This window comes from Setaria italica, chromosome V (genome assembly GCF_000263155.2).
Source record: "Setaria italica strain Yugu1 chromosome V, Setaria_italica_v2.0, whole genome shotgun sequence".
NCBI classification, from domain to species: domain Eukaryota; kingdom Viridiplantae; phylum Streptophyta; class Magnoliopsida; order Poales; family Poaceae; genus Setaria; species Setaria italica.
In genome coordinates, this window is record NC_028454.1 from 31,446,349 (window position 1) to 31,588,523 (window position 142,175).

The following is a 142,175-nucleotide window of genomic DNA, read 5'->3' on the forward strand; positions in this document are numbered from 1 at the left end:
AGAGATTGTTAACACAACGTTCTGTTTGTTATGTACATGTAGCACGCACACAGTCGGTGCTTTGTATGTGCATATATACTTCACAAGTCAATACAGATGGCTGTTGAGTTAGCTCACATCCCTCCTTCTCTCTCGTTCAGAGATTTTAGAAACAAAAACAAATAACCAATTTGACAAGAGGACAATGTCCTCACACCAATACGTGCCACAAATCATATGGGCTGTGAATGGGCCACAAATCTCCAGCGTAGCAAGCCGAAAAGGTCAAATGAGCCAGTTTCACACCCGCCCACCCACAGCCACAGGGGCAGATGGCTATCTATTGTGTACGTGACATATAGCCATCCGCCGTCGAGCCATCACTATATTTTATGAGCTAGCTGAATTTTCATGAAAAACAAGTAGTAGAATTGTAGAAATAAATAAAGAGAGGTACATCGAACTCCAACTGTTCCATGCAAGTATAGATTGCCAAATAGGTGGCTCGGCACTAGCAACCCGATTTGGCCTGGCACTATATAGTCTAACCGTGCCGGACCGGGCTAGCACTGTGTGCCAAACTGCTAACCCAAGCCCAGCCCTATCACCTTTTTATCGTGCCGGGCCAGCACGTAGGCATGGCAGGCACTATCGTGCTAGTGCCGGCCCAAGAACTACAAGCAAGAGAGCAAGAGAGGAGCAATCCGAACCAAGATGCAAAGATAAAGGAATCCATCACAAAGAATCACTAAAGTTCACGAATCCATCATCACATACACACAAATCAAATCCATAACTCAAAAACCACAAAAAAAATGAATCCCACCGAGTGTCCCATCGGCAGCGGCGGTCGGCGTGCCTCCCGGCTGCACCCTATGGCGAAGGGGCCTGCCTACCTCGCGGCCGCGCCCTACGGCGGCAGCGGTCAGCGCACCTCCCGGCCGTGCCCACGGCGGCGGCGGCGACGTACTCGCTTCCCGAGCATGGCCCATGGCAAAGGCGGCCGTTGCGCATCCCGGACGCGCCCCCACAGTGGTGCTGCCTGACGCGCCTCCTGTTGATGGCATGAGTAGGGGAGGGAGAGTAGGTAGCCAGGGAAGGGAGGGGGGTGGCTGTAGGGTGGGGATGAGAGAAATTAGGGAGCTAAGGTTTCCTGTATTTATATCATATGGTAATTAGCGGGCCAACATAAGGCCAGCCCAAAATTCATGTCGAGCCTGGGCCGGCACTACAGGCCTAGGTGGCACTATCCACTACGAGCCAGGCTTGTGCTGGGTTTTTTAGTGCTGGGCCTCAAGCCACCCAGTGGGCCTGGCCCATCTGGCCATTATAGTTAAGTGCAAGTTCCCATATAAAATACGACTTGGCACCATAATACAAGGGAATAGTCCATAATCCAAATTGGAGACCGTAGCTTATTTGTGCAGCGATCATGACATTTCCCTTTTTTTTTCATCTCTTAATTTCCTTTTCTTTTTCGAACGCGATGATATTTTGGCATTCCTGGGTGGCACATATCACGATTATGATCTTTATATAAGTTTGTACTACCAAATTATGGCAGACATGAATTTTTAGTCCGATTAAAATTCATGTCACATCGAATATTCGGCGGCTAATTAGAAGGACTAAATATGAGCTAATTATAAAATTAATTACACAGACGGAGGCTAATTTGCGAGGCACATCTATTAAGCTTAATTAATACATCATTAGCACATGTTTATTGTAGCATCACATTGTCAAATCATGAACTAATTAGGCTTACTAGATTCATCTGGCAAATTAGGCTCCATCTGTGTAATTAGTTTTGTAATTAGTCTATGTTTAATACTCTTAATTAGTATCTAAATATTCGATGTGATAGGAATCTTAGGAGGTTATAAGGAACCAAACATGCCCGAAGCCAGTGTCTGCGTGGCCCCTGGAACACGCCAATATGACCAGTAAGCTAACGAAGTGACGAGAAATGTTCCCTCCACCTCCATCCACAGCCATATAGCCCTGCCCGCACAGATTGACTCGGACTTTTCTCGCAAAAAAAGATTGACTCGGACTTGGCCAACTTCCCGCGCTATGAATCTTGCTACAGTTGCAAAAAAAAAGAGATGAAATCACCACGCGTGAGTCAGTGAATGGCAGCCTGGCAGGTCACTCCAAAGTCGTCCATGATTAGCGGCTGCTCGGCAATCAGCCGAAGCAAAGTTCTGGATCGTCCGGACTCCAGATTGGACATATGCTAGGTCACCACGTACTTTCACGTGAAATTACGCGTACATGCTGCACTACAGGCCGGCTTCAGAGGGCTGAGGCGCTCCTTGACCCGATGGAATGAGTCAGTCAACAGCGTGAATTACACTGCAGAGACCACGTACAGATGGAACTAGTAGAACGCGGTGCAGCATCTATGGATCGCCAAAAATGCAAACAGTGTGTTTGCTGATCAAATGTGTCAACAACGTGAACTACACTGCAGAAAAGTTTGGCATGTCGATTGCTTAGCTCAGTAGGCTATTGACGAGACCATGTCTTCTCTGTTAAGAGGGAACAAAACGTCTATCTCCTCGTAAACGACTCATCTTATACCATGTAAGTTCAAACCTTTTACCTTTAAAACAAAGATGCGAATACTTTAATTTGCTTATCCATCAATCATTTTTTTACCAATGGTTCTATATTAAATTGTTTATAGTAGATTTTAGAATATTCTTTCTTGAGTGGAACACTACAAATTCAATTGGCGAAACTGTTTTTTTTTCTTGAGCGAAAAATAATTCACAAATTCAACTGGTGGAATGGAACACTCCTTTCTTAAGAAGAATATTTTGTAACTCGATCGGAATATTTACAAGTTCGACTGACGGATATGTTAAATATCAGTCGCTTAACATCAAGTTAATCTGGAAAAAAAAAGCACATACTGGTTCAATGACGCACGCTTGCTCACTTCACGCACACGGCACACGTAAGAGGAAAGGACGGCTCGTATCAGGGTACCTATCACATAGGATGTTTGGATGCTAATTAGGAGTATTAAATATAGGTTAATTAAAAAACTAATTGCACAGATGGAGTCTAATTCGCGAGACGAATCTATTAAGTCTAATTAGTCTATGATTTGGCAATGTAGTGCTACAGTAACCAGTTGCTAATGATGGATTAATTAGGCTTAATAGATTCGTCTCGCGAATTAGTATAGGGATTCTGCAGTTAGTTTTATAATTAGTTCATGTTTAGTTCTCCTAATTAGCGTCCGATATCCGATATGACCCTCCTAAAGTTTAGTACCTCGTATCCAAACACCCCCTTAGTACCACCTCATCTTCAATGGCCAAACTCAGCCGTTGAGAACTAGGGACGCATGTTTACGTGCTCCAATATGAACTGAAAAGTTCGTCACGAAGCACGGTACAGTCTGTCTCGTTACACGCAGGTGATAACCACTCTTGGAATGCAATACTTAGTAGCGTGTAGGATTACTAACCTAGAGGCAGTGGTTTAACTTGTATGTAGGGATAATTGAGACCTCGACGTTGTCTACGTTAGATAACGACGCTTCTTTGCCTGATTCAGCTTGTGGTAAATCACTAAATCTCTTCCCGTCCTTGTAAAAGAAGGAGGAAATTTTTGCGTCAGGAGTCAGGACACTACTCCTTCATGAATTCATGAAATTAGCTGTAGAACAGAAACAACGTGCTAACAGTAGGATATGCCAAATTATAGGGAAGTAAAGAGCGCAAGAATCATTTTTTTTTCTTTTTAACCAAGATAGCCTTGAATCTGCAAATTAGAAACACCTGCTGTGCTATGGTATTCGAAGAAGTACGTGCCTGAAAAATTAACCCAAGAAATGCTAGCTAGGCGCAATTGGCGTACAATCTAAACCCACATTAGAAATCTGAAATATTGCAGTTCGTCAGGACTAGAAAATTTGAAGTGCGGCGTTGTCGCGCCTACCTTGAGGAAACCAGTGTTGATTTGCTATGGAGAAAGAGGCACCAATCTACCGATAATCCAATAGCAGAGTTTGTTTTCCACAAAATTTTCACTAAAAGATTATCAGTAAATACCATCAGAAGCTAGTCAAGATAGAGATATAGCATGTGCAATTTTGCATCAATTTAACTTTTGCTTTCTAATAATTTCCTGCTTGTTATGGTTTGCTGTCCCAAAAACTATATTGAATCACAAAATTAGGTGAACCAAAAATATTTTTGATAATGGCTTACGTGCCAATTAGATCAGATAACCTAACAGCAAAACGCATACAAAAGAAAGCCCCAAGTTTGCATGGTGACGCAAGAACAAAGAGACATCATGCTGTAGGCATACATACATGTCTCTTCAAATTGCAATCAAAACCTGCAATTTTGAACCCAAGTCCAATGTCTGATATAGAGGCAATACAGGTCACACGTATCTGGGTTCAGGAAGACATGTGCAGGGCACACACAAGATTGGCAATTGAGCTTCTTGTTAGCTGTCAAGCACTAGTGCTTTCCTAGCATATTCGGATGATATTAAGTTGCATGCACCAATCAATTCAACCTAAAAAATTAAGCTGACGAGAAGAGGTGAGCAATTCATTTATCTCAACACCCCCCTCACGTGCAGGCTCCCTCAGGCTGAATGCGTGGAGATTGGAGTGAGCTGCAATTATTTTATTTAATCGCGCCCGTTAGGATTCTCGAGGCCTCTAGTTCTAATACCATATTGAGTTGCATGCACCAATCAGTTTAACCCAAAAACTTAAGTTGATGGAAAGAGACAGGCAATTCACTTGTACTGCAAATAGATGGAACACAACTGATTTGATGCTACATTCCGTCAAACAGATCCTACGATACTACAGTAGTAGAAGAGCATCGTGTGAATTGATGCAGGGTGCCGCCACAGCCAACCCCAGGAAAGACGCTGGCAAAGAGCACCACGGACTCGGGCTGTCGCCGTGCCGTGCCGTGCCTGCTTTGTCGCGTGCATCACTCCACATCCAGTTAAGCATGCCCATCTTCCAACGCTAGACAAGCATGCCGCCACTGCTTTTAGCCTCCGGCGTGCTTCTTCCGGATGCCTTCGCGGCGGCTGCGCGTTGCGGTTGGCGGATTCAAGTCCGTTCCGGTGGACCTCGCCTGTGCGATGCGATCTCCGATGAGACTATACTAGCGTCGTGGTTGCCGTTAGGCACTGCGGTCTCCGTCACCCCGCGCACCACGCCCGCCAACGACTAGGCCTCGTTTAGTCCCTCTTTTTTCCCAACTTTGTCACTATGCAAAAATAAGATTTCCTATTACATCAAACTTACGGTATGTGCATGGAGTACTAAATGTAGACGAAATTAAAAACTAATTACACAATTTTGTTGTACTTGGCGAGACAAATCTTTTGAACCTAATTAGTCAATGTTTGGACAATAATTCACAAATACAAACGAAATACTACAGTTGCGCATTTATGACAAAAATACAAACTTTACTACTCCTAATTTAGGAATTAAACAAGAGCTAGGAGGATGCCCCTTCGCGCTGGATTGTCAGCGTCTGGCGGAGAAGGGCGCGTTGCTGTGTGGGAGAGAGGACAGGCGTGATGGAGGTGGCGGCGATTCATCGTCATATGACCCGCTGCGGGAGAAAAAAAATGAGAGACATGACGAGGATGGTGTACTATCGAAGAAGAGTAGAGACGCAAAGCGAATAGCTCTGAGCCTGCCACCGACACCCGATCAACCAATGCACGGGAAATGAACGGTTTGGATTAGCCGGTGACGTGGCTTAATGAGGGCGCGAGAAATACCTGAGAACCTGACCAGCTTTCGTATTATAGAGATGTCCCCTCTCGTCATGGTGTGTACATGACCAGCAACAAGTCAATTGTGAATAGTCAAATCTTCGTAGAGGGGCCACGCCATGACGACATGCCGAACTTCCAGCATCTATTTGTAACTTCTTTCTCCCTCCCTCTGTCTCTAGCTGTCAGCTTGGAATGATTCAACCACACACCCCTATATAACGGGTTCCACGCTACCACTACTTCACCACCAAGCCAAAGCACGTACTACACATAGCAGTCCTCTTAATAACCAGCTAAAGCATACCTGTACTCATCTCATCGTCGAGATCATTAAGCAAAATGGCGGCTAATCTCAAGTGGCCTCCTGTTCTGGCCCTTCTCCTCGTTGCCGGAATGGCTGGCATCGCCAGTGCTGGCAATATCGCCGTGTACTGGGGCCAGAACGGCGGCGAGGGCTCCCTGGCCGACGCCTGCAACTCCGGAAACTACGCCTACGTCATCATCGCGTTCCTCAGCACCTTCGGCAATGGACAAACCCCCGTCCTTAACCTCGCCGGACACTGTGACCCCAGCTCCCCCGGCAGCTGCACCTTCCTGAGCTCCGAAATCCAGACGTGCAAGTCACAGGGCATCAAGGTGCTCCTCTCCCTCGGCGGCGGCGGCGGCAACTACGGCCTGTCCTCCACCGACGACGCCAACAGCGTGGCCAACTACCTGTGGGACTACTACCTGGGCGGCAGCGGCTCTCCCCGCCCGCTGGGCGACGCCGCGCTGGACGGCATCGACTTCGACATCGAGAACGGCAACTCGGCGCACTACGACGACCTGGCGAACGCGCTCAAGGCTAAGGGTAGTGTGATGCTGACGGCGGCGCCGCAGTGCCCCTACCCGGACGCGTCGCTGGGGCCGGCGCTGCAGACGGGGCAGTTCGACAACGTGTGGATCCAGTTCTACAACAACCCCGGGTGCTCGTACGCCAACGGAGACGACACCAACCTGGTGAACGCGTGGAGGACGTGGACAAGCAGCGTCACGGCCGGGAGCTTCTACCTTGGCCTGCCGGCATCCAACGACGCCGCGGGCAGCGGGTACATCGCGCCCGGCGACCTGACGGGGAAGGTGATCCCCGACATCCAGAGCATCGGCAGCTATGGCGGGATCATGCTGTGGAGCCGCTTCTACGACGTGCAGAAGAACTACAGCGGCCAGGTGAAGGGCAGCGTCTGAGCAGATGCACGAAGCTTCGAGCTACTGCAGACGAACGTGTTACAGTGGTTATCCGTTATAAGCTATAACATCGGAATAAATACAATAATAAGAGCGGATCATCAGGTGACAAAGATGGAATCTGCTATACACACCGCATAGTATAGTAGCTACCATGCACGTACTAGTATATGTGCACGCTTATGAACTGGCTAGTATGTAAGAGTAGTAGAGTTTGTGTTATACCGGATGAATAAAAGTTGAATGGCAATATGTTATATTACAAAATGACCACATGCATTTCTCGCATCATTGAAATTCATGTCTTGCATCATTGAAATGCATGTCGCTATATAACGGAGCGACGACGACGCGGTACAGCTAGAGCTGGTAGGGCCCGAACGTGCACTAGCTAGTATCAGTGCGATCATGCAGTAGAAAAATTCACATTGCAACCTATGTCCTACGTACGTTGCGTGCAACATCCAAGAAGTGTAAGCTGGGAACACATGAAAAAAAGATCCTACCACAGTAATGTATGCGAATATTTCACGCAACATTTTAGCTGCATTTTCCACCGCAACAACTCATTCCAACAAGTCATTGCAACATCCAATCTGGCTAACTCTCTCTCTCTCTCTCTCTCTCTCTCTCTCTCTCTCTCTCTCTCTCTCTCTCTCTCTCTCTCTCTCTCTCTCTCTGATTAACTTCATCTCCCTGAAAAAGCCACTGCACAAAGCTGGCAACCACCCAAAAGCGATGGATCACAACGTCTACAAGCACCAACTGCCATAGCTTTTAGCGCGGCGCCCCTGCTGCCACTCGTGAGTGCTGCGTGCACGCCGCGTACACGCCCAGCACGCTGCTCGTGCTGCCCTGCGTCGCGCATCGCGGTAAGAAGCCGGCCGGCCGCCGGCCGCGCGCGCTCTCGCCTTACCGCTGCCGACGGCTGCAGCGATGTGCCGCACGGCCGCACCCTGCTGCCGACCTGCCGTGCGCTTGTGCGCCCGTGCCACTCTCTGCATGCTGTTGCCTGGCGTCGCTCGCCCGCCCCGCTGCGCGGCCGCCGGCCGGAAGGACAATAACTAGCCAGATCGGCACGCGATGCGTGCATGTTAAAAAATTCAAAATAACGGTACAATATCTTTGTACTATGCTCAATATCACATTAATGTATTGAATCAAATTAAAAAAAAAATAGAATTCAAAATTGAATACATGTTCCCAACAGTGATGCACCAAGAAATTGTCGATTTTTGGCCACTTTAGTATATTCAGCCTAATAATTAGAGTGAAATGCACCGGCGGCCCTCGAACTTGTCACGCTGTGCCAAATAGGTACATCAACTCTGAAAACGTATTTTTAGGTCCCCAAACTTGCTAATCGTGTCAAATAGATCCAAATCCTAGCAATTTGTATTAAAACGCTGATTACACTATAATTAGCCCCCCCCTCTCTCTCCATATCTCCTCCCTCTCGTCCTCCTCAACGCTCTCCCCAAGCTCGACGCCGCCGTGCGCGCGGAGGTCTCCTACGACGGTGGGAGCGGCATGGTCTCCTATGCTGGCATGGCAGGGGAGGAGGATGAGGTAGATGGCGTCGGGGGAGGAGGTCGGGTGGCGGCGAGCCGGTGCCGGAGCCACCCACTGCTCCTGATGCCACGGCGGCGGAAGCAGAAGCGCCACCGCCGGCGGCTGACGATGCTGCAGCTACGGCTTCTGTGGATGAGCCACCGAAGGCGGAGGAGCCGGTGGGTGCATCTCCCGCGCGCTCAGCCCGCTGTGGGGCTTGACAGCCCGTCGGCCCTGCCACAACCTCCGGCCACCGTGGCTCGCCAGTGGTAGCGGCCTCCCAGCTCGCCCGCACCGCCCCCGCTCAGCGCCCACGCAGGCCGTCGGCCGCCGCCCCTTACCTTGCTCCGCTGCTCTGTGACCGCATCGGCCGCCGCCCTGCACCTTTCCCTGCGCCGATGGCTCACTCCGTGTTGCCGCCCAGGCCCCAGCTCACTCGTGCCCGTGGCCTCACGCTAGTGGGGGCGTCCTGCGCTGCCTCGCCCCGGGCTGCGACCAAGCTCCACTCGCGGCGAAAGCCGCCAGGGACAAGCTACGCCAGCCGCCCGGGAAGAGCATCAGCAGGAGCCAGGGGAGGAGGCCGGGCGGCGACGCTGGCCAGGAAGTGGGAGGAGGCAGGCGGAGGTGCCGGGGAGAAAAAAAAGAAGAAGATAAAGTGAGGTAAAAAAAAAAAGAAAGGATGACAAGTAGGCTCCGCAGCTGACAGGTGGTGATTTAAGTTAGGTAATGAGATTTGGACCTCGCGTGAACTGATTAGCAAGTTTGGGGATCCAAAAATACGTTTTCAGAGTTGATGTATCTATTTAGCACAACGTGACAAGTTCAAGGGCCGCCGGTGCATTTCACTCTAATAATTATTAGTAGTAAGTTAGCGCGCTATGCCTCGTGTCCGTCCGTGGAAAGTATGTGGCAGGAAAAAGTATATAAATTTGATGTTTGAAGAACTGTATAAAGCTTCAATAGATAATAGTATTCATTATGGATAAAAAGAACTCCTCAGAATTTTACTTCTTTTTCTTATGTAAGTACCGTGCATGTACATTATCTGTCTTTATTCTTATCCGGTGCCACAGTTGGCCTTGGCCTTGGCCCTTGGGGAGCGCGGAGGCACCTCAGGCACGCCGCACGCCTGCCTGCTGCTAGAGAGCAGTGCTGTCTGTCTGTGAGAGGCTACGATGTCTGGATGGCTCTGGATTCTGGAAGGCCGCAACCTGCATCAGCGGCGACGTAGGGCGGGTGCGTGTGAGAGAGCAAGCGAGAGGAGAGGGTTCCGGAGTTTTCTCTCTTTTTTTAACGATTGAAGTCATGGGACCCGCGAACAGTACCATGGTGCCGGAGAGATCCCAGGCAAGTATAGGTAGTAGATATCCGGTGCACTGGGACCTGCCTCGTTTAGGACTGGGTGCGGCTGGCCGGCTTCGCAAAAAGGAGATCGATGGCGAGTGGTCGCAGCCTCGCAGGTCGCTCGACTCGAAGTCGAAGATGAGACTCCACGAGGGCGGCGCGCGGGACTCTTAACCATAGGTCCACGACGCATGATTACGACGGCACACACTCGCCGTCGCAAGTCAGATCGATCAGATCAGATAGGCCGAAACCCCGTCCAATAGTCCATGTGCCGTGCGTGCAAAACCGTCACGCACGTCCTTGTGTCACCTCATCACCACTGAGGTTTGCTCGTCGTAGTTGAGGATTGCTACCCGAGGGACCTCTCCTCCCTGGGTCGTCCATTTACGGAGGAGGAAATTTGGGAGGTTATTAAGGAAAACCCCCTTAACAAGTCTCCGGAATCAGATGGCTCCACCGGTCGACTTGGTCGATTATCTCCCCGGGATTAGATGGCTCCACCGATCGACTTGGTCGATTATCAAGGGGTGACATCATTAGAGCTTTCGATGCTCTCTCTTCGATGAGAGCATAAGCTTCCATCATCTAAATGATGCCCTACTAAGCCGAAGAAATCTGAACCTACCACACTAGGTGACTACCGTCCAATCAGCCTAATTCACAGCTTCGGGAAGATTTTCTCCAAAGCGCTGGCTAACCATTTTGCCCCTCTCTTGCAATCGTTGATATCCCCGAATCAAAGCGCTTTCATTAAAGGTTGATAGATTCAAGATAACTTCCGCTACGTCCTAGGGATAGCGAAGGCGCTGGCGTCAAAAAGATCCCAAGAGTCATGCTTAAAATTGACCTAGCAAAAGCCTTTGACTCGGTCGTGGAGCTACTATCAGCAATAAGTTGCTCGAGAACTTGGACTAACTGGATTTCGACGCTCCTTTCAACCGCAAGCACCAAAGCTCTCCTGAATGGAGTGATGGGTAAAAGGATATGTCATGGTCGCGGGCTCAGGCAGGGCAATCCTCTATCGCCGATGCTTTTCGTCCTAGTCATGGAATGCTGCAATGCCATGATCAACACGGCGGAGAACAGAGATATGTTTGAGCCTTTGGGAGGGTCGGCGATCAAACACTGGATTTCCCTCTATGCAGATGATGTGGTCGTTTTTTGTCACCAGAGGATTTGACTTTGATTAAGGAGACCCTGTCACTTTTTCACAAGGTGATGTGGCTGGCAGCAAACTATTCCAAAAGCCAAGCTTTCCCAATACGCTGTTCGACTGATCACACTGACCTTATTAAAGCCATCCTGCGATGTACAGTGTCTGAATTCCCATGTACATACCTAGGTCCCCTCTCCATCTGCAAACTCCTAAAGGATGCCATGCAACCACTGGTCGACAAGGTCGCTAGGAGACTCCCGACATGGAAAGGAGGGTGCTTAACAGGAGTGGTCGTCTAACTCTCGCTAAGTCCACCCTTAGCGCTATTCCGGTCCACATCTCAATGGCCATAAAGGCCGCGCCTTGGGCGGTCAAAGCAATTGATACACTGGGGGCTTCCTTTGGTGTGGGACGAAAGTGGCCTCAGGTGGAAAATGTGCGGTTGCCTAGATTAACGCCTAAAGATCCAGGTGGCCTCAGCATCCCAAACCTGCAATTGATGGGGATGGCCCTGCGGATGCGTTGGATGTGGCTCGCCCGCACGGATCTAGCTAGAACTTGGTCAGGGTTCAAATTTCCTTATTGGATGCAAGCATAGAGTTTCTTCAATATGTCGGTCTCTGTTGTGGTGGGTGACAGTCGCACCGCCTTATTCTGGTCGGATGACAAATGGATCAATGGATGTTCCATTCGGTCGTTGGCGCCCAACATATGGGCAGCGGTACCGGCTCGAGTTAGGAACTCACGCACGGTGAGGGATGGCCTCCTGGGCAGACTCTGGGTCCGCGATATCTCCCAAGCACGGATAGTGCAGGTCGTAGTGCAATACATTAGAGCCTGGGACCTAATCCGAGATTGGGTATTAAATACAATCCCAAACTAGTTCATCTGGAAGTGGTCAGGCTCGAGTTAGTTCTCCTCGGCCTCTGCCTATCGTGCACTCTTCCTAGGTCGGTCGTCGTTGTGTTGGGATACGAGGTAGGCTACGCTAGCGCAAATTAAAATTTCTACCGCGTATAACCAGGAAGAACTGCCGTATAAGGATCACGGGATTACCACTCGACGCACTACTGGTGCGGAAGATGTAGATATGCGTCGATGCAGTGAAGACGATCACGTAGTCGTACGTAGTCGATCAACGTAGTCGTACGTATTCGATCACGTCCAGCAGCTCCTCAGCAGCTCGTCCACGTGCAGCAAGATCGCCTCCGGTGCCGCGGCTCGTCGTCGGCTCGTCGTGGCTCGTCGGTGGCTCGTCGGCGGCTCGTCCAAGTGCTGCAGGCGCAACACCTCCAAGGTATCCACACGTGCAGGGAGGAAGCGTCGCAAGCCGGACTGCTAGATCCGCGAGTTGCAACAGGCGAGGGCGTGGGAGGCGCGGCAGGTGTGTTTCGCCAAAAAGGTGTCAACCCTAGGGCGCCCCCACCCCTCTATTTATAGAGGTTCCTGATGGGCCTCTGGATCCGAGGCCCATTAGTACTTCTAAACCTAATCCAACTCGGATCAGATCCGAATTGGGCTTCCAGCCCCTTAAGTGTGTGACCCTATGGGTTCGGATACGTATAGACATGGCCCGAGTACTCCTACTCGGCCCAATAGTCGGTAGCGGCCTCTAGCAAGACGTGCCAACTCCTATACGCACACGAAGATCATATCAGACGAACCATCACAACATAATATACATGCTATTCCCTTTGCCTCACGATATTTGGTCTAGCTTCAAGCCGACCGCTCTTTCTCGATCCTGTGATTCGGAATCCCTTTGTAGGTTAACTCTTAACCGTACGTAGCATAGCCATGCATTTTCGGATCCGATCACTCGAGGGGCCCAGAGATATCACTCTCAATCAGAGAGGGGCAAATCCCATCTTGATTGACCATGTCTCATAGCACGTTGCTGGGTGCTAAGCAGTTTTGGAAGGTGCAGACGCTAGGCAAATGCCGCTTTTTTGGTTGGGTTGGTCCTTAATGGTCGTTGTTGGACCTCCAATCGACTACAGCGCCATGGTTTAAGGGACAGGGATGATTGTGCACTATATGCACAGGAAGTGGAAACCCTTGACCACCTGTTGACCGATTGTGTGCATAGTCGCGGGACTTGGTTCCGCGTCCTCAGGCATGTTGGTCTGGTCGGTCTGACGTCGCATATGGAGTCCCTACTAGCTGAATGGTGGATACAAGCACGGAAGGCGGCCGCGAAGATTCGGCGGAAGGGTTTTGACTCCCTTGTATGGTTGGACGCTTGTTGCTTTGGAAGATGCTTGTTGCTTTGGAAGGAACGAAACCGCAGGGTACACGAGCGCTCGACACTGCAGCTGGTGGCTTTGGCACCAGTGATCATGGAGGAGGCGAGGCTTTGGGCCCAGGTGGGTTTTGTTGTCCTCCAGCACGTTTTGAGTCCTAGGTTGCTCTAGGTTTCAAGTTCCGGTGGTTGTTAGCCGTTTTGTTTTTGTTGGTAGTTTCATTTCCTTTTGCCTTTGCTATGTTTTTGTACCTAGATTGTTTACCTCTGTATAACACTTTCTCTCTTCTTAATGAAAAACATGCTATGCACATCTTAAAAAAAGATTGCTACCCGCAAATTAAACGAAGATGACCGGACAGTAGACTCTGCCATCCCCCCCCCTCCCCGGAGACGGTGTTGCAGGCAGACTGGCGCAGGCCCACCCTTTTTTGCCCCATGGGCAATGGCTGCAAGCACTGGGACTGCGGCTTGTCGTGGTAACGCTAAACGTCAGTCACCTATCGTTTAGATATGTATTCGGACTAAACGGTCAATTAAACGGGTTAAACAGCTATTAAACGTGCTAAACGGGTGATGAAACGGACACAGGTAGGCACTATGTAGCGTGTAAACGGGCTAAACAACCGTGTACGCGAACAATGCTTCGGAGAATTTTTTCTACATTTTTCACAAAAATTAGTCTCTCAATTTTAAAAAATATATAATAGTCATGTGTCGCCAACCAATGGACGACTTCTGAAAATGCATCATAAGCTAGGCAACATTCTTTTTTTTTAAAAAAAAATCATACATTCAGCGAGTAGTTTTCAGCCGACAAGTTGGGATGCACTTCTTCAGCTTTATAGGTGACTAAAAAGTCGACCAACAATAGACATGTTGCGCTATAAATATAGCCTAGAGGATGCACGTTCTTTGAAAAGTTTCCATTCATGAGTCACACATTGCTATTTTATATTTTTTTAAATCAGCGAGTAGTTCTTAAAAAAAGGACTTCAGGATGTACTCGCTGAAGCTACTTAACGGGCTAGCTTGGTTATCCTACAAGTCAGCCCAGATTTCGCAATAAAAGAAGCCCGTAACTTCTTCAAGCAAGACGTATAAAGCAGTAGGCGAGCGGATTCGATCGAAGTGTGGGAGATCCACAAAGAATGCATTTCAATTTGCAAATATGTCGAGTTGTAGAACAGGTTATGCACTTATGCTGCCTACAATAATTCAGTCTTTTTAGATGATAAAATGCCCATGTTCACAACGAAGCCCTTCACATAGACACACAGGACAAACTGTATTACAACGAGAAGCCTACGGTGTTCCCAAGCTACAGTTAGAACCGGATGAACAAAAGGATTGGCCATACGCCATTTTACATGAAAATAAAAACAGAGAAGTACACAACAAATGACAAAAGAATCACAGGACCAGCTCTCAGTACATACCCTACACACAAGCTAACCAAGCTAATGGAAAACTAGCAATACCTGCGTGGTATTATTATAATCAGGCCTTCAACTTTGCCACAAGACATCAATTTCTTGGTTGATGTCCGTGACAATCAGAATACCGCAATGCGCTCAGCATCAAACCTTCCTGACCTGAATGTTGTGTGTTGATTGTGATCTCCAGATGGGCTGTTTGCCACTTTGAACCAGTGCAACCTCCTCGCCGTCCCTAACCATACCATGTTTCTGTAAACAAGGCATCATATTAGGAGGTCTATCTTTGATCCTTGGTTAAATAAATTCATAAATTGTATAAAATGGGCGGGAAGCAGATCTTAAAGGCGCAATTCCTTTATTATGTGGATAGATGAATTCTACCAACAGCTGTGCAGGCGCAATTCGTAATGTCTCATTCTGCTACCAACAGCTGTTCAGGTCAGACTACCTTATTATGTGGATAGCTGAATTCTACCTTAATTTACCTCAGCAACATTACTTTGGTGCAGCATTGCACCACACGATAAGGATGTGATATCAATGTATCAGATATTCCAGCCCCAAAAACTTTGGTTAGAAATAGTCAATGGTACACTGACAGCAACTACATTCAAGCCATCGTTGCTATTCTCATTCTGCCAATTGTTGTTAACAAGATATAGGGCTGCTGTTCTCAGCACACCCGTTCTTTTGGTTGTTTGTATATTCTTAAAGGTTTTCTGTAACTCTAGTCGCTGGGGAAAGGGTTGCACTTGCTGCTTCAAACATATTTACTCCCCTTTTGTTTATGAATTATAGGACTGGCTGGCCTCTCAGTCTGTGAATGGTAATGCCTCAGATTTGGCCATGTTGTACATCAAGATGCGAATGTCATGACACGCACTGTTTAGTGTTTGCCCAAGTTGCAGCTGTAGGTAAACCTACTTTACAGTTTTAACAATGTTAAGTTCCTGTGAGATTGTTCTCGATGTTAAGATGCGGTATGGATACTGTTACTAACATAATGATCTGATAATGAATTGGTATCATGAGGATATCAAATTAAAGTTCTTATTAATATATAATAAAAATAATCAACCAGGTGACCAAAAATAACTAAAAAAGATGTATGAGTCATTACCAGCAAATAGGACAAAGCATCACCGAATGTCTTCTCAGCATCATCAGAAAATTCCATTTGAACTGGACATACACCTTGGTACAAAGCCAATCGTTGTCTAACTCTCTCCCTGTAAATAGACCAGCAACAAAAATTAATTTGATAAGATATGTGAGGATTGTAAATAAAAAAATAAACAAAAGGCGAAAACATAAACCAAAAACAAACTCATCTCAGACAATCTGTTTCAGATCAGTTGCCCCTGTGCAACAGGAGTATATCACTTTTTTCCAAGGAAATGCTAATGGTGGATAGTTTACCATTAAAACTATAGATTTCTTGCAGCAATTTCATAAGAAACTCTATGTCCAGCAACAACCAAATGTCCCCTTTCCTAAATATGTATCAGCATAACACACAGCCTGATGAAGCGTTTTGGGTGTCAACTCTTCACACTTAGTATTCAACCAATTGTAGAGGGGCTACACATAGCTGGGTTCCAGGCTTCCAGGACTACTCGATAATAAATCACAAAGCCCAACATCTAGGGTTCATTTTCGATAGGCTAAGAATCCATAGTCTTGAGATGTCCTCAGGACACTATTTTGGTTATCTAGAATTCATATCTTGCATGTGAACCACAAAATCACATATATGATTCAAAGGAAATGGGTACTTGGTTTCATCCGTCATCATTAAAACAACACTAGTACATGCCCACACTTTCAATGGCCATGATTGTTCCAAAGGTTATTAACAAATTATTGGGTCGGACAAGGCAGCCTAATTGGTTCGTATTCCAAAATTATGATAGATTACAAGAAAACAGAAAAGTATTGTTCAATTTTCATTGTGCTCAAATAGTTAGCAGCATCTCTTCAATAGGCCATCGTCAGTATGATTATATAAAATATGCCCTTGGAGACATTACAGGATATATAAATAGGACAGTAGCAGATTTTGTATTGTAGGCTGCATCCCTATGAACAAAAGTAGAAAACTTACTGATCTGTAAAGGCAAAAATAGTGCCAGAGGGACGATAGTGACTAAGCAGGATAGCCATAAATCCTGTCCTGGTGAAAACCACTATTGATGTTCGGAGAGTATTTGACATCATTGTTGCATGGTACGCGAACATTTCGCTCATGTGGTTCTACAGAACGACAAGTGGTTAGAAAATGGAAGTGGCTAATCAGCGTGATGGAGAAAGACTGAAGTTGTCGAACCTTGAAAACCTGACCAAGGTCAGCAGGTGTTTCTCCACCAGGAATAGTTGCTTCAGTTCTCAGGGCAACTGTGTGCATGACCTTAACAGCTTTCAAGGGAAATCTGTCAAAATCCATAAGCTTAGTGTCATATCTACTCTTATATTCATTATAAATTAGGGGACGAAAATATATAAGACTTGCAAATTATACAAACCAAGGAGGAGAGACCAGAGCTTCCAAACCAAAAATAGAGATACCCTTATCTATATAAATCTATTTGTTTGCAACAATATTGTTCAGGGAGCTATTGTACCTAAGTTATTTCTTTGAATAACCAAGATGCCATCAAACCAGGCAGTCCATTGTAAGTTCAATTGAATTATCCCAAATGCCTAAAACATCAAAGGAAACTGAAAGAATCTATGACATTAAAGAGTTCAGATTTGATATGCTGGGAACACAATTAAACAGTATATTCCATATTCCATAGAAGCAAACAGAAGGGGCAAGCAATTCAGTCTGCAACAGTATGTTTTTTCACTTTTTGTATTAATTCGCACTGTCAGTTATGATAGTATCTAGAACATTTGAAGAATGCAATCGCCAGATAACATGATGTAGCAGCGCAAAAGTATTGGTAAAACAGCTAATTGTTCATGGAACAAAAAAAAGGTAATTATGCACTAGTAACATTAGGTGAGATATGTTTGTTCATATAGTTAGCTAATTAGACCAGTAGAAAATATCTTGTTATGAACAAAAAGCAAAACACACATACTTTCCATGTGCAGTTTCTCCAGAAAGCATAACTGCATCAGCACCCTCTCGAACAGCGATAGCAATGTCTGAAACTTCTGCCCGGGTCGGAGTTGGATGAACAATCATACTTTCCAGCATATTAGTAGCAACAATTACAGCCTTTCCCATGCTCCTGCACATTCTAATAATTTCTTCCTGCAAGAAGGAACATGGCATTTGAGGAAGATACAAATTTCTGTCATCTTTTTAGGATAAAAAGGAGATAAATTTTACTCATGAGCAAGCATTAGGTATGGCAGCTTTCAAATGGGACTGTAACATATAGGCTACATTACCATGTATAAACAAGCTATACAAAGTAATCCAAACAACTGGATAGGCACATCTGTGTGCACTTTAGCATTGCAGTGCTATAGTTTATAAGAGACATGATCGAGTGACATCATACCTGCAACAGTGGGACCTCCTCAATAGGTAGTTCAGCTCCCAGGTCACCCCTCGCAACCATAGCCTATACAGTTCAATATTAAATTAGTTAGTTCCTTCGAAATGTCAAGTGAGAGCTTCCAGTGGTGAAATCAATAGGGCATGCCCTTAAAACTAAAATCAGAACGAGGAAAATAGATCAGAGAAATATTCATGATTTCTCATACAAGTCAAGACCATTCATACAAAGATAAATCTTTTGATGGCATTTCACTAAACCCATGCATAATTATGACCAGTTCCTACCCCATCAGATGCTGAGATGATTGAATGTAGGTTAGGAATGGAGTCTGCACTTTCGATTTTCACAGTTACATGTATGTCAGCATTGCGGCCTGAAAATAGAATAAAATGAACTCAATGAATTATGGAACAAGTGCATGATATGATTGTTTGTAAAGTAGGATTGATAATTACTTCTTAGATAATCCTTCAGCTCGTGGACAACTTGAGCATCTTTCACAAAAGAAACAGCATAGTAATCAACCTGATTATCCACACCAAATTTAATGTCATCCCAGTCCTTGTCTGCACATTTGAAATAGGTGTATGAAACAAGAGCACATACATTAGATGCAGTACACAAAGGAAAAAATGCTGACTATTACCAGTTATTGATGGCAAGGTTGCACTCTTTCCGCGAACGTTCAGGTGGCGCCTAGATTTCAATTCACCTCCGTCAACAACTTCACATTTCACAGAATCTTCAGTTTTTGACTTGACCAGAAATGACATCATTCCTCCTAAAAATTTAAAACACCAATTCAATAAGAACATGAAGCACAATCACTGAAAACCAAAGATGCATTAGATAAGAGTCAAAACTGAACAGGTATCTGACACCAATATAATTGAAGGGTTATACAGTTGTGTGGAACTAAGCCAGAAGAAAGTTAATGTTTGTGAATTTCATCTCAGAAAATTTGGAGCAGTACTGAATTAGTGATGTACACCAATACTCTGACAATTTCTTATGTAAAGATTACAGTCGAGCATGTCTTGAACCCTGGTCTGAACATTCATAAAAATTTGATGAATAATTTGTGCTAGTTCAGATCCAAATGCTCTAGCAAAGACCCACATCATGTGTAAGTGGAGAAACTAAAGAATATCATTATGATGAGCAAAACTAGGAAAAGTTTTATTGCAATTATGGACAGCAGTTGACAAGCAAGCCAAAAAAAATAGTACTGGAACTATTTTGATAAAAGTGATTTTTTTGGGGTTTTCAGATTTCACAGACGATGTGTGCAATCATGTGACACTTGGCCAAAAGAAAAGAAGAAAAGAGAGACAAAACATAGAATATTAGATAAGGAATATAATATCATCATACCATCTACAAGGAGCATGTCACCCACTTCAACATCGTTAACAAAGTCGTCATAGTTAACACTGACACATGTATCAGTCCCAACTCCCCTTTTAATTGTAAAAGTGAACTCTTGGCCACTTTCCAGAAAAATCGGTTGAGGCAAATCTCCACTCCGAACTTCTGGTCCCTGATTTGTAAATCAAGATGAATCAAATGCAGAAGAAATGTTTAATCCTATTCATCACTAATATAGAGAATCAACTACTAGCAGCCTAGCAGGACGATCTAAGACTAATAGTAATAAGAACTAAAAATACTGCAGGAAAGTGACTTCTTTTTCTGCCCTTTATTGAAACCAAAAGAAAGCAGCTTCCAAGGATAGGAACTACCTATCTTTTTTACATTTAGTGTAGATGCCCTGAAAGAAGTAATACCAACCTTCGTGTCTAGCATGATAGCAATCACATTATCTGTATGTGACGCATTATATTCCTTCACCAGATCAATAACTTTCTGGTGTGACGCATGGTCTCCATGTGACATATTAAGCCGGGCAACATTCATGCCAGTCTCAGCGAGTTTCCATATCATCTCTCTAGTGTTGGTTGAGGGACCGATGGTGCACACAATCTTTGTCTTGCGCCTCACATTTGGTTTAGACCACACACCATTTGCTGCAGTTGCAAGTTGCTGGATAGCCTTAAGATGCTGGAAGTTTGCTTCTTCCTGCCAAAATAAAGATATTATTAGTAATGAGGTTTCAAATTTCAAATCAAAAGGTGCCATTCCAAGGATACATTAGCACAAGTCTATGCGGTTCCCTTCTTGGTGGAAGCGGATTCCGCAACAAATTTGACAGTGCCTGGTGCCATTTTGGCAAACAGGAAAACAAAAAACTACGTCCAGGCAACCAGCACGCAATAGGTTGCAACAAATCAAAAAGGTAAATGTGCACATTTGCAGGGTTGCACCATAATTTAGACTTGTGTTCGTGTTACTCAATAAAACAAGCGGAACAAAACAGCTTCAGTATCACGTCCTAGGAATGCATGGAACATGGAATAGCGAAAGGAAAATACTCGCCAAAGTCTAATTGATTTCATGTGCAAATATATATATTGATAAAAAGCGATAACGACATCCCCCGGACGATTCCGCCCTCCGAATTTCGCCGCGACAAGGGCGAAAGCGACCTCGAATCCAATTTCACCATCAGGAACAGCCAATTTTCACGCCCAATCGGCACGACAGCAACTTGAGACATCAAAATCCCATCCCCATCCCAAATCCACCCAGGTACGCGCGACCCCCAAGCCCAGTCCCCCCACCACCAGCGCGGCGCAACTGCACAGCCAGTACGAGGAGGAGGAGGTGACGCGCTACCTTGACGGCCGCGTCGTCGTCGGGCGACACCGGCAGCACCTCGGGCTCGGTGCGCGGGGCGCGGCTTATGACGGATACCATCTGCGACTCGCGGCGGCCCCTCGCGGCCACGGCGCCGCCGCTCCACCTCTCCCTAGAGGCGCACGCCCCGAGCTGCAGCCTCGGGGACGGCCGGAGCCCGTCCGCCCCAGATCCGCCGCCCAGGGGCCTGGCCGCTGCCACCGCGGCGGTGCCCGACGCTGCCACCACCTGCGCCGCCATCCTCGAGCTCGGCGAGAGATTTGGGATTGGACGAAGTGGTAGGGAGGAGGCCGGATGGGGGTGGTGCCGTGCGCGCCGCGCGGTGGAGGGGTGGTGGGTTTAAGGTAGGACGAGGGTGGCTGGCTGGATTGCTGTGGATGCGGCGGCTTTGTTTGTATCGAACGCGGGTGGGGAAGAGGAGCGGGACCCGCGCGGCAGCCACGGCTGAGCTGGCGGCGTCACTCGGCCGTGCTCCGCGCCCGCTGCCTCCTCGGCGTGGCGCGCGCCTCATCCACGAACAGTGCTCTTACCTTGGAGTCTCCGCCGTGGCTTTTGGCTTGGGATTCGGAACATGCGGCGTGGTTCTGTTGGGTCCGGTCACGAGGCGGGGGCGTGACCTCGGAAGCGCCAGCGCGAGGCAGCTTGCGAACAAGAAACGGCCGATGGTTTGGCACGAGCGAGCCAGCGAGGCATGGGGCCTGGTTGCCTGGAGAGTCTAGGGTGTGATTGGTTCTCTTCCCTGAGGAGCCTGGCTCGCATCAGGGAACCTGGCCGGCCGGAACCAGAACCAGGATGTGGGGATGCAATGGGGTCGTGTTTGGTTGTCGTTTGAGTTGAACCAGGCTGCGAAGATACGGTGATTGGTTGCACGTACGAATCTAGAATTCAAAAAACAGACGTTGTTTGGTTGGTCGCATACAGGCAGTTCGAATCACCACTTGCATTGAGAAGGTGAGGTTACCTAGCTGAACATAGTTTGAGGAAAGTAGAGTTTGTAACTAAACTAAAATTACTTAGACTTTGAAACTAAAACCACTATTATTACAGCTTGAACTAAGATAATTAAAGCCTCTAACAACATGAACATATATTTACAGTCCCATTGACCATTGTTGATAATAGGTCGAGGTTGCGCCGGTAGGTGAGTAGGTTGAAATTTGGCACCATGAAAAGCTTCCATCGCTTCGTCTTTGGTCTTGTACTTCTTGTAGCATGCTCCCTTGAATCCATTCACCTGATCATGGCAAGCCTCCCAACTGCAGTAGACTCCAGTGTGACGACCAACAGTAACAACGTACCACGCCATGTGTTCTACAAAATGGACAAAACAAAGTATCATTGGCCTTACAAAAAAACAGACAACAAGTGCTAAATTTCAGAGAACAAAAATGACAGATCATTGGCAAAGGGCTAATGCTCAGATTCAGGAACAGGGTCAATGAAGTAGCTAGATGACAGCAATTAGCACAGCACAAAGTCTAATTGTACCACCAAATAACCTGACAAGTGCTCAATTTCAGGAAAAAAATGACAGGTCATTGCTCAGAGGGCTACTGCTCAGATTCAGGAATAGGTTAGAGGAAGTAAGTAAATGACAGCAATTAGCACAGAACAGAATGCATTGTACCACCAAATAACCTGAGAAGTGCTCAATTTCAGAACAAAAATGACAGATCATTGGCATAGGGCTACTGCTCAGATTCAGGAATAGGTTAGAGGAATTAGCTGAATGACAGCAATTAGCACAGAATCTAGAATTGTACCACCAAATAACCTGACAAGTGCTCAATTTATGAAAAAAAACAGACAGATCATTGGCAAAGGGATACTGCTCAGTTTCAGGAATAACAGAGGAATTAGCTAAATGACAGCAATTAGCACAGAACAACAAGGCAATTCTAGCACCAAATAACCTGATAAGTGGTCAATTTCAGAAAAAAATATGACAGATCATTGGCAAAGGGCTAATGCTCAGAATCAGGAACAGGATAATTGGAGTAGCAGAATGACAGCAACTAGCACTCTACAAAGTCCACTTGTACTTACAAATAACCTAACAACAAGTGGTACATTTCAGAAAACATAAATGACAGAATGCATATGCAAATGGCTAATGCTCAGATTCAGGAACAGGTTAAAGGAAGTAGGTAAATGACACAAATTAACACAGATCAAAGTAGCATTGGCCTTAGAAATAACCTGACAACAAGTGCTCAATTTGAGATAACAAAAATGGCAAATGACAGAAATTAACACATCACCATCTATAATTGGGCTAACAAGTAATCTGCCAACAAGTGCAAGTAATCTGTTAACTAACATGACAGATCATGTAGCAAAGGGCTAATGACAAGATTGTGGACCACATTAAAGGAAATAGGAAAATGACCAGAATGCACTGATCATGATAAAAGGACAACAGAAGCTATGCAATATCAAAACAGCAGCAACATTGACAAGGCAGCACAAGTACCTGCACAAAGTTGGGCATATGGCATGACATGAAAGCAACAAAGCAAGGGCAGGCACTACAGCACCATCATAGGCATTGGGCATATGCTCAGAATGAAAATAACAACAACTCAATAGCAACCTCATAGGCAATGGGCATATGCTCAGAACCAACACAGGACCATCAAAGCCAACTAGCACATGCTCAGAATCAAAATAACAATAAAGCAACAGCAACATCATAGGCAATGGGCACATGCTCAGAATCAACACAGCACCATCATAGGCAATGGGCACATGCTCAGTCATCACCAGTCACACAGTCATCACATCTGATGAATCATTGTTCAGTCACAAATCATCTACCAGGAGGCACCTAACAGACCAGGGTCAGCCTGACTGCACAAAAGAATGAAGGAGTGGACCAGGAGGCTCATACACAAAAAGAAGCCACCATCTGATCAGCAGTCACTGCACAAATCATCTACCAGGAGGCACCTAACAGACCAGGGTCAGCCTGACTGCACAAAAGAATGAAGGAGTGGACCAGGAGGCTCATGCACAAAAAGAAGCCACCATCTGATCAGCAGTCACTACACAAAAGAATAGTCACTGCACAAAAGTAGGCCTGTGCACTAGAGCCTCAGTCCATGTAGAAGTGCTTTGCCAAGTAGGTCTTCAACCACAGCACCCTGTGGGAATCATTCATCTTGACAAATGCAGTACCATGAGCCTTGTTGCCAAGAAGGTGTTCATAGGCAGACATCAGTTCTTCATCAGTGAAACCAGGCATGAACATGATAGCATCATAGAGATCAGGGTGCACATCCTCTACCTTGGTCTGAATAATGGCATTGGCAACATTGTTAACAGCTTCAGTCATACCTTGCATCACCAAAATGTCCCCCTCACTAAGCATGGACCTCTTCCTCTTGTTCCCTCCTTCTGAACCCAGACGACCAGCAGGTTGTCCCTTACCTGCCATATCATCCAGCTTAATGTGGTCATTCTCTGAATCTGCAAAGTCAGAAGGGGATCCCAAAGGTTCACTGGATCCCATAGCATATTTCCCTGTTGCCAACCCATTCCCAAAGATCACCTCCATCTGCTGGTAGTTCTCAATGGGCTTGTTCAACAGTTCAGCATCCTTTGGGTGTGCCTGAAATGCAAAGAACAATTGGTATTAGTTCATCTTGACAGATAGCAGAAACATTGTATAGTTAGTAGTGAAAACATGACACTAAGTTACCTGCACATGGCCCTTGTAGTGCTCATCCTCCAAAGGGATCATGAAGTTGTCATCATCCCACAGTGCACCACTCAGCTCTCTCAGCTTGATCACCCTGACCCACCTCTGTCTCCACTTCCTCAAGTGGTTGTAGACCTGAGTCCCTGTGACCTCAAGCCCTGAGAACTCAACCACACTCTTGGCAACTTGGTTCAAGTGCACTTCCTTGAACCCCTTGTCAGTTCTGACACCAGTAGAGATCAGTTGACAGAACCGGCGTAGCACAAATGCAGACATCACATTAGTCCACCTCATGGCAGCCCTGGGTTGCTGCCCAGCACCACCATGTCCTGCAGCCAGGCCTCCAGCAGCTGCGGCAGCCTGGGCACCAGCTTCAGGTGTAGCCTGGGCAGCAGGTTCAGCTGCAGCCTGGCCGCCAGCAGCTGCGGCAGCCTGGCCACCAGCATGGATGGCAGCTTGGGCAGCAACCTCAGCAGCCTCAAGTTCCTCCAGCAGGTCAAACTGACCATTCACTTGTGCCATGTCCTAGTAAACATCATTGCATGTTGCCCATTGCCTCAGGAACTAGTAAAACATCATTGCATACAGCCCACAGCCTTATGTATGCGCAATATGTATAGAACAATGCATATACAAACAATAATAACAGATCATCATTGCATATAGCCCAATGCCTCATGGATAACTAACAGGAATAACAGATCATCATTGCATATAGCCTAAAGCCTCATGGATAACTAACAGAATGCATATATCATCATAGCACACTTGTCCAAGACTCAAAGTAAGGAAGAAACAGGAATAACAGGTCATCATGGCATTGTTGTCCAAGCCTCAAAGTGAGAAAGAAAGAGGAATAACACAAACATCATAGTATTGTTGTCCAAGCCTCAAACTGAGATAGAAAGAGGAATACAGATCATCATAGCATTGTTGTCCAAGCCTCAAACTGAGATAGAAAGAGGAATAACAGATCATCATAGAAATGTTGCCCAAGCCTCAATGTGAGAAAGAAACAGGAATAACATAACATCATAGACCAGTTGTCCAAAGTTTCAAGGTACAAAGGGAACAGAACATTACAACACAGTAGCAAAGTTATCCAATGCCTACAAATGTGCATTACCCCTACTAGCCCACATTTCATTAGCCCATTCATCTCTAACAGAAGCCCAAGCTGCATTGTCATCAACAGGGACCCCATGTCCATTAACAGAATTAGGCTCCCATGTGGACTCAAGAGGAATAACCTCATCAGGTCCATGCCCCAGAATCCAATTATGTAAGATGCAACAAGCAAGGACCAACTTCACTTGTGTCTTGAATGGATGAAAAGGTTTGTTGTCAATAATGCGAAATCTATTTTTTAAAGCCCCAAAAGCCCTTTCAACCGTAACACGCAGACTAGAATGCCTCAAATTGAACAGCTCCCTTGGATTGGTTGGGTAATTTCTACCACTGAACTCATTAAGATGATATCTAGTACCCCTGTAAGGAGGTAGGAATCCAGGACGGCATGCATATCCAGCATCTACCAGATAGAACTTCCCTAGAAAGATTATAAACAGGTATTAGTCCTACAGTCAACTACTTTGTAACTAGGTTTAAGGAACTAATTTAGTTAATTACCTTCTGGAACCCTTAAACCATCCTCTCTCTCTAGTGCATCTGCTAGAATGGTGGCATCATGTGCAGAACCCTCCCAGCCAGCCAACACATAAGTGAACTTCAAATCAAAGTCCACTGCAGCTAGGACATTTTGAGTTGTATAGTGTTTCCTCCCCCTAAATGCTGATTGCATCTTAGCTGGGACTCTAGCATAGATGTGAGTGCCATCTATAGCCCCAACACAATCCTACATAAACCCAACAACACAATCATCTACAAAAATTTTACTGAATTATGCATTATGTGTGTCATAAGGATACTAAGTTACCTTGAAATATGGGTACCATCTTGAGCTGTTTCTAATCTTAAGAGGTGTCTCAGTTGATGGAGCCTTAATGATCTCATGCCTAAGTTCACCAATTGCATACAACACCTCTTTGAAATGTCTACTTACTGTCTCTACAGATCTCCTCCAACTTTGATGGATAACTCTAAACCTTTGGTTATGCCCAACAACATGGAGAAACATAGCAACTTGCTCTTCTACACTGCTATGTATGGTATCTCTAAGCAAGTCCCTGCCCCTAAGCAAATTACATAGCCTAAAGAAAGGGGCTCTTCTCATGCGAAGCATGTTTACACACTCTACATCATCACAGTTATATATTTTGTCCAAATTTTTTTGCCTTTCCTCGTCCATAGTACTCATGGGGGCATAACTAATCTGCGGACGTGAGGGTTTAGCCAGCCTAAGCCTATTCAGGAAGAATGCATACATGCCAGCCACTAGAGCAGCTGCATGAATAATAAGCATGCGTCTCTTGTCTTCAAGACCCATCTATATGAATAACATGCAAAAATAAGGGTCACTGACTTGGGCAACAGATCCTCAGAAGTACATATAAACACATGACTGGCATGGGCAACAGAAGCTCACATAAAAGTATAAACATCATTGGCAAGGACAACAGAAGCTCAGATCTAAATGTATAAACATCACAGGCATGGACAACAAGGCTGAGATCAGAATGTAAACACATCATTGACAAGGACAACAAGGCTCAGGTCATTATATGAAAACATCACTGACAGCACAGTGATGCCTCAAATGACTATTGTAAAACATCAGTGACATGGACAACAATAATAAGATGAACATAGTAGTCATCATTGACATGAACAACAATGCTCAGACCAATCTAAAAACATATCATTGACATGGAAAACATGCTCCTATCCATATACACGCATCAACATCATGAACAAGTGTGCTCAGAGTATGCTCACATATCAAACAACACTGGTACCAATGATTTCAACCACCTACTAACCATCGACAGCATGGTTTTAGGGTACCATGCGCATGCACAGAGGGGCAAGGGCTAAGATATTTTACCGCAACAACAGCAACAGGGAGAACAGCGTGTCAGAGGACGGGGAACTCAGCTCCGCAACCGAACCACGAACAGATCAGCGGCTTCCGGAGGAGGAGGGGTCAGATCGGGAAACCTAGCAACCAAACAAAATAAAGAATCACTCAGAACACAACTTCTTATTTTAGATCGGGTGCGGAAACTTCAAAAAATAACAAACGAACCATAAAGAAATCAGATCGGGTCCTTCAACTCAAGAATCGTACCTAGGAACAACCGAAGAACTCAGATCCAGTGGGGGACTGCGTGTGTCACATAAGAAAAGGACCGGTCAGTGGAATCATCGTACCCTAGGGTTACGGTTTTGACGAAATCCGAACAAAGGATGCAAAAAAACTTGCCTGGGCCAACAGATCCGTCAACAACTCCAACCTAAGAACCAAAACAAAGACATGGGGGTGGTAGATCAGGCCTCCGAAGATCCGAAAGAACAACGACAGTGGACAAGGCTGGAACCCTAACCTGCGAGCCGCCGGTGGAGGAACAAATCTGCGCGAGAGGGAATGGGAAGGGGAAGGGTCGGGGTCGACCTTTATGCCCGTGGGATGGCGCGAAATCGCCCGGTAACCCTAGCGAAGGCGCCAAAGCTTCCCGCGTGCACGCGCCCAAAGCTTTTTCGCCCGCCGCGCGCTCGCCTTGCACGCGTCGCCGCACCCGCGGAGCCTGGCTCTGGGGAGAAGCTCGAATCGGTCGCACCACGGGAGCCAGGCTCCCAGGGTGTTTTTGCATCCGCCGAACCAGGCCCAGCGGACGGCCCAGCAAACCAATCAGGCCTGTCTCGCACGCGGGGAGCCCGGTTCCGGGTATATGCGAGCAACCAATCACACCCCTAGCCGCTCGCACCAGCCAGCCAGCCAGCCTCCTTAGAGGGAGGTCAATCTGGGCAAATTACCCGCTACCCGCTACCCGAACCCAAACTACCCGGACCCGGACCCGAACAACCCGAACCCGCACTGCCCGATGTTTAGTTCGGATAGTGACTCGTATTAACCGATTTTAATTTGGGTAATTCGGGTAAATGTACCCGGTACCCGAACTATCCAAAACTCCAAACAATCAAACATCCCCCGGCCCGACCCAACAGGCAAGGCAACAGTGGCAGGCCGCAGCCTGTAGGCGCAAGCGCAACTTCTCAATCCGATCCAGGCATCCAGCGGTCCAGCGGCTCCAGCCGATCCTCAATTCCTCATTCCGCCGCTCCACCTCCACGACTCGTCCAAAACCTAGCCGCCACTCGCCGTCTCGCCCACTCCGGCCGTCCGCCGCTTCGCATCTCCGCCGCTAAGGCGCCAGGTCGCCAGGCCGCAGCCTTGTTGGAGTCGGAGCGCCGGAGGTCGGAGTGACGGAGCCCGGAGGGCGGAGGCGGAAGCACCGGACTACCGGAGGCTGAAGCGGCGAAGGGGCGCGGGCGAAGCTGCGAAGGCTGAAGGGGCATCGACGGTTGACGCTCAACAGTGTGACGCAGAGCGACCTCATCGACGTCGGCAGCCCGGCACTCCGTCCCTGCGTGTTGACCTCGTCGGAGACTGGAGAGGGACACCGGCGCTCGGCTACTTGAAGAGTGAAGGACGGCTGCCACATCAGAATCCTCGTGCAATGTATGTATCCGGTATCCCCTCAGATCTATGAATCTATCATTTGTGGGTTGTGGCTCTGTGAATCTGTGATTTAGTTTGATACTTAAATACTTTTCCTTGTGATGCTGTTGACTGTCGTTCTAACAGATGCATGTTTGCAATATAAATTATTAAATTAACTTAGACAAGTTACTACTGGTGCTAATTTAGACAAGTTGCATGTTACAGATGCATGTTTGCAATACAAATTATTAAATTAACTTAGACAAGTTGCTACTTGTGCTAATTTAGACAAGTTGCATGTTCTGGTGAGTATATACTATTTTTCTTTATCAGTTTATCCCCTGTAAATTTACAGAACCAAGTCTGCTTAGCTTATTAAAAATATGAGGGGCTCTCTTTTCGACTCATAAGTAAAAGTAGTAATGAACTAATGATAGTGGTTGTGAACTAATATTGCCAATTTCATTAATTCAATGAAAGAAAGTAAGAAACTAGGCACCTGATGATAATGCTACTTTTTTGTGAGGCACCATTTCATCCTCATTCATTCATTTTCATTGCAAGATGGACCCATTGCTGCAAGTGCAAGATGGACCTCATTTTTGTGCTCTTTTTATTTCTGTAGATGCCTGAACCAGAGGATAATATGGATTCAGTGGGCATTGGCATTCAATTTGACAGTTAGGAGGCTCAGGCAATGGTAATGGTGCCAATGTCAGTAGATGAACAACCATCACTTGAGACTCAGGAGCAAGGCAAAACCGAAGGAACTAAAAAAGTGGTCATTGATGTGGATGAGAAGGAAACTGTAAAAACTTAGAGAAAGGAGTTGGCATCAAGGTCTGAGATGTGGCAATATTTTATCAAGATCAAGGATGACAAAGGAATTTTGAAGGCTGGAAGGTGCAAATATTGCCACCGTGAGATCAAGGCTGACACAAGGGGACATGGAATATCTGCATTGAAGAAACACTTTGGTACATGCAAATGCAATCCTCATGTTTTCAACAAGGACCCAAAGCAAGGCACCTTGCAAGCATGTCGGGGGGAAGCACCGGCCACTTGGAGGTTTGATCAAGAAGCACTTAGAGAAGCATTTGCTGAGATGGTAATAGAAGATGAGCAACCCTTTTGTTTTGGTGAGAAGGCTGGCTTTAGGAAATTTATGTTCAAAGCATGTCCTCGATTCCAATTACCATCTAGAAGAACTTGCACAAGGGATATTGTACAACATTACTTTGAAGAGAAAGCTAAACTGAAGAAGTTCTTCAAAGATTCTTGTTAGAGAGTGTGCCTCACAACAGATTGTTGGACTTCTTAGGTTCAAGATGGATATATGACTGTTACAGCAACTTTCATTGATGAAAACTGGAATCTGCATAAGAAAGTGATTAGTTTTTTTATGGTAAAGGGTCATAAGGGGGAGGATATTGGGAAGAACTTGACGAGATGCTTAGCTGATTGGGATTTGGATAGAGTAATGACTGTAACAGTGGATAATGCAAGTGCCAATGACTGTGGTGTTGATTACTTGAGGAGGCAGATGCAGAAAACCAACATTGCCAAGGGCAAGTTTTTGCATATGAGGTGTGTAGCCCACATTGTGAATCTTATTGTAAGAGATGGATTACAAGAAGTGGATCTCTCTATTAAACGTGTTAGGGCTGCTGTTAGATATATTAAAAATGGAACTTCAAGATTGGTCAAGTTTAAAGAAATTGCTGAGGAAGAGAAAGTGTACAGCAAAGCTTTTCTCAAACTTGATGTTCCAACAAGATGGAATTCCACATATTTGATGTTGAAGGCTGCAATTGTGTATGAGAAAGTGTTCTTAAAGTTAGCTGAAGATGACACTAATTATGCTATTGATCTGTCTGAAGAAAGGGATGGTTTTGGGCATCCTGATGAAGATGATTGGGATAATGCAAAGAAGATGGCACAATTTCTACAACATTTCCATGACCTTACTGTTCGTATCTCTTCTTCTCTCCAAGTCACTTGCAACACTTTCTTTCATGAGATTGGAGAAGTCCATCTGTTGATTCAGGAATGGCTGAACACTGAAGATAATTTACAAGTATCAATGGGGATGAGAATGAAAGAGAAATTTGATAAATACTGGGAACTTTGGCACACCAACATCAAGGACAATGACATGCAGCAACAAGAGTAAGATAGGGATAAAGGGTGGAGCAAGGGCAGGGGGAAGGAGAAGGACAGGGAGAACATCAATTTATTAGTATTTGTGGCAGCATTCCTTGATCCAAGGTACAAGTTATCTTTGTACACAAAGATTATCGTTGAAGAGATATTTGGTGAAGAAAGATGTCAATTGGTTTGGGCAGCAATAAATACTTGTGTGAGAGAGCTGTTCGAAGAATACAGGAACATGTATGCTCCTCCAAGTGAAGAAACAACTCAAGTAATTGATGCTAATCAATCTAAGGGAGGTGCAGGAGGAATGCTTAAAGAAAAAATTGCCAAGAGGATGAAACTGAGCAATTGTTCTACCAGCACTAATAAATCTGAACTTGAGCTTGCTGAAGAAACTGAAGACACAAAAAAGAAAATGGACATTCTTAGTTGGTGGAAAGTCAATTCAAATAGGTTTCCAGTTTTGAGTCACATGGCACGTGATGTGCTTGCTATACCCATCACAACAGTAGCGTCAAAGTCCGCTTTTAGCACAGGTGGACGTATCTTGGATGACTTCCGTACCTCTCTTACTCCATTCATGCTAGAGGCTTTAGTATGTACGCAGGATTGGCTTCGAAGGCCTACTGTTGACATGAGGGAGAGTACGGAGGAATTGGCCATTATAGAAAAAGGTACCATATAATCATAATTCCTGCTAGAGGCTTTAGTATGCATTTGTGTATTTACTGTATGTAATATGAAATTTCTAACTGTGTGTTGTACTGCTGTGCAATTGTGCATTTACAAAGTGGATAGAAGAATTTGGCGGTAAAGGGAAAAAGCTTGAGCAGCCTTTTGTCGGCACATGCACATCCAAGTCACAAACACCAAGCAGTAACAATCAGGCCTCGACTACCTGATGTATTGTGTTTCACTATTTTGTTTGAAGTTTGAACTTCTGTTCTTGTGTGATGCATTGGCCGTTGGCAAGCAGCAGGCTTGAAGCCTTGAAATCTTCAACTGTGTGACCTTGTCTTTGTGAGTTGTGACTGACTGACTGTGTTGTGTACTTGTGTCATACTGTCATGTGTGACTGTATGTTTGTATCGTCATCGTGGATTCGTGGTTTGCCTTGAACTGTGTCTTACTGTCTTTGTTCTTGTGTGGTGTGTTGGCAGGTAGCGCCGTAGCGGGTTAAAACTTGAACTTATCATTTATTCTGTGATTCTGTCCGGTTCAAATTTTGTGATGTTTGCTGACTTGCTGTGTGTGATTTTATACTTTCGGGAATATTGGGTATACCCGAACCCGAACCCGAAATTGCGGGTACCCGAAAACGCGGGTACTATTTTTTTTGAGCTGTTATCGGGTAATACTGTTCATTACCCGAATTTACCAAAACCCGAACTACCCGACCCGAATTATTCGGGTAACCCGAACGCCCAGGGCTGGAGGGAGGTCCAATGCAGGAGTATGGTGTTTGGATGGTGTTTGGTTGCCTGTTCGTATGAGTTAGGCTCTTCCGAGAATCTGTTTGGTTGCTCGTATAAGGACGGGTTGCATGAGATGAAAATATATAAATAATCATTGTAATGACATTAATTACGGGAAAACTATTATCTTATAGCTCTTAGTTTATCTTATTACTTCTTAATATTAATCGAAATATGTTAATATCATTTAATATGTGCTTAATAATGCATTAATACCGTCATTAGATGGCTAATTACCCGCACCACACGAGTCTAGCCCGGCAGAAACGGCCAATTTCTGCGTACCTCCAGAACCTGGCTGCGGGGAATCTTGAACGCGCGGAACCTGACCGAGCAGATGCGCAAACCAAATAAACGGAAAATCTTGCACCGGTAGAGCTGGCTGGGCTGATGCAGGCAACCAAACGTTGTAAACCATACCAAGAGGATGTGTTTGCCCTAAAAAAAACCTATGAGGATGTGTTTGTTTAGTCTGCGTCGATGCGACAGGTTAATGCAAATATTAACCCGCCCCATCGTTCGTTCGCGGTGATGCTAGCGAAAGGGAAATCGAGATTATTTTGTTGGCGACGACGGTGATGCCGTGATGGCGATGTGGCCGCAGTACGTCGTCGACACGGCGCGAAGAGTCAGTTTCAGGAACCACGTGGTGTGCTAGCATGCAGCTTGGGTAAAAACATGTGGAATGACCTCCCGCTCTCTCCGGTTTCTCGCTGCGTCTAATAACACCTTTTCGCAAGTAGCGGGGACGATGGAGTCAACTAACGATCGCTGATGTAGTGATGTACGTAACAGCGTTTCTGATGCAAAGGTTCCGGAATGGTATAGGCACCGCATGGACGCGCGGCGCGCTGGGTGTTTTATTCTTCGCCGAAGGTAGCTTGTGTGTACGTAGCAGCGGTGGTACCAGCTTCGTTTCTTCCGTCGTGCGAGAACAGAAACAAGGCGTGGTCCGAAGAAGACTAGAATGTCGTTCAACTGCATCACCGACCCAAGAGGAGTCTTTTACCTTGTTCAAAGTTCTACCTTCTACGCTGCCACCTTGCGTGCGTCCCATCATCATGAGGGTTACTGCACAGTCTGCACCTCATGGGTTAGCTATGTTTTTTTTTTGAGGAAATACTGGGTTAGCTATGTGTAGTAATAAGGTAATAGTTTTTTTTAAAAAAATATTAAGGTAATAGTTCGGGGAGCACGATCATTCACCACCACATGCATCGGTTGGATGGTTGAGATGTCGTGACTAGACATGATTTCAGGTTGTTGTCCATCAGCATCGAAAGTATTGCAGGCATTTATGTCGTGTAAATCGATGGGTGCTGTCGCTTTTTTTGGTTGTCATGACAGAGTGTTCTCTCATTTCGCAGGATGCGCGTGTACAAGCAAAGGACTGAAGGAGCACTTCACTTGAGTTTGTCAGTTTACTGGGCTTTGCCGTACGTTCAGTTCAGCCCACCCAAGTAGGCCCAGTTAGTCCAACGGAATCGTGAATGACGAGCTTTTGTTGGTTGTTGCGTAAGGGCCTGACTACAACACGTTAAAGTTTAACACCCATCACATCAGATATCTGAATGCTAATTAGGAGTATTAAATATAGACTAATTATAAAACTAATTGCATAGATGGAGTGTAATTCACGAGACGAATCTATTAAGCTTAATTAGTCTTTGACAATGTGGTGCTACAGTAACCATTTGCTAATGATGGATTAATTAGGCTTGATAGATTCATCTTGCGAATTAGCATAGGGTTCTGCAATTAATTTTATAATTAGCTCAGGTTTAGTTCTCCTAATTATCATCCGAATATCCAATGTAATATTGTTAAAGTTTAGCACCTCGTATTCAAACACAACGTAAACGCTACAATACTAACGAGTGATGAGCTCCCCTGTCTCATCACCCGCTTGGCTACTGTCTCTTGGCCCTTGTTTACTTCACCCCCAACTCCCACCTTTGACACTATGCAAAAAGAAGATTCCCCGTCACATCAAACTTGCAGTACATGCATGGAGTACTAAATGAAGACGAAATTAAAAACTAATTGCACAGTTTTGTTGTACTTTGCGAGACGAATCTTTTGAGCCTAATTAGTCAATGTTTGGACAATAATTCACAAATACAAACGAAACGCTACAGTGTTGCTATAGGAATTTGGGTTGTCCAAAGTTGGGCAACTAAGGCCTTGATGTCGATGACGCCAATCTTACTTCGCCAGCCACGCCACACTTTCACCCTGTTGGCGTGCGCCCCTATCTCCACACTGGCCCACAGATTGTCTCGCCGCGCTACGCTATCTTCGTCGGGCCGGCCTGGCCTGCCGCCACACTGACCCCTATCAGCCTCCCCTCCTAATTAACCATGGGCACGTTGACATGAAGAAGATGAACTGCAGCACAACGCGAGATCACCTATAGTAATATCACGTTCCTTTTGCGACGCCGTGACTCCCAGTCCCGCATGCGATCGATCTGAAGACCCTGGTACGGTCCAGCAGGCCTACTAACGGGGGCTGTACCCGCCCCTACCCACAACTAATGACCCACCCCACCTCATATATTTAACTACCACCGAGCACGGGTGCAATGGGTTGCAGCTGCCTGGTGCCCTTTTACTTGCAGCACCTACACTAGCACTGTTAAGAAACTTTGCGATTTTCATATCTCAGCTTGTTACATCTCAGGACTCGGAATATGCAGAAGATACATACAACTAGTGCAAGTGCACATTGCGAACATGTGAATATAAGAGAACACATGTACAAAGATGATCCCATCAGTTTAACATGCATGGAAGACGCATGACAGTACGACATGACATGGCACACGCATAAGTAAATATCCAAATTAAACTCAATGTCTAGTGTACATAAACAAAAATATTTATAATCCAAGTTCCCCAATTTTGCTGTTGGAACATTTGCAGAGACAGAGGCAAAGTTTCTTCAATCAGCGATGTAAAAAAATAAAAGGAAAAGATTCAGTACAGAACACAATGTGTTGTATGATAGTTTCATATTGGATTGTTCGTGAAACAGAAAACAATAGCAGACTGCTAACTAAGCAACTCCACACAGGACATTGTTTGTGCCATTTGAGCTTCTTTGAACTCCCCCTTCTGGAATGCACACAATGATGGATAGAAACATAATTATGTCAGGTGGCTGCAGATGCAAAGGCAAACACAGAAAAATCTAGCATATTATTTAGAAAAACTCACAACAATGACATGCAGACAGATGTATACAAGATGCAGAAAATATTGTCAACTCTTTTGGATTACTGGAGATGTATAACATGTGTACCAGGTCAGTGCACTACTGCAGTAAATATTCAGAGGTGAATGAAATGTTGCAAAAAAATTCAGAGATGGAACTGAAACACCATGTCAGTGAACTGAAACTACTAGCCAGGATCACTGCACTTGTATTTCCGGACAGCATCCTAGTAGCGGTTCATGTAAGACAAGACAAATATTTCTTTAGACAGCCAAATCCTCCTTATCCGAACACAAAAACAAATGCCAAGCGACAGTCTTGTAGATTGGTAGTCCTGTACACATTTTTTCCGAAAACAAAAACAAATGCCATCGACATCCAAAAATAATAGACATGATCAGCCAAATCCTCCTTTTCCGAACACAAAAACAAATGCCAAGCGACAATCTTGTAGATTGGTAGTCCTGCGCACATCTTTTCCGAAAACAAAGACAAATGCCATCGACATCCAAAAATAATAGACATGACCATTAACTGAGAAACTTCACAAGCATATAGGCCTGCTAATGGGGGCTTAACAGGCACTTTTTTAAGCTGCAGAAGCTGATCCTAGCTACATGATTAGTTCATCAGACTATACAGATTAGTTCAGAAATTAACCAGCGATGATCCTAGCTACATGATTAGTTTATCAGACTTTCAGTCAACATAACACCCGATGATAGAATATCATATTAGTTGAGTACCTTTAGGATCCATTTGAGCTTCTCAAAGTTCCTAACTTCCTCCTGGACTACACAGATAAGGATAATTATGTCAGGTTGTGCTATTCTATTTCTATACTAATCCTATTTATACAAGCCAATAATTTAGAGAGAACACGCCGATTTACTGCTGTAAACTACTGACTATTTGACAATGTATATCCATAATCTTTCATTGAGACTAACACTAACAGTAACAACAACCTAAACCTTTTGAGAAGTGTAAATCAGATGAGCAGATACACACATATTTTGCAAGATTGTCGGATGCACAGTATCCAATTTTCTTCATTAACTTGCATTTGACCATTCGTAGTGATTGGAAACAGAGCATATACACATATATTTTGCATTCCGTTGGAGAGAGACAGATAATTGTAGAGAAAAGGGAAGGAGGTGCACCTTGACTTCTCGAAGGGACCTGGTGCCGGTGTGGTTCCTGGGATGGGATCTGTTGGTGCAACCTTGATTGTTGCCGGTGTGGTTCCGAGAGAAAAAGGAACATGCTGGGTTGGAGGCCGACGAATCCGGCGTCAGCGCGGTACTCGGCGACTTGGCCGGCGGCGCTCAGTATGGAGGCCTCCCCCATAGATCTAGCAAGAAGGGGAAGGGAGTGAGCCGTTGAGGAGAACAGGAAGGGGTGATGCGGAGAAGGAGATGGAGAGGGAAGATGGGAGAGAAATACCTCGATCCGTGGCCGTCGGACGAGGATCTTGCACGGGAGAGGCGGCGGTGTCACCTTCTACATGCGGGCGCAAGGACGCGTCGACGCGAGGTGCCCCGTGCCCCGTGAGCCGCTGCGCGAGGTCAACAAAATCCGTACTAACCCGCTCCCGACCCGCAAATGCAGCAGACCCACCCTGCCCCGACCCACTGGCCTCTAAACCCACAACTACCCATGCAAACGAACCCCACGCAACAACCCGATCTGAAATCCCCATTTACCCCCGCCCCACTAGCAGGCCTACTGTCTAGCTAGTCGAGATATGGTACTGGACTCTGGAGAGACTTTTGCCTTTGGCAATCAGGTCAGAATTATGGCGCCCAAACATAACCAAACTGTTAAGCCCATAATGTCGCACGGTCGCCGGGTGGCCGCTTGGTAGAGTCGCATCGCACGCACGGTCGGCTGCTAGCTGCCGTTTCCGATCCGCTGCCTGGTGGAGAGCAGCACGGGCGCACGGCTTCAAACTGCACGCTCGCCGACGTCCAAGTTGCCCGAGAGTGCTCGACTGCTCGCCTTGCCAGCTGGTGCTCGTCGTGATCGGCAGGCCAGCAGTAGCTCACGGAGTCACTGCATTCGTCCGCGCCGGAGTACATGAGGGCCCAAGAGATGACGTGCTTGTGACGAGTCAGCGTCGTTAAACAAAACACCACCATGCCATTTTTAACCGAGACTGACGACAACACGTGACGTATGTTTATTCTGCTACTCCACATAGTAGTAGCAACGACGAGTGGCATGTTAACCGATAACCGTTCTACACCGAGCTAAGAACGGCTACCGCCTACACATACGGACGCTCCACGTAACAAGGGTCTAGAACAACGATCTCGCGCCAGCTCCAGGCGTCATCAGACGTCGTCGGACCAGGTGACGGGCACCTCGCCGACGTTGGTATCGAGCCCGAGCGCCTTCCACACGGCGGGCGACGTGACGACGACGTTGCACCCGCACCCGCGCCCGGAGTCGCACTCGTCCACCACCTCGGCCTCCACGGCGCGCCTCGTGCGCGCGCTCGCGAAGCGGATCCGCCTATGGCATCGCCGCCCGCCCGCGTACCACCCCGTGGAGAGCGCCGCCAGCATGTCGCGGTCGCTGTGGTAGCGCCCGTCGCACGCCGCGGGCAAGCCGCCGTCCTCGTCCTGCTGGAACTGGAAGCCGCTCACCGTCATCGCCGCCGGGGTGCCGCCGCGCTCCGGCACGGCCGGCGACGAGCAGTTGCTGGGGTGGTGGTGGGGGTGCCCCTTCTCGTGGCGCATGCCCGGCACCGACAACGCGACGTCGGCGCCTCGTCGTTGTCACCAGAGCCGCACGGCGGGTCCGGCTTGTCGGCGTGGTGCCGGGCCGCGGCGCACGACGCGAGCATATGCAGGGAGCGCGGCCAGTACCGGAGCAAGCTTTGTGCTCGCCATTGCTGAGCTCTCGTGCTCGCTCGCTTATCGCTCAAAGATAGCTAGCCGGCCTAGCGCAACACTTGCCGTGGCCCGTAGGGGGCTTGGGTTGCTGGCGGGCTGGTACGAGATGTGCTCGCTTAAATATGTGCGTGCTGCAGGCGAAGCAACGGATATATAAATACTCCTACTTGCACAGTTACACGCGTGCTCGCTAGTCGCTAGCTTGGCTTAGTGCCTTGTGTAGGCGTGTGTGCTTTGTTGACGAACAAAGATACGAAATTCCATTTCAGGAGATAAGTACGACGTCGTTTCGTGAGCCCAGTTTTGCATAGTTATTAAGATTGAGAATTAGGTAACTGTGCCAGTGAAGTATCGTAGGGATGAAAGTCCTCTCACATATGATAAAATTCTCCTCATAAATAACCTTGCCAAGTCAGCAAAATTGCTGATGTAGTATAAAATTTATTGTCCATAAAACTCTTCATAAAACTTCATTGAGACTGGCCTTATGCTCGATGCACCACACGGGATTAATGTCTCTTTTGGAGGCAGAAACAAATTACGTTTGTAAAAACGATGTTCTTGAATTTCATGGTGTCGCTAATCTTACAGCGGTAATAACTGAGATGAATTGGCGGCCCATACGAGTGGAACAAATGGCAGAGTTTGTCATCCTATATATGGGACTGGTACAGAATGTTCAACTCACTGACCAGGAGGACAAAATCAAATAGAGGTGGACTGCTAATGGATCATACACCTCTAAGATCAGCTTACCAAGCACAGCTAAGGGGAACTCACAGTACCTTTGAATGCAAAGCCATTTGGCAAGCTCATGCTGAGGCCAAGCATAAGTTTTTTGCGTGGTTGTTGATACAGAGCAAGCTTTTAACAGCTGATTAGATGGTGGCTAGAAATTGAGAATGTGAAACGGAATGCCCATTATGTGATCAAGCAATAGAAGCAACAATGCATCTGTGCCTCCAATGCACCTACGCTAAAGAGGTATGGATGCTAGTATCTAACTGGACGGGGGAATAATCAGCATACCGGAAGATGAAGATGTAGAAGTGGAACAATGGTGGCAGCGATCACTTGCGGCATTCAACAGGAAGCAAGGCCGATCGGTAGCAGCGTACCTCATCCTCACTGCATGGAACATATAGAAGGAGCGCAACCGGCGAATATTTGAAGGAAAATCTCTACGACCAATGCAAGTATTCGACATGATACAAGATGATCACTAGTAGAGAACTGACTTTCGATGCGTCCCGTTTTAATCCCGGTTTAAAGTAGGCCCGGTACAAAAGGGGGTGCGCGGAGCTTTACTCCCGGTTGGTATTTGCAACCGGAACTAAAAGTCACCTTTTGTCCCGGTTCAAAAATCAGCCACCCGTGGGGGAACCCTTTAGTCCTGGGTGAAAAAATCAGCTACCCGTGGGAACCCTTTTGTCCCGGGTGGTAAGAATAACTGGACTAAAGGTCACCCTTTTAATCTCGGTTGGTGTTACCACCTGGGACTAAAGCTTACGACACTGCCTTTTATCCCGGTTGGAAACACCAACCGGAATAAAAGGGTCCCTCATGGGTGGCTGAAAAAGAAATAAGGCCCTCGGACCCTGTTATCCCGGTTGGGCAAGGAAAGAAACGTGTCAGATCCCAGAGGTTGCGATCGGCTAAGGTTTCGATCTCGAGAAAGCTTATAAGCGAATCGGCCGATTTGCTGTAATAAAGAAATCGGCTATAATACAGCCGATTACCGGGCAACGTTGATAAAGAAAACTACTAGAGCAATCTAAACAACGCTACAGTAGCAATACTGGGAATAGATCTAAATCGGCTATGTGAAAAGTGGTAAATTAAGCAACAAGATATAAGAAAGCCGAAAGTTCTAATTCCAAACTGGATAACTGGTGATAAAACTAGAACAACAGGTAAAACCTAGAATTCTAGTGAATATCGATAATTGGTGAATAAATCTAAACGAAACAACAGTGATGCACCCGAAGTTAAAGCTTAGATATTACTCGATAAGCGGAACTTACAGAATCGACCGGAGATCAAGTTGATGCAGCCTCGCCAACCCGTACGAACTCGTGAAAAGAAGAAAAGTATTGGCGAAGTCGCCTGCTCAAAAGTAAAGTGCGAGGAAATAGTAGGTTGTTGTATTGATTTGATGATGATTACAGATCTATGAAGGCGGCTATTTATAGCCTGTTACAACCAATCTCTTAACCAACTAGGACTCTATCTCTAATTTTAAATGAAAATGAATATTTACAAGTACGACTCGCATCGGAGTTGACTGCTACGTTCCGTGGGCCGACCCCTTTCAATCCTCGCGATCTATTCTGAGCCCATATCGGCCCAACTACTCCAGCCTCTCAATCGGCTGATTTCCATCAACCCTTTTCGCCGAAACACTGCAGCGCCAATCGGCCGATCCTCAACTGTAGCATTAATCAGCCGATTCCCAATCGTGACTTCCGTGTTTCGCCGCATCACCTGATTCCTTCTCTTCTTGACGCCGATTTCATATGTGTCAAAATCTGGCGTCAACACATGCCCCCCAGTTTTGGAATAAAACATAATCTTTATTTCGAAATTCCTTTCAACTTCTCTTCCGAAACAAACGCATTGAAACTATCCTTCCGTTTCGCGGTCGTCAGCCTGATGATTGCAATCTTTTCGAAACGGGCGCCCACGACAACCACTCCCGAAAAAATCAAAACGCCGGCACGGTAAAAATCCCGCTTTTACCCCTTCTCAGACCACCCTGAAATACCAGCACGTCCCGTACTTCTTTTCACGAGCTCACGTCTTCCTTCTTTGGCACACTGATCTTCTTCTTCCTCCAGCGTCTTCCTTAGCCTCCAATCTTTCTCTCTGGCATCTTCTTTCATCCACATCCCATCCTACTTTTCCAATGGCGGCACCCTCAGGCACCTCACCAACAGCCGAAGCCCCAGAGATGGCTCCATCAGTAGCAGCCCCAGCGGCAATGGCGGTGGCTCCATCGGCGGGAGCGGGAGCTCCATCGGCGGGAGTTGGAGCTTCGACTGAAGTCCCATCAATGGCTTCAGCACCCGTAGCTCCGCCGGCGATCCCGCCAACCACGATGAGCTTCATCCCGGAGGTTGTTACCGAAACTTCTCTTTTTTTTTAATGTCAATGTATTTACCTTAGATCCGTCCTTACTTCTGCCCCCTTTTTCCTTTTTTAGGCGGTTAGGCACGAGATTACCATTCGCCTCACCGAAACTCCCGGCCTTATCTATCTTGGTCCCATGGGAAACCCAGATCCAACCGACCTAATCAATTTGGAAACCCATAGGATCCCTTTCAAGCAATCAACCATGGACCTGGATCACTGGTTAGGTACCTTTAGATCATGGCCGAATGAAACCCCCGGCTGGAGGGAATGGTACCAACGGATAGCCGTCTCAAAAAGAGTCCAATGGGACGAGCACAAAATCGGCCAGTGCATCGATTTATCTTTGTCCCAAATGGAAAGGAACGAGCCCTTAGTAATAGCAGCCTCCTACTTTTGGTCCAATGCCCTCAACGCATTCCTCTTCGGACACGGACCTATGACCCCCACCCTGGCCGATGTGGTCATGTTGACCGGCCTTGATATTTCCTCCCCTGATATCCCTTTTCGTTACCTGGCCAAAACGTCTCATCGGCTGGATACGAAAGGAATCGGCGGATAGAAAGGATTCATCAGGTGCAACAGAAGAGCCAGGACAGTCCAAGAAAGAGAGCATGCAGCCTTCTTGATGATGTGGCTAGAGAAACACCTTTTTTGCGGGAGGGCAGCTGGTCCATCTACTAACACACAGGCTCTGGCCGAAGCGCTATTGATAGGGGCCTCTGTTCCTCTTGGAAAGCATCTACTGGGATCGGTTTACCATATGCTACACCAGGTCGGTGTCAAACTATCCAAAGGAGAGCCAATCGGAAACCCCGGTGGACCCTGGTGGTTCATCAACTTGTGGCTTAATCTGTACATGAGCAAGATCTCTCAGCAGCGAGTGGAGTATATGATGTTCCCCAATATCGAATCGACAGAGAACCCCACTGCACGGCGCCGGTGCACTTCCTTTGGTGAAGTAGCATCGGCCTTCTCCGGTTGCTCATATTCTGCTACCAAGGTGGCCGAATACTTCAGATGCTTCTACAATGGCTTCAGTGAAGACGCAACCAGCTGGTTTCCTTATCAAAGGGAGGAACCACTCTTCGAGCTCCCTTCTTGTTTTGACTCGGCCACCAGCAAATTCGATGAAGACATTACAGATGAGTTGATTAAGCCGGGAATCCTGCCGGCGAATTTCTTTTCGGGGAAGGACGCCCCCACTTATGAGTTCTACAACCCCTCTGTTGCAGCACGGCAATTTGGCTTAGGTCAACTGCCGATTTATGCATACTTCACCGGCCGAGCAAAATTCAGAGACGAGCTCACCAAGGGTCTTGACTACAGTCGGCTGTATGATCGGATCCTAGATTCCAGCACCATAGATCTGACCGATTGGATAGTGGCCCCTTTCGCTGTTTAGCACTTCAAGCTATGGTGGGCCGAATGGAAACAGTACCTGTTCTGTGCTTCTGCGGCAATATATTGCAATCTTCTGGATCCCAACAACATCGACCCGAATGCCGAGGTATCGCTCTCCTTTCAGCCGATTTTCAACTCCCCTTTTTTTTTACACTGACTCTTATTGTTTTTTCAGTCTGAGAGCCTTGCTCCCCCAAAACGCAGTCGGAGTGGCCGGCCGATAGAGGATCGTTATCCATACACAGAATTCCCCCTCATCGGCTATCACGCCCCCTCCGTCGATGACATAGCTGGCCGGGCGAAGCAAGCGCAGAAGAAGGTTATCAAGAAGACAAGTCGCCGAGTGCGCGCCCGGACAGAATCGGCCGATCCACCCGTGATTGCATCGGCGGAGATCTCGGCTGCGCTGACCCTTCCGGTTGCTGAAGAAGTTGACCTCCAAGGCGCTACAGAGGCCGGAGCAGCCACCACGTCATTATTGGTGGAAGCTATATAGGTAAACTCACCATCCGATTTTCCTGGTCATCATTTCAATACTGACCTTTCTTATATTAGGCCGCACAGAACGCCCCAGTAAATCCTCAGCCATCGGCGGCGCCCCAAGCAGATGTTGAAATGCCAGTGCCCCCTCCCGTTGAGGTACATGATCTCCCAACTCATTTCCTTAATATTTGAATGATGATCTCACCAACTTTGATGTAGGTCACCGGCACATTAACTACGCTACCCTACCAGCCATATGTCAAAGAAACCCCTCAAGAAGCCGGCCCGAGCAGAACACCGATTGCTGTCGAATCCTCTTCTTCCGATGAGCCAATGGCGCCAGTCCTCGAGTCGAGAGTGGTGGTCCCGCAAACGCAGATGGAAGAAATCCGCTTTAAAGAAGTAAGAAATCACCCAATCCTTATCGGCCGATTTGCTACCACCATCGGCTGACTTATTTTCTTTTTATTTATCATTTTGCAGGAACAGGATACTCCCAATAATAGCCTCTTCTCATTTGCGGTCGCGCTCTCTGATGATGAGGAAGTTGCTTCTCGTCAAGTTACTTTGAGCTCCGTCCCTGATGACGTCCATGCTAAGCTCGAAAGTGTACGGTCCCTTCTTCAAGAGGACATCGGCCAATTTGTGAAGGATGCTTCGCCGATTCGGCAGCTCTTCGGTGACATCAGCGAGCGGGTCCCAGAGGAAGCAGAAGAAGCCTTGGCGCCGGCCGCTTATATTGAGTCGATGCGGATCCCGGTCTTCAGGGCTCTGCGTCACATGGCCGATCGTGCCAAGCTGGCCAAGACTCGTGAGGAAGAGGATTCGTACAAGCATCGGGCCCAGGAGGTACATCATCGGATTCATTTCCTCGAGAATTCCCGACCTGGACTCGTCGGCATGATAGATCACCTCAAGCGCCGAAGAGCGGAACTTGCCAAGGAGATGGAGCAGGAAACCAAAGAAATAGCTATTGAAGAGAAGAAGCTTCAAGAACTCCCCTCCGTTATCACCGATTTAAAGCAGGAGAGGCAGCATCTGGCCCACGAGGCCCTTAGACTCCATTGCCACATGTCAGAAGTTCCAGGGTCGGCAGAGGATGACCAACTGGTCTAAGGGCGACTTGTACTGCGTCAGCCGTGTAATTCATCATCCGTACCGAATGACAAATTGACCAATTTGAACGATTATTTTTCTCCTTTAGGCGATTTCTTCTCCCGTATCGGCTGTGTGATCATTCATGGAGCGATCTTTCTGCCTTGTCATGCCCTGCGATCGATTCTTATGCTCCGACCCATATACTGGGGTAATACCTTTTCAAGTACCTCCCGTTTAAGGCCCTAGTAAATTCTTCTCCTTCGATCGTTTCCAGAATGTAAGCGTTTCCCAGGGCACATCGGCCGATTCTATACGGCCCTTCCCAAGTGGGAGACCATTTACCGAACTTAGGATCTTTTGATCCAATCGGCAATACTAACTTCCATACCAAATTCCCTTGGGAGAACTGCTTGACTTTGTTCTTCTTGTCGTACCATTTGGCTACTTTCTTTTTGTTTTCCTCGATACTGATCAAGGCTCTCAAACGTTGACCTGCCAAGTCATCGAGTTTCCTTTTCATGAGCGAGGAGTAATCATCGGTTGTCAGCTGATCTTGAAGCAACGTGTGTCTTGACCCTGTTCTCAACTCCCATGGCAATACCGCCTCATGACCATATACCAATTGATAAGGAGACACCTTGGTAGCCCCGTGGCAGGCCATCCTGTACGCCCATAGAGCTTCGGTTAGACATAAGTGCCATTTTTTGGGTTGTTCTTCGATCTTCCTCTTGATCAACTTAATTATTCCTTTATTGGAAGATTCGGCCTGGCCATTAGCCTGAGCCTAGTACGGGGAGGAATTTAGCAGCTTGATCCCCATATCGGCCGTGAACTCCTCGAACTCTCCCGACGTGAACATTGTCCCTTGATCAGTTGTGATAGTCTGAGGGATGCCGAAATGGTAGACAATATGGTCTCTCACGAAGTCGACCATGGCGGCCGATGTTACGGCCTTTAATGGAATCGCCTCCATCCATTTGGTGAAATAGTCTGTAGCTACCAGAATGAATTTATGTCCATTACTTGACAGAGGATAAATTTGTCTGATGAGGTCTATTCCCCAACCTCTGAACGGCCACGGCTTGATAATTGGATTCATAGCCGATGCGGGCGCGCGTTGCACATTCCCATATTTCTGACAATCTTGGCATCCTTTATAATACTTGAAACAGTCCTCAAGGATTGTCGGCCAGTAATATCCATTATTTCTAATCATCCACTTCATCTTATGCGCCGATTGGTGGGTTCCACACACCCCTTCGTGGATTTCTCCCATCAGGGTCTTTGCCTCCTCCGTCCCTAGACATTTGAGTAGAACACCATCAATCGTCTGGTAGAACAAGTCATTTTCCAGTAGCACATATTTGGTAGCCTGAAATCGTATTCGCCGATCCACTTTCTTAGACGGGTCTTTTAAATAATCGGCGATCTCTTTTCGCCAGTCGTCGGCCGCGGGCTCCAGAACCATGGTACCCTGAATCGGCCGATACCCGGACGCGTGCTGGGCAAGCCTGTTGGCCTCTTCATTATAATCCCTGGGGATATGCTCAATAACCGCGGATTTGAATTCCTTCAGAAGATGGAGGCAATCTTCGTAATAAATCCTTAATATGTCATCCTTGCACTCGGATCTTCCTGTCAATTGGTCCACGATGAGCATGGAATCTCCAAAAATCTTGACGGCGTCAGCCTTAATCTCTCTCAGCAATTGTAATTCTTTTAACACGGCTTGGTACTCTACCTGGTTATTGGTGGTGGATGCTTCTATCGGCAGAGAGAAATCATACCTTGCCCCCCGAGGCGATATGAGAACGATGCCGATTCCTGATCCGGACCCACATGACAAACCATCAAAATATAAGGTCCACGGTACTGGTTCCACAACGGCGATTTCTGGTCCGCAGTGCTGGGCGACGAAATCAGCCATAACCTAACCCTTGATGGCTTTTGCCGATTCGTATCGTAGATCGAACTCTGATAAAGCCAAGATCCATTTTCCGATCCGTCTTTTCAAAATCGGCAATGACAGCATGTATTTTACTACGTCGTCTTTGCATACAACTACACATTCTGCCGATAATAAGTAGTGTCTGAGTTTGGTGCATGAGAAGTAAAGGCATAGGCATAGCCGCTCTACCGGGGGATATCTTGTTTCGGCGTCCAGAAGTCTTCTGCTAATATAATATATTACCCGTTCCTTTCCTTCAAACTCCTGGACCAGAGCCGACCCGATAGCTCGCTCATCGGCTGATAAATACAGCTTGAATGTCTTACCAGTTTGAGATGGGACCAATACTGGTGGTGATACCAAGTACTGCTTGATGTCTTCTAGTGCCTTGCGTTGCTCTTCTCCCCATACGAACTCTTGGTTGGGTTTTAATGTCAATAACGGTGTGAAGACCTGGATACGTCCGGATAGATTGAATATGAATCTTCTGATGAAATTGACCTTGCCGATCAAAGATTGTAATTCAGTTTTATTCTGTGGAGCCACGACTTTATTGATGGCCGCTATGGTCTTCCGGTTGATCTCTATCCCACACTCGTGAACCATGAATCCCAAGAATTGTCCGGCGGATACGCCGAAAGCACACTTGTTCGGGTTCATCTTCAGCCCATGCTTTCTCGTGCATTCCAATACCTGCCGCAAATCGATCAGATGTTCCTGGTGTCCTTTTGATTTAACCACGACGTCGTCGATGTAAATTTCCACCAGAATGCCGATAAGTTTGTGAAATATGTAATTCATGTCTCGTTGATACGTAGCGCCGGCGTTCTTCAAACCGAAAGTGGTTACCACCCACTCGAACAAACCGAGGTGACCCGGGCACCTGAAAGCCGTTTTTGATATGTCCTCCTCGGCCATTAGTATTTGATTATATCCAGCGTTTCCATCCATGAAACTAATGACTTTGTGACCCGAGGCGGCATCTATTAGTACATCGGCCGTCGGCATTGGGTATCCGTCATCGGCGTGGCCTGATTCAGGTTCCTGAAATCGATGCACACGCGCAGCTTCCCGTTCTTCTTGTACACGGGCACAATGTTGGAGATCCACTTGGCATAACGACATTGCCGAATAAATTTTGCTTCAATTAGTCTCGTGATTTCGACCTTTATATCGGGTAGGATTTTAGGATTACATCGCCGTGCTGGTTGCTGGTATGGCCGATATCCCGGCTTTATGGGCAACCGGTGTTCAACAATAGATCGGTCTAATTCGGGCATTTCATGGTATTCCCAAGCAAAGCAATCTTTAAACTCTTTCAATAAATCTGTCAATTTACATTTGTATTCCGGATCCAAATTAGCACTAATGTACGTCGGCCTTGGCTTGGTGCCATCGCCTAAGTCTATCATCTCCCCGTTGTGGATAAGCATGAACCCGTGCCCTAGCTTCCCGGACGAACTGATCCATTTAATCTGAATCTTCAGAGCCGACTGCTCGGATTGACTGTAGACCAAAATCGGACACCTTCAGGAAATCAGTGTCCCACATCCTCCCGGATATGCATTTGATATTCTCGTAGCTCCATCGCTGTGTATCGGCCGCTACGACGCTGTATGCGGAATCGGCGGTGACCACTTCAATGTTGTCGCTGACCCATTGCACGAGGCATTGGTGCATTGTGGACGGGATGCAACAATTTGCATGTATCCAGTCTCGGCCGAGTAGCATGTTGTAGGACCCTTTGCCATTAATAATAAAGAAAGTAGTGGGAAGAGTCTTACTGCTGATGGTGAGGTCAACGCAGAGCGCGCCGCGGGCGGGAGACACGTTGCCTTCGAAGTCTTTGAGCATCATGTCCGTCTTGGTCAGATTGTCATCACTTTTTCCTAGCTTCCGGAACATGGCGTACGGCATGATGTTGACAGCAGCTCCTCCGTCTACTAGTAATCTGGTGATGGGTTGGCCGTTGACATGTCCCTTGAGGAATAATGCCTTGAGGTGTTGCCGTTTGTCGTCCTCGGGTTTCTCGAATGTGGTTGTCATTGGCTCCAAAGCCAATTGCGCCATCTGTTCTTCTATCGCCGACATGTTATGTCGGTCGGCAGGAGTCATGAACTCCATCGGCAGAATGAAAACCATGCTGATATCGGCTACTGATTCTTGGTTGTCGTCGTCTTCCCTGTCGTTTCTTTTGGGGCGCCAAATCCGAGGCCTATCATTTTTCTTGTCCATCATCTGTTGTTGTTCTTCCTCCTGTTGTTCCCATTGGCAGAGACGTTGGATTCTTCATTTTTGAGCTTTAGTCAATCCGTCAGGGCACCACCTGGGGTTTACAGGTTTAGTCGAAGGTTTGGTGCGTTCCCATTCTGGTTCGCGCTCCAAGGGGTTCTCGTCTGATACCCGAGCATCGGCCATCTCCTCTAGCCGATCGTGAGCGCTGACTCTGTCTTCTGGTTGGTTGTACCGATTGGTCCTACCTCCTGGTTGGTCGCGCCGATCGAATCTGCCCCCCGACCTATCGTTTCGCTCACACCTGTCTTCCGACCGGTCATATCAGTCACTTCTGCCCCCCAGCTGATCACGCACTGAAGGGCGCCGATCCTCTTGCTCGCGCCAGTTTCTGCTGATCGGCTCTGATCTTCCATCTCTGGAGCGAGACCTTCTGAACGGCCGATTGTTGCGATATGGGCCGTTGCACTCAGGGCAATTATCAGCCGACGGCAACCTTAGGTTACTCTCCCAGCAGTGGATGAAGAACGGGCATCGCCAGTGATCTTCATGTTGTCGCATCATCTCTTCCCGGAATCTTGAACTTTCCTATTACCGTTGATACTTGTTGAGCAAAAATTGGGAGGTGATGGGCCTGCGTGGTTCTCCCGATCCCTCGCCTTCACCCTCCATACGTCGTTTCCCCTTGATGTCTTAGGGCGCTGCTTGATTCCTGGGGTCTACGGCTCCGCTCTTTTTAGCCGATTCAGACGTTAGCACCTTGGTCTGGAGTGAGTTCCTTCCTGTATCAACCATGTTGGTGGGGAAGGGATGCTGATCGATCTTCATCGATCTTCATCAGCTTTACTGGCTTTGTCGGGACTTCGAATTTGAGCCTGCCCTGCTCGATGGCCGATTGAATTTGCTGTCGGAAGATTTTGCATTCGTTCGTATCGTGGGAGGTGGCATTATGCCACTTGCAATATTTCATCTTCTTCAGCTGCTCGGCCGACGGGATCGTATGGTATTGTGAGAGCTTGATTTGTCCCTCCTGAAGGAGGAGATCGAAGATTTTATCGGCCTTTGATGTGTCGAAACCGAATGCTTCCGGTTCCTTTTTCCCGAACGGACATGATATCGGCTTTTTCCCTTTAACCCACTCTGCCAGGCCGATTTCTGTTTCTTCTTCGGACTCAGCCCCTTCCAAGTACGCCACCTTTTTCTGAAAATTCCTCCGTGGATCAAAGGGACGTACTTCATAATCGATGCACGATTTGGCTCAGGCTCTCGAACTCATGTGAAGCATATTTCTCTTTGATGTGGGGCGGGAGACCCTGGAAGGCTATATCGGCCAATTGTGCGTCAGTTAGGACTAGGGTATAGCATTTGTTCCTGATCTTCCTGAACCTTTGCACGTACGTGAATACCGGCTCATGACTCCTCTGTCTGAGGCTGGTTAAGTCTGAAAGCTTCATCTCGTGTACCCCCGCGTAGAAATATTTGTGGAACTGCTTCTCCAAGTCGGCCCATGTAATTATGGAGTTGGGTGGCAGTGTAGTAAACCATTGGAAGGCCGACCCGGACAGGTATGACGAGAAGAGGCGTACCCGTAGAGCATCTTGTGCAGCTGCCTCCCCACATTGGATGATGAATCTGTTCACGTGTTCCACAGTTGAGGTATCATCGAGCCCCGAAAACTTGGTGAAATCGGGAACCTTGTACTGATGGGGAAACGGCAGTAAGTCATAAGTAGGCGGGTATGGTGTTCTGTACGTGTAGGTTTGCACCTTTGGCTTTACACCGAATTGTTCTTGAATCACCTCAGCTATGCGTGCCGTCCAGTCTGGTTGTTGTTGATGAACTATCGGCTGGGGAACCGACACGTGTTGGTAGATCGGCGGCGGGATGACCGGGTGGTGGACGAAAGCGTGCAGCGCCTGTTGCGACGTGGCTGGCTGCGTAGTCAGCGTCGGTTGTCTCAGTGAACTGGCCGTTTCGTCATATAGCACGATCAGCACAGCGCCCCGAAGCGCTTCCGTTGCTTCTGCCCCACTGCCCATCTCCGGCGCGACTGGCTGATACTGTGGCATCATCGGCCGCACGGCCGATTGGAAAGGTGCCTGGATCGGAGAGCTTCCATGGCCGGCCGATTGATCCTGGACGGCCGTCGCCGATGGTGCCCCCCAAGGCACTGAATTCAGAGAGGACAATTGCACGGAGGATAATTGAATGGATTGGGGCGGTGCATGCGGCTGGAGATACAGTGCGCCATTATGCCCTAGATGCATTGACGATGAAGGGGTGCTGGAACCTCCAGTTTGAGCATGGATCGGCTGAGGAGCCGAGTAGGGTATACTTGGAGAACTCCTGGCCGGGGCTGTGATAGGTGGAGCGTATGCCGGCCCCTGGTATCCTTGGGACACGCCGTTGGCCAAGGAGCTGATGACGGCATTGTATACCGTATTAGAGATCACCGGGGATTGATCAATGAAAGCTTGGTAGACGGATTGTTGAACCATCTCGGACATCTTGCTCGAGTCCTCGGTGATTGTGATCTGGCGGGGAGTTGGAAAAGGAGCTTTCCTGACAGCTTCCCCGCTCCTGGTACGACTGAAGGATTGTAAGCATGTCTTACGGTAGTATGCTATATGCTTCTCCAACTCTTCCTTCTGGTCGTCCTTGAGGTCTGCCTCCGTTACCTCGATGACGTTGTCTTCCGAGATTTCAGCAGCTTTCGACATGGTGGCGGTTGTATTGGTCCCACCAGGCGTGCCAAAAGTGTGTTGGCGCTAGAAATCAGCCGATTGAGTCTAGCGTCGGACACATGACCCGGGAGAATCTGCTTAACTCCTGTTCGGGTGATCGCCCTGGTGCGGTTCGCGTGGCGTGCCAGCCAATCTGACCTGTTGATTGGCAAGGAAAGAAACGTGTTAGATCCCAGAGGTTGCGATCGGCTAAGGTTCCGATCTCGAGAAAGCTTATAAGCGAATCGGCCGATTTGCTGTAATAAAGAAATCGGCTATAATACAGCCGATTACCAGGCAACGTTGATAAAGAAAACTACTAGAGCAATCTAAACAACGCTACAGTAGCAATACTGGGAATAGATCTAAATCGGCTATGTGAAAAGTGGTAAATTAAGTAACAAGATATAAGAAAGTCGAAAGTTCTAATTCCAAGCTGGATAACTGGTGATAAAACTAGAACAACAGGTAAAACCTAGAATTCTAGTGAATATCGATAACTGGTGAATAAACCTAAACGAAACAACAGTGATGCGCCTGAAGTTAAAGCTTAGATATTACTCGATAAGCGGAACTTACAGAATCGACCGGAGATCAAGTTGATGCAGCCCCGCCAACCCGTAGTATTGATGAAGTCGCCTGCTCAAAAGTAAAGTGCGAGGAAATAGTTGGTTGTTGTATTGATTTGATGATGATTACAGATCTATGAAGGCGGCTATTTATAGCCTGTTACAACCAATCTCTTAACCGACTAGAACTCTATCTCTAATTTTAAATGAAAATAAATATTTACAAGTACGACTCGCATCGGAGTTGACTACTACGTTTCGTGGGCCGACCCCTTTCAATCCTCGCGATCTATTCTGAGCCCATATCGGCCCAACTACTCCAGCCTCTCAATCGACCGATTTCCATCAACCCTCTTCGCCAAAACACTGCAGCGCCAATCGGCTGATCCTCAACTGTAGCATTAATCGGCCGATTCCCAATCGTGACCTCCGTGTTTCGCTGCATCACCTGATTCCTTCTCTTCTTGACGCCGATTTCATATGTGTCAAAATCTGGCGTCAACAGGACCCTTTTATCCCGGTTTGTAATACCAACCGGGATAAAAGGGGGTCTTTCCAACCGGGATAAAAGGGTCCCTCACGAATTAGTATAAAAGGATTGGATCCCCTATATAGTCAAATGTGGTGTGTAGGTGGGATGGCAAGGAAGCTACGCGCGAGGCTTGAGGTCGTGGGTTTGAATCCCACGAACCGCGCACGCACATATTTTCCGTGAAAATCGCGTGACTTGTGACTTGCGCGTGTGGGGAGGCCTCCCTAGGACCCCCCCCAGGAATTTATTTATTTTTCAAAATTTTTTGCAAAACCATTTATCCCGGTTGGTATTACTAACCGGGATAAAAGGGGGCTGTACCACGCCTGGCGTGGCAGCCCATTTAGTCCCGGTTGGTGTTACCACCCTTTAGTCCCGGTTGAGGAACCCGGGATAGAAGACACCCCCTTTTGTCTCGATTGCTTTATCCCGGATGCTTTTTCAAGAGATTTGCACCCTTCCAACCGGGACTAATACTCAGTTTTCTACCGGTGGATGTAAAGTTGCGCTAGAGAGCGTGCCGGAACCTGTGTTGGAGTAGTATATCTTAGTTTTACTAATGAGTAAGCTTAGAAAGCTATTTATCCTATGTAATATCGAACCATTTGTAACCATGAACTTCTATTTCCTTAAATGAATCAGCAATCTCCTACTTTATTTAAAAAAATATGGCAGAGCCGACGCTGCATTGTTACTTGGTTAGTTTGTTAAATAATAACATATGCTCCTGTAGAATGTTCAGGAATGTTGGTCAAGGTCCAGCCATTAGGCCATAGCCACAAGAGAAAACTAAGATTTTGATTCAAAGAACAATACTGGTCAGTTTGTTGGCAACTCCGGAAGGAAAAAGAAATACGTACAGATTGCTTCAAAGACCCGCCAGAAGATCAGAACTGACATGCAACTTCGCAAACTACTCGGCAAGTTGCTGTATGTATATGCGGCTGATCCCTTGACTTGAGGCTTGAGGGTGTTGCCTGTTGTGTCGTCGTCAGTGCCTTGTTCTGACTTCCGAGAGAGCAAACTAGTGTATAGGAGAGGTTGTTGGCGCTGCGCTCGTTGCAGAGACTAGGACTAGGAGCGGAGAAGCGCGAAGCTGCGTGTCGCCATCGGCCGACCCCGACGATTTTCGACTCTTCTGCCCATCGATTTCACCAGCTTGGACCCCGGTAAAAATTCACGTAGACCCCGGTGGACCGGCCCTGGAAATTCTATCCATTTTCTGGAAGATTTAAATCGATATATCTTCCATAGCTTGAGATCAGTATAATCTTGATAAACATGTCGGATTGATCTGCACCGGGGGAGCAATATGTGGAGGAAGGCGCGTACCGCTGCATGGTGAAGCAAGTATAGGATACGTGTCGCCATGGGAGAGGTGACAGCGGATGGGATGTCAAACGAGTTTCAAATTTCAAATGATTTTATCTCATAAACCATTAATCCAATTTGAAATCCGTTTAAACCAAAATATTCTTTGGAATCAACACAATGAGCTCCAATATGTTATTTTAATTTTTTATTTTAATGTTTCAACATTAATGTACTACTTCAACAATTTTTAATAACTACTCAAGAAAAATGTTAGTGAATGTTAAAGAAAAATGTTAGTACATTAAAAAAATTAAAAAAGTTAAATAAAAACTGGTAAAAAGAAAAATGTTGGTCAATATCAATAAGATGTTATACGAAAAATGTTCAAAAATAATTTGATTTAAAATATAGTCAGGCGTTGTCTTGTTTTGTAGATCTCGTTGTAAGAAGCACTATAGTTCAATCGAAATTTGATTTGTACACTTTGATTTGGAAAGTACGGATTTTTTCCTTCGAATCTTCATTTTGCACGAAAACCAAGGTGCACGTCAGAAGGTGCTGTCCTCCTGCCGGTTTCAATGCTAGCAAAACAAATTAGCAGGCCAGTCGATTTGGTGGATTAACGTGTCATTAACGGGCCTGCGATGCAATGCTTATCCACCTTCTGGAATATGGGTCAGTTTGGTAGGGCTTTGATTACTCTGAAAACGGCTCACGTTTTAGCTCCTCTGATGGAGTGACTTCTCTAGTAGAGTTGAAACCCTTTTGGAAAACCGTTTGGCAAAATGGCTCTTCCGTGTAGTTTGAAATGGATAGATAAGATGAAATACTCATAATACCCTTTCCTTTTCTTTTTTTCTTTTCTTCCTATTTCTTTTCCTTCTTTTCTCTTGCTATTTCCTTTTCCTATTTCTTTTCTCTTCCTTAAGCCTCCCACCACCAGCCTCCCATTCTTCTCTCTCTTCCCTATCCATTCTCCCCCACCACCCAGCTCTTGGTCTCCGCCGCCGACCCCCACCTCTCGCCGTCACCCTTGGCCGCCCCCCGGCCACCTCGGGCCCCGCCTCCCGGCCGTCTTCGCCCCCGCCTCCCGACCGTCACTGTCGTCCGCCTCCCATCGTCGCCATCATCCACCTCCCGCCCGTCTCCGCCCCCGCCGTCGCCATCGACCGCTGCCCGCCCGGAGGCACCTCCGCCTGCCTGCGGGCTGCGGGCTCTCCCCCGAGGGCAAGGGTGGGAAACGAGGAGGAGCCGCGAGAGCCCTTTTTTTAGCTCCGCCTCCCTGAAACGGCTCCTGAGAGCGGGATTCGCGGGGCTCCACCGTCGGAGCCGGAGCCCTTTCGGGCGTCTCGTGCCCTTTGGCAGGGTTTCGGAGAAGCCGCTCGAGGAGCCACTCTCGGAGCCCTGCCAAACGGGGCCTATGTATAGGAGCCCCCGACTGGCCGACCTGGCTGCCCAGCCCATACAGACTTGGGGGTTTTGCTGGCAGCTTCTCACCAGGGTCTAGCCGGCAGTAGTACAGTTTTCGAAAAAAATAGATTGATATCGACTCCTCACCAGCTTTTTCATCTTGCGCCGTCAAACCGCCGACTCGTCGCCCTACAGCCTAAACCCGGCCCGTGCATCTTGGAGACCATGTCAAAGGTAGAGTTAACCAAGCAAGACTTTCAACAAATTAGAGATGATGGCTAGAATTCTTTATTGCAGAACATTGAACATATACTCCTTTTGTGAAGAACATGGCATTCCTAAGTTGGATATAGAGGAGGGCTATATTGATCGTCATAATCCAAGAAAAAAGACCAATTGCAGAAATATTAACATTATAGATATGATTGCATGAACCCAATTATTGACTTGCAGCTTTCGGAGTTTAATGACCGTTTCAATGATGTAAACTCTAAACTGCTTACGCAGATTGCTTCTTTCAATCCCAAGAACTCTTTTGAGGCTTTCAAATTTGAGAGCTTGATGGAGTTAGCTAAGTCATACACCGATGATTTTGATTCAATGCAACTAAAGGATCTTGCTCGTGAGCTTCATATACACATTGGTAATGTGCGAGCTGATGAAAGATTTGCCAATTTCAATACTATTTCTGAGCCTGCTAAGATGATAGTGGCTAAAAAAAGGATGAGTATTTTTTAATTTTCTGGTCCATCGGCTTCTCAAGTTAGTACTAGTTCTTCCTATTGCCACTACATCGGTTGAGAGATGCTTTTTCAGCAATGAAAATTGTGAAGACAATACTACAAAATCGTATCAGCAATGAATTTATGAATGATTGTATCATATGCTTGATGGAACAAGGATTTCTAGTGACAATTCCAATCGATGATGTGATAGTTCGCTTTAACAAGATGGCCGACCGTAACCATAAGAAGAAGAAATTAAACCAAAGGAGGTAGCAACCATTGCAAAACCTTATTTTTTATTTGTCACAACATGTCCTTTGTAATTTTATTGACTGATACCGGTTTTATGCGTGGTACTATATTGTCAAGTTATTATTGTCATTTTGTATAGCCCCCGGTGGCGTTTTATTCTGACTTCGCCCCTAGGTAGGAGCGAAGAAGACGGAAGCCAGGAGTGGTTCAGTCATCCGAGTCCCAATTCACTCACATTGGGATTTCTAGGAGCGTGAGATCGCATTCCTAACGTTGGGATCACCCCACATGCAGTCATCCGAGTACCAATTCACGTTGGGATTTCATCACGCTCAATCCAGGTGACCATACTACTAATGTTTATTCTTTGGGTTGTCCATAAAAAAGTTGCTAATCAATGTTACGAGATTTAGATTAGATGGAAATGATTTAAATAAAAAATGGTCAATACTAACGAAACGTTATAAACAGTTCCCAAAATCCTCCTTGATTACTTATCTTGCAGTGGTGTACAATAACTTTTTTATTATATCTAAATAGTTTGAAAATATTTTGTCGATGCGCCGGGTAGTCACATTCTCCAGCTGGATGTTCAAATCTCAAAGAAGACGCAAAGAAACTTTTAGCTAAGTTCAAAATTAAAGCATCTCGCGGATAAGGTTAATCCTAGACTCCCAATGGAGGGTTTTGTATTGATGTTTCCAAAGATAATTTGAAACTACCGTTCGTTACACGGTGCTCGTCGCGAGGGACTCAAAGAGTGCATCGGCCAACATGTTGCGAAGGCGCTGCACCAACATCCAATACCTCAATATCTCCTTTAGCGACGTCGACGACAAATGGGGGACTGTTCTCAGTTCAGTTCATGAAGAGTCATGGTCTCCACCTCGAGCGCCCATGGAATTACCATTTTCTGGGGAGGAATGCCCATGGAATTAGCACTTTCTGCTGCTATGATGAACAAATTAAACAATCGAATCGAGGATGCGGTAATTTTAGACATAACAGACTTAGTAAGTTATAGAGATTTCATTCATGTATTTCTTGGGCTATGCTGATCTAGCTAGCAAATGAATCCACACAAAACTTGAACTTGCCAAGTTTGGACGAGCCTGACAATACTTTCAGCTGGAGTTATGGCACCCAGGCACAAAACCGTGTATGGTCACACAGATAGCCGGCTAGCCGTTGGCAGTTCTCCTGGAACCCGCGCTCTAGCCGTTGGCACTTGGCAGCCGAACCGAACACGCTCGTCGGTTATATTTTTTTTGCATTTTGACCCTTTTTTTGTAATATTTTTATATTTTGACTCTCGGCGGAAAGATTCAAAAAATGAACCCACGGCACGACGACACGTCAACTTCGTCGTGGCAGTCGGTTAAAATACACAGCGCCAAAGGCCATGGTGTCGTGCTATTAACACACGATGATAAGGAACGTGGCGCCGTGCCATTTCACATCGGCGCCATGCTTTGTGGCGCCGGGCTTTCCCCTTCCACCTCTTCGGTTTACTTTGATTCTGTTGACATGAAACCCTAGTTTTGAATGCTGTGATGGACTATGTTATTATTGTATGATGTTGAACTCTTTAGTTCAATTAGTTGACGTATTATTGGTTCTTGCATCTAACTTTAATGTGCATGGATAGCATAGTAATGCTTTGTAAAAGCATTGCATTAAAATAAATTCCTGGCTTTCATTATACAGAAATATATCACAAAAAGGCAATTTTGGTCTTCTATGTTCGAAGGAACGAATAGAGAGAGATGGGGGTGATGGGCAGGCTAGAAGGGACGGGCGTGGTTAAACCCCATGGCACGGAGCCACGACCCTTAGCGCCATAGGATTTGGCGCTATGTATTTCCACCCAGACCACACTGGAAATGACGTGGCGAAGCATGGCGCCGGGTGGGGCACACTAATTTACGAGTGACCAGACAGAACACTCTGTCTGGTTGATTCCTGACAGAGGTTGAACCTCATGCTAAACCTCGCAAACCCCCTAAGCGGATGCGCGAGGCTGACATGACCGGTTCTGTTGAGATCGGTGGGAAGGAGGCAAGGGGAAGAAGAAGAAGAAACCTGAGGATTCAGCCTCTTTGCCTGTGGTCGAGATCAGCAAGAAGTCCAAAACCTCCGGCCTTGAGGCTCTCAAGAAGAAAAGCTTACTTGGTCAAGGCTCTTCTGTCGATCAGCAGTTGAGCATTTTTGGCAAAAAGCCCGGGGTTGTCAAGAGCTCTGTGCTTGCAACGCACGAGCCTGAGGCTAAGTCAGATACGACCAGGTCAGAGCTCGAAGCTGCTAGAGCCTTGGCTGGATTAAAGTTAAAAACATCTGGAAAGAAACCCGGAGTAAGGATTGCTAATGTCCTGGAAGATGATGATGACGATGAAGGATTTTTGGACAAGGATTTGTCTTTGGCCTCGTCTTTGCGCCCTAAGGCTAAGGAAAGGTCTCCTCAAAAGGAGCTACACCCCGAGGCTGCTGTTGCTGCCAAGATGGACAAACCTGACCCGGTGCCTACTGAGCCAGGTAAAAATGTCATCAAATTTTCACCTAAATTAAGCCTTGTAGATTCCAGCGGTGCCTCTATTAAATTTGAATTGCAAAATAATGTTGGCGCAGTTGGAGAGACGTATAGCGAGCCCTCGATGCTTCTAAGAGTGGACCCTTTACCCGAGGGTTCCGCTTTGCCTGAGTCCGTTGTTGATTATAACAAGGCTTTTGGCACCGATCTTAGGGAGAAATTGTTGTCTATTCATGTGCCTGGGTCAGGTGAGGATGATGATCCTTTTAATCCGCCGCTTCTATGGGGATCGAAGGACTCACTCCATGTTGTAGATAAAATAGCCAGGACAGCTTTGGGGAAGGCTAAAGCTGATATTTCTGGTGAGATTTCTAAGGAGGGCGAGGTTGCCAAGAGAAAAGAGAAAATTCCTCAGATCCCTCCAATGGCTAAGTCCTCTACTCAAGATGATGCTCGAGGTAGTGCATTTGACCCTGAGGGTTAGTATTTTGATTATGTCTCTTGTTTCATTTGATCTTTGCTTGCTAGCTTGCTTATATGACGTTTGTCGTTTTGATAGAGTACGAGAAGTCTTTATAGTGCTTAGACCCTGATCACTTGGCAACAATAATGGCTACCCTTGGGTATAAGGTATTGCTTTTGCGACTATCGAGGTTTTGGTGGTTTAGTAGTTCGTTCCTTTTCTAGGTTTTTTACTTTTTTTTGTCGCTCCTTTTTTTGGCTGTAATCGCTGGCAAGGTTGCCGTTAAAAAGCTTCAAGAGAAGGAGAAAGCCACACTTAGCGCTACAGCACCAAGATTCTGGAACTCGAGACTAAGATTGTGAGGTTAAAGAAGGAGAATGCGGCTTTGAATGACCTCCAGACCTTGCTTTCTGAGGAGAACACAGACCTAAGGAAAAACAAAGAATTGATTGTAAAGACATGCTCTGACCTCAATCAGAGGGTGGAAAGTTTGGAGAAAAATTCACAAGATAATCTTGGTGTTCTGGAGAAGTTACAGAGCACCATCGAGAAAGACTCAATGACTATCTCCTCGCTGAAAAAGGCTTGCGCTGAAAAGGACACGATGATCCACACGCTTGGCAAGAGCCTTGAGGACTAGAAAGTTTTTATTGATGAAGCGGAGCAGGTGCTGAAGACCAGGTTTGCTCAGATTCACGATGGATACCAACTTGCTTTGGCAGAGTTTGGTGCTGAGACCCTTCCTTACCCCACCGATAAGGGTGCGAAAGAAATGTTCGATTGGATGGATCAAGAGTTTTAGTACTTGCCCGGGGTCATTACCGGAGCTAGCGACTATGCTCCCTCCTTTTGCTGCGAGGGCATACTAAAATTGCTGGAGAGTGAGGGTTGTTCCGACTTTCTAAAGTTTGGGGCACGCACCTATCAGTTTCCTTTAGCCTCGGAGCTTGATGAACAACAGATGTCTAAGAATATTAAAATTGTGAAAAAAAATTCTTGAAACAATTCTGGGCAACTTCTGGGCGCAATCATGCAAGGCAAGTTGCTCACGAACATCTTGCAAAGGTTTGTGTTCTTAACTCTTATTTCATGTTTTTACCTTTTCTAGTTGTTTTCTTACTTAAGTTGTTGTGATCAGGCTAAGGGAGAGGAATTGAGGGAGGAAGGTGAAGCCGGTGGATCTGGGCAGCATGAGGCGTAGGCTCGAGGCTTGACTTGGATTGTTGTAATGTTTAGGGTCAGGAAGTATACCATTTGCTGGTTGTAATATTTGGTGGCTGTAAACATTTGGTGTACAGGATGTCTTTTCGACCTTAGCTATTTAAGCGTAGTTGTTAATTGTGGTGTTTGTCATCTCTTGTGTTTTTTGTCCATGCACTATTTCTCATGAATCCTTTTTGCTTTGAGGGTGTTCTATGTTTGGTTGCTGTGCTAGGTGTGTTTCCTAAGGCTTCGAGCCCCTTAGCCTCTAGAGCCGCGAGGTTTCTAGGTGTAACAAAACTCATAGTAGAAAGAAATAAATATTGTTTTTCTTTTTGAAAAATGTCACCCCCATTCCTTTTTGCGAGGGTTTTGTTTAGGTTACTAAAGATTTATGATGCCTATTGAATCATTTGTTAGACGAGTGGGTTATTTGATCCGTTGCCTTAGTGTGTTTTTCACACAAAGGGATGAAGGGGTGAAATGTGCTGGTTGGTGCCTTTTTTTGATTAAAGATTATTTTATCACTTTTGCTAAAGCTTGTGTATTCGAGCGTTCTAAAGATAAGTTGACAAAAAATTGTTCCCGAGTTTTGTTGACTTAAGCACTTGACATAAAGTTGGGTTGAAATCGCAAGGTTGGGTATAATTTTTGATGCAAATTGATCATCTAAAACTTGTAAACCTGCAAGGTTGGGTAGAATTTTTATGAAATTTAATCATTTAAAACTTAAAAACCTGCGAGGTTGGATAAATATTCTTTGTTATGTAGGAGTGCGAGGCTCGAATGATGCAACTTGTTGGTGCTTCTACCCCATGCTTACGCAGAAACACAAGTTTTTCTTCGCACAGAAATGCAAGGTCTCGCAACTTGTTGCTTTAGGCTAGATCTTGCACTAAAACGCAAGTTGTTCTTGCGCAGAAACACAAGTTAATAGCCTCTTCGAGGCTTGACAATCACAAGATAAAGGGGGAATTGTATTTGATTAGAATGTAAAAGGTTTACATGGATCCACCTTGTTAAAATCTTGCCTCCAGTATGGAGCCCCCTAGCAAGAAAAAGAGTACGGTTCGATTGCGGAAAAGTAAATATGATAAAATAAATTTTGTGCCCTCGATGTTGTTTATAGATTCACAAGTCAAAGGCTATTGTAAGTGTAGCAACTATGGGTATATTTGCATAAGTTGTCCACATTCCAAGAGTGTGGCAACTCTGCTCTAAGCTGGTCTGTGAGGTAAAAGGATCCTGGCCTGTTGCTTCGAGTAACAACATATGGCCCTTCCCAAGTTTCTTGTAACTTCCCGAGGTTCTCCCAGTTTTTTCTCTTATTGATAACTAGATCTCCCACCTTGATTTCTTGTTTACTACCTTTTTATCCCTCCACTTTCTTATTTCTTGTTGGTACTTGTCAAGATTCTCTGTTGCTTGTAGTATGTCAAGTTCTATCATGTCTTTATCGATCTTTTCATTGTTTGAGGAAGCCTCAAATTTTAGCACTCTCAAGCTTTCATTCTTGATTTCGTCAGGTGTCATTGCCTCAGAGCCATACAAGAGCCGAAAAGGTGTGAAGCCTGTTGCTCTTGATGTTGTGGTGTTGTGTGACCATATTACTCTTGGAAGCTTGTCTACCTATTTTTCCTTTCTTTTGATCGAACAGGCATTTTTTGATGCTTGAAAAGATTATGACATTTGCACTTTGTACAGCTCTATTGGATTGGGGATGATATACTAAGGCAAATTTTACCTTAGTTCCTATACTTGTACAGAACTCCTTGAAATCGCTATAATCGAATTGCTTGCCATTTTCCACAATTAGCTCCCTGGGAACCCCGAATCTGCAGATGATGTTCTGCCAAAAGAACTTTTGCATAGAGCTTGAGGTTATGTTTGCCAATGGCTTAGCTTCGATCCATTTGGTGAAGTAGTCAACTGCCACCACTGCGAACTTGCAATTGCCTTGAGTGGTTGGTAGCGGTCCTACTAAGTCCATGCCCCATCTCTGCAGTGGCTATGTTGGCGGTATGAGCTGTACTGGTAGTGAAGGTGCCTTTTGTTGATTGGTTGTCTTTTGACAAGCCTAGCAACTTCTTACCAAGCTTCGAGCATCAAGGATTGCAGTTGGCCAGTAGAAACCTTGTCCTATGGTTTTACCCACCAAGGCTTTGGTTCCAATGTGAATCTCAAAAACCACTATGGATTTTACTTAGTAATTCTTTTCCACTATCCGAGGTTATGCACCTTAGTCAAGGAGCCGATATTCCAAATTTGTACAATTCTCCATCAACTATGGCATAGCCCCTAGCCCTTTGCTTCATTCTGCTTAGTTCGGCCTCAGGCCTCATCATGAGGCTCGAAATGTCCCCTGAGATAGCCATGATTGGAGCTCTCTAGTCAAATCTGGTGATGACATTTATAACCTTCGAGGCTAGCTCTTTTGTTGATGGTGAGTGAATGACTTCGTAGAACACATTAGGAGGCATGGGTTGATTTTATGCTGCTGCTTTGGCTAGTCTGTCCACTTCATCATTTTCTACCATTGGGATGTGCTGTACGGTGAATCTCTTGAAATATTTCTTCATTGGTCTTACTGCAGCTGAGTACTTCACGAGTCTGGCTCTCTAGCCTCGTTGTTTTTCTCAATGTGCTCTTGTATTACTTTTGAGTCTGACTTCACAATGAATACTTGTTGGCCCAAGGCCCTCATTTTCCTTAGCCTCAAAAGTAGTGCTTCATATTCAGTAGTGTTGTTGGTGGACCTTGCTTTGTTTTTTTAAATCAAGCCTTGCGGCGTATCTGATTTTCATGCCCGATGGTGAGATGATGATGGTGGACACTCTAGCCCCTTTGTCACACCAAGCCCCATCACAGTGTATGATCCATGGTACCTCGATCTTAGTTTGGCTAATGCATAGGGGTGTCCAGTCTACTATGAAATCAGCTAGAACTTGGGATTTGATTGCGCTTCCTTTTTTCAAGTCCACCACGTACTCAGATAGCTCTGATATCCATTTTATTATTCTTCTAAGGCTTCCCTGCTTGTGAAAAGGTCACAAAGCGGCTGGTTGGTGACCACTACTATTCTGTGACCCTCGAAGTAGTGCCTTAGCTTGCATGCTACCATGATTACAGCATAGGCAATTTTTTCTAACTCCGAATAGAACAGCTTTGAGTCTGAGAGTGCTTCTGATGTGAAATACACTGGTGTTTATTTTGACTTGCCCTCGATCTCTTTTTCTTGCACCAAGGCGGCATTGACTGCGGAGCTCAAGGTTGATAAGTATAGCAGCAAGAGGGACTTTAGCTCGGGTGGGCACAACTTTGTCATGTTTGTTAGGTAGTCTTTTAGCTCTGTGAAGGCTTTACTTTGCTGTTCCTCATTCAAATTTCTTGGAGCTTCGCAACACCTGGAAAAAAGGTAAGCTTCGTTCAGCAGCTCTTGGTATGAATCTGTTGAGAGCTGCTATTCTTCCTATCAACTTTTACACATCTTTTACTGAATTTGGCTCTTTCAAGTCAATGAGGGCTTGGATTTTATCTGGACTAGCCTTGATGCCTTTTGTTGAGACCAGGCATCCTAGAACCTTGCCTCGCTAAATTCCAAATACATATTTTTTCGGATATAGCTTTAAGTTTGCTGCCCTTATATTGGTAAAATTTTCCACGAGGTCATGGATATGATTCTCTCATTTGTCACTTTTTACAACAATATCATCCACATAGGCTAGGATGTTTCTTCGAAGTTGCTTACACAGGACTATTGTTATCATTCTTGAGAAAGTTTGCTCTGCATTCTTGAGCCCCTCGGGCATTCTTACAAAGACTATGTCCCAAATGGAGTTACGAAACTTGTCTTTTCGTTCATCTTATTTTCTCATTCGCACCTGGTGATAACCTAGGAACATGTCTATTAGTGACAACATTTCACTATTTGCAGCGTCATCTACCACTTTGTCAACCCTCTCTAGTAGGATGTCATTTTTTAGGCAAGTTTTGTTTAGATCAGTGAAATCTATACACATTTTTCATTTGCCGTTCTTCTTCTTAACTTGGACTGTGTTTGCTAGCCATTTAGGGTACATGATCGGGCGTATCACATTGGCATTAACTAGCCTTTAAACCTCTGTTTTGATAACTTGTATCTTGTCTTCTAATATTTTTTTGAAGCTTTTGCTTTTTGGATCTCACGCCTTTATTTATTTCTAGCTTGTGTTCTATTATATCTCTATCGACTCCTTGCAGGTCACTTGCGGACCATGCGAAGACATCCTTTTTTATTTAGGAACTCAATTAACCTTTTTTCTTCGTTGGGCTCGAGGTTGGCCCCGATTATCACAACTCTATCTAGAATGCAGTCATCTAGCAGCACTCTTTTGCTTTTGCCGTCAGCGCTTATTTTCACTTTTTATTTATCTCTTTTAGGCTTGAGGTATGGTTATTTGTTCTCTAATTGCTTAGCCTCGTCGGGGCTTGCTAAGTCGTGTCCATTTTTCTAGCCCGAGGTCCACCTTTTTCAATGTTCTTGGCTGTTTGCTGGTCACCATAGACTGTGATGACTCCTTTCATGGCTGGGATCTTCATACACAAAAATAGCTGCCTTATTACTGCGTCAAATCTGTTGATGAATCCCCTGCTAAAGATAGCGGAGTATGGATAGTACATCTCAACAACGTCGAACGTTATGTGTTCTGTTCTGGTGTTGTCTAAGTTCCCAAATGACAGTGGTAGTGCTATTTTTTCCTAGGGTTCGAACTAGCTTTCCACCGAAGCCAAGCAGTGGCACTTTTGCCGGCGATAGCAGGTGAGGATCAATTTTCATTTATCTAAATGTACTTGCAAAAATGATATCCGCTGAGCTTCCGTTATCAACTAGGACCTTTCCAATTTTCCATCCTGCCACGATAGCCTCGATCACCATCGCACCATTATGAGAGGCGGTTTTTAGTTTAAAGTCTTCTTCTGTGAAGGAGATGGGCATGTGTGCCCATTGTGGCTTGGCTGGTGGCCTATCGGGTATGATGGAATTTACTTGTCTGAAGTAATTTTATCTTTATCTTTTGTTCTCAAACTCTAGAGAGGATCCACCTGCTATTGGCATGATCATGCCGTAGGTGGGCAAGGCGTTTGAATTGGTTTCTGGGTTTTCAAGTTGCGACGATGCTCCCGATATTGGCATTATCATGTCGTAGGTGGGTAGGGCTTTGGGGTTGTTGTTTTGAGTATTGTTAGGCTCGGTTTTAGGTATTTGATTAGGTAGGTTTGGTGAAGATAGTGGTATCTCATGTAGAGGCTGGGAAGGTGCGAAGCTAGCAGTTTGCAAGGCTTGCTGATATTGAGGTTGATACTGTGGCGAGGGTTGCCACATCATGGTGGGTTGGTAGTTGAATGAATGATTGGCAAAATAGTTTGTGAGGCTAGTGTTTGAATACGTATGTGGGTAAGCTTGGAAATATGGCTGTTGTGGCCAAAAAGAGGTATGGTGGATGGTTTTAGGTGCTGCGGCCGCTCTTTTTTCTTCAGCTATTCTTTCGAAGGTCTTTTTTGTTTCTGGGCAAATGTCGGTCGCATGATCTAGTTGCTTGCCGTGAAAAGTGCAATAGAACATTCGAGGTTGACTATTTTGATTGTGCGGCCTCGGAGGTCCCCTGCCTCGGCCTCTCCCTCTTCCAGCGTGACCACCTCTCTGCCCATTGCCATAGTTTGTTTGCTGTTGTTATTGGGGCTGTCTACTATGATCTTGATTTTGTTGTTGTGAGGATTGAGGACCCTCGATTAGTAGCACGTGTTGAGGTGGGTATGGCTACTGGTGTTGTTCGAAATTGTATTTTGAGACTTGCCAATTTTGATCTTTTTGAACTTACCTTTGGCAGTTTCTTTCCATCACTCTTTTTCTGTGATCCTCAGCTGACCTACAGTACTTTTCCAGCTCGGCGAACAAAGCTAAGATGGTTTTTGGCTTTTCTCTTGTTAGATGCGAAGCTATTGGGCTTGGTGTTAGCCCTCTGATGCAGGTTGCTATGGCTACGCTTTCATCCACATCCGGAGTTTGTGACTTCAATTGCACAAATCTTTTGACATAATTAGCCAGTGGCTCTTTGTCTTTTTGGATGCAATGAAACAAGTTGCTTGGGTCTGATGTTGCTCGATGGAAGCCTTGGCAGTTTTGTATTAGCTTTGTCTTGAGGTCTATCCAGCTGTAAATTGGCTATGGTGGAAGTAGCGAGTACCAGTTCAGCGTTGCTCCTTCACAGGCTATGATTAGGGACTTGGCTAAAACCACATCATCTCTTCCGGCAGATGCTACTGCAGTTTCGTAGCTCATGAGGAACTGATGATGGTCATTTTCTCATTGAATTTTAGCAGCATGACTGCCTTGTAGATTGTAGGCCATGCAACTGTTTGCAAGCCCAAGGATAATGGAGAATTTTGATCAACTATTATGTAAGCGCTTATCATCATTGGGACATTGTGCCCATGAGATTGGGATTTGCATGTGAGATAGGTGTGTCATTCATGACATGCTGCTATCTCGAAGGTGGTGGTTGTGGTGGCGTGTTTTGCAAGTATTGCAATTCGTCCAACTCTTCTAGCAATTCCGCTAGCTATTTTTTTGCTTGATTTAGTTTTGCTATTTTGCTAGCTGCTAGCCGTTGTGTTTCCAATTCTTGAGAAAATCTTTCCTTTTCTTTTTTGAGGGTTTCGAACTGCTTTAATACCAAGGCCAATTCTTTTTCTGCTGCCCCAAGTAGATCGTTTCTTATGCTTGTTTCTGGTTGTGCTTGGTTTGTTGTCTCCACCTCAGCTCTTTTTTTTCTCACTTCTTTTTCGTAAGCTAGCCTCAACTCTTTTTAATTTCTCTAGGGTGTATGTGTCGTCTTGATTAATAGGGACAAGTCCTCTCTCTTGCTCTCTTTCACCCTCGGTGATTTCCTGCGGTGTGGTCTTCTTCTTCTTTGGTTGTGGCATCGTGGGTTGTTTTGTGGCTGAGAATACGGTGGGCGCCCTGTTGGTCTCAAAGAAATTTGATACCAAATAGATTTGTGAATGGAAAGAGATAACACTTGAATGTTCTGAAAAACAATGGGTCTCCCTTTACAACGGGGTAAGGATCCCCTTTTATAGTGACCCATGAGCCACTTTACATCCCAAAAATATCCTTCCTCAACCACTACATTCCTAGGATATGCTGTACATAAAAGACATTGGGGGTAATGTGTACAAATTGAATTTCTCGACGTAGTCACGTTTCTCACGCCTCCGTGTAGTCACGTTTCCCACACCTTCATCCCTCCAACCTCGGAACTTCACCTTCACGCCAAACCAAGCCTCCAGCCTCGTGCCTTCACCCTCGGCCTGAGATAGATGTCCAACCTCGTGACGCCTGGTTCGTTATGCCGCTCCAAGAACATATAACCTCGCGACGTCTTCCTTTAGGTTCCGTTCCTGAGTAAATAGTAAAAAGTGAAAACTCGGTGTTCGAGACTGACTTCGAACACTCGATGGTTAGATCAATTGGAGTTTAGTCATTAGCTAATAGTTGCCAGCTTTGAGTCCCCAAAGTAACAAAGAAGATGTGAGGTTAACTGAGTTTTGTTCCTCGGTCCAGAACTTGCGAGGTTAGAGAGTTTTTACCTACAAACGACGCTCGAGGGTGTTTAGTTTTTGGGCGATCCCCAACAGCTTGCTAATTGGAGAGAGAGATAGGGGAGACCGGAGATGAGTATAACATTGTAATTTGTCATACCAGCTGTTTTGATGCCAGTTCTACTGCCATTTGCATTGAGAAATGTGCAAAACTGAAATTTAGCAGGTGTAAATGTGCCATTTCCTCCTCTTCAATCTCCATAGGCAGTTAGGCACGGTCTTCTTGGCCCTGGGCCCTGGCGCCCTCCTACCCCAGTTCTGATGTGGCACTCGTCTTGTTGCAAGAGAGAGAGAGAGAGAGAGAGAGAGATGGGCGAGACGAAGGTGCGCACCGTGATGTTCCAGGGCGACGCGATCACGACCACGGTGATGTGCTCCAGCGAGACCATGGAGGACTGGCTCGACGAGGTCCTTTTTGTCCACCGCCGCCGCCCGCTCAAGCTCGTCGTCGAGCTAGACGTGGAGTGGAGGCACTACTGGAAAATGCGGCTTTAGTCCCGGTCGGATAGGGCCATATATCCCAATAATCTAACTGGGACTAAATTTTTGAGACAAAAGGGAGTCCTTTAGTCCCGGGTCTAAAGACCCCATTTAGTCCGGGGACTGAAAAGGTTAAAAAAATAAAAAAAATGAGCCACCGACAGCGGCTGGCCAGCCGCCCACCTCCCGCCTCGGCTCCGCCTCCGTCCGCTGCCAGCTGCCTCCGCCCGCGTCGGCTCCGTCGCTGCCCGCCTGCACCCACGCCCGCCAGCGCCCGCTCGGCCGCCCACCCGCTCGCTTGGCTGCCCGCCGCCGGACCACGCCAGCTCGCGCCGGCTGCCTCTGGTTGGCCGACACCGCTCCCTTGTGTGCCACTGCCCTACCCTCGTCCTGCTGCCGCTCCTCACTGCTAGTGAGGGGCGAGCAGAGGGGAAAGGGAAGGGGCAGCAAAGGGGGAGGAGGTAGGAGAGGAAGGTAGAAAAGAGAGTGAGGGGAGGGGGCGGGGGCAGCACAGAGAGGAGAGAGGAGGAGAGGGAGGAAAGGAGGTGCTGGTGAACGAGAAAGCAGGGAGAGGAGTGCTGCGCGAGGATAAGGAAGGAAGGGTGTGAGGAAAAGATAATGTGGAGAGAGAGGGGGACCGCATGGGAAGGACGTTTTGTCTCAGTTGGAGCCCATTTTGGTTGTGGCTTCCCATTTTGCTTTTAGCATCACTTACTTCGAATTTCATGGAGAAAAAAAAGTCATACTTGCAAGTTGCAAGGTTCGAGAGCATCTCCAAATATGCTCCGCATGCATACACTGGCCCCGAATCAGAAAGGTCCACGCTCGTTATTTTCTAGCACGGGACTAATAGATGATGTGCCCCTCTAACATTAAGATTTATTAAGGATTATTTATATGGGCTTAAACTTTAAGATTTATTAAGGATTAATTATATGGGCAAGCCATATATCTAACAGGTCTTGCAATTAGTCTGATGCAGCGGTGAGATGCTTTTGTGTTAGCTGAGATATGGGCATACGACACTGCGAGTTGTGATGAACTATGGAAACTGTGTGTACTGTGAAGTGTTTAGCTGCATTGGCCAGTCCATAAAATCTAATGATCAGTGTCATGATTTTTAAGTAAGTGTAGACTTTATTTTCAAATAAAAAATAAAGTTTTCTTAACTACTTTTTGAAACTAACAATCCTAGATATATAGAAGAACACAATTTTCATATGTTCTACAAGTTGTGTTTGTTTAAATATATTTTTAACTTTTTGACTAAAATATACATTCCACGGGTCACCACATATTTCGGGAGATATCATGGCAACTCCCAAATTTTAGTGATAAGGAAGTCGTTGGTTGGTTGTTTCGTCGAAAATTTAATAGATCACAGTGTAGTTGTGCTAGCCAAATTAAAAAATAGCTAGTACTTTTATAATATCATATTTAAAAATGTTCACTTTCTTTTTTAAGTAGCTATGACGATATTTTTATTAAAAAATCTTTTATCTAGAACCATCATTAAAAGAAAAAAATCTTTATATTATTTTTATATTATCTTGAAAGAAGTATATATCTATTTAATTTCAATTCTAAAAATATTCTTTACAAGGTAAAGTTTTAGAGGTGAAAACCAGCATATTACATTAATGTAATACTTTAGAAAAAAATAAAAGACTAAATATTTCGATCAGATTTGGACCGCTCGTATTCGCTGCACGCCCCGCCCTTGTTGCCATCCAGTGGTGCCGCCTCCACCATGCACTGCTTGTGCTTGTTGCGGCGCCCCGTGCACAACGTCCCGCCGTTGCTTCCTATGCTCGTTGCGAGCGCTCATCCTCACCTCGTCCACCACTATGGCCTATCGATGTCGTGTATCTCCACTGCACGCTGCTAGTGCTTGCCACAACGATTCTCCAGCTACCGACTTTGGTGAGCAAGAAGAAATTAAAAAACTAGCATTTCAAAAATATTGATCCTTACTTTGGAAAATGTTGATTCTATTCTACTTATATAGTCTATGAAAAATGTTGATTGTACTACTTTCTACAAAATATTGATATATGTTTTGAAAAATGTTGCTTATGTTATTTTCAAATGTTAGTTTGATTTTTTTAAAGTTGCTAAATTTGTTACATTGAAATATTAATTTATTTTAGATTTCTAGGTTAATGGACTTTAAAATTACGGAGTCTTCCCCTCTCTCCCACGAAAACGATCGACCTGGTTTGGACCGTGCGACGGCGTCTGCTGCGGTTTTCTTCCTCCCCGCGACCCATCTCCTCCGTTCGCTCCACCAGCGCCCGCCGCTCTCCACGCAGTCGGTCCGTGCGCCGCCCTCCACGCTCCCCTGCCCAGCTGCAGCTCGAGTCCGGCTGGTGCGGCAGCACCCTCCCTTCCCACGACTTCTCTGTTCTCTCTCTCGGCCTCAGTCTTCCTTTCCTATCGGCGACGACAAGGCGAGTTGCGCTGCCCGTTGTTCGTCGAGCGACAGGCGCTTCGCCGGAGACGAACATCCGACAGGGGTATGCCTGCCTATCCCCCTCCCTTCCCATCCTGCTGCGCAAAATCAAACACCCAAACCCCTAACATATGGTATTTGTATTGGGATCTGACCATGATTTTACCTATTGAATTTGATCTTTTTGCAACAGTTATTGGGTGTACATGTGTACACCCATGTCTATACAGGGTCCGGCCCTGCGGTGAGCAGCAGCCGGCCGATCTCGTAGGAGACGAACGCGTCGATGCAGGCGTACTGGACCTGCTCCATAGACAGTCGGTGCTCGTCCCACTTGCTCATCGTCAGCCGCTTGGGCTTGTCGATGTGCACGCCCATCACCTCGCGCGTCAGGGCCTTGAGCCCCGCGTTCCTGAACTCCGGCCGGGAGAGCACCTCCGCCGCGACGTGCCTCAGCTCCACCGCGTTGGCGACGGCGAGGCCGCAGTCCTCGGACAGGCGCCTGACGTCGCCGTCGACGGCCACGCCGAGGAAGCGGTGGTCCGGGCAGGCGAGGAAGTCCTTCAGGGCGCCGGGGACATGGTCGGCGTGGAAGATCTGGAAGACGAGGCCGCGCCGGCCCACGCAGAGCTGCAGGACGGCCATCTGGTTCTTGGGGCGGCCGTTCTCCGTGGGGACGACGCGCCACTCGGTGTCGATGCCGACGAGGAGCTGCCGGCCGTGCTTGCCGACGACCTCGCGGAGGAAGGACTCGACGGCGTCGCCGGAGTTGGTGACAGTGGTGCGAATCGTGGTGCCGTCGTCCATGACGACGTCGGTGTCGTACGTGCCCTTCATCATCGCGGGAGGAGCGCTTTCGATGATGTCTCTGCAACAAGGGAGGCCGGATGGATCTGCTTCTTGAGAGCTGCGGGATGAGTCCATGAAGATGGCTCTGTACATGCGCTTCTTCGATATGTCAAGGGCAAATGATCGGCTCCGATTCGATCGAGTGACCGAGTCCGAGCATCGAGAAGGATTGAGCGGTGCGATCGGATTGTACGCCTGTCAGCTCTCCAAGTCCGACTAGAGTTTGGGACCTGCGGAAGGGCTAACTGCTCTGACTTCTTGCTAGCCGTTTGATTATGGCGATCTGGATTGGTCCATGATAGGGTGGGGCGAACAGGCTCCCGCCCGCCACGTTGCCAAGTCAATGCCACGTCACCAAAAACCACTCTGGATTTGAGTTTAGGTTCGACAAGTGAATGAACAATTTCAAAATTGAGTTTTGCAAAGGTGGTTTCATAGTTGTAGTCAAAAGGTAAAAAATCGGACTTAACCTATAATTGATGGAATGATGATTGTAAAATGAGTTTTTCTCTTTCTTTGCTCCAAATTAATTTCAGTGCTAATTTTGTGGTGTTAACTACTCCATCAATTCTAAAATGTAAGATCTTAATTACATTTGCAGAAGAACAAATATCTTATATTTTAAAATGGATGGAGGTAGTATCTCATACCTGTTTTTAAGGTCCACGTGATTCCCCCTAAAAAGAAGAATTTGGATAAAATATTTGTGTTTTTGTTCAACTGTTTGTGTGTTACTGTTCCGTGAGTAAGCAAAGTCTTGTATGACACGTATGCCTCAGACAACATGCATAGAATTGTCGCACCGAGTCTTACCGACGGTGTATATAAAGGATCGCTGTAACTTTGCTGTGTTCCGTTATATGCAGGGCACGGCTGTTGTTGATATTCGTACTGACCCACGCGTTGATGAAAACACATTAGTTTCACTAGACGAAAATTTGTGATCACTAACTTTATTCTAACCGTTTTAGTATTCATCTTTTTAATTAATTACTGTTCGTTTTAGTATTCATCTTTTTACAGACATTTATATAAATACATAAATAAATATACATGGCACTTTTAAAGTATACGATGAATCTAGTGCTACCCATTTTACTTTATGTAACTAATTAATTGGACAAATATTTCTGATCGAAATTTGAGAAAACATCAAGAATGACAAACACCTTAAAACGAACGGAGTAATTTGTTTTATCATTGTACCTAAATTCAATCGTTGACGTTTCTTTTTTCAGTTTTCTTTTCTTTTTACTCGAAACAATCTTCATACCTAACTTTTCTCGACCCCAGCCATTTCATTCGCGTGGGATTACAATGATCAATGGATAAATGAAATACTATTTTATTTACGCATTGGGTGCCGAAACTAGCTTGGCAGCTAAGATGGAGCGTGCAGCAATAGGGAATCTTTCTCTAACATCTCATAGCACCCTCTTAGACACGTAGTATGTTGGACCTGCTCTAATTGCATTGCCTCCACCATCAGACCAACTTTGTTCCTCGGCCACTTTCAAATCCCCAACACTTACTAATCCAAGAAGTCCAGGATCACGCTACAGATGAAAAAGATTATGGATGTACCTTGTTGGGAATAGAGAATGCAAGGAGTTAGAGAGGAGGGCACGAACTATGGATAGCTGTTCGATTGCTTCTAGAACCTGCCCACCTGGATTAAAGTTAGGTGCTCATATTTTTGGAATTGTTATAAAAATAAATGGCACTATTTTTTTAGTGACAGGTTATGCGTGCATGCATTTGGAGAGGTGGGTGTGATTGTGTGTATGTGAGTGCTATAATGTGCTTTGAAAAAAGTTAGGGAGGCGAGTGAGGAAGAAAGGATATAAAAAAATCAGGGGTGAAATACCCGGCTGGGATTTAGCTTTGGCACGTTTATATTTGCTTGAAATTTGGCGATAAAACCCCAATTTAATAATGGTGGCGGACATATGCGCTACCGATTGCCGTAACATAATCGCAGAGAGACGGCTAAGTCACGTTGGCATGCACATCTGACCGGAAAAGGCTGAACTTTGTACTGTTGATGAATTGGCAACGAAATCATCATATCGACCTTACACCTATAAATCATTTTAAATTCCTTCAAACAAATGTAAACATGCGAGATTCATGAAGTGCACGTGCAATAGACACTGTCAGTGAAACAGTAATCCTTAACTCAATGCTGTAACAGCTGAATCTAGGTAGCGAAACAACAGGGGACGCTCGAAAAACGCATCTTTAAAACTTCCTACGGCAACTCGAATGACATATACGGCGGGATCGTTGCACCGGTCGCCGCATCTCCCGCGTGCTGACCGGTGAGCAGCAGCCGGCCAACCTCGTATGACACAAACGCGTCGATGCAGGCGTATCGGACCTGCTCCATCGACAGGGGCTGGTTCCACTTGCTCATCGTCACATCCCTGTCCTTGTCGATGTGCACGCCCATCACCTCGCGTGCCAGGGTCTTGAGCCCCGCGTTCCTGAGCTCCGGCCGGGAGAGCACCTCCGCCGCGACGTACCTCAGGTCCACCGCGTTGGCGACCACGAGCTTGTTGCAGTCGCAGTACAGCCGCTCGACGTCGTTGTCGACCGCGACGCCGACGAAGCTGAGGTCCGGGCAGGCGAGGAAGGCCCGCAGGGCGGCCGGGATGTAGTCGGCGTGGACGATCTGGAAAAGGAGGCAGCGATAGCCGACGCAGAGCTGCAGGACGGCCATCCGGTTCGTGCGGCGCCCGTCCCTGCGGATGACCCGCCACTCGGTGTCGAGGCCGACGATGAGGCGCTGGCCGTACTTGTAAACCTCTTTGAGGAAGCGCTTGACGGCGTCGCCGGAGTTGGTGACGGTGGTGCGGATCGTGGTGCCGTCGTCCATGACGACGTCGGTGTCGTACGCGTACGTGCTCCTCATCGCGGGGAGGAGGGGCTTGCGGCTTGTGCGTCTGTCTCTCAACAAACTCGGCTGGATGGATCGGGTTGAGAGATGATGACGATTTCACGATGGTTCTGCTCGTGGCCGCTGCTTCCGATATAAAGGGCGGCTGGGAGTGGGGGAGTCCGAGTCGGAGCAGGGCCGCGGCGGTGAGATCAGACTGTAAATCTGCAGCAACCCTGAGCTCCAAGTCCGAGCAGGTTTCGGGACCTGCTTGGTGGTTAACCTTTCCTAATCGAGGTCTGATTGGCCGACGAGAGGCTAATACCCGGCGAGGCCGCGGAGCAACTAAAACCGCGGCAGGTTCTTCGTCGGCAATCAACATGATTATCAACCAATCGATCTCATACAATAAATGAATAAACACTGAATTTTTATAATTCCACATCTCCCACTCCTGCATATATCACGCTCGCAAATACCAACGATCAACTGTTGTAATATCTCTCTCATATCTTCTTCCCCAAACCGCTCCTTCCTCCCTCTATTCGGATGCTGCTTCCTTCCTCCTCCCCACTCCGCTCTACCTCCCTTCCAGCTCCAGCGGGCTCTGCCACCTCCACCACGGCCCACGAGCCGCTCCCGCCTCTTAGCTCCGGCAGCCTTCGCCCACCGCGCCTTTCTTCTTCCCCTCTCTCGAGCTCTCCCGATGGCTCCGGCGGCCTTTGCCAATTCCGCCACCACCGACGCTAATCTTTTTGAGCTTGATGCGCCCACCGCTTCAACCACAAATTGTGACCTAATCCGCGCGCATTCAAAACCCCACCAAAACCCACTCTGAGGAAGCACATGCCCTAGTTCGAATCGTCATCAAAATCAAAGGGCGCAGACTGCAGAAAGGGAGTTCGAACCACTAACCTCGACTCTTTGCCGCTCGACGATCAGTCAGACCTCGTGCCGACCATCACCTCGCCGTCCGCTTCGCCAGAGAGAGGGGGCGGAGCCAGCAAGAGACACACGAAGAAGTGGGAGAGGCGGAGGGGCCGAGAGAGTTCCATCCCCTTTTAATTGGAATCGGACTCCTTTCTATCACTGGCAAATAGGTGACTAGCCAAATAGGTCCCACTCGTCAGACCTTCCATCTCATCAAGTCAGGTCCACCTCAGCAACCAGCGTGGCAAAACCGCCCAGGAAAACCACCAGATGGGGTTAAATGCACGGGTTAGGATTGATTAGGGGGTGCAGTACCCGGTTTAGTTGTAGGGGGGTTAAGTGTTCCAACCTCCCCCATACTTAGGGGGGGTATGTATACTTCTCCCATTTAGTTCCGATCTTTCATGTTCAGGCAAATCATGTGTTGGAAAGCTGTGTGAGTGATTTTCGCAGCAATTTTTGATCGGACCAAGTCACATACGGCAGCATATCTAACATAGTTTAGTTGCTGTTAGTAATCTTGTTTTGTCGCTAATAATCTAACATAGTTTAGTTACTGTTATTAATCTTGTTTTCTTGAGTCCTTTTATATATGAAAGGAAAATAAGAATCCACAAACTTGCTTCAGTCATCCTTATATTTTGGAAATGCAGATATGTACCCCTAAATTTGCTTCCGAGTATAATTTATATGTTCCTATACTCCCAAACGGCCAAATAATTATGCACAATTTCACCGGCGGTTTCATTAAATTAACTTTATAAACTGCAACTAAAATTGGTCTAATAATTTTTACAATGGGAAGAATTGTCGTGTTTATATCTAGTCCATCACATATGTTTACACGGATAATATATGAATAGGTTAGATGGTTTGACACTTCAACAATCCTCACAGCAAAGTGTGTTTTAATATTTGAACAATCTGAAATTTTGATGATTTTGCATTAGGAACAAACCTGAATCCTCACTGACTCACTGTATCCCTAGTGTCTACCCCTAGGACTTATGTGTTGGGTGGTATATATGTTGCAAACGCTCGGTACAATACATGATGTTCACTATTCCACTAGTCTAACTTCAAACTTTTTCTTCTGTCCTATCCCATAAATCATTAGCTGTTAGAATTTCAGACTTTGGGCACCGAAGAAACAAAATATTGCAGTGTTTTTTGGATTTAGTTGGTCCTCCACCCCTCCGCTGCATGCTTACCTGCGATTAAAGCTACACGCGGAACTATGTGATGACTTACGTCATCCGACGACTCAAACCAAATAGTAGCATAGGCTCGGATGCAGGTTCTTCGGATCATTCCGGACACGACCCATCCGGCAATCCAAAATAGCATGTTAGCCTATCATTTGGTTTGGTTTGGAGGGGTAGGGGTGTTGGATTGGACATGAGTTGCTACAGCAGGATGGGTTGGTGTGGGTTTGGTTTGGTTTGGTCTGGATTTGAGATCATTAGCATCGTCGTAATCAACACAAACTTTTGCTTGCTCTAAAGCAAACAACAAACAAGGAACGAACACACATCGTAGCAATTAAATCACGCACCATCTCAGCAACCATCTTTTTTTAAACAATCAGTAGCTACTGATTGTATTAAAAAGCAGATGAAACCTGGACTGTACAACCTCCTAAAACCATGGCTTATACATATAACAATAACCATGTCTCAATGCACATGGACAAACTTTTTTCTGATGCAAACTAGAAGAAAATAACCTCCAAGAACTAGCTGGAATTTGCGGTCGTTGCGCCATGCGCGACGGCCAGGACACCTCGCGGCTCGGTCAGTAATCGCCCTCGAGCAGCTTCACGAGACACACCTAAGATCTGCTCGTAGCGTTGCAGCTTGCGGGCGACCTCGGAAGAGACGAAGGCGTCGATGCAGGCATAGCCGATCTGCTCGTCGCTGAGGCGGCGCGCGTCCCAGCGGCTCATGGTCACCCTCCGCGGCTTCACGAGGTCGGCGCCCAAGACGGCGCCCACGATGGCGCGCAGCCCAGCCTGGCGCAGGTCCGCGCGGTCCATGTACTCCGCCACGCGGCCCCGCAGGTCCACCGCGTTGGCCACCTCCAGGCCGTGGTCGTCTCTGAGCCGCTCCGCGTCCGCCTCCACGCCGACGCCGAAGAAGCGGATCGTGCGGTCGCCGAGGAACCTACCCAGGCCGACGGGCAAGTAGTCGGCGTGGAGGAGCTGGAAGATGAGGCAGCGGCGGTCGACGCAGAGCTGCAGTGTGGCGGTGGGGTTCTGCGGGCCGCGGAAGTTGGGGCGCCACTCGATGTCGAGCCCCACGACGACGTCGTAGCGGATGCCGCCAGGGCGGTGCACTGAGAGGACCTCCGAGATCCAGCGCTCAACGGCCCTGCCGGAGGACGTGACGGTAGTGGTGATGACGTCTTGCCCGAAGGTCACGGCCTTCACCTCGGTCTCGGCCATTGGATCCCTCGTCCTCGTCCGTCTGGTTGCTGCGGCGACCTTCGGCGCTAGCGTTACTTTGGAGTTGGAAACACGATTCCGGACCAGCGGCCGGTGTGGATAAACGGAGGAGCGTGGCGTCAAAAGACGTGAAACCGGACTCTGCTTGCATGTAAATTTCCATGCATACAACTTTCTTTCCTATTCTATTCGCTACATACAGGCACGCCTCTTTCTCCTTTCATGTTTTATCTCCAACAAAAATTTTGCTTTCTGGTTTATATATCCTTTGTCGCATGGAAAAAGAGGCTGCATAAAGAAAGTTACAGGTGCGATCAGGGGGCACAAAATTTGCAGGAAGGGTAGATATGAGCCTTTTCCTTTCCTTTTGGCCTTCGTTCATCATTTTGAACACAATTTCTTTTGTAAGAAAGACTGAAAAACAAACAATGGAAATTTTACTGTCTGTTTCCAAAGTTGACCCACTGTCGAAATGATAATGAGCTATATGAAGAGTTAATCTTCTTTTGTTCTTTTAATAACTTCTCTCTTTTGATTGAGTTCCGATCTTTCAGCTTCAAGCAAATCATGTGTTGGATAGCTACGTGCGTGATTTTCGCAGCAATTTCTGATTGGATCAAGTCGCATAACATTGTTTAGTTGCTGTTATTAATCTTGTTTTGTCGCATATCTAACTTAGTTTAGTTACTGTTATTAATCTTGTTTTCTTGAGTCATTCTATGAAAGGAACAGAAGAATCCACAAAGCACAAGCGTTGCACCTGAACATCTCGTGTATTTTATATTTACTAATGCGGTCAACGTGTACGGACGCGAGCTCCCATATTGGTCTGCTTTAACATTTGTGCACCAATTAGCCTTCCTCCTCCTGGAGACACCCTTGCTGCTCTTCTTCTTCCCGACTAGACTTATCCCTTTGGTTTGGCTTTCCGGGTGTCGTAAAGCCAGAAGTCAAACCAAAGGGGCAGGGATACTCCTTGGCTTCTAGAAAAACTGCTTTCGTGTAGTTCATTTTTCACAGCAGAGAAGGAGGTGTTTTCTGGAGCTTTGGCTTTCATAAGTTGGAAGAAATTACCGACCGCTACTGGTTACGTTGTACTAGTTCGCTTCTTTTTTTTCCCGTATCCCTCACCCGCCGGCTCTCCCCTGCCTGGCATCGCTCCTCCTCTCCCGGCGACGGTGCCCCTCCTCCTCTCCTAGCAGCGGCGCCCCCTCTGGCGGACGCAGTCGCGGTCGGCGGTGTACAGGGAGGGCTCGCGATCGAAGGGTTGGTCATTGTCGGCGCAGCGGTGCTCAAGCTCGCGCCACATCTGGAGGAACGAGGGTAGCGTGGTGGGTTGCGGGCACAGTAGCGGCGAGGCGGGCGAGGAGAGGAGGAAGGAGGAGGGGTCGAGGGTGGAGACGGGGTGGAGGTGTGCGAGGGCGAGGAGCTCGGCGTCGCGGTTGCGGTGCTCGACCTTGCACTCCATGGAGGAGAGCACCTCCTCGGCCTGGCGCGCGACCTAGCGGCTGAGGAGGCGCGACTCCTGCCTACGCCTGCGGGCGGCGGAGGACTCCACCTCGTCAGGCTCATGGCCGGCGCCCCCTCCCCTGGCGACGGAGCAGGAGGAGGAGGATGAAGGGGCCGACGAAAAGCAGCCACGAAAAGCTCAACTTCAGCGTGTCCTGCTCGAGAGCGTCTTTCAAGGGATTGGATGCGGGTGCGAGCTCTTCCAGCCGCGACCGTCGGGAAGGCCTCGCCGGCAGCCACCGGAGCCACGTGCGGCTCCCCTCCTTCCTTCTCCTATCGATTTGTGCACCGGGAGGAAGAAGAAGATACTGATGAGTGGGGTCCACTTGTCAGTGAGAGAGGAAGAGAGTTTAGTGGGATGGACTGTGAATGACACGTGGGTCCGCTCGTAAGTGTTTCCAAAAAGCCATAGTTGTTTCACCAAACGGCTTTCAGCTTTCTCACAGCCCATAACCTACAACAGCTTTTTCCACAGCCCACAGCTCACAACTACTTTTGCAAAAATCACAGCTCAACCAAACACACCCTTATCTGTTAAGTCCTTTTACGTTCGGGGCTCCTTCCCTCCTCTCCTACGGATTTATGTATTTATAATGGTCAATGGCCAAGCTGATCGAGTTCAGCCAACCTAAGGGGACGCCCAAGATGGGTTGGAATTGGTTTCCCACGACATAGGGAATCCATCTGGGAAGGAAGGAGGCAGATTTAGGGGGTGTTTGGATACCCCGTGCTAAACTTTAGCACCTATCACATTGGATGTTTGGATACTAATTAGAAGTATTAAACATAGTCTAATTACAAAACTAATCGCATAGATGGAGTCTGATTCGTGAGACGAATCAATTAAGCCTAATTAATTCATGATTTGACAATGTGGTGCTACAGTAACCATTTGCTAATGATGGATTAATTAGCCTTAATAGATTCATCTCGCGAATTAGACTCCATCTGTGCAATTAGTTTTGTAATTAGCTCATATTTAGTCCTCCTAATTAGCATCCGAACATTTGATATGACCTTGCTAAAGTTTAGCACCTCGTATCTAAACACTCTGTTAGTTAGTTGGGGATGGAAAAGAGGGAGAGAAAAAGAGAATGGAGGAGAGGTGAATATCTCCGGGAGCTCAGACTTTAGTCATCGCGTTGGTGGCTAGAAATTCTGAAATATTATTTTTTTTAATCTTTGGAACATTTTTTTCGTTCTAGACTTTTTTCTTAGAACATTTTGATTTGTTTTAAAACATTTTTATTTTTTATTTGGAATAATCTTTTCATGACCTTTTTTATTTATTACGAAACAAAATCTAGTTTTGACCGAAATATTTTTTCAGATTTTTTTTCTGCTTGTGCTCATCTTTATTATAGGCCTACTTAGCCTGATCTATTTTGGTGGGCTTTAGTGGGCTAACCTATTTTAAGTATGTTACACATATGATCCCTAAAAAATAAAAGAGTTGGATCGAATCAGGCGGGTGGTCTGTGAGGTTTCACCACTCTCTGTCCTCTGCTCTCCACCCACGGCTGCTCCTACCACTTGCCTCTGCATCTGCTTGCATGTTGCCACGTCAAGGCAGGATGGTCGATGGTTGTCCTCGCCCGCTCTGCTCTAGATCCGTCAATTTGGAGGCAGCAACACGTGGGACTAAGGATGTAATTGGATATCTAACAAATAGTTCTAGATTGATCACTTTGTTTCATTTCACTTTTGTTGTTCTAAGATCCAAACTATTCTTATGAGTTTTAGGTCGACTGAATGATCCAAATGATATAGTGAAATAAAAGCTTGGATATATATAGCTAGCCCGGATGGAATGAGTGAAATCAAAAGCAAGAAGCGATGGCGAACACCAAGAGAGGAGAGACATGCATGAGGAAGAATATGAGACTGGTATAATTATCGGGTAATATCTTAGTGGTTGGAAACTTAGCTAAGTGGTGCAAGACAAAGATTTTTAAGCAGAAGTTGTAAAACTGTAAAAGCCTTGCTACTTGAGTTTTAAATGCTGAGACGTGTGGTATGGATGGTAAATCTTGGATTGGCGAGCCCGGCATCTGTTCTTTGTAGGCCTCGACAATGTGATGCAATCAACTTTGTAGCTATATTCAATAGAAAAAATGCACAACTTTTGTTCCATAGCCATTTTCCTAGAAATTTACTACTTTTGCTTCTGTCCTTCAATTCGGTCTAGATTTATAAATTGAAGCATTGTATATCATCATGATGCATACTTTTACATACAATTTGCTTGCATCTGCTACGAATCATGCAAGATGCTGTGCTGAAAGGTTACCCTTCTAGCTTCCACTGGTTAATTCAGTACAAAGGTGGTTCTCAAGTCTCAACGCATTGGTCGAGGCGTGTAGGTCTGTACGACTCCACTAATCAAAGGTTTTACATCATTGTAATTTGTAATTTTAAAAAGTGTGGCAATAGACAAATATAGACAAAGTGTGCCTTTTGTTCTAGTGGCCAAATGCTAAAGCATTACTTATCTGTATGAAGTATGAACGCAACAAGAAAGTCCTTCGATCATGATGGATCTGCAAGGCTGCAATCATGGCGCACTGGTGATGAACAAGTGGTACCTACCACTGGTGGAGCAGAGCAATCGATGTAATAACTCAAGTAGTCCGGCTAGGTCAAGGGTAAAACCAGGTCGGTGCAGAGAAAGTCGACTGGAACTCGGACGGGAAGCCCTCGATCCCACGCATGATCTCGCGGCCCGAGTACCAACCGACGTCGCTGCACGGGAAGTTGCCTCCGCACGAGAGCGCCAAGGAGATGTCGAAGCCCGTGTCGTCCAAGAAGTAGATGCCCTCCTGGAAGCCGCCGAACTGGGACGCCTCGAGCGCCCTGGAGCAGCCTCGCGCGAGGAAGATCACGCGCCCGTCCAGGCCGCCGTCGAGCTCCACCCAGGACGCCGCGTGGCCGCCACTGGGCAGATCCTGCACCTCCAGCTCCAGGAACTCAAACCCACGCGCCGCGGCCGCGCCGCCGCCGTGCTGGGTGGAGGGGAAGTGGCGCACGACCATCAGCAGCTTCCCGCGGGACTCCACCAGGTAGCGGCTCACGGAAGACGGGCTCGGCGCCGGTGCGTTGGGTCGCCGCTGCATCCGGTAGGACCTCCGGGCCATCGTGAGGGCGAGCGCGCCGGGGGCGCCCTCCTGCACGAACACCGTGACCGCCTCGTCGCTGGTGACGGCGTGGAACCCCCGCACGACTTCGCCGTCGTGGTAGAGGATGTCCTGGAGCCCGTGCACGGGCTCCGAGGCCACCCAATGGCGGTCCATCGTGGGCCGGACGAAGGCGAGGTTGGACACGCCGCAGACGAGCGCGGCGGCGACGCAGGCCCGCGAGGTGGGCGGCGCCGAGAGCGCCACCGCGCGGACGACGAGGCAGGTCGTGATGCCGTGCCTGGGGACCCTCATCCTGTCGGGCAGGGGTGCCCACGCGCGGGAGAAGACGTTGACTAGCGCGTACGCGCGCCAGCCGTTGGCGGCGACGGCGAGCCAGCCGCTGGGGTGGGAGCCGCAGAGGCGCGCGCCGTGGGCGCCGTAGGGCAGCGAGAGGCGGCGGCGCGCGGAGCCCGCGAGTGGGCTGACGAAGCAGGGCGCGCCGGCGGACGGGAGGAGGAGGAGCCACGGGAGCTGCGGCGGCGGCGTGCCAGCCGAGGCGCGGGCCCGGGCGGCGGAGCGCCAGGAGCGGCAGACGGCTGCGAAGTAGACGCGGTCGGCGAGGCAGCGCAGGTCGAGGAAGACCACGCCCAGGAGCTCCGACGGCAGCTCCGACCACGACGCCGCCATCGGCGCGCGGAGTGACGACGCGGAGGACGGGAAGACTGAGACCGGAAAGACGCTGCAGTGCAAGAAGCAGAGGGGAATGCGCAGTGCTCAGTGGAATTCTTTGTACTTGAGGGGTTGAACGGCCTTTATGCTGACTGGGTCGATTGCTCGCAGGTTTCTGCCAAGGCCACTGATTTGTGGGACGCGGATGCGTGGAAGCTTCGGCGTGTAAGAACCGATGAGTAGGGGGGCGTTTGGTTGTCGTTGTGCTGTCACATCAAATCAAATGGATTTAGATACTAATTAGAAGTATTAAACATATATTATTTATAAAATCTATTACACAAATGGAGGCTAAACGATGATACGAATCTATTAAGTCTAATTAGTTCATGATTTGATAATGTGCTGCTACAGTAACCATTTGCTAATGATGGATTAATTAGGCTTAATAGATTCGTCCCGCTGTTTAGGCTCCATCTGTTCAATTAGTTTTATAATTAACTCATATTTAATACTTCTAATTAACTTCCGAATATTTGATGTGACACGGACTAAACTTAGCTCAAGAACCAACCAACCCGTAAACAGCACGATCGACTGGATTCTCCGGACGTCAGACGGCGAAAATTTGCTGTCCGTCCACGGCCTCATCCTTCGTCCTTTTCCCCGGTGTGTGCAGCCTATCGGCATCAGATGGAGCAGTTGGTGGTTTTCTGTTTGGCCGATGGTCCCATGCTGTGGCCGTTCTGATTCGGATGGCATTATCGATTCAATTCTTGATGAGCTGACGAAGAGTTCAGACTGCACAAAAGTTTTGCTGTGATTTCCCGGTTAACAGACAAGGGCTAACTAACAATGTCAGTAGGATGCACGTTCGATTCCTTCGTGTTGGATTTGATTTCGACTCCCTTCAGTTCTTGCTGTCAGAGCATCGCTTTGCGGCTTTTCGATCCCCAGTGCAAATTGCAAAGGACGTTTCACGATAAGTCAAAAGACCGGATGGCACGCGTCGGCCACGGTTGGTGACCATGACTGTACTCGCATTGTTGGAATGTTGGTTGCCTGATGTGATACAGACACTTGACTACAACCTCCCTATCTAACTTGTGTCGAATTATTCCTCCACCATAGCCACTCTTTGTTTCTCATACTTGCTTCAGCTCATCACAACATACAGCGTCCAGTCATTTACCCACGGCATGCTGTATAGTACTGTAGTCTGTAGTACTGTCGCAAGATAGTATTTTTTTTTCCGATAACATATTCACGTTGATCCCTTCTTTAATTTGTCGATAGAAATTGGCACAATCTCGTACTAGCTTGTTCATAAATAAAAAAACATTCATGTTGATTTTCCAACATCCATCGATCGGGAAGCGGCACTGCTCTAGAACATCAATCAGCTACTCTCAACATACTCCTATTGCTTAGAAAGGAACAACAAAAGCTAATAAGTCCATCCCAAAATTACTATTCATTTTGATTTTTCTAGATACACATAGCATTCGGCATGTACCTAGATATATATTATACATACCAAACTTATGTATATGAAAATAGTTAAAACGAATATTAATTTAGGACGGAGAGCTGGAAACTAATACTTCTTGCATGCCAGAACAGGACAACTTCCGGGACCTAAAGGTAATTAACTAGACAACTACGTATACTACTAGTGAAATTCAGCACATTACTACCCACAACGAACTTAAATAAGACACAAGAGCGAGCTAACAACTGTATCCGCTCATATAACAACTTCATGATCTGCACACACACAGTAACAACTTTGTATCCACAGTAACAACTTCATCTTTGACGTACAGGTCAATGTATTGGAAGGACAAAATTACACATGTACTGATGTACATACGTGGTAAATTAACTTTTCTTCAAGAGCGGGCATAAAAGAAACTCAGCCGCGGGGATTCACGAAGGAAGTGCCTCTGACTCTTATTTGGTTCCAAATTTTTCCTCTTTCCAAAGACTAGGTACTCCAATAGAATATGGCTGAGCGCCTGAGCCCACAACACCTTCATACATCCACCATACAAGACACTGAAAAGTCAAAAGTGCTTCCCCTAACGAATATATTGTTCCTTCATGAATCCCTCAGTGTTACAACTTTCCGTTTCCGATTCGCAAACCAGACCTACAAATCACTTTCTGATTTGCAAGAATTAAGTACCATTCATATGCTGGTACGAAGAATATGTATGTGGTTAGTTGTTTCACAAAGTACAAACAGTGGCACATAATAATGGATTTGATTATCTCAGTTCGGCCCTTAAAAATATACCGAAACTTAGAGGAGTTTTTACAATGATTGAAAATAATGGGAGTCCTATCAAACAGGTGGGAGATTGAAAATAATGGGAGTCGTATCAAACAGGTGGGAACGGGTATTACCTGCTCAAACGAAGGACCACCAACGAATGAAGAGAAAAGCAGTTTTCCGCTGAACAATAAGCACCTTTAGATGGAAACGTACCCTCTCGGTGTCGTTGCATCGTTTCACAAATAGCAAATCACAGCCACCTGCCGTTGCATCAAAACACCCATACCCCTACACTGAAAGCTCTGTAACAAAAAAAAACCATCAAATTAGCAGAAAAGTAGAAAACACTAGACCGCTTTGTCTGGTTAAAATCGTTAACTTAGTCGAAGTTTGAGAAATAAACAGAGGTAATGAACTCTCAAACAAGCTCTTTTCAGCAAATTGTAATCTGACAGAACAGAAAGTTGAAACCTTACAGCCCCCTCCCCCGTTCTTTCTTCAGCTAAGGAACTCTTTGTTTGTCAATTTACCACCAAGACTACACACATACGAGTCATGGGAAGTAAAAAATGACGTGTGGCCCGTCTGATGCTCATGTTGCCAAAGAGATGAGTTGATGCTCGCACAAGTATATTACTGTATTTTGGACTAGAGGAAGAAGTATCTACTAGCACGAGAAGGCATGCAGCAAGCCAGCAAAAGATCAGCAAGACTAGAAGAGCTCATTTGAGGACCAGTCCTGGATGATCCCGTGCATGTATGTACCCCGCTGTACACCCATGACCCAACCAAACACAAACAGAGCCTTAATCTTATCGATGGCCACGCCGGCCGCCGGCGTCCTCATGGATGATGGCACCGTGATCCAGAGTTCCAGCCCACCGTCATGTCCTCGGCCGGGCGGCGTCTTTCATGCCTTCCCAGCTTCCTAGCGCCCGCTCAAGATCGTCGTCTTCGCGCTCTGGGTCGAACGCCACCGCCGCTACCTCCGGCTTCATCCCGGGCGCACCCTGCGCAGGCCTTCCTAGCGCACCCTCAGCTTGCTCCTGCTTCGTGAGCGTCGGGATCGACGGGCTCCTCGCGCGCGGACTATGGAGGCCGGGTGCCCGGGCGTAATCACAACTCCGCGCACCGAGGGTGTACGGTGTACCTGTCCCTGGAGGGTCTTGCGACGCCCCCCTCGTGACCTGGAGGTGGCGCACACGCACGGCGTGGGCAGCACAACCTGCACGACGAAAACTAACCGGGATGTGCGAGCGCGTGACAGGGGAACAGCAGGTCCCGAACCCTGCTCGGACTTGGAGCTCAGGATTGCTGCCGATTTCCAAGTCCGATCTCACCGCCACGACCCTGCACCGACTCGGAGTCTCCTGCGCTCCGTGCCCTTTATATACGGAAGCAGCGCCACGAGCAGAACCATCGTCAAATCATCATCATCCCTCAAGCCCCTCTCCTCGCCGCGATGAGGAAGAGGAGCACGTACGCGTACGACACCGACGTCGTCATGGACGACGGAACCACGATCCGCACCACCGTCACCAACTCCGGCGACGCCGTCAAGCTCTTCCTCAAAGAGGTTTACAAGTACGGCCAGCACCTCATCGTCGGCCTCGACACCGAGTGGCGGACCATCAACCACAGGGACGGGCACCACTCGCACCGGATGGCCGTCCTGCAGCTCTGCGTCGGCTACAGCTGCCTCGTGTTCCAGATCGTCCGCGCCGACTACGTCCCGGCCGTCCTGAAGGCCTTCCTCGCCTGCCCGAACCATAGCTTCGTCGGCGTTGGGGTCGACAACGACGTCGAGCGCCTGTACGACGACTGCAAGATCCTGGTGGCCAACGCGGTGGACCTGAGGTACGTCGCGGCAGAGGTGCTCTCCCGGCCGGAGCTCAGGAAGGTGGGGCTAAAGACCCTGACACGCGAGGTGATGGGCGTCCACATCGACAAGCCCATGGAATTGACGAAGAGCAGGTGGAGCCAGCCCCTGTCGATGGAGCAGGTCCGATACGCCTGCATCGACGCCTTTGTGTCTTACGAGATTGGCCGGCTGTTGCTGATCGCCGCTCAGCGCGCGGGAGATTCCGCGGCGACCGGTGCAACATTCTTGCAGTTTATGTCCTTCGAATTGCCGTAAGGCGTACTAAGCTTTAGAGATGCGTTTTTCGCCTGTCCCCTGTTGTTTTCGCTAGATTCAGCCGTTACAGTATTTCATAATTTGCGATAAAGAATTAATGATTGTTTCACTGACAGTGTCTATAGGTTGTTTGGATATGTACTCGATGAACCTCGCACGTCTTCAAATTATACTTCACATATATTAGTAAAAGCATGCACCTATATGGTCAACTAAAAGTCTGCACCCTTCTAAATATCTTTAATGAGCTCGACTCGATCAATTTTCAATTCACCTAATAATGGATCTTCATATGGGCAACTATTATTTCTCATTCGCGAATCCTTCCTTACCTAATTTTCAGTTCATCTGCTCGCTCTCGGTTTGGTCTCATTCGCGAATCCTTCCTTATCCAAATTTCAGTTCATTGCTCACTCTCGGTTTGATCTCATTTATTGAGTTGCATGCACCAACTAGTTCAACCTAAAAGCTTAATCTGGTAGCGAAAGTTGAGCAATTTCACTTATACTCTAACACTCTCCATCACGTGCAGCCTCCCTCAGACCGCATGTGGAAATTGGAGTGGGTTGCATTTATTTTATTTAATCGCGCCCGCCAGGATTCGAACTCGAGACCTCTAGCTCTGATACCATATTGAGTTGCATGCACCAACCAGTGCAACCCAAAAGTTTAAGCTGATAGGGAAGTCAGTGCCAAACAACTACAGAATGGTATAAACCTGAGCTGTTGAGAATATTTAAAATGTTGAGTCCTATCCAATTTTAAAAGCATGAAGCGATGCATTATCATTATTTTGCACGAACAAGTACAGTAAAGTAAACGCATTCATCCAAAAAAATCTCATCAAACATGACCAAATATTGAAATGAATGTCTGGAAAAAACGACGTTCCTATAAAAATGTTGAGTAGAAACTTCTTATGGAAATAAGTGGTTTTCAAGCAATGATTTTGTGTAAAAGGATAAATGGAGAAGTTCAGATCACCAGTGTGACATATAGCTTTTTTCCAAAGCAATGGGTTTTCACCATATTGTTAACCCTCGGAAAAAAAAACCTTTTCACACTATGAAAACATTAACAGTCTTTTATCTCAAGACTCTCGAAGCAAACTTGAGGGATGAAAATGTCTCTCATATAGCTTTGCAAAATGACGCAATTGATCATGTTTTCTATGTCACAAAGTGACATACAAAATGTTGAATCAACATAGTAGAAAATGATACGTGGTATGGAATTGTGCTGTACCCAACCAAAGAAGAAAGTCGCAAGTGCTAAAATAAGGGGTGGGTTGGACTTGTAAAGCCATTATGTTTAATTTGATCATCATTTTGCTTGAATTTGGTAGAATGGATATGGACTTACTAGTCACCAAAACAAAAACTGAGCATGAACTTAAAAGCAATAAAAATATGTCTCTATTGCAATCAACAGTTCTGGTGTCTTTTCTATCTAATTCATGGCAGCAAACAGGATTACATCCGATTTGGTGGACATAACACTTGTAATAAGATGACAGAAAACATATATTTATGAATGATAGCAAAATGTTCCAATTTTTTCATAGCAATCAAACTTTATTTCTTTCTTGAAAATTATTATCAGACTACATACTCTATCAGAACTGCTAGGAGTGCAATGTACCAGCAGTCAGGCACTAGGCAAAGCGCCAAAGCATGTCTGATTCAATTGAGAGGCCAAAGCGGAGGAGAGCACTCTGAAGTGAATCCACACAGAAAGCACCGAGCTCCACCCCTACTCATCCTCTTGTTCATTGCCATTGCGTACACTCCCATGTTAGAGCTGGAGAACTTACCCCCACTGCTCATCACCAAGGATATGTCAAAGCTAGTATCATACAAGTAATAGATAAAACCCTCTTGCACCTCGGTAAACTGAGATACCTCAATGGCCCTCGAGCTGTTTCGGCCAATGAAGAGCGCTCAGCCCTGTAGATTTTGGAGCTCCACCAAGGAAGCTTTGCCTTGGCCATGGGGCAGAGCGTCAACCATCTCGAAGATCATGGACATCCGCGTGAACCGCTTTACACTACGAATGGAGTACTCACGCAAGACCATTAGTAGTTTTCCACGGGACTCCACTAGGTAATGGCTCGCGGAGAACCCAGGCTTGTTGATATTGTAATCCATACGCTTCTCGAACATGCATTCAACACATGTCATCTCCAGTGGGGTGTTGGTAGCGGAGATGATCGAGTACACTAGGAGATCCTCGATGTTTGTGAGAACATAGAAGCTTTGCTCTACCAAGCTCCTACGATAGATGATGTCCTCAATCACACTAGGCTCCTGACAGAGCGCGACTGTCACACCCGGTTTTAAGGACAAAACCAAGTGCTACCTATATGTATGCCAGGATCAAGTTTCATACATATAGTGACATCATAAGTGAATAACAGCAACAGTATCACGTAAAAAGATACAAATAAAAACTTACGAAACCATCAGAGATGTACAGCTTAATTATGGAAACGGAAGCTCCAAACTTCACAGGCAATCGACTGGGGGTTGCATACGCCTAGAACTCAGCATCATCTTTGGAACACTTCACACACCTTCTTCTTCTGAGCAGCAGTAAGCAAGGGTGAGTACACTTATGGTTGGTACTCAGCAAGGCCACAAGAAATAACCAGAATAACGATTTGAGTCCATCTTCAAGTTTAATTAATCATGTGAGGGTCCAGGCCGCTCTTGACCGTGAGCACGGCTGATCGATCAGTTTTACACTCTGCAGAGGTGGCACATCTTTACCCACAAGTCGCGTAAAAGTTCAAAGAACTTTGGACCCAACCATGCGGTGGTAGCTAGGCACCATACCACACTTCCGAGGTGTGATTGCATAGGGACGCTACGAGGCCTTTACAAAGATTCATTAGTCAGTGGTAACCCGCTAAGGTTTCGGTGTCTGGCGTGCACCACCCATCCCAGGCAAAAATGCAACGACTCAGTCCCCCCTCTTGCCTCATCACGAGTAAGGTCACCCCAGACTAAGGTTTCTAATTATTCAGCCAAGACCAGAGCCATTTAGTCTTGTGGTAGCACTGTTTTCCTGGGTGGTCGCTCCATGTTCCGATTAAACATTATCATAATACTATTAACAAAGCATAGGTAGAGGGATGGTTAGGGACACTTGCCTTTCTCCAACAGAAAGTTACTCTTACTGCTTTTCGGCTCTTGCTCCCTTGAAGCTCTACTCTTCAAAACTTCCGAACAGCGATCCTTCTACTCGGAGCAAACATCGGCACAAACATGCAAGCAACAAACAAGTACAACTAAGAACAATACACCAAAACAAAAGGAAAGCTTTAAAAGAATGTACTAAACGACAAGGCTCGATATAAGGTCACGCGAACGCTTAAAACGGAACTATGGTTGAAAAGATAAAGCTATCGAGCATTTTAAATTATAAAAGAAAGATAAGAGCTACAAGCTTCATTTATTTTAGTTGAGAAAAGCAATGTTAAGATATTTCAGAGGAATATCCTTAGTTAGAATTAATCAAGTCATATTTATATTTTCATAAGAAAAGACGGTGTAAATCTTAGTCCAATTTTATTAAAATATTTAAGTATAATTTATGCAATTTAAACATTTAATTTAAAAATAAGGTACATGTAAACATCTAAGCGCATAGCTTTATGATTCGGGTTGAACTAACCAAATTATAATTTAAAAACACATTTATATTCATATTAGCCAAATTAACATTTAATTATGAAAACTCGAGATATAACCTATATAGATTTTATTTAGAAAACAAATTGAATTTAATTTATGAAACGCCGAGGTATAACTCTTAGTGGCTTTTAATTGGAGGAACTATTTAGATAGGTATTAACCAAATTAACTTTAGTTTATGAAAAACCAATATATAACTTAATTAGCTTTTATTTAGAAGAGGGTATGAATTAGGTATTAATCAAATTAACCATTATTATGAAAACCCATGTTTAACACTAAATAGATTTTATTTAGAGAAGAACTCGTTTGTCAAGCATTAATCAAATTTAATATAAATTTTATTTTCAAAAACATGTGTGAAGGAAAACATTACCAGTAACGTGTAATTTACATCATTATGAATCTAACGCAACTTGAACGGATTAAAACGGAGCTAAAACGTAGAATCTATGGGTCAAACGACGTTGCAGGGGTCTAAACGTAATTAACCGTAGACTTGGAGGGTTAGCTGAGAAGATTGGCAAGACACAAGGAATAGGGCTCACGAAAAGCTGAAAATTCGGGGTTAGATCTGCAAAAGGTCAAGGTTTGGATTAGATTGAAAGGATCTCAAAGTTACAGGGGGTTTTCTACAAGGTTTGCAAGACACAAGAAATATGAACAGAAATTAACAGATTCTCCAGGGGCTAAATCGAAAAGTAGCGCTTCATCTTCTTCCTCACGCCAGGAGCATGGCGCAGCTCCTGGACGGCCGCCGTGATCCAGGCCGGTTCTGCCGGCGGCGACGACCGGGGCCGAGGTGGCTCGCGCGAGCGGCGGGTGATGGCGCCAGCAGGGTGGCCCGGCCGGCGGTTCCGGCGGCGCACAGGCAGCAGCGCAGCGAGCAGGCAGCGAGCAGGAGCCATGGCCACGGTTCCTGTTGCTGCACAGAAACAGGAGAAAGAGAGAGGAAGATGGGAAAGTCGGAAACGAAGCCCGATCTCGCGCATGAACGGCAAAATGGAACGATATCGATGAGACGAACAAGATGGTGTGCTCACTTTCGGCCAGAGATGAACAATGGCGGCGGAAAAGCTCGCCGGAGTTGGGGAAGATGACGGAGCCGACATCGGATTCATGCAATCCACCACACCACGGCGTAGAGCTCGAAGAGAGGAACTCCATGGTGGTGTCGGTTTTCGCCGGAAGTCCACGGTTTCGCCGGAAAAGCTCGCCGGAGTTTGACGAAGACCGAACTTTGACTTCATATCTACGGAGTTAGGAGATGCAACTCGTAAAAAGGTTTGCAGATCTGAAATCCTCGCGTCGAGACGAACGCGGTGATATATATATAGGCCAGACTCGGAAAAAGATATTTTCGAGTTGACTTTTTATTTTCGGAATTTCTGATTTTATTTATCTGCGCGAAAACAATTCCAGAAATAGCCGGACTCGTTTTCTAAAGCGAGAAAAATATCTAGAAAATTCCGAAAAATCTGAGATAAATCTCTGAGATGGATTGGGACACAAAGAATCCAAATAAAATACTTGGAGCCCGTGAAAAGGATTATAGAGCCTTCCAAAAATTGGATTTAGCTCTAGGAAAAGGAGAATAAATTCCAGAAAAAGATGAAAAATCCTCACAAGGGTCTGGGCAACGTCTAAACGCATTTTTCAAACTTTTGCACTTAAGAAACACCAAGATGCAACGACATGAATGCACAGACATAGAACAACATTATTTAATTTAGAAAAGCAAACAATTATTTTTCCTATACTAAATTTCCTGTAAAGAAAAATAAATGTTGGGAAAATTTTAAATTATGAGAAAATTATTGTTGATTTATTCTTTTTATTCACATCCTGAAATTCGGAAATTTCAGGGTGTGACAGCGACCCAGTGCGCGTCCATCCCCGGCCGGTAGAACTCGATGTTGCAGGTGCTCGCAACATGGGCTGCCGCAAGGCAGTTTGGTGAGGTGGGAGCATCTGAGAAGATGACGGTGCAGATGAGCATGGGGTGCTCGCAGGAGCAATAATAACCCCTAATTGTGAAGGGATGAATGATTCTGACCCTATTGGGGAGAGGAATGTTGACTACCATGTACCCTCCCCCAATTCGCCAACGGCGGTGACCTAGCTGCCACCATGGGACCTGCAGAGGCGCACCCTGCGGATGCCCTCTGGGAGTCTAAGGCGGCGGGTGCAGCCGGTTTGGTGCGCGAAGGAGGAGGCCATGACGAGGGATGGTAGGATGAGCCACAGGAGCTGGTGCGGCGGAGCCATGGCCCGTGCGGCATCACGCCACGCGTTACAGACTCAGGTGAAGTAGACGCGATTGATGAGGTAGGGGAGGTGGAGGAGCACAATGTGGAGCACATCAAGAGGAAGGTAATCCGACAAATTGCGGCGAAGTTTGTCGCCGCAGGCCATGAGAACCAAGAGGGATCTGGATGAGAGACCCCAAAGACTCACCTTGATTTGGAGAAAATGACCAATGGAGCCCAGATGTCAGTCCCTATAAGAACACAACCAAGATTCGACCGGTCATGTCCACAAGCTATGTGTGACACCACCGAAACAGTTAGTGGATGCGACCGTTACCGCCGCAATAGCTGTTGGACGCGGTTGTTGCCAATGCCAAAATATTGATTACTGTATCACCTCATGTTGTGTTGAAACTGGTTTTTGATCAGAGTCAACCGAAAAGGATAAGGTTCTGACAGCCGATGAAGGAGAGAGAAAAAGCCCATTGACGGTTTAATGTTCACCAAGGCCCACCACGACGGGGTTCCAGAAGCCGATAGAAGGTCGGAGGGAATCCGATCCGAAGCGAAACTGACTCCACCAAATAAGGAAAAGCGTGGAGATTTATCTTTAGTAGTTTTAAAATAGCTATAATAGTCATGTCATAGTCGACTAGGATTTTCGTTTGCTCCAGGGTATAAATATAAACCAATGAGCCTTGTAATGAATAATCATCAATCAATCAATACAATATTTCGGCACCACGCCGCCAAAACCCTAGGAGTAGGAGTAGAGTAGATTTGACGAGTTCCTTCTGCGGGCATGGCTACATCAGCTTCGATCTCAGGCGAGCTTGTAAGTACCGTCACCCAGTCATTACGACCTCTATCAGAACTTTCTAAGTTAAGTCTTATATTTTGATATTCGGTTGTGTGGCTAGTTATTGAGTTATCTTAGATTGCAAGTAGAACTTTCTAGACTTTATCCAATATTCTGTTTGTCTTCGACATTGCTCATAGTTATCAAGTTGCCTGGTTTTATTAAGTTGTATCGTATCAATCTCTTAGTTTATCAAACACTCACAGTTATCGAACGGCTTAGATCTGGTTAAGTTGTTTTTGTCGGCTCCTTGACTTTGTTTAACTTTTCACCAGTTATCTGATCATATCAGCTAGTTAAATCTTGCATGCTTTTATTACTTTATATATGCTAGATCCAATAGATCTTTACCCCTGTCTCTCGTGTTGCTAGCCGTCGGATCCTTAACGTTAGCATGATGACATTGGATGGGTATTATCCATATCTCACAAAACGTGATGACATCATCTAGCCGATAGCCTAGCAGGCGAGGCCTTCCTATCGCAAGCTCGTCTGTTAAGTTAGTAGGTCGAAGTTAATGTCTTCTCGTTCGTGTTACCTTATCTAAGTTCAATACACTTATCATGATATTAATTAGATCTGTTAGCTTAATCAGTTTGTAAGTGGTAGGCAAGAGGTCCTTGTCATTGTGCTCTAATCTAGATTAATATATTGATATCAAGACTTCAATCAGTCTTGCCTACATCAGGAAGGGCAAAAGAATCTGGCGCGGTTGATCCATGAGTGTAGATATCGGTTGAGGAATTCAAGAAGAAAGTAATCTAGGACCAAGAAGTTGAGGAGGCTGAAGCTAACCGATCTGCCAAAAATCGTAAGGTGACCTCCAAGATGCTAATCAATAAGCACTAGCGCAGACGGGAATCTCGGGAAGATAGAGCGGATGATAACCGGAGCAAATTTGAGTCACATTGGAACTGTCCTTTCTTCTAATACCGCTGGAATGAAAAGCTAAGGTTACCATCGGCTGTTAATTGCCCAAAGTGCAGTTCACAATATCTAAAGTATCGTGATTCTAAGAGACAATGCCGATCGGTACATGAACGATTGGAGTATCGAACATCAAAGCATCGTCGTGCAGTTGAGGAATCTGATGAAGAAAAGGAAGTGCAGTGTGTGCATAAGAGGCTAAGCTACCCGCCAGAGCGCAGATCTGTCGTAATCAATGAATCCAAGGAAGAACGCATCGGGCAACAGGAGAAGTTGAGCTGATTCCTAGAGAACGTTTGTCGGATTTAGTGATCGGCAGTCCATCAGGAGGTTACCCATATGGTAGATTTGTAGGTGAGGGAGATCGTAAGACCAAAAACTCGAATGGTAACATAGGGGTGCAAGGTTTAGATAGGTTCAGGCCTCCGGAGAGTAATACCCTACATCCTGTGTTCTGGTGTTTTGTATTGTTGGTATGTTATGCGGAGAATTAACGTGCGGTTGGGTTGAGGTGCGTTACCGTTACCACCAGGGGGTGTCCCTAGCCGCCTTATATAGGCTGACGACCTAGGATTACAAGTTGGATAGGATCTAATCCTAGTCAGTTGTTACATGAAAAGCAATCTGGGTCATACTACAACAAGTATCCCGCAATATCCGGGTAGAATCGGTTCGCCCAACCTCTGGACTTGTGCTCCACGTATGTTCATGCCCTGGCCTGCACAGCATGGTCGGGTGGGCCCACCTATCATGACCAACCAGTATCCTAGTCAGTGGGGACCTGTGGGTACCATTATCCCTCAAGTCCCCGAGCAATGTGGAGTCGAACAGGAGCCTAACAAATGCGCAACGAAACTTGTAATGCACTCGGCTGAAGTTGCGGAGTCGTCATAGCGATGGAGAGGCTGCGCGGTGCTCAAAAAAGAAAGAAAAACTGAAACTTCTACAGGGGTTTGACCAAATGCGCATGGCTTATGCGACTACCGAACTTCGGGATGTCTTGCATCCTGTAGATCAAAGGGAAGCACGTGGAGGGCGTCGCAAGATGCACTCCATATGGAGTCCCCCCCTGAGCATTGAAGCGATTAAAGTAATCAGTCCAATGGTTAAGAATATAATGTATTGTTTTCGTTGTGAAAAGGGATCCAAATATAGCACCCAGTCCCTAAGCGCGAGGACTGGCGAAGCCGCAGAGGCACGCCGACCTGAAATAGGCACCCAACCAATGAGCATGAGGACTGGCGGAGCCCCAGAGGCACGCCGACCTAAAGTAGGCGTCTAGCCCCTAGGCGCGAGGACTAACAGAGCCACGGAGGCACGCTGACCTGGAATAGGCGTCCAGCCCCCGAGCACGAGGACTGGCGGAGCCACGGAGGCACGCCAACCTGAAATAGGTGCCCAGCCCCCAAGTGTGAGGACTGGAGGAACCTCGGAGGCACACTGACCTGGAATGGGCACCCAGCCCCCGAGCGTGAGGATTAGTGGAGCAAGGAGGCACGCTGAACTGAAATTGGTGCCCAGCCCCCGAGCGTGAGGACTGGTGGAACCTCAGAGACACACCGACCTGGAATGGGCGCCCAATCCCCGAGCGCGAGGACTTTCGGAGCCAAGGAGACACGCCGACCTAAAATTGGCGCCCAGCCCTCGAGCGCGAAGACAGGTAGAGCCAAGGAAGCACGCCGACCAAAGTAAGACACCTAGTCCCCAAGCTTGGGAGTCAGCTAAGTCGAGGAAGTACACCGAGTCTTCTTTGGCACCCAGCCCCCGAGCTTGGGAGCCAGTCGAGCCACGGAAGCACGCCGAGTCGCCTACCACCTCAAGCCAGAGAGGTCGGCTAGGCAACAGGAGGCATGCCGAGTCGTCTGTAGCGTCCAGCCCTCGAGCCTGGGAGCTGGACGAGCCGCGGAAGCACTCTAAGTCGCCTCCCGCACCCAGCCCCGAACCTGGGAGGTCGGCCGGGAGGTAGGAAGCACGCCGAGTCATTTCTGAGCTGTAAAACTAGAATGCTAACATTATGTAGCATATTGTAGAACATTTAATAATTGAATAACTCGAAGTTTTATTTGGCATATAAATAAATCAAATCCGTGCGTGTTCTGCTCTTGTGGGCCATGTAATATCCTCGGGTAGTTAGCCTGTTACGTTTAAGCACTTAGCCTTGCTTAGCCAGCGGTCTGCTGAGAGCGGATCTCTAGTAGACGGGGCATCACAAGATGAGTCGAGGTTTCACGGATTAAAGCATGTGCTACCCAAGTATTTTAGCAACCAATTACACTTATCAAGACATTGACTAGATCTATTAGTCCATCTAATGTGCGCATGGTAGGCAAGGGCTCCTTTTATGGCTGTTGTTTTACATTGCTTCTATCTTAGCCCGTCGGCTCATACAGTCGATGGCACATGCCGTTAATGCTTCTATTTATTTACACCGTATGATTATATTGAATACCTATCTATCATGGTGTTTATTCTAAGAATGTCTACCCATGAGTTTGAAAGGTTTTGCCGCTGATCGGCTCAAGAATTTATTGTTTACCTTGTCAATTTTAAGGTCAAATTGACTAGCATGCCTTGCACCTTCGCGTGCCGATTTGGAGCCTGCACTGGAGTTAAGAAGATCTCTCAGATCCTCCATGTTGTTCAAGTAGAAGCCTGAAGTCCAGTTTTTGCATCAAGATGCTGAATCGAGAAGGTTCTATTGCAGACAACGTTCGAGTTGATGCTTATGTCATGGTGGGCCCAGGGAGATGAACCATTTGCAGCCAGCCGAATATGAAATCAGATTTTTAGTTACCCATCATAGATTCCTCTGCAGGACTCGCAAGCTATATGTTTCATACTTTCAACATTGGTCCCCGCAATGGCATGCTCTGATGCTTGAATATTTTCTGTTCTGGTTGAAACATCGGTGTCGTGGTATCGCGTACATGCCAACTACTGTCATGCAGAGATCATACAAAAACAAGTGCTAAAACCGCGCAAGGTCTCTCTAGACATGTCATAGTTCATAAGGATAAATTCCAAGAATAACAGCCATGCCCATTAGCTATTGCAGTGGGGTTTGTGACCTTGGGTCATGAGAGCTGAGAGGGTGCTAGATGAAGCAGAGGAAGAAGAGCTTGGAAAAAGGTCTCCTCTTCGATCTTTGGTCGGAAAGACGCGGTGGAGAAGCTCGCCAATGACATCCATCGGCAAAACCTTCAGCAAACTCTGGTAAGAAATTTAAAAGTCATGGAGAATATTGATTTGGGTGGATTCTTGGTTCTTCTCTCTCTCATGGTTCTTGCTGAGGAAAGAAAGAAGAGGGTGGGACATGTTCTAGGTGGGAGAGATAGAGAGAGCTGAGAGTGCTGGTAGGCGGTGCAGGGCACAACTGCTCTCATGCATGATATGTACGCGGGTGCTTTTCATGGTCAGTCCACAGGAAAAAATGGACGGTTCAAAAAAAAATCGCGTGACATAGATGGAAGTACATTGAATTTCTTTTACGCTCCATCTTCCAAATGCAATCTTCCAGGCCTCGAAAAATTCCATAATTAAAGGCAATCTATTTTGCTTGGTGACACAAAAGCTATAATAGTTTTGAAATGAAAATTCTTCCTTAAATGCTATCATTCGGCTTTTGGCTAAGCTGTTTTGGCCTTAGATGGTTTCCAAAAATTCAAGAAAAATCACCTAAATTCTTATTCCAAACAGTAGTATTTTGCCGGTTAAATTGTCATCAATAATTCAAATTTGAATTCAAATACATTACAACAAAGTTCATAAATTTTATAATTGCAAAACAATGATGTTCATTATACATTGCTTAACTAATTAATTTAATGTTGGTCTTCCAATTTTACAAAAAAAAATTGCATAATGATGAAGATCCATTCGCACTTCGCAGTAATGTTTGTAGCCACCGACCGTACATATCGAGAGACGGTCCAGGGGGACCTCGATAAGTCTTCAGTTTGGGCATGGATAATTGTTTTTAAACTTCTGTTATTTATTTGCTGGATATGCAAGTGTGAGTTATCCCTCGGGATTGTAAACTCAAGAGCCATCTAAAGTTAAAGACAGCCCCAGTTTGCCCTCCTCCTCGCGTTTCACGGGACGCGTGTCGTTCAGCGCTCGCTCCCAAGCCCCACGCTGGAAAGTTTGCAAAAAACCCCTTGGTTCGTTGGAAATTGCAACAAAACCCCGCAGCCCCAACACTAACCCTTCCCCACCCTCTCCTGTCTCCCCGCCGCCGCCCTCCCCGCCGCCGCGCTCTCTGTTCCTGCTCTCCGCTGCCGCCTCCCCTCCCCTTCTCCCAGTCCGCCCAGGCGGCCCGCGCCTCCTAGCCCTGCGCACCTCGGCCTCGGCGCCCCCGCGTGGGAGGCGGCGTGGATCAGCGGCGGCGGCCGCCGCGCCGCGACTCCGGTGGTCCGAGCCGACCCGGCCTCGATCCGCGCCGGTGCACGGCGGCCGCGCCCCTGTCTCCGGGGGGCACGTGCTCTGGCGGGCGGAGAAGGATGAGGACGAGGGGTGTCTCGAGGCAACGGAGGCTACCGTGCGCGTGGTCGCCGCGTCCGACTGCATTGAGGAGGACTACATGGCAGCCGCGTCCGCGGCGGTGTCCCTGGCACGCGTGATGCGCCGAGCCGCAGCTCGCGGAGCTGGTTCGCCTCATCGGCCACGCCGACTTGAAGATCGGGCTTGACAGGGGCGCCAAGGCGGTGGGGCTGTCGTGCCTCACGGCTGTCGCGGCGACGCGGCGGGGCCCTAACTCCAGCCTTCCCCATCGATCCATGGAGAGGGTGCACATCGGCGACCTTGTCTTCTACTTCCTGCAGGGACACCTCGAGCAGGTACCCCTCCCCCGTTTCCACCCTCTCCTCTCTGCTTCCATTGGAGTTAGCTCCGCATTTGACATTTCCATGGACAATGCCCTCAATATGTTCAATGAAATGGGTGCACAGTACAATTTTCTTCTTTTCCCTTTCAATTTTGCTTGCTGTTTCGTACAGTCCCCATCTCTATCAGGTGTGCTTGTATATTCAGGTTCAAAATTTAGAGTTCAATAGAGAGATTGACATGAGCTCTATGAGTTCAGCGAAACTGCAATTGTTCAGCGCAATTGATTCAATTTGTGGTGTAGAGATGTAGTTTAGAGAAGGAAATCAAAATATGTTAACCAATTCAGAGAATCTACTCTCTTTTTTTGTTAAGCGAGGCATTTGGTCTGTGTTGTAATTAGTACTATTCATCTATCTATTCTTTTGTTGGTAGAAAGGGATGTTTTAGTTGGTAGAACTGCTTAGTGTTGTATGAATAAAAACTGCATCTTAGTTAACCATGGGCTTACTAAATGCAGGTCAAGTGCTTGAAGCATCCATGGCCAAACCTTTGGCAGATAAGAGACATGATCATTCATACAGGCCACGAGGAGGTCCTAATTATCCTCTTCCTCCCTACAGTGGTGATTAGATGGGAAATCCTTATGGTGCTTTTGGTGGTGGCGGTTCTGCATACAACCAGACAGGTGATCCGACCTGCTTAGCCATTCAGAGAATCACAAATTACATATTGGTGATTCTCTTGACATTATTCAATTCTAATGTGAACTGTGTCTCTGCAGATGACGAATTACTTGAGCAAATGAGTCAATTCGCGGCTATATTGTTTAGAGATTGTCTATACGTGAATGGATGGAGATGTTTGTATTACTCTGAATTCTAATGTCCTAAATGATTGAGACTTCTTACAAATTTTTAATTTGATTCCTTTATGGTTATGAATCAATTGTGAAAATCTGAAAGTATCATAGTTTCATTTTGTGATACCTTGATTAGTTTAGCTGACTACAAGTTTTGTAGCTATCTTGCTTCCTGCTTACATTATTGATGAAGAACATTTCAGGAAGGATCTGTGCTTGCTGCTTACATTTTGTAGATACCTTGTTTCTTTCTTTTTTATCATGCTTTGTAGGTTTATAATGCATTGGTAGACAAATTGCGATCAACAAAAATGGCAATTGGTACTCATGTTATATTATGTAACTTACATGTGAAGTAAAAGAAATTAATCACTGATAAACTAGAACAAATCTACTTTTGCAGTTGCAGTGTGAATGGAGCAGTCAAAGGGACGCATAGAGGTGATGGACAAGACCATGGGTCCCTCCCGGAATAATCATCTAATTCTTGACACTATGAGATGATCATATGATCTTCATTATCATTTGGAGGCACCTAACAAGTGTGGCCGCATATATGTGATTATGAACCTTTTAGTATAGAAATCTTCGCTGATGTGAGCTACCAGCTATGGATAGGCAATTCAATTTGTTACCAGCAATAGATACATATGATATGATCCTTACGTTCCCGCTAGATTAACATTTTACCTATGTTGGTACATACTTTGATATTTGTGGTATCAACATGCAATTTACCGCAACTGTTGCACCGAACCTTTGTTGATTCTTTGATTGTGGAAGTATGAAACTGTTGTAGCTTGTATCAATGTTCTTTAGCTGTGTTTGTTCAGTTAGAAGAAAAACACTATCGCTGCGATGTTGATAGCCATGCAAAGCGTGTATTGACGATGTGTTTGTTAGCATGTGCTGTAATTTCGTGAATTTGTCCTAGCTATGCATGTTCTCCTTTCATTGCCTTCTATTTACTTGTATTTAGGGCCTGTTTGGGAAGGGGGTGTTAAAGTTTAACACTTTTTTAACATCTTGGCTCCCAAACACCTGTGTTAAAAGAGTGGTGTTAAAATTTAACACCTCTCTTTTCATAAACACATGGAGGGGGTGTTAAAATGTGCTAAAGGTGTTAAAAGTGGTCCCCCTCCCCACTTATTTCCTGGTTGCCCCCCCCTCTCTCTCCTCTTCTCTCTCCTCTGCTGCCCCCCATCTTCCTTCCCCGATCCGCGCGTCGCGCACCGCCGCCGGTCTGCCCGTCGCGCGTCGCCGCTATGCCCGCCACCGCCGGTCCGCGCCGCTCCTACGCCGAGATGCCACGCCGGGCGGCGGGCGGCGGCCTCGCGCGGGCGGCGGGCGCGGGCAAGGCCGCTCCGGTGGTGTGGGGACCGGCGGGCGGCGCAGTGGTGGCGGTGGGGGCTCGGGCGGCGCAGCCACTCGCCGCGGTAGGAGACGCCGGCAGTGGGGCGGGTCCGGAGGCGGGGCTGGAGGCGGCAGGCGCAGGGAGGGGCCGACGGTGCGGCCGGCAGCGTCGGCGCCGGGCGCGGCGTGGACCGAGCAGGGGGAGGGGCCGGCCAGGGAGCAATGGCGCTGGGGGCCGGCCAGGAGGTGGCCCGGCGTGCGCAGCCAGGAAAGGAGGAAGAAGGAAGGAGGAAGGAGAAGAAGGAAGAAGGGGTATTTGGCTGCTATTGAGAGGAGTAATGAGGGGTAAATTTGTCAATTACAACTTAAGGTGTTAAAGTTTAACAGATCATCAAAACAACTCAAGATACTAAAGTTTAACACTCCCTGTTAAATTTTAACACGCTCTTTCCAAACAGCCCTTAAATTGAACCGGTAGACGGTAGGGCGCGCGTTGCTATTCGGACCCGCTGCGGCGCACTCGCTGTCCACACTGGCGCTGCTATTCGCAACGGAAGGACACGGACACACACCACACCGTTGGACCGTTGGGGAGGACGCCAATCGCGTTGTTTACTTTTTACGGTTTGGGAAGGACGATGGACACTGCTGGGGCCGTTGACGAGCGTGGGTGATGCTAGCCACTAGCCAGCGAACAGATGGGCTGTGGTGAGCAACGGGATCCTCTGAGGCCGAAGTTGCTAGCAGGAGCCAGAGACGTGTGTGCTCAAGTGCAACGTAGGAAAGATGCTATGGTAGGGGAAGGAGGAACAAGGTCTCCATTTTCTCGATGGCACGTGGACTGTGATAACTGATAACTTTAAATGGCATATAGGGAATTCAGCAAAGAGTATATGGGTCACAACTCACAGGCCTTCATGGATTGACTCCCGGCTGATTCTCACAAGGCATCACTAGGATTTCACAACGAGTAAGGTAGGGGTGCGTTCTACCACAGGTCCACAGTATATCACAGGATGTATCCGAAAAAATTTCCGACAAATATGAGAGTAACACCTTGGCGAGCAGAAATTCCGATCGCTAACAGGAACTCCACATGATCAAGCGATTCGGTGAACAATAGTACTAGGACAATCGAATCATACTGAAAATTTGCAGCATCCAATCGACGACAAGTGGAAGCAGTGTAAGAGTAGCATCTAGCAAGCACGGCAGACGAGACGGCACAGCAACAATGCCGCTCTAGAGCAAGCACAGAAGTGAAGAAGGTTCCGTGCAACAGCATCGGCACAAAAGTCCTGAATAGCACGCATGCCCAATGATACTAATACCAGATTAATCACCACAATCTTTTGCCTGCTCAGGCAGCAGCCAAGAACGAACACATCACAACAGTTAAACCCCTCCCAATCCCAGTCTCCATGACTGCCTGATTGATTGTTCAGTCACAGAAACCCCAAGAAGTAGGACCTAGGCTTAAATTCTAACGGCGATTTGGAGAAATAGGCAATTTAAAATGCAGTCAAGAACCAAATCTGCACGAACTAGGACAAATTTTGCGGAAGCAGGCTAGGAAAGACTAGAATTAAGCAAGGCGGGTTCACGGGACTCGCGCGACGGCCACCGCACCTGCGACAGCTGGAACCGCTGGATCAGCCGCCGCCGCCGCCTCGCCAGCTGGAACCGCTGGATCAGCCGCCGCCACCGCCTCTCCAGCCAGCAGCTTGCGGCCAACCTCGAAGGAGACGAAGGCGTCGATGCAGGCGTACCTGATCTGCTCGTAGCTGAGGCAGGACGCGTCCCAGCGGCTCATGGTCACCCTCTGCGGCTTCACGAGGTTGACGCCCATGACGGCGGCCACGATGGCGCGCAGCCCCGCCTGGCGGAGCTCCGGGCGGCCCATCCCCTCCGCCGCGAGGCCCCGCAGGTCCACCGCGTTGGCCACCACCAGCTCGTGGTCGTCGCTGAGCCGCTCGGCATCTGCCTCCACGCCGACGCCGACGAAGCGGACGCCGCGGTCGCCGAGGAACTCCGCCAGCGCGCGGGGGACGCGGTCGGCATGGAGAAGCTGGAAGATGAGGCAGCGGCGGCCGACGCAGAGCTGCAGCGTGGCCACGGGGTTCTGGTCGGAGCGCCTGCTGGGGCGCCACTCGACGTCGAGCCCGACGACGAGGCTGCTGCTGGGCGCGGCGCGGACCTCGGCGAGCCAGGCCTCCACGGCCTCGCCGGAGGACGTGACGGTGGTGGCGATCACGTCGTCCCCGAAGGTCACCTCGATCACGTCGGTCTCGTCCATCGGAATATCGGATCCCTCCTGCTCGTCGCTCGGGTTGCGGCTGCTGTTGCGGCGCTCCTTCTGTCCTGCTTCGCGCAAACGACAAAAGGGCAGGAGGGGGTTGGTTGGGTACTACTGAAGTGCCAATCGAACGGATTGGATTACTGGAAACACAACGGCAAAGGTGCTGGGTACAGGAACATCTCACTGTGGCAAATAGCCCGCTATAGTACCGCCATAACTTGTTGGAGACAGATACCCGCAACGTTATTGCAAATATTACTGTTAATGCCGCTAACTCCGCTATTGCGTGAATAGCACCACTCAATTCAATAGCTAGCATTGCTAACTCCGCTATAACTGCTTTACGAACTTATATACTTGTGATTTATGAACTATTAGCGTTGACTTATGACTTATCTTGTGAGTCGTGACTTATTTTTTTCACTCATGACTGGATACGTACTTACGAAATATGAGCTGAAATGTGTGAAGTTACTAATATTTGGGTCTAAATTTTTCTCATTTTTCACATACCGCTAAAGGTTATAGCTGCGCTATAGCACAAATAGCTTTCAGAAGCACTTTGCTAAATTCTATAATCCGCGATTTGCGCAAAGGTGCTAGGTGATTGTGAAATCTAATGAGAATCAGTTAAAACTTCATCTCTACCATGAGCTGGATATGTTAATTACTTTATTTTCTCTCAAGTTAGTCTTCTTCAGCAATGACAAGTTTGAGGAGTTAGACTCTTAGAGCAAAGCTAGAAATAATCGACCTTAAAAGCTTGTTTGCTTGTCTTGCCAATCCAGCTCACCTCGCCTCGCTCATCAAGGCCAGCATGGGAGAGTGGTTCCATCTCACTCGGGGCAGCAAGGAGAAATCTTGAAATCGCAGTGAGGGATAAGGGTACCTACGGGTCCCTACCGACTAGATACTGGTCGGTCCTGGCAAGTGGACCCACCCGACCGTGCAGTGTGGGCTAAGGAATGAAGACGCGTGGAGCACAAGTCAGGAGGCCGGACGAATCAATTCAGTCCGGATATCACGGGATACTTGTTGTAAACTGACTCATATTGCTTTCCATATAACAACCGACTAGGATTAGATCCTATCCGATTGTAACCCTAGGTCGTCAGCCTATATAAGACGGCTAGGGACGCCCCCCGAGGGTAGATCGACTCTTCGCATCCCATACCAGCAATACAATCCACCAGAACATAGGACGTAGGGTATTACTCTCCGGAGGCCCGAACCTATCTAAACCTTGTGCCCATGTGTTACCATTTGACCTCTTGGTCTTACGATCTCCCCCGCCTACAAATCTACCACCTAGGTAACCCCCTAGTGGACTGCGGTCACTAAATCCGACAGTACAAATCTACCACCTAGGTAACCCCCTAGTGGACTGCCGGTCACTAAATCCGACAGCTGGCGCGCTAGGTAGGGGTGATCGTGAGATCTTCCCCTGCGAGCTCGATGGTATCCCGCCCCGGCGTCATCTTCTCCGAGAGCATGAAGGACTTCCTCGCTAATCCGATCCAGCTCCGCTTCGGGAGCATGCTGGTGGAATCCGACTCCACCGCCTCCTTTGCCGACTCGGCGTCCTCCGCCAGCTCGGCATACGTCAGATCTGCTTCGATCGAGCAAGGTCTTCACCCGAGGATCATCACGCCGCTTGCCCAGCAGGTCGCAATCTCTCTCTCTCTCAGAGAGGGTCCCACACATCCTCGTGGCAACCCACCCACCCACGTCCTCCGATCTAATCGCGGAGCTCGATCGCATCAGCAATACAATTGTTGAGTGCATCAATCTCTCCGAGGTGGCACTACACCCCGGAAGGTCGACGTCAGGCCTTCCTCGCGCCCCTTTTGGCCTCAAGAACCCGGCTGCTGTGTTTTTCGAAAAACTTGCGCAGTCGCTCCAGATCCAATTTGAAGACCCACCCGAACCCACCTAGTTTCCAGACCGCGGTGACTTCCAGGTCCCTCGCTTCGCCCTAACCCCAAACCCTTACGGCAAGGGCGATGATGGAAGCTCTATGTCACAAGATCGGGAAGTCTTCGCTGTCTCTGCCAATGAACATCCTCGTGATGGTGAAACTTCCTCCCAGGAGGAAGGGCAAAATGAGAGGAACCGGGACCACGGCAGGTGCCGCCAACAGGAACAAGCCGAGCACGTTCGTGCAACCCCCTGAGCAACTCCAAGGTCCGCTACACGCAAGTCCAGAAATTACTCTACGCAATCGTGATCACCTCCCGTAAGTTGCATCACTACATCCAAGCGCATAACATCCGAGTGATCTCCTCCTACCCAATCGATGAGATCCTGCACAACAAGGATGTCCACGACCGAGTCATCAAATGGTCCATGGAGCTCGGCGAATTCGACATCGACTTCTGCCCACATCATGCTATCAAATCCCAGATCTTGGCCGACTTCGTCGCGGAATGGATGGAGATCCAAGAGTCGCCATCCCTGGAGAGGCCGGAGCACTGGACGATGTACTTTGACGGCACCCTCAACCTCAAAGGAGCCGGCGCGGGGGTCCTCTTCATATCACCGAAAGGCGAGCAGCTCAAGTACGTCCTCCAGATCCACCACAAGGCTACCAACAACAGCGCCAAGTACGAGGCCCTTATACATGGGCTCCGCATCGCCGCCTCGCTCGGCATTAAGCACATCCTCGCGTTTGGAAACTCCAAGATTGTCATCGAGCAGGTCAACAAGTCCTAGGAGTTCACCAAGGAAACCATGGATGCCTACTGTGCCGAGGTCCGCAAACTCGAGGCTCACTTTAACGGTCTTGAGTTCCATCACATCCTAGGGAACACAACATCACCACCAACGTCCTATCCAAGCTCAGCTCGAAACACGCTCTAGTCCTAGTCAGTGTGTTTGTCCAAGACTTGAGAAAACCCTCTATCAAGGTACTAGGTACTGGACCTGGACCAAGCTGATGGCAACGTCCAGGCTCAGGCCGACCCAGTGACCACCGATGTCCTGATGATTAAGGCGGAGGATGACTAGCGTGCACCTTTCATCACATTCATCACCGACAATATATCCCAGAGGACAAAGCCGAGCCTGAAAAGCTTGCACGATGCAGTACCAACTACGTTGTGATTGATAAGGAGTTGTATAGGAAGGCCGCATCTATCGGCATTCTGATGAAGTGCATCCTCCACAACGAAGGCCTTGAACTCCTCCACGAAATCTACTCGGGTTCATGCGGAAGCCATGCCGCCCCGGGCAATCTAGTTGGGAATGTGTTCCCCTCTGGCTTCTACTAGCCAATTGCTATCGCCGACACAAAAGAGCTCGTCCAGATGTGTAAAGGGTGCCAATTTTTCTCCAAGCAGCAACACCTCCCAGCGCAGGCCCTACGCACCATCCAACCATCCTGGCCCTTTGCATATTGGGGGATGGATATGGTCGGTCCTTTCAAGACTTCTCCGGGTGGATATACCCATATCTTCATGGCAGTTGACAAATTCACCAAGTGGATCGAAGTCGAGGCTGTCACCAGCTTAGAGTCAGCTAAAGCTACACAATTCGTCGAAGAGCTCACACACCGCTTCGAGGTCCCCAATAGGATCATCACTGACCTGGGCAAACAATTCACGAGATCCGAGTTCTTGGATTTTTGCAAGGACAGCCTCATCGACGTATACTACTCCTTAGTAGCTCACCCACGATGCAATGGCCAGGTCGAACGTGTGAATGGGATGGTCCTCCAATCCCTCAAGTCTCGCATCTTTGATGACGCATCCAAGTACGCCACCAAATAGCTCCGCGAGTTACCCCACGTCATTTGGGGCCTCTACACCCAAAAGAGTCGGGCCATCGGCTACACCCCATTCTTCCTCGTCTACGGTTCAAAGGCTGTACTGCCAAAAGATGTTGCCTTTGGTGCCCCACGGATTCAATACTATGAGGAAGGGAAAGCAGAAAAGAGTCGGTAGGTCAACATCGATAGCTTGGAAGAGCACCGTGTGGTGGGCCTCATCCAGCACGCGCGGCACAAGTAGCAGATTCGGCGCTACCACGACAGGAACGTACAGGAATGCTAATTCAATGACGGCGACCTAGCGCTCCACTGGATCCAGTCCACCAAGGATATGCACAAAGCTATCGACCCCATGGGAGGGGCCCTTCATCGTTAAAGAAGTCATCCAGCCCAGCACTTACTGGCTATAGTGGGCGGACGGCTCAGACGTCCCTAACCCGTGGAACATTCAACACCTGCGATACTTCTACCCTTAGGACATTCAAGCTATGTAATCTTTACATTAAGGGAGACTAGGCCTGAGTAGGTGCACCTGACCTCTACAATGCTGTGATGTTGGCCCCTAGCTTCTCTGAGGAGGCTCTCATACTAGCTTTCAGCCACCTCCTAGACAACAAGTCCCAGGGCAATGCGTTTGTAAAGATGGGCGAGAACCACCGCACCCTTTGGCTCACGACCTGGCTGGGCAAGCACTACTACATGTGATGTAGTAGCTGCTGGTGCCTTCTAGCTCACGAAAAATAGTTGAGCAAGTCTCCATCCCTGACCACTCCCTTTCTTTTGCACAGATCTCTATATACATAGGTCTGACCTCTTAGGGTGTAGCCTCACTCGCACTTGGCCTTTTGTGGTGGTTTTGGATTCACATGGGTGGTGGCCTTTTAAGTTCTATTTCAGCATGGCATGGTTAAAAATAATGGTACTAACTATTTTGCTATGGAACTGCATGGTAAGTAAGTATTGTAATATGATGGATCTATTACTGCTATATGCCTGTGATAGTTGTGATGTGATGCCATGTATGCCTGTTTACATCAAATACCTATTTACTTTACCTATTTTGTTGCCAGGTTGACATGTTCCTACTCTACTTTATTTTGCTATTTGAAATGTTTACATGTTGTTGTTATTCTTTACCTATATTTTTTTGCAATGTTAACATGTTCATGCTATTCTTTAACTTGCTAGCATATTTCTATTATTCTTTGCCTGCTTATTTGACATGTTGACATGTTCATACTATTCTTTCACTTGTTTAATTTGCTAGCATATTTCTGTTGTTCTTTGCCTGCTTATTTGTCATGTTGACATGTTCCTATTATTCTTTCACTTTCTATTTAATTTGCAACAAACATGTTGAAGGTTGTACCATGACGAACGAATCAATCTCTGTACCCCATGAGCCTGGCCGTCTAGGGCCTTGTTTAGTTACCAATTTGGGAGTGGCAAAATTGGCATTTTGCCATAAATGCGCAACTGTAGCGTTTCGTTTGTATTTGTGAATTATTGTCCAAATATTGACTAATTAGGCTCAAAAGATTCGTCTCGCAAAGTACAACAAAACTGTGCAATTAGTTTTTGATTTCGTCTACATTTAGTACTCCATGTATGTACCGCAAGTTTGATGTGATGAGGAATCTTCTTTTTATATAGTGTCAAAGTTAGGAGTTTGGAAGCCTAGCTCGTGTCTGGCTCATGGTTCAGACTGAAGTTGTACAGGCTGCAAAACTCCTCCTAATTGACCATGGCGAACGAATCAATTGCCTGACAACGTGATGGGTGACGGGTCTCGGCAACCCACGGCCTAGGTAGATCGACCCGCGTGGCTGCGTCGGGCGGCTTCACATGTCCTCGCCGCGCCGTCGCCTACCTCCTCCGCGCCACGCCGCAGCTGCCGCGCCTCGCCTTCCACTCCGGTGACACTAGTAGTCGAGCAGATGGCTTCCGAAAATCGTCGCAAAGCTCGGAATCACGCGCATGCTTAGTGATGTTGATACCTGATTAATCACCACTGCTTAATTTAACCTACTCTGAAGCAAACACGGTCGAGTAAAGTAAACAAGCAAATTTGTTTTAAAAAAAAGAGTCACGATAGGCTCAACCATCATTAATCACACGCATGCTTAGCGATGCTAATGTACCTGATTAAAGCATCAAATCTTTAGTAGCCTGCTCTAAGCAAATAAGGAGCCATGAACGAACACATCACAATGGTCCAAGATTAACCCCCCGTCTCCACCACGACTGTCTGATTAATTCTTCCGATCCATCCCGGAAACCCCTAAAACCTTACCCTTTAAACCTAACGGTGATTAGGAGAGAACTACGGAGTAGCAGCTAGTGCACATAGGACAATCTGGAACAAAAGCACTGGAATTTCCCGGGACACGCGGCGGTCTGGCCGCCGGACGCTCGATCAGTAGTCGCCGGTGAGCAGCATACGGCCGACCTTGAAGGAGACGAAGGCGTCGACGCAGGCGTACTCGACCTGTTCGTGGGAGAGGTCGTAGGCGTCCCAGGGGCCAAGCCTCACCCACTGCGGCTTGTCGACGTTGGCGCCCATGACGGCGCTCGCGATGGCCTTCATCCCCGCGTTGCGGAGGTCCGGACGGCCCATCTCCTCCGCCGCGAGCTCGGCCAGGTCCACCGTGTTGGTCACCTGCATGTTGTAGTCGTTGCTGAGCCGCTCCGCGTCCGCCTCCACGCCCACGCCGACGAATCTGAAGTCGGGGTCGGCGAGGAACTCGGCCAGCGCCTCGGGGATGTAGTCGGCGTGGAGGAGCTGGAAGATGAGGCAGCGGCGGCCGACGCAGAGCTGGAGGAGCGCGGTGGGGCTGTACCCGGGGCCGAAGAGGGGCCTCCACTCCACGTCCAGCCCGACGACGAGCTTGTGCAGGCGGCGGCGGTGGACGGAGCGGACCTCGTCGAGCCAGTCCTCCACGGCCTCGCAGGAGGATGTCACGGTGGTGGTGATCGCGTCGCCCTCGAACCTCACGGTGTACACCTTGGTCTCGCCCATCGGATCCGTCTCTTCGTCGCCCCCAACCCCAAGTGTTTCGTCTCTCTTGGCTCGTCTCGTGCGCAACAAGATTGATGGTTGTAAAGTCTAATCAACCGGGCTGCGAAAGGCAAGACAGGACGACGCCAGGGAGCCCAGTGAGGAGGCAGGAGGCAGCAGGACCAGGAGCCCAGGACCAAGACCAAGACCAAAAAGTCCAAGACCATGAAAAGGATGGAATGGCACATTTGCCCATGGAAAGGATCAAAAATTTTCACTTCTGACACAATTAAAGCACGGATGCAATTATGGCAATGGCAGTAACTGGCATCAAACCTGTTTTAGGCCTCCTTTAGAACATATACTCCGTATGATTCATATAAGATTTTTGTAGGATCACGTGACCTTTGTTCAAAAGGATTAGCCCCATTTGGAGTAGATCGGGTCACAGGAAATATTTAGATACTAATTAGAAGTATTAAATATAGATTAATTATAAAACTAATTGTATAAATGAAGGCTAATTCGCGAGACGAATCTATTAAACCTAATTAGTTCATTATTTGACTATATGATGATACAGTAAATATGTGCTAATCATAGATTAATTATGTTGAATAGACTTGTCTTCCAAATTAGCCACGGCTTATGCAATTAGTTTTATAATTAATTTACATTTAGTCATCAAACATCCGATGTGATCCGAACTAAAAATAATCCATGGGTCCAAACACCCCCTTAGCTATCTTCCAATCTTTTGAAATTCCTATGGAATGGCTCAATCCATAAAGATTTTGGAGGAAATTAAATCTAACATGACATCCAACCTATTAGAAACTTTTCTTTATGTCTATCTCTCTCTTCTCGTTCCTTTATTTTTCCTATGTTGCATCCAAACACTATTACAAACTTTTCTACATCCTCAAATCATATAGAACTACAAATATCAAGCAACTTTATTTCTATATTTTTCCTACTCCTATCTTTTGAGATTCCTTCATTCCAAATAGGACCTTACTCAGTAGTCATTGTTGCTCATTTCTCAGATCTGTTGTCACATTTTATGCAGCAATTTATTAATATTTTATTTTTTCAATTTATTCATGTGTTCCGAAGTTCATAAACACATCGTTTTTTTAAATGTAAAGTAAGCTTTGCAGGGACATTTTGGCAAAGTTGGAGGCCTTTACGAAAGAGAGCATGCTTTGAGAAACCTTTTGCTTTTGCGCACACGCAGCAGGCAGCACTTGCACTGCTTCTCCGCGGGTACATCTGGTCGTCGCTCACTGGCAGGAGATGGCAAGCGAAACAAGCTGTCAGTGTCAGGTTTGATCCTTATCTTCATCCATGCCCCTCCTCCCTGCCCCTACGGTGATGGTACCATGGTGGGAAGGATGCGGCTGGGACTGTCGCTGCACGTGGCCCACCACCACCTTCGACCAACCAAAACGGTGTACGAGGAGGTCGTCTTCCTCCTCCAGTCGCTCCCACGCCGCTGCTTCCCTCCTCCAGCCAACCCTACACCACCCTCCTATACCGTCTCCGGCGGCTCCTGCTGCCGGGTTCGCCACCGCCAACCGCCGCCGCTCTAATCCAGCTATCCTCCGCCTCCTTCGCCGCCCACCAGCTATCCTCTACCACCCGCCGCCCCGCCCACAACCCGTCGTCGCCACCCAAGGCTCTCCCTCTACAGCCGGAGGTCACTGTAGACCCCAACATCGGCAGCCCGAACCCTGAAGCCCCCCATCCTGAACCCTAACCTTACCGGCAGCGAGCCCCTTGCCCCCGCGCCACCTTTCTCCTACGGCTCCCGCCGCCGCATCCGCCGCCACCACCCCCGCCGCCCTAACTGCCGGGGAGCTCATCTCCACGGAGAGGAGGAAGCAGTGGGAGGAGGAAGAAATGGAGGGTGGAGGCGCTGACACGTGGGTCCCGCACGGTGGGTCGCTGACAGGTGGGTCCTGCAGGACCGCGTTTCCCTCTTCCATAAAAAAAAAAGGCCCTCCGTGACACCTACCTGCTGGACCGCGTTTTCGCGTTGGCTGTTGCTAGTCGTGGGGGCGTTCGTGCAGCCCATTTCGTCGGTCCGAGCACGTTCTCCTCTCCCTGCGGGTCCCCGCGGCCACTATAGAGGCCGAATGCTCCGTTTAGGCCCATCTCAACCGCGCAGTGCAGCCCGCAGAACACCGGCAGTTTTTTTTCTTCGCCCGCGGGCCGCGGCTAGTGTGCTCGTTAAAGCCTTTCCATCCGCTTGGCTCAATTATTTGGATGCTCATCTTTGTTATTAACTGAATGAATGTCTTAATGATTATTCGTTCGACGGAACCAGATATCTCCTACTCCAGTTTCAACGGAAAAACTACTTCTTCAGCTGTTTTACTCCGGGCTAACCATGAAACAAACAACATCATTAGCACTATCTCCAGCAAAAAAAAAAAAACGAAAACAGAGACCTCATCATCAGTTTTTTTATACCCCAAAATGCCTCCCGAAATACCACCAAAATGGCTTTCTCGATTGGGAACAGGCAGCAGGTCAATATATTAGTCGTGATGGCGACGTTCTTCAGGATGATTAGTTCGTTTGCTGCGACGTCGCTCTCATCCTCAGGTTTGTACGTTTCAGTTCTTGTTTACAAGAATCCGTCCCGCGCCCTCCATTAGAAAATCGGCTTCCACGACTCAGCTGTACTCGCAACAGACGGCACGCTCCAGGTGGAGTCGGTGCACACGTACATGTTGTCCCCTCGTCGTTTAGGTATAACAGACACCACCATCTGGATCACTCTTGGATTAATCAAAGTTTATATGCCATAATTCTGGTAGTTTGCGGCTTGTGGTTGCTCATCAGAAAGAGGAACAAAGAGCGAGATTGGGAGAGGCTGCTAACCTTTGATTCTCGAAATATATATACATTTGATCCTTTAATTTGCTCCCATTGTATATGATTGACAATGTACATCCCACTTGTAAGCAACTTCTTGTGCTATCATTGAATAATCATTAGGTGCCCTTTATCCAGTTCTCGTATTTCTGTCATCCATGTATCTATGTCTGCTAGTGCTGAATAAATGGTGTGATTCTCTTTATCCGGTGTCTATTTGCGTGTTTTTTCTGTCATCGACGCTGATATCCCATCTAACTGAATAATGAGCTATAGTTTTAGGGGCTTAGAGCGAATAATAAGCACCACTCATACTATTTTATTCTTAATGAAAACTTGGCAAGCGGAGTGATGGACTATATTATATCAGTAAATGAATAATGAAGTACACTCTAATCTTAATCCGTTTTAGATACATCTATGAGAGGTACTTAAGTACATACCCAGAAACTGTTAGTTTGACTATCAATTTAATTTCCTGAAAACAGTTTGTAGACGGAGTTTGAAACTTAGAAAATACTACATCTCAAACAAAGAAATTGTAAAAGCAATTTCCAAATTACAAAAAATATTAATGGAAGAGCAATAAATTGATCGGAGTCTTGTGGATGCTTATTTCACCACGTAAAAGGTTACAACAATTAATCAACAGGGCATATACGAGAGGGAAACTAATTAAAGATATGATGGTTACTTGCAAGGGCATACAATTTGAGACAAACGACTAATAAACCGTTGCAAATTAGGATAATGTCACAACACTAGTTAATTACGGATGCACGAGTTGCAGAGCTGAAAGACTAACAATTATTCCTGTCCAGCGAGGGCAACAGGACCTGAAACCATCATCACGAGTGCATAGCTGATCGACAGCAGGGCCTCTCTCCGTTAGGTTCTAGCATCGTGCAGTCAAATACACTAGCCAAGGGGCTCATCACATGGTCAGTACCAACGCAGTATCATACTATCATATCTTTGATCGTACTATAAAGCTGCATTGTGCACATAAAGGTAGGTAAAAAAATGGAGACGAAAACGACAGAACGGCACGTAGCATGTACGCAGCAGCACAACTCAAGAACTTGAAACATCGGAACAAATAAAACACCTCTCCTCGCTAGAGAGCTAGCCAAGCAAGCGACTCACAAGTCACATGCATATGGCGCTGCTGCTGCTGCAGCAGCGAGTCACGACTCAACACCGACCGAACCGGTCGTCCTCGATCAATCTCTCGTCATAATGCAGCAGGGCCGTGTGCAGTGTACGCAGGCCCCCTGCACTGTAGTTTACCATGGCAGCCAGCCCGGCCACCATTTGACCAAAAAGTATAAAACAGCGGCCACACGCACATGAGCTGCAGTTCTCTGCAGGCTTCATGTTCCAGTCGATCGATCTGGCACTGGCACCGTCACTGATCACCTGGATCCCGATCTGATGACTGTGCTGTGCTGGCCGGCTAACCCCTCGATCATTTCACTGCTAGAATAATTTTTCCTTTTAAAAAAATGCAAGCACTTACGTGATGTCATGATTAGATTAACTGCCGACGCTCGTCGTAGGCTCATGGCCCTAGAGATTCGGCGAGATGGGCGGTTGATTACAGCGATTAGGTGAGGGGGAGTTCGTTGGGAGTATGGAGAAAAATGAAACTGTCTCGTCCATCATCCTCGTCACCGGCGCATCACCTCGCTCCCTTCCGGCACCAATCTAGCAAAGCTAGACGGCTAGAGGCTAGCTAGAGCGCCCGCACATGCACACGAGCACGATGACACGAAGGCGGGCGGGCGCGTAGGGCATCGGCTGCATGCTATAAAGAAATCGTTGGAGGCGTGGAGCCAAGGGCCGAGCCATGGAGGGACAGCGTCAGCATGGATGTGATGTGATCTTTGATAGGATGCGTACTGCGCAACCATCAACCACGTATTGAAAGGGAGGGACGAGAAAAGAACCCAAGGTCCACTCTGATTGATCGTCTTGTTTGTACCGACAGGAACTGACTGGACATGGAAAATAAAGAGAGGGGGGGTACCCTTCAGAGGAAAAATTCAAGCCAACGTAGGACAAAATGGTTCGTCGTAGCTGCTGCCGTCTATATTTGCTAAAAAAAACTACCGCCATTGTAAACAAATGTAAAGAAAAATACCTGATCACTTAAATTAGTTGGTGGTCCCAAACCCCTTTTTTTACAAGTTGTGCGACCGGTACTACTGCATCGATATTAAAAGGAGGATCGGTACTAAAGGGGTATTAAAAAATTAAAAAAAATCCACTGACCGGAGCCCCGGCCGCACCCCCCCAGCCGCATAGCACCTGAGCCCCACGCCGAAGAGAGAGAGCAGCCCTTCCGCCTCGTCACCATCGGCCGCCCTTCCTCCTCGTTAGCTGAGCCTGGTCCTGACCCTCGTCCCCGCCACCTCGCCTCCCCCATGACCCCCTGCCGGCCCCCTCGTCTTGTCGCGCCGCCACCCCTTAGATCCCGCTGCCCCCGCCGCGCCTCCACGTTGCAGCTCCCCGCGCCGTTGCCCGCCACTCCGCCTCTGTGCTCCCCCACCACCGTGTTGTTGCCTCACCTCGCCCCGCCACCGCTCCTCACCGGCGTCGCCGTGAGGGGCGCGCGGAGGGGAGAGGGGAGGGCCAGCCGTGAGGGTAGGGGAGGGGCGCGCTTGGAAGAATGGGAGGAAGAGAAGCAAGGCCGCTGTGGGGGGAGAAGGGAGAGAGGAGGGCCGTTTGGGAGAGAGAGGAAGGTGTGCGGATAAGACGGTGAGGAGCGGATGCGTGCGGTGGAATTCAATCTAGTGAAGTCCAAATTAGTACTGGGTGGAGACTTCACCCGGTGCTAAAGGTTGCACATTAGTACCAAGTGGAGGCTTCAACCGGTACTAATGTGCAACCTTAGAACGGGTGAAGCCTCCACCCCGGTACTAAAGGGGTTCGCGGGGGCCTCATCGGGAATTAGCCGTTAGGTCCGGTACCGGACCAAAATGCAATCGGCACTGAGTCTCGGGATGAATGCTCAGTTTCCAAGTAGTGAGAGGATGAATCTAGATGGGATATGAAACCTTAATGTCTAGCTACAAAATGTCAAATTATTATGGAACTTATAGATAGTCTCTGTTTTATAACCTAATAAATTGAGACCCCTTTATGTAAAAACATGCTCCATTAAGATTATATTTTATTGCCAATAATTTGTTTCTATAAATCATCTACAAAGCTCGATTAGTTAAATAAGTTCTCGTATATTGTCATTTTGCGTATGTGCTGCACTGTAAAAATATATATAAGTCAGTACATGCATGGTGATGAACCATCTATTCATGCTTCCTAAAAGTAAAATGTCCTTTTTAGGTGCGTGTCGAGGTGTGGCGAGGCGCCATGTGAGCCTGTGTTAGTTTTAGTCAATTGTCATTAAAAAGAGTTGTTAGTGTAAATTCTGTTGCATCTGGGAGGGGACGGTAAAAGACCATAAAATATATGTGAACAAGATCCAGTATTTCATCGTAGCGCCTAGACATTCCAATAGTAAAAACATATAGGAACAAAAACCATCCAACATGTAATTTAACATCCAACGAATTTGGATTTCACATCAATCTCATCCCCCTCTAACAAAATTGTTTCCATTGCTCATGTCAACCTCCTTATCCTCCTCTATTCTCTTTCTTCTTCCATCCTTTTTTTCCTTAACCAAGCCCACCAAACGATATTACTCTCTCCCTTCTGAAATGCAAGGTGTTTTTATTAGCCAAACTTATTTCATTTTTTAGCAGGAAAATATACGAAGATCTAAAATACTCAAAAGAAAATATTATAAAGGCAAATTTTTAGTTGGTTTAATGAAACTAATTTGATTTTGTAGGTGTTGGTAAACTTTTATAAACTTGGCTAAAGTTAGAGAAATTTGAATTAATACAAAGCTAAAGCATATGATCTTGACGCGGGATCCACCAACTTCATCACTATCTTGTGAGGCCTCCTCGTCAACTTTACGATGAGCAACATGTTGTAATGTCATGGATGTATCTCAAACGCATAATGGAGGAGCCTAACACAAAGGAGCATGGCTAAACTATATTGGCGTTGCTGCGGCACGACGTGGAGGAGAAGCGTGACGGTATTGGGATGATGCGATTTGTAGGCACAACGAAAAAAGGGTTGTGGAGGCGGCGAGGCGCAACGGGCATGCATTCATGGAAGTGAAGGGCACGTCACAATCTTGACAGCATACCGCGATCATATTTAACTAGGGCATAACATACGCAGATCACTTGACTAAGGGTGTATTTGGATGGACTAAAACTAAAGCTTAGTTGTGACTGAAGTTTAGACGTCTAAACTTTAGCCAGCTAAAATTAGCCCTGTCTTATTTGGAGGTAGAGCTAATTTTTAGCCTATTTATTAATAAAAGTCCATTGTACCCGTAGTGGATGCGAGAGAAGGAAGGATAAGTTTTGTTTTAGTGGGAGGATATTTGATATTTTGCCATTCTTATATGAAATTAGCCTCTATTAGCTGGATTTTGATGGTTAGTTAGGGTTAGTCAATTTTTATCTCACATTTAGCTTCCATATTTAGATCATCGGGAGCTAATTTTTAGCTGAGTAAAGCTTAATCCCTCATCCAAGCATGATCTAATTTTAAAATCCAACCCGATTCGCTAATATTTCAGGGAAAAAAAGACCGGAGTAGGGATGAAGCAAACCGAAATAGTGTTGGAATGTCTAGCTATGCTTACCTGGGCTTGCTTCATTGCTCGTCGTCGAACTGGGCATATCGGCGTGCGATCGAGTGAAATGTGAATACGTGGCGCACATCGTTTGGAAAACGGATAGATAAAGTACATATATATATAAATTTGGAGCAGAAAATGCCAAACTACCGACCGTCCCGAGAAGCGAGAAGTCAAACGAGATTCTCACTGTCCTCGGTGACAGACTAACAGATGCCTGTAGTAATTTTCAGTACGGCATCTGCAGTAACTTTTGTTCGGAAATGAAATGTAGGTGCCTTGAGTTTTCTAGTTTTCTAAGTTCTCAAAGTCGAGCTGATTCATGCACCCCCTGCGTTGAATCAGTAGTAACACCTTATACATGCGCTTGCTTGCTTCCACGCCAAACCCGTAAGGAAACATTATCCCTAGTTTAGCATAACACTATAGTATATCCCACCTCATAAAAAAATTCCACCTCAATTATTCCCTCGCGCCAATAGATCATCCGTCATCAGAGGACCCAGCGGAATACCAGGACCGCAGAGTGGCTTTCCTGCAAAACTCCCTCCTCCCGAGTCCCCACTGTCCCCTGCATTTCCAATGCAGATTGCACAGGTCGCCGCGTATAAAGTCCCGAGGAAAACAGAGCCGCGAGGCCACGGCGCCCGCCTCTGCCTCCGCAGACTGCTCCTGCCGTCTCCTCGGCACAGCCCACAGCCACCCGCACGGACACCGCCGTCCAACTGATTATAGCCGGAGAAGCAGACGATTCCCTCTCGCCGGCCAACACTGCCGCGTCCATGACTCGCGACGACGCGCTCCACGCGGTGCCGCAGAAGGCCGCCCCGGGCTCCCGCCTTTGACGACGCCCGCGACGGCGGCTGCGGTGGCGCGCTCCGGGCCTCGGACTTCCTCGGCGACGGAGCGTAGCAGATAGCACGAGGTAAGCTGCAGTTCTTGCTAAATCCTTTGCTTTGCTTCAAAATGGGCTGATGCTTAGCGAAACTGCCTTGCCACAGAATTTATCTCCCTTTTACACGCGTCGCCGAAACTGCATTTCGTTTTCGAGACTTGGCTGCTTGCATCACGACAAGTCAATCCTTCCACGGGTAGAGTAGAAAACTTAAGCTTAGAATCCTTTACATTAACTTAACTGATGAGCACGAAATCAGGTTTGACGAGACCAGAGACCCGCAACCGCCGCTGGCCTCTTGCTACCCGACAAAACGCGGTATCGTAGTACGCACCCTCGGTTAATAGCAGAAGGAAACAAAAGAAATACAGTATGCTGCTGGCAGTACAGTCCCGGCGTCCAGACGTCCTGTCCAGCTGCACATTCAGGACTGTAGGAGTAACTCGCATCTGCAGTTTCAGAAAGGGAGGCGCGCACATGGCGACCCTTAACTACGCGCGCTGCTGCGGTGCCACTGTGTACAGCCTTCCGACCCGCCTCCGGCGCGGCGCTGATGAAACTCTGAGTGGAAGAAATGACCTCGTCGTGGCCCGCCCATGTCGTCGTACCTCGGCAAGCGTGGTGTCCTAGGAGATCTAGCCGCGCTGCTCTGCGAGAGCGCAGCAATGGCAGGGGCGCTGCTGCTGCTGCTGCTGCAGGGGATTCAGGGAGGTGGCGGCGGTTCTTCCGCTGACACCGACTATGATACGCCCAGCTTTTTCTCCTGGCGGCGAAATCATTTGGACGAGGAGCGCATGCATCCTTTCCTCGCCAGAGTATTGGTTCGACCTCAGCTCCAGGCAATGGTAGTGTGTCCGTTCCTATGGCAAGCTGACACAGGCTCCCGCTGGCCACGCCCATGCTTGCGGTTTTCTAATTCCTGAAGTGGATGGAATCGTTTTTCGAAAAAAAGAAGTGGATGGAATCTTCCCCCTTTTGTTTTACCAGAGAGAGAGAGAGATTGATCATCCTGGCTCTCTTCCTCTCTCGTCCGTCGCCCCCTGCCCCTTCGTCCAAACCTAAAGCCATGACCAGGTCTTGGCGGCCAACCTACGCGATGCAGCCTCCATAGCTGCATTGCTGTCCAATGCCGAGCGCATCAAACGGACGAGATGCGTGCTCCTTCATTTCTGTCGTTGTACCGTGCTAGCTAGGCTTGTAGCAGTAAATCACAGGACGGCTGCAACATCCAACGATCAGTCGATCACATTAGAGCCTATCAGAATTCAAACCAGTTGCGAGAGAGACGACGAAAACCACATGAAAAAAGAATGGGAGCCGTCGCTCCGCCGCCTGCTAATCATGCCCTAATCTTTCGGTTAGCGACGTCCAATTCGTTCTAGAAAACCGAGACATGTCGCCGTTTCCATCATCCATCATGCACTGATGGCGAACTGGATCCTTTCATGAACACAAAAGCCCTCTTTCCACATAGAAAGCTACTGGTTTCCCCACATCAAAAAGAGTTCACACGCAGTTCCCTGTTGGCGGTGTGGACCTACGCTAACGGCATTAAAATGGGGCCTGCTTTGCTTAACCACCGGATGCTCACTAAACATCGAGGAAGCGTGCAGCTTGGTCGCCGCAATTATCATCATCGTGTCTTCCAGGTTAGGGTCGTCTAACCTGCAATGATTTGGGGACAGGGACGACACGGCAGGTTGCGCTCTGCTAGCTCCTGCGTAGTAGTACGCGCATATTTAATTGCTGTCTGATGTGCGCCACAGTAGGACTGATGGCGACACAAATCCGATTGGTTATTCATCCTGTTAGGATTCGACCGTACTCGCGCATGCTTGTCCCCCCACTTCTTCGAGGTAATGGTAGCAATTGGAAAATTAGTGCAAATTAAAGTAGCATTTGGAGTAGTAAAAATAACAAATTTAACTCAAGCAAGAGGTTACCCTTTTATTAAAGTAATTAGAGCAACACTTAACTCGTGAATTCCACTCAGCCATGGAGTTTTGAAACGTCGGGACTTTGGATTCCTAGAGCTGAAAGCTTCGATGGATAGAATTATAGAAACATCAAGTGAGCATTTTTAGTAAGGAAAATGTGTGGAGATGGTAATGGAATTTGGCATTTCCTTATCTATCAGTGAGCATTATTCACTACTTAGCTTATAATTAGCAAACAATTTGGTTTTCTAAAACCACCCCTTTAAGAACAACAAACTTTGAATTCCAATGTAAAAACAATATTTAATTTAAATTGATGTTCAGTTTGCACTAATGATTTGAATTTCATGTTGAGAATTGCACTCGTTAAGAAACAGACACGGGTGTGCCCGTGGATTTTTTTAAGTTGTGATTTTGAATTCTAATAGCCAAAAGTTTCGACAAGTACAAATATCTAGTTGAATAGCAGAAAACTAGGGGGACCAAAATCATCTCCATTTCTTAGAATTTGTGAAGATCAAGTTTGCCCAACTACAGTTTGGTCAAACTCTTGATCCGCCAGATCCTGTGATGCTACATTTTAGCCGACTAGTCAAGCTTAGGCACTTGATCAGTGGGGTGATGCGATGCACAGTGGCAGACAAAACCCACAGCAGATCAGATACTACCAGATCCCTCCTACTCCGACATGTCTCGCTCGTGCCCTCCTCCTTCCTCTCCAGCTACTTCACCCTGCGGACATACGTTGTCAAGATCGATGACTCACCGTCCAATAGAAGAACAACCGAACGAAAAGGAAAAAAAAAGAATCATTTTCCAACACATTTTTCTTGAAGTACTGAATCGGAGCCCGAGGGCCAGGGCATTATCCGCGCCTGTCCTTGGCATCATCTGTGCAGTACTTTGGCCACTGCCCACTAGAAAGTAGAAATCCATCCATCCATGGTCCATGACCCATCCAGCAAGCACCAAGGGGACGACGCCGTGCAGAGCAGCCGGGACCCAAGCCCTTGAATGAGGCAAAGCTCTGCGCAAAATCTTAAGTGAAACGGAGCTAAAGCCCGGCAATTCACTCCGCGCCGGGCCCGCCCTGCCTGCGTCAGGCACTCAGGCCGGGCGGGAGCCCGGCCGGCCGGAGGCCGGAGATCAGATTGAGAGATCCACGGCACGCCACGCCATGGCGGGGTGGCCTCGCCAGCATATCGTCGGCCAGTCGGGCGCTGATGGGCGCTACAGATCCCGGCTGTACCCGTCCAACGTGTCCGCACAGTGCCCCTGGACCAGGACGAAAAGCTCCCTGGCCCCCGACGCCGGGCATGCCGTGTCCTCCGAAAGCAGAGGAGGGAGCAGAACAGAGAGCAGAGGGCAGGAGCAGGACTACAGGGTGAACTGGTAGCGGGCGCCTGCCTACCATAGCTTCTGCAGGAGTGACTGCCTTGGTCCCTTGGAGGCCCGTAAACCGTTGCCGGTTGCTCGCGAGCTGTCCACACTTCTGATCTGTCACGGACTCGTTTAACACATTGGCTTCGAGTTCTGCACTGCAGGTGTGTTATGGCTTGCATCTGAGATCAAGTGTTTTCTTGCTGTACGCGGCGCTTGTTCGGCAGGAGAGTGATAGAGTCCTGAACTATAAGGTGTAGTGTAGGAGTTGTTCCGTCTTGGGTCTCGGCGGTCTGGTGTCTGGTCTACTCGAGGTCTCGAGCCCAAGCCACCACTTGACGCCTCGCCATCCGCCAAAACCTTCCATTTATGGAGGGGTTTGCACATTGCTCGCATGTGTCCATGCCCGGGTCTCAGCTCGCAACATGTGGCGGCGTTCCCGGCCCGCCACTGTGCCGGAAAACGACGCCTTTTCCCCTCCGTCCGCGCAGTCCACCACCGCGCCACTCTACTTAATTTACTGCCTCCGTTTACTCGCCACAGCCAGCGCCCGCTACCCCTCGAAACCGCAAAGCCCGCTGCGAATTTGTTGTGGTGTGATGCGGTGACGCCATGGCCGTCCGTCTGGCCGGGTTTTCTCCAGTTGTTCTTCAGCTCACGGCGCTCGCTCCTACTCCCCGTCATGGACAGGCTGCAGCGGCATCGGCATGAGGAGGTGACCGCCGGAGGCGCCGGGGCTCGTCGCGGCGGCGGTGACGGTAGCGCGATGTCGGCGAGCCGGCGCGGGCGGTTCTACCACCACGACGGGCACGGCGGCGGCGGCGACGGGTGCGGGCCGGCGGCCGCGACCGTCCCGGTGGTGGACCAGGCGGACTGCACGGCGCAGACGTGCCGGTCCTGCGTGGCGGTGACTCTGGCGGACGTCATCGCGCTCGGGTGCTGCCCGTGCGCCGTGGTCAGCCTGCTGGGGCTGGCCTTCGTCAAGGCCCCGCTCGCCGTGGCGCGCCGCTGCCTGCGCCGCCTGCGGCGGCGCCACGGCGAGCTGCGGCACAAGAAGCGGGTGCGCGACATGAACCCCGCCGCCAAGGCCAAATGCCGCGCCGGCGCCGGCCGCGGGGCGCTCGAGGCGCTGGAGCTGGACGCCTTCGCCGCCGCGGCGAAAGGCGTCGGGGGCTTGGAGACGGACGCCCGCGACGAGGCGGCGACGCGGGCCGCGCAGGCGAGCAACTCGTCGTCGGGCAGGCTCGACGCCGAGAAGATGTGGATGGAGATGTACCGGGTGGGGCACTGGGGGTTCGGCCGCCTGTCCATCTCCATGACCCCGCCCCCGCCCGCGAGGCCCGGCTGCGCGGCCGCAGCCCGCAGCGCCGACGGCGGGAGGAAGGACGCGGACCTGTGGTGCGACTCGTGACAGGCGAGAAACCATCCGCGCCGTCCCACACTCCGCTGCGCGTTCTCCCTCTCTGAAAGGTTTGCCGCCGGACGAGCACGGCCGCAGCCACGGTTGGTGCATGCCGTCGCGGGCGGACAGCGCCGTGGCAATGCCGGGAGCTCGGGAAGCAGATGCTCTGACTCTGCACGGTAAAGTCAAGAGTCCATGGTCCGTGACCGTTTCTTCGAGGGGAATCGGCCGCCGGGGGGAATCCTTGGTAAAATCGCCATGATTGGAGCCGGGCATGGGGATTGCTGCTTGATTCGCGCGGCCTTGGCGGCAAGCTCGCCGCGTCGCGTGCGCCGCGCAGCCCCAAACGAACAATTCAGTGCACAGCGGCAAACCCGGAGGACCTGCTTCTGCAGACTGCAGTTCCGCTTGGTGGTCTGATCGTCTCCAAGTGGCTCTGTTCCATCCATTTTCTTCTTCATCATCTTCTTCTTCTGGTTCTGTGAGCTCGGCCTGTATTTCTACAAGCTGTACATAATTTTAGCGGCCGGGTTCTCCAGGTTGCTGGTTTTTGGCGGTCGTCTATGTACATAACCGTTTTCTTTTTCTCAGAAAGATTGTACATCCTTGGCTCGAATCGGATCAGACGGTTTGCTGAAGGCAGGTGCATCCGATTCACACCCGATCACTACCGCCTGACCAAGCGCGCGCGTGCAAATTTTTGTCGGTTGCAAATAACCACCACGAGGAACTGACACTTTCTTGACTGCACGGTTACCTGAGCAATTATTAGTTTTATTTTATATCCCATATAATTAAAGAAAATGCTGTTCATACGATTTTTTTTTTGCCTTCTTTTGCTATTTATGCGGCGAAGCATGGTAGGCCCCCACTTTGCCCTTTTCCGTTGGGGTTTTGACCGACACCTCCTCGCGCTCGCGCACGAATGCTTTGCGTCTTGCTCGTGCGCAGCACAACGGGACACGACATGTTTCGTCGTTCACGTTTTCTGCGCCTTCGATCACTCTCCTCGGTCAATGGCCGACACGCCCGCACGAGCTCTTTTGTTCCGTGCTTCTGTGCGCGCTGAGCCACGGCAACCTGTCGAGACTCGAGAGGCCTGCGTCGCCACCAAAGGACAAGTATAGGTGACAGGCTGGCAGCATCGCCGGTGCGTGTTCCAAGTTTCTAACGGTAGGCGACGAAGAGGATGCGTAACTGTTAATAAGCTTCGCGATCGATGGTGACCGGCCGGATCAGACTGCCGCAGTAATCCGTATCATGTTTGATGCCCCTAGCAAACTAGTCCTTCAGTTGAAGGCTCGGTTTGATCCGATTATGAGTTCTGCTTGGAAGATGATCTTAACTAAGCATTCTGTGATCCATTTCCTCAGCTGTTTTGACAAAAAGTTTTCCCAATGGAACTGAAAAGGAACAAATTCCATCTCGAAACAACCTGGTATCTGTCGAAACCTTATGGTTAGCAGTAGAAGATAGAGACTTTGTTAACCAGGACGGGTCCTATCCATCCGGTGATTTAGATGCTTGGTGGGCCGTTCCCTGCGCGGCTGCGCCGTTTGTTTGCGTGGGGGAGTAGGATAGCAAATTAGCAAGCTCCCGTTTAGTAGAAGTTACAATCAGGGAGGTAAATAGTTTTAGTCAGTTTGGAGCTGTCAAATTCTAGCATATGTTTTTAAGGGAAAAGGCTGAAATAGGTTATCTTGGGCAATCGTCGGGACACGAGTTCCACAAGATCAAATATTGCAGGTTTTTCTGAATCCGGGCCTGGACCAGAAGAATGGCACCGTATACTGCAGCCCATTGGGGGAGGCTTGGGATGATCTGTGACAAAAAGTTTGGTGCAGGCTCTGAGAAACCGAATCTGCAGGCCGTTTCGTGATGGGCTGGACCATAGCACGGAAGGTCTCTGGTCCAGCAGTGAGTGATCCAGTCCATGTCAAGGAAGCCATGGACCACGGGAATTTTGGTCCAGCCGAGTCCATGACATGGCTAGCTAGCTAGTTTCGTCTAGGCGGGCCTCCATAGAGGTAAGAAGAAGAGGACAGCCGGAACTGCAGCTTGGTCCCCTGACAATTTGAGTGGCCGCGCAACTAGTCCCTTCCCCCCTGCTAGTAGTACTCTGTCCTCGTACGCCGTTCTACTGCATTCCCCATCCTGCGAGCGCGAGACGTTCTCCCAGCCTAAAGAATCTGCCACCTAGTTGCCTAACTTTGGAGTGCCAAAAATAATATAGCAACACTGTAACGTTTCGTTTGTATTTATGAATTATTGTCCAAATATTAACTAATTAGGCTCAAAAGATTCGTCTCGCAAAGTACAACAAAACTGTGCAATTAGTTTTTGATTTCGTCTACATTCAGTACTCCATGCATGTACTGCAATTTTGATGTGACAGAGAATATTCTTTTTGTATAGTGCCAAAGTTGAAATTTTGGAGCGAACTAAACATGAACCTACCAAGGAGCTCGGTCCTTCCACCGCTACCAGAGCAGTCGCCTTCCATCCAATCCAAGAACAGCACGAAGCCGACGGCCCGAAGGCACGGGCCAACGACCCTGCGAACGACGGCCGATCCGTCGGGGCCACAGCACGTACGGGCGATCGAGCAGCATGCCAACCAGAAGAATTCTTCATCGAGCATACGCTCATCTGGGCCCGGCCAGGCCATCACAGGAGGAACGAGGAAGAGGCCTGGGAGGCAAGGCCGAGTCAAGTGTGGCCGTTTAACAGACATCGGAATCGAATTGGGTCACCCAAATCCGTGTGATCCGCCGCCGCGGGACGCGTGTGGCAGAGCCCAACTCCCCTGACCGGCGGAGTGGTGCTGACCCCTTCTTCCGCCGGGGTTCGGTAAGCCACATCCGCGTTCCATCCAGGAACAAGCAGAAAAAAAATCGTTCGATGAAGTTCAGTTCAGCTCTGTTCTCTTCTGCGTATCCCTCCAGCTCGCGTGCTGCCACATTCCACTCGCGTTCCCTCCTGCCTTCTAGAACTGCCACCACCGCTGCGCCGCCGCTCCTATCCACACCTCTCGGCCCCCAGCCCTGCGCGCCGTACCCCCGGGCCGACACGTGTACCGCACCCCGGACCCACATCGATGGCGTCGCAGTCAACAACTGACACTATGGTCCCACTCCCGTGACGCGGCCCACTGGCCAGCGGCACGGAGAGCGCCCCTTATCTTCCTCCCCGTCCGTCCCAGCGCCCATTCACCCCGCCCGCCACCGCCCTCTCTGTTCGCGCCGCCACCGCCTCACGCCGTGAAAGAAATAGAAAAAATCAGGGGAGCGCAGCCAATCAACCGGGGCCGCAAAAAGTCTCGGAAGCCGCGGGAGTAAGCAAGGGGAGATCGCTCATGGAGGACACGGGCCAGGGTCCCCCCCAGAACCTTCCGGAGGTTCCTCCACCCAGTGAGGTCGAGGTGGAGGATCACGAAGACGACGACGGGTTCAGCTTCCCCGCCCCGCCGCTCCCCGCCGACGCGTGCATCGTGCCGGTGTACCCGATCTTCGGCCGGCCGCCGTCCCCGCCCCCGGCGGCGCCGGGGGAGGCGCCGGCGGGGGAACACGAGCCGGCGACGGCCACCGTGCGGGTGCCGCTTGGCCGGCTCCTGCTGGAGGAGCGGGAGTTCCGCGCGCGGCAGCAGGACGTCGGCGGGCGGTCGGAGAGCGCGCGGGCGTGGCGGGAACAGGACGACGAAGACGATGACGACGACGGCGACGGCGGGGCCTCAGCCGCCGCGGACGAGGAGCTGGAGGGCGTGCCGCCGGAGAGCTACTGCCTGTGGGCGCCAGGCGGGCAGGCGTCGGCGCCGGCGTCCCCGCGGCGGTGCCGGAAGAGCGGCTCCACGGGGTCCGTCCTCCGCTGGCGCCGCATCAGCGACCGCCTCGTCGGCCGGAGCCACAGCGACGGCAAGGAGAAGTTCGTGTTCCTGACCGCCGCCGCCGCCGATCCGGAGCCGACGCCGCCACCGCCTCCTGGTACCAAGGAAGAGGAGGAAGGCGGCGGCGGCAGCAACAGAGTCCGCGATGGCGGCGGCGGCGCGGCCCATCAGTTGAGATATCACGGCAGAGGGGGCGGCGGCGGCGGCAGCCGGAGGCGCTCGTATCTGCCGTACAGGCAAGAGCTTGTCGGGCTGTTCGCCAACGTCAGCGGGCTGCGCCGAAGCTATCACCCGTTCTAATCAAGCCGTCCGTACGACGGACCTACCTTGCTTGCTTGCTTTCTGTGCATACTGGCTACTACTCCTATACTGGTTTTACAGTTTATACAGAAGAAGTAAATCGTCGTGTTCTCTCTAAATTATTGGCTTGGGTAAATAGGATTAGCAGTACAGAAATAGCACGACCTCAAGAATGGGGTTTGCATTGGCATGTCAAAAAGGGCAAAAGAAGGTAATGGTTGAGTACTATGTACTGATACTTGTTTGTTCTTTTTGCACGCTTCATGCACAGCCGGTGTCATTCTGGTTTGTTTATTCGTTTTCATAATCTGGCTCGTGTTTCTCTGCACGTACAATTAGTACAATGTCTCTGATTGTTTTTGGTTGCGAGAGAATTCAGTTTAGACAAGCTAGCATCCGAGTACGTTATTGTCGCCGTCCGCATTTGGTACCTCTTCTGGTTTGCGTCAGCGGCAGCGACGGTTGATTTTAATACTGCGTCGCGTAGTGCAATACAGCCATACGGGTGGTGATGTATGTGGTAGACAAAGTTCAAGTTTCCTTAATACACATGCTTCATGTTAATTCCCAGAAAGCAACCTGTTAATACGTCAATACAGGTAGCCTATGATGTCAACGATCTCCACAAAGTTTTCTACGCTTCTTCTTCTTCAGATAGTCGTTCGGAGAACAGTTCCCGTTTATGGGTATGCGAGGCGACACATTCTCTTGATCGTGTCTCCTGCCACTACGTACTAGTACCACAACGAGCAAGAATCTGGTTGCTGTTGCTATCCCATTGCCAAGCACGCCATTTCCCCACTTGGCCACTCTTTTACCTGTATTTGGTTGCTGAATGTTGTCTGTCTCTAGCTTTCTCTGCTTTCTCTTTGTTTCTTGCTCTAATTCTGTAAATTGAAGCAACCATGGTAGTACACAATATGCTCCGAGGTCTGAACTTATCCCTGCTGTGTGGTACCGAATCCCACATCCTGTTCGCGTCCAATGCTAACTTGGTTACGAGATGAAACAAAAGACGCGCACGCCATGTCCGGTTATTATCTCCTCTTATCAGATGTTGACAGGGACATCACCAGATGAATCCGGCATCAAATAATTCCACCGGCTCCTTCACCAACTCCTCTAGTCCTCTTCCGAAAGAGGTGGTTTTGGCTTGGGTCCGGCACCGTCTCCTATCGCGCCCATCCTCATCCATGGGGCCCCGTCGTGTATACGGGGCGCGACGGCGACGAGCATCCACAGGAGCGCGACAGCGCGAGCCGGAGGCCCAGAGCCAGCCACACACGTAACAGTGAGCCGCTGGTTTGTTAAAGCGCCCCCTTTATTCTCTCGGTTTCGAGGAATCGTTTTGCTCCGTTTCTTTTTCGTAACCCCAGGCGGAGCTAAGCTAGCAGTAGCTGCTAACACGGAGGCCTCACCATCCAAATCCAACAATGCCTTTTATTTTTTTTTCTCTTCTTTTCTTTGTCTCCGTTGAGTAGTGAGCCAGCCATTTGTTGGTGGCAAGGCGCTACTAGCGTTTGCACTCATCCTGCGAGCTAGCTAGAGCGCACAAGCAAGCGCCGGTGCCGGCACCACTGGTAGTAGCTAGCGCACGCGCCTAGTGCGGTTTTTTGGGGGGCGCTCATGCCGTCATGCGCGCGTCGCTGCCCGCTAGCGCGCAACGGGTGCTGCCGACTGCCGAGCGATCGATCCCTATGGACCTACGCTCAATCACAGGAGGGGATATCCGGAAGGAATAAGAGGAAGAACAGAGTTCGGGAGGAAGAAGAAGCGAGAACATGAAGAACGGAATGAGGATTCGGTTATGAATTCTGTTATTGCTCAATGTCTTCACACAGGATTACACCAGGATTTACAGCACATCTCACATGGGCTCCAGCCTAGTACACACGCCAATACCTCGTCACACAGCCCATCGGTCCAACTGCACATACGCTTGCTCTTCTTAGCCTAGCCACTTCCTGCTACTACTCTAGTCTTCGTGGAATACTGCAGGGTCATGACATTACCTCCTCACGAAATCCAGCTTGCCCCCAAGCCGGAGCATCAGGGCAGTTCCAATGTGACATTGATGATAGTTTCTATCCCTCTTAATTATCATGCTAACTAAGTAATTTGCTGATGTGGCAGTAGATTTATTATGGAGAGAGAGAAACCATTTCTTAGAGAGGAAATCAAGTCCTCACACGCACCAATGGGTCAAGAAACCAGCGAATCTGCATTGGGGAGACCCAAGTAGTTTCTTCTTACTTACTGTCGAATCCTTTGCGCTTGCACCGCTGCTACCCATCACTCGAGCTCCTTTGCATGATGCACAGAGGATCTGGTACTAGAAGGGAGAATGATTGGTTGGATTTTTGTTTAGACTCTAGATAAAAAAGTTGCATTGTGAAGGATGATTTCTTGATACAATATCCTAGACTATGGAAACTAGGTTGGTTTCTCCCATTGGGACTGCCCTCAGGGTAACACCGCTGTAGATCATTAATTTCCTCCCAAGTGGCTAAAGAAGCTGACATTTCTGACCAGTGGATCAATACTTGGGAAACAGCAGACGATCCCCTAGTCAGTAGTATGTGGTCCAGTGGTATGGACTTTCTGGACTTGATTTTCAACTTCTGCTGGCAACTCAGAGCTAACTAGGGTAGATGGAGTGATGTGCCCCTTTAATTGAGAAACATGCACTACAGAATGAATTTTGTAGTGTGATGGTAAGTCCAGCTTGTAAGCAACATGTCCAATCCGTTGAAGGATCTTGAATGGTCCATAGAATGTGAAGGAAAGTTTTTGATTTGAGCGAGGAGCCACAGATGTTTGAATGTATGGCTGCAATTTGAGATAAACAAGATCTCCAACTTGAAACACACACTCTGATCTATTTTTATCTGCTTGTGCTTTCATTCTTTGCTGTGCTCTGCATAGGTGGTGTTTAATCAGGATAGTTAGCAAGTTCCTTTCCTTTAGCCAAGCCTCTAATTTAGTAACTTTACATGCTTCGAGATTGGTTATGCCAAAGTGCCTTGGTGGATGGCCATACAGAACTTCAAATGGAGTGTGACCTAGTGCTGAATGGAAAGAAGTGTTGTACCAATACTCAGCCAAGGACAGCCACTTCCTCCACTGCTTAGGGTAGGAACGAACAGAACATCTCAAGAAGGCCTCCAAGCACTGATTGACTCTTTCAGTCTGACCATTTGTCTGAGGATGGTAAGAAGAACTCATCAAGAGTGTTGTATCTGCCAATTTAAACAATTCCTACCATACATTGCTTGTGAAGATTTTGTCTCTGTCGGAAATAATAGCCTCTGGAAGTCCATGCAATTTGTAAATGTTGTTCATGTATAGCTGCAGAAAATGGGTGTGATAGAGCCATGAAATGAGCATATTTTGTGAATTTATCCACTACTACCTTATCACATCCATTCTGTTGGACATTGAAAGTCCTTCAATGAAGTCCATACTGACCACTGTCCATGGTGTAGATGGTACAGGTAATGGTTACAACATACCTGGTGTCTTCACATGTTCTCCTTTTGCCTGTTGGCATGTGAGGCATTCTTTGATATAGGCTCTAATGGTGTTCTTCATTTTTGACCATGAAAATAAAGCTTTGACTCTGTGATAAGTTGCATGAAATCCCGAGTGCCCCCAATGCCACAACTGTGTAGAGCTTGAATGACATGTTGTTGAGCCAGAGAATTGTTACATATCCAAACCTTTCCTTTGTATCTAATGATTCTTTCCATAAGAGAGAATCCTTTCTTGTTTGTAGCAGCTACTGCTAGCTCAGTTAATAGCTATTGAGCCTCTGGATCTTTCTCATATCCTTGCATGACCTTCTCCACCTAGGCTGGTGTACAGGCAGATATGGAAAAAATTGTTTTTGCTATTGGACATCTGGATAAAGTATTCAGTCGCTACATTTGTACTCCCTTTTTTGTACACAATATGAAAGTATAGGTCCATCAACTTGAGCAAAGCTTTGTGCTGCAGCTTTGTATGCACACTCTGCTCAGTTAAGTAGAGTAGGTTTTTATGGTCAGTTCTGATAGTGAACTCTCTACTTTGTAAATAAGGTCTCCATTTCTCAATAGCCATAAGAATAGCTGTGCACTCTTTCACATATGTTGACAGAGCTTGGTTCTTTTTGTATAGAGGTTTGCTCAAATAGGCAATTGGGTGGCCTTCCTGCATTAACACTGCCCCCAGAACCTGATCACTTTCATCTGTCTCCAAGACAAAGGTCTTGTTGAAGTTGGGAATAGCCAGTACTGGAGCCTCTACCATAATTAGCTTGAGTAGGTTAAATGCATCCTCAGTGGTTACTATCCACACAAATAGTGTTCCTTTCTTCAATAACATAGTCAATGGCTTGCTTAGCATTCCATAATGCCCGATGAATTTTTTGTAATAACCTGTCAAGCCTAGGAAACCTCTCAACTACAAGTTTTTGGGTACTGACCATTGTTTAACAACCTGCACTTTAGAGGGTTCAGTAGCCACTTCTCTGTCTAAGATGCAATGGCCCAAGTATTCAATTTCTTGTTGAGCAAAGGAGTATTTGAAGAGCTTGATCAGAAACTGGTGTTGCTGAATAATTTCAAACACTTTCCTCAGAAGTTGGACATGCTCTTCTAGGGATGCATAATAAACCAGAATGTCATCCATTAACACTAAAACACCTTTTTCTCAGCAATGGTTCAAAGATCTGATTCATGGTGCTTTGAAAAGTGGCAGGGGCATTGGTTAATCCAAATGGCATCACAAGAAATTCATACAATCCACTATGGGTTCTGAAAGTTGTTGTTTTATGAGCACCACAATTAGCAATTATGATTTGGTGATAGCCTGATCTAAAATCCAATTTGGAGAACCATTTTGAACCGGTCAATTCATCTAAAAGTTCATCAACAACTAGTAGTGGATGTTTGTTCTTTACTGAAATGGCATTGAGATATCTGTAATCTACACAGAAACGCCAAGTGCCATCCTTTTTCTTCACAAGCAACACAGGAGAAGCATATGGAGTAGTACTAGGTCTCATTGTGCCATTCTTCAACATCTTAGCTAATTGTTTTTCAATTTCAGACTTTTGTGTAGGAGCATACCTGTAGGGCCTCACATTGACAAGTTGAGCACCAGGAATCAAGTCAATATGATGATCACAATATCTCTTTGGAGGTAAAGCAGTGGGTTCTTTGATTAAGTACTTGTACTCTGTTAGCAACATTTCTACTTCAAGCTGAATTGGCTTTGCATTCAGTTCTTGCACAGTATGTAGATGAGTTGCCTCCCGCTTAAGTTGTGACTTGGTAATATGTGGAAGCATATCCCTTTAACTTTCTTGTATTGATAGCTGTGCATTTGGTTACTTCAGGTGTGACTCCCTTCAGAGTAATTCTTTGCCCTTTATGAGTGAATTTCATGACTTTTTTCTTCCAATGAACCCACATAGGACTGCACTCCTCTAACCACTCCTCTCCTATAATTATGTCATAGCACTTAAGTAATAGAACTCCCACATCAAAAGAAAAGGTGTGTCCTGAGAGGCCCATTGCAGATTAGGGATCCTTCTGTTGCATGTCATTGGGCTTCCATCTGCTGCCACAAAATGAGCTGGTTCACAGTCTTGAGTGTTGTACTTTAGTTGTTCCTGCTAGATTCTCACTTATGAATAATGCTACACTTCATGAATCAACACGTATTGTTACCTCCTGATTGCCCACCTTGCCATGCAGTTTCATGGTTTTTCTCTTGGAATTTTGTTGAGCCTTGTTATCACCTATTGTCATGATCACATCATTTTCAGTTTGTTCATCACTTGGGCAAGAATCAGAGTCATCATTGCGTTCCAGTGCATCTAACAACTCCTCAATTACATGAATTGACACCTGAGGAGGACACTTGTGATTGTGACCCCATTTCTCTCCACACTTGAAGCGATGGCCATTTTTTTTCTGAACAGCATTAATGCTTTCACCTTCTCACCAGAATCACCTTTGTCCCCTTTGGATTTGGTGGGCGCAGGTTTCTCAGATCCCACCAATTTGTTCTTGTCAGACACAAAAGATGGCTTGTAGTTGGATTTGTGGAAATCTCACGCAACTGCTTTGCCTTTGCTGACAGCAATTTCTTCCTCTTGCAATAGAGCTAGTGAAGATGCTGCCAACACATTTTTTGGCCTGTGCAGGCCAATTGCTGCTCTTATTTCCTCTTTGAGACCACCCAAAAATCTTGTGACGAAGTATGTGTCGTCGTATGCAGTGTTGTACATGGGACAACTTCTCGAACTTCTCCAGGTATTCCGCAATAGAGCCTGTCTGACGAAGGGCATCAAGTTGGCGAAGCTGCACCTAGTATTGATCTCTATCGAATCTGTCCAGAACGGTAGTACAGAATGTGTCCTAGTCCAGCACTCTGACTCTGTGTTCATAGGTTTGAAGCCATGCCACAGCAGTTCCCTTGAAATTGAGCGCCGCAAACCTTATCTTCAGACTTGGGCTCATGGAATATACCTCGAAATACATTTCACAACGATCACGCCACAACCGTGAATTATCACCATCAAATCGGGGAAACTCGAGTTTGAGCAAAGGGGCATGTCTGCTCCCAGACTCCCTATTCCCAGCATGCGACTCAAATTGAGGGTGAGCTTAGTCAAGAGATGTACCCGTGACTGGGCGTGGCGGATGAGATCCAAGGATCCCACTACCAACATCTCGGCTGTTCATGTCGACACGATGCCCGTTGGGCCGCTCCGGGGCCGGTGCAGGTGAGCGCACCGCCGGTGGCGGAGCTAAGTTGAGGTTGAAGGGGTTGACCCAGCTTGGCGGAGGTGGTGGCGGCTGATGCTGAATCGGCGGTGGTGCCGACTCGAGTTGATGCTGGCGAGTCGCTATCTCCTCCGTCTTGGTCAGCCTAGAGAGCTATCCGTCGTGGATTGTCAAGCTTCCAGGCCGTTGATCTTGTCCAGGGACTTCTGCATCATTAGCTCTAATCCTTCGAATTTCTTCGCGAGATCCTCGAGGGTGGCCGCCATTTGTGTCTAAATCTTCATGGGCTTCCGGGGCGGCGCTAGATCTTGCGAACTGGATTTCGTGAAAAAAAAATTTATAGAATTTGTGGTGAAATATGCTCTAGATATCAATTGTTATGGATCTGCTACGCTCAATCACAACAAGAGGAGATATCTGGAAGGAACTAGAGGAAGACCAGAGTTCGGAAGGAAGAAAGTGAGAACAGGAAGAACGGAATGGGGATTCGGTTATGAATTCTGTTATTGCTTAATGTCTTCATACAGAATTACACCGGGATTCATAGCATATCCCACGTGAGCTCCAGCCCAGTACGCACGCCAATACATCGTCCCACGGTCCATCGGCCCAACTGCACATACGCTCGTGCTCTTAACCTTAACTACTTGCTGCTGCTACTCTAGTCTTCCTGGAATATTGCAGGGGCATGACACCCCACCCCAGCGGGTGGGGGGCGCGTCCCACTCGATGCTCCTCGCCACTGGCACCGGGCACCGCCCGCGACGCCGACGGGCGCGCGCCCGGGCCGGTTCGGTGGTGATCGCCAGTGTGAGGGGCTGCGGGGGTGGGTGGGGGTTCTGTCAATAAGCGAGTGGGCTCTGCGGTGGCGGTGCCATGCCGTGCGGCCGCGGGCGGGCAGCGCGGCGCGGCGGATCGCGATGGCTGGCGGATGGTGTCGCGCCAGCTTCCGGTCCCGGCCGTTCCCCCGGGACAAGTGGGTTTGGGGCTCTTCGCTGGATTTCGACGTCGAATAAAAACGCTATCAAAGCAAAAGGAACCTCGCAAATAGTCCAGGACAAGTCGTGCGAGCGAGACTGGATATCGACCGGTGCACGGCCAAATCTCATCCATTCGAAGAGGTGAAGTCGATAGGCCGGGCTCGAACGGGAGGAGCAGGAGCTCCAGTGTTGCAGTTCGTACTCTACCCGTAGCCATCGGGCATCGGGTGCCTCGAGCCCATGCCCATACGGATGCATCGTGCCACTACTGCTTCGGGCTCGCTCTTGTTCCATCGCAATTCCCAAATAGATGGACGCCACACGGTTCAACCAGCAGGTGGTCCTCGATGTAAAGCGACTCAATTCCCTGTGTCTGCTCCGTGTTTTCTCCCCTCTTTCGGCCGTTTATTATCATTTAAGGTATCTACCAGGTTCTTCTTGTTCTTGTCGACAACCCTTTTGCAGGACAGAATCATTCTCCTGCATCCTTGCCAACAGCTAGTTCCTTGCTGTGCAATTCACCCTCTCTTTTTGCTGTGCGTCATCTGGTAGCCTTTTTTTCTAGGCTGCTGTAGGATTTGTTTATCGCTTCTAAGCCCATTCATGTGGCCCATGTGGAAAGGGATTGAGGCACAACAACACAATGCTACCCAAGTGGTGATGATATGGGCTAATGCCTAGTAGACAGACACACGGAGATTAAATCATTTCATTTGGCCATACTTTGGCTAAACGTATCCACTCGATCGATAAAACACCAGATGCCCACCCCGTACGAATGGTGTGAAGTTTCAGTATCCTGTATGAAACGAACGAACGTAATGGAAGTGACACGCGGAACTCAATTTCATATGGGTGTTGCTTAATTTTTCAAAAAAATAGATGGGTGTTGCTTGAACAGCAACTCTGTTTTCTTTGGACTCACATCCCATTTTAGCAACCAAAACTCATCACTACTGACTCCATGTCCCAGTACATCCAATCTCTGAATTTCACACTTGTTTCAGAAAGTTACGAGGTTAATATTCAGCGTCTGAAACTCCCCGGAGATTCTGTATCTGAAAAATTTGGAGTGGTGCAGCACACTTCAGCCCAGCCCAAGATAACCATGTGTTATTTTTTCCCAAGTAACATAATTACAGATACCAGCTCAAAGATTGAACATCCAGGATAGCCCGTGCTAATTTTTCAGTTAGGCTCTTTCTGGCGAATACCAGCACAAATGTCAAAAGGCTTTGACATATCACGGATCAGCAATATGGGCATCTTGGTTACAGCTCATTAACAGCTTGTTTATCTACCTAACAGGAATCACCTGTAAGCTCTACGGTATATACTTCTGCCAAGAGGGAGCGTAAGGAAGAACAAGCTGCTCTTTGCTTCATTGATCATGCACCAGAACGCAGATCGACAATCTCAAACCGTAAATTGGGATTGAAGTGCACTTTCGAGCAGGTTTCATAGATTGGACTGCCATCAATTGTCTCTCGGTGAGTGTGGAACCCACTTTCATCGCACCCCCTAAGCACCTCCATCCCACCAGGATCAGTCAGCCTAAATATTCCATAACTCCTGAAGGATTTGAGAAATAGGTGTGGCAGTTTCAGATTTCAATCCACATTATATTAGCCATAAGGTAGCACCAAAAGCAAAGAACACTTGCCTGGTAGGGTCGGTAGGTGCAACCACAATTGCAACAGCCTCTGGCAACATAACCTGCAGGAATCCAGCCATTTTCATCAAGCAAAGTTAAAGACATGCTAAAGCAGGTGAAGCTCAGGTGTTGAAGCGGTTTTGAGTTTGACAACAAAGTGTCAAAGACAGACTTAGCAATTCTGAGTACAAGTTATTATCAATGTTATTACAGCCATAAACATGCTAACTGTAGGATACTCCCCGATGTTTGTCAATATTCTTCCTCTTAATGAAAAATGTGCTAAGGCACGGTTGCAAAAAAAAAATGTTTGTCAATATCCTACTTCTAGGTAAATGATCTTTATCCTACGAAGATGAAATACGTAAATAGCTCAAGCACCGTTGCTGCTTGGGCGGCATGATTATGATCACAACCAGAGACCACAAAAACTCAAAAACATACATGGTAGCCTGTCGGCCTGCCTTTACAGTATTGGACAATTTTGTGATTTAATCAGGACAAAAAGGGAAGGTTATGTGACCCTCAAATATCAGCCAGTAAGCCTAATGGCTGCTCAACAAAGGTTAAAGCATAGTGTTCAGATATCAGGGTGGAAAATAAGTATTTTTTTTAGCTAAGCACCGAGACCATATTCTTTAGTCATCTTTGATTTGTGGCCATATCTATGATTCTGTATGGTTAATAGTTTGTAAATTTGCAGCGCATCTAGCGGCTCACAGTACCTAAAGGGATCACTGGTCAAATAAGGAGCCATGTAGTATCATATAGTATATAAGCAAGTGCAAAGATGGAAGCTTCAGCAAGTGCAGCTTACATTCTACAAACACAGACCATTCAAGCAGAAGTTATCACATAAAAAGGTGCAGCCTATCTTCTACAAAATACAAACTCTACATGGCAAGATGATGTCAATAATTTGTGGTGTTTGATGCAGATCATTCAAGCAGAAGTTTTCACATAAAAAAGTGAATACTTTAAAAATCCTACTCTCATCTTCAATAGTGAAAAAACACCTTTTTTTAGATCAACACACCACAGGCACATATTATTTAATTACCTGGTAAGAGTATTGAGTATGCAAATCGATCGATGACAGGAAGCATGTTTGTGAAGGATGAGTCTGGAAAAGGGGAAAAGTGTCAATTCTCAGGAACTGTTAAAGAAAAGTGACCATTCCATCCAAGCCTCCAAGAGCACTAGAAAGGGATCTAAGAGCATGAATGTTCAAAAAAGAAAAAGGATCAACTCCACATTCTGTAGTAATAATAATCGATAAAGCAAATCAAATTGAATTTGAACTAGACAGGCAATCACATTTCTTTATCCTTTGTATAATGTAGGTTACTACGTATGTTGCATGAATTCACAGTTCTGGGTGTAGTTATGTGACATATCCATCTTTCTTATGCAGCAGAGTAAAAACAGCAGATGCAATATATAGAGTAACTAATGGAATCACTTGCAGCCTATTTTGAAGCACTCAAGATAATAATATCCTGATAATTCCCGTTCCATGCAAGATATGCCACTATCATACTACTAAGGGTCAGGATGCCAGGGTATATTGCTTTTCACAGACATAAAATCCAGTACATTATCTACTGCTCCTTCCTATGGCTAATGCAAGAAAGACATGTTACATGTAATGTTTTCTTAGATGAATGTTCTATGTTAGATGCAATATAATTGCCAAAACATGTTATGAGTAATATTTTCTGAGATGAATGTTCTATGTTAACAATGCAATATGATTGCCAAAACATATTTCAATGTGGCAACCAAACTGACTGTTATAAACATTTATATTGAGAATAGAGATGTTAGTTTCTAGATGAACTAAATTATTTCCTCCAACATTATTAAAAAGAAGAATGTCAATGCTAAATAGATAAATGATTTTTCCCTGAAAATTAACAGGAGAGCAGCAATTACTCTGATTATAAGACATAATTGCGACAAGCGAAAATGAAAGGAAGAGGTTTGGGCCTCAACAGCAAAAAGAAAGAAGAAAAATAAAGGTAAACGAATATAAGATAATGGTTTCAGATCAGATGATAATTGATGAGTGATATTACATGTTGCAACCAGGTAGCAGTCTACTGCAGTTATCAGCTTGCTTATCTTTTCAGATTAGGTGAGGTAGGTAACTTGCATGTGCATTTGTTTTAATTTCAATTAAACCAACAAGAAACACAAAGTACATAAAGTATGGAAATGCTAGAATATATACATGAATCCATCCTGCAGGGTAAAGTGACTGCTCTGATAATACAGCATGTATCTCCTCCTCATTAACAGCCTGACACTGTATTTGGAAAAAAAAAAGATGAAGGCTTTAGGGTGGGGCAGCCAGATATTTGTCAGAGCATATAATAATCTAACAATTGATATATTAATTATATGTTTGAAACCATTCAATTACTGACATACTGAGTGAGCAGTTCCTTCTTGCTTTGGTATAATCAACATTGTCACAAAGTAAGTTCCATCCCTCTACACACGAAAGAACAAAAAATAAAAAAACAAGATTCACTATGAAAATTAGGTATGTTCGTCACATTGGCAATTGTCCACTGCACTTACAAATGAAGCGCCAAGAATTCCGCAAGTCTCTAGATTATTGCTTGTATTCTCCTTTGCAAGCTCCATGAATTCGTCTGTCAATCTCACTGACTGAATAGCAGGCATAACAACGTTATTTCATCTCAACCTTCAGTTTTTACAGAAACAGCCTTCTAGAAACAGCATACATTTTTACAGAAAAGGATAGGAAATGAAAGGGAACGTACTATTTGCATGTCATGCAAATTGCTTGATGTTGAAGACTGTCCCACTGAAGCTCTGGCTTGCTCATCCACATATTCAGTGTCGGGGCTAAAAGAAACATTGCCAAAGCTCGATAGATCTTCTATCCAAGATACGATTGGAGACGGGAAGTGATGCTTCACAGCGCAGGAACCAGCATCGCGGTCTGTAGCTTGGCAGTGGACAGCTTGTTGAGCATCTAGATACATCGATTTACTTGGCGTTGAGTGAGTCCCACATCTCCATGCATTGATGTCAC

At 47.4% G+C, this 142,175-nt stretch overlaps 13 protein-coding genes and 1 long non-coding RNA gene across 15 annotated transcripts in view; 4 read left to right on the plus strand and 10 right to left on the minus strand.

The window, feature by feature from the left end:
* The first annotated feature begins 5,999 nt into the window (after positions 1 to 5,999).
* On the plus strand, positions 6,000 to 7,268 carry LOC101780958 (acidic endochitinase). Its single transcript, XM_004969313.3, has one exon. The coding sequence runs from the start codon at positions 6,106 to 6,108 to the stop codon at positions 6,991 to 6,993; it is 888 nt and encodes a 295-aa protein (XP_004969370.1). The 5' UTR covers positions 6,000 to 6,105; the 3' UTR covers positions 6,994 to 7,268.
* Positions 7,269 to 14,494: 7,226 nt separating this feature from the next.
* On the minus strand, positions 14,495 to 21,368 carry LOC101781368 (plastidial pyruvate kinase 2). The gene is made up of 12 exons (XM_004969314.4): positions 20,980 to 21,368; positions 20,035 to 20,322; positions 19,618 to 19,783; positions 18,890 to 19,024; positions 18,699 to 18,809; positions 18,528 to 18,616; positions 18,244 to 18,306; positions 17,815 to 17,990; positions 17,055 to 17,157; positions 16,833 to 16,981; positions 15,849 to 15,957; positions 14,495 to 14,977 (listed from the first exon to the last, which is right to left on the minus strand). The coding sequence occupies exons 1-12, from the start codon at positions 21,238 to 21,240 to the stop codon at positions 14,870 to 14,872; spliced, it is 1,758 nt and encodes a 585-aa protein (XP_004969371.1). The 5' UTR covers positions 21,241 to 21,368; the 3' UTR covers positions 14,495 to 14,869.
* Positions 21,369 to 35,812: 14,444 nt separating this feature from the next.
* LOC111257449 lies at positions 35,813 to 37,755 on the minus strand. The gene is made up of 4 exons (XR_002677981.1): positions 37,616 to 37,755; positions 37,333 to 37,523; positions 36,913 to 36,959; positions 35,813 to 36,066 (listed from the first exon to the last, which is right to left on the minus strand). It is a non-coding gene; the product is annotated as an uncharacterized LOC111257449 (long non-coding RNA).
* Positions 37,756 to 38,505: 750 nt separating this feature from the next.
* LOC101771261 (putative ripening-related protein 6) lies at positions 38,506 to 38,913 on the minus strand. The gene has a single exon (XM_004971997.1). The coding sequence runs from the start codon at positions 38,911 to 38,913 to the stop codon at positions 38,506 to 38,508; it is 408 nt and encodes a 135-aa protein (XP_004972054.1).
* Positions 38,914 to 71,873: 32,960 nt separating this feature from the next.
* On the minus strand, positions 71,874 to 72,488 carry LOC101771659. Its single transcript, XM_004971998.1, has one exon. It carries the CDS (start codon positions 72,486 to 72,488, stop codon positions 71,874 to 71,876), a length of 615 nt encoding a protein of 204 aa, XP_004972055.1.
* Positions 72,489 to 74,686: 2,198 nt separating this feature from the next.
* On the minus strand, positions 74,687 to 75,506 carry LOC101772059 (Werner syndrome ATP-dependent helicase homolog). The gene has a single exon (XM_004971999.4). It carries the CDS (start codon positions 75,412 to 75,414, stop codon positions 74,752 to 74,754), a length of 663 nt encoding a protein of 220 aa, XP_004972056.3. The 5' UTR covers positions 75,415 to 75,506; the 3' UTR covers positions 74,687 to 74,751.
* A 2,537-nt stretch (positions 75,507 to 78,043) lies between these two features.
* On the minus strand, positions 78,044 to 78,751 carry LOC101772464 (Werner Syndrome-like exonuclease). The gene has a single exon (XM_004972000.1). The coding sequence runs from the start codon at positions 78,749 to 78,751 to the stop codon at positions 78,044 to 78,046; it is 708 nt and encodes a 235-aa protein (XP_004972057.1).
* Positions 78,752 to 82,500: 3,749 nt separating this feature from the next.
* On the minus strand, positions 82,501 to 84,303 carry LOC101772865. Its single transcript, XM_004972001.2, has one exon. It carries the CDS (start codon positions 84,061 to 84,063, stop codon positions 82,900 to 82,902), a length of 1,164 nt encoding a protein of 387 aa, XP_004972058.1. The 5' UTR covers positions 84,064 to 84,303; the 3' UTR covers positions 82,501 to 82,899.
* A 3,482-nt stretch (positions 84,304 to 87,785) lies between these two features.
* On the plus strand, positions 87,786 to 88,460 carry LOC101773284. Its single transcript, XM_004972002.1, has one exon. It carries the CDS (start codon positions 87,786 to 87,788, stop codon positions 88,458 to 88,460), a length of 675 nt encoding a protein of 224 aa, XP_004972059.1.
* Positions 88,461 to 104,500: 16,040 nt separating this feature from the next.
* LOC101773693 (Werner Syndrome-like exonuclease) lies at positions 104,501 to 105,668 on the minus strand. Its single transcript, XM_022826522.1, has one exon. The coding sequence runs from the start codon at positions 105,520 to 105,522 to the stop codon at positions 104,827 to 104,829; it is 696 nt and encodes a 231-aa protein (XP_022682257.1). The 5' UTR covers positions 105,523 to 105,668; the 3' UTR covers positions 104,501 to 104,826.
* A 5,727-nt stretch (positions 105,669 to 111,395) lies between these two features.
* LOC111257284 (Werner Syndrome-like exonuclease) lies at positions 111,396 to 112,419 on the minus strand. The gene has a single exon (XM_022826559.1). It carries the CDS (start codon positions 112,308 to 112,310, stop codon positions 111,708 to 111,710), a length of 603 nt encoding a protein of 200 aa, XP_022682294.1. The 5' UTR covers positions 112,311 to 112,419; the 3' UTR covers positions 111,396 to 111,707.
* Positions 112,420 to 120,551: 8,132 nt separating this feature from the next.
* LOC101774100 lies at positions 120,552 to 126,251 on the plus strand. Of its 2 annotated transcripts, XM_022826537.1 has the most exons (2): positions 120,552 to 120,826; positions 124,804 to 126,251. In XM_022826537.1, exon 2 carries the CDS (start codon positions 124,880 to 124,882, stop codon positions 125,522 to 125,524), a length of 645 nt encoding a protein of 214 aa, XP_022682272.1. In that variant the 5' UTR covers positions 120,552 to 120,826; positions 124,804 to 124,879; the 3' UTR covers positions 125,525 to 126,251. The 2 variants fall into 2 exon arrangements, with proteins under 2 accessions (XP_022682272.1, XP_022682271.1); XM_022826536.1 differs by lacking the exon at positions 120,552 to 120,826 and having other exon boundaries at positions 120,842 to 126,251.
* A 2,195-nt stretch (positions 126,252 to 128,446) lies between these two features.
* On the plus strand, positions 128,447 to 130,026 carry LOC101781771. The gene has a single exon (XM_004969315.4). The coding sequence runs from the start codon at positions 128,871 to 128,873 to the stop codon at positions 129,696 to 129,698; it is 828 nt and encodes a 275-aa protein (XP_004969372.1). The 5' UTR covers positions 128,447 to 128,870; the 3' UTR covers positions 129,699 to 130,026.
* An 8,487-nt stretch (positions 130,027 to 138,513) lies between these two features.
* LOC101782168 (AMSH-like ubiquitin thioesterase 2) overlaps positions 138,514 to 142,175 on the minus strand; it is a 4,634-nt gene continuing 972 nt past the window's right edge. Inside the window, exons 3-9 of the mRNA XM_004969316.3 lie at positions 141,901 to 142,175; positions 141,695 to 141,784; positions 141,542 to 141,604; positions 141,342 to 141,416; positions 140,169 to 140,231; positions 139,118 to 139,170; positions 138,514 to 139,026 (exon numbers count right to left, since the gene is read on the minus strand). The exon at positions 141,901 to 142,175 is cut by the window's right edge and continues 2 nt beyond it. Of these exons, the coding sequence (XP_004969373.1) occupies positions 138,843 to 139,026; positions 139,118 to 139,170; positions 140,169 to 140,231; positions 141,342 to 141,416; positions 141,542 to 141,604; positions 141,695 to 141,784; positions 141,901 to 142,175 (803 nt within the window). The 3' untranslated portion in view covers positions 138,514 to 138,842. The remainder of the gene's footprint in view (positions 139,027 to 139,117; positions 139,171 to 140,168; positions 140,232 to 141,341; positions 141,417 to 141,541; positions 141,605 to 141,694; positions 141,785 to 141,900) is intronic.

Coding starts and splice junctions, on each gene's coding strand:
- LOC101774100 (XM_022826536.1), top strand. CDS start 124,508: ATGTGTCCATGCCCGGGTCTCAGCTCGCAACATGTGGCGGCGTTCCCG.
- LOC101781368 (XM_004969314.4), bottom strand. CDS start 21,240: ATGGCGGCGCAGGTGGTGGCAGCGTCGGGCACCGCCGCGGTGGCAGCG. Junction 19,784..20,034: donor CTATCATGCTAGACACGAAG/GTTGGTATTACT, acceptor TTTACAAATCAG/GGACCAGAAGTTCGGAGTGG. Junction 18,810..18,889: donor AACCTTGCCATCAATAACTG/GTAATAGTCAGC, acceptor TCAAATGTGCAG/ACAAGGACTGGGATGACATT.
- LOC101771261 (XM_004971997.1), bottom strand. CDS start 38,913: ATGCGCCACGAGAAGGGGCACCCCCACCACCACCCCAGCAACTGCTCG.
- LOC101773693 (XM_022826522.1), bottom strand. CDS start 105,522: ATGGACGAGACCGACGTGATCGAGGTGACCTTCGGGGACGACGTGATC.
- LOC101772464 (XM_004972000.1), bottom strand. CDS start 78,751: ATGGCCGAGACCGAGGTGAAGGCCGTGACCTTCGGGCAAGACGTCATC.
- LOC101772059 (XM_004971999.4), bottom strand. CDS start 75,414: ATGAGGAGCACGTACGCGTACGACACCGACGTCGTCATGGACGACGGC.
- LOC101772865 (XM_004972001.2), bottom strand. CDS start 84,063: ATGGCGGCGTCGTGGTCGGAGCTGCCGTCGGAGCTCCTGGGCGTGGTC.
- LOC101780958 (XM_004969313.3), top strand. CDS start 6,106: ATGGCGGCTAATCTCAAGTGGCCTCCTGTTCTGGCCCTTCTCCTCGTT.
- LOC101781771 (XM_004969315.4), top strand. CDS start 128,871: ATGGAGGACACGGGCCAGGGTCCCCCCCAGAACCTTCCGGAGGTTCCT.
- LOC101773284 (XM_004972002.1), top strand. CDS start 87,786: ATGAGGAAGAGGAGCACGTACGCGTACGACACCGACGTCGTCATGGAC.
- LOC101771659 (XM_004971998.1), bottom strand. CDS start 72,488: ATGAAGGGCACGTACGACACCGACGTCGTCATGGACGACGGCACCACG.
- LOC111257284 (XM_022826559.1), bottom strand. CDS start 112,310: ATGGGCGAGACCAAGGTGTACACCGTGAGGTTCGAGGGCGACGCGATC.